The 144,179-nt window shown below is 38.5% G+C and overlaps 3 protein-coding genes across 5 annotated transcripts in view; all 3 read right to left on the reverse strand.

Moving 5' to 3' along the window:
* Positions 1-20,973: 20,973 nt before the first annotated feature.
* On the reverse strand, positions 20,974-52,905 carry OPN5 (opsin 5). The gene is made up of 6 exons (XM_090280466.1): positions 52,776-52,905; positions 48,822-48,941; positions 45,141-45,311; positions 41,447-41,781; positions 24,573-24,814; positions 20,974-21,037 (listed from the first exon to the last, which is right to left on the reverse strand). The coding sequence occupies exons 1-6, from the start codon at positions 52,903-52,905 to the stop codon at positions 20,974-20,976; spliced, it is 1,062 nt and encodes a 353-aa protein (XP_090136592.1).
* Positions 52,906-94,622: 41,717 nt separating this feature from the next.
* ADGRF4 (adhesion G protein-coupled receptor F4) lies at positions 94,623-114,217 on the reverse strand. 2 transcript variants are annotated; one of them, XM_090282561.1, is made up of 9 exons: positions 113,971-114,217; positions 105,985-106,093; positions 104,843-104,897; positions 102,360-102,511; positions 100,733-100,984; positions 98,511-99,890; positions 96,390-96,431; positions 95,908-95,967; positions 94,795-94,871 (listed from the first exon to the last, which is right to left on the reverse strand). In XM_090282561.1, exons 2-9 carry the CDS (start codon positions 106,069-106,071, stop codon positions 94,824-94,826), a joined length of 2,076 nt encoding a protein of 691 aa, XP_090138687.1. In that variant the 5' UTR covers positions 106,072-106,093; positions 113,971-114,217; the 3' UTR covers positions 94,795-94,823. The 2 variants fall into 2 exon arrangements, with proteins under 2 accessions (XP_090138688.1, XP_090138687.1); XM_090282562.1 differs by lacking the exon at positions 113,971-114,217 and having other exon boundaries at positions 94,623-94,871; positions 105,985-106,075.
* A 3,666-nt stretch (positions 114,218-117,883) lies between these two features.
* Positions 117,884-144,179, reverse strand: part of LOC150007125 (putative adhesion G protein-coupled receptor F2P) — a 40,623-nt gene continuing 14,327 nt past the window's right edge. The window contains exons 2-10 of one of the 2 annotated variants that reach the window (XM_090282564.1): positions 143,943-144,043; positions 139,679-139,721; positions 138,820-138,971; positions 136,672-136,905; positions 134,388-135,749; positions 128,870-128,911; positions 125,641-125,700; positions 118,971-119,050; positions 117,884-117,961 (exon numbers count right to left, since the gene is read on the reverse strand). In XM_090282564.1, the coding sequence (XP_090138690.1) occupies positions 119,003-119,050; positions 125,641-125,700; positions 128,870-128,911; positions 134,388-135,749; positions 136,672-136,905; positions 138,820-138,971; positions 139,679-139,721; positions 143,943-144,014 (2,013 nt within the window). In that variant the 5' untranslated portion in view covers positions 144,015-144,043 and the 3' untranslated portion in view covers positions 117,884-117,961; positions 118,971-119,002. Of the gene's footprint in view, positions 117,976-118,970; positions 119,051-125,640; positions 125,701-128,869; positions 128,912-134,387; positions 135,750-136,671; positions 136,906-138,819; positions 138,972-139,678; positions 139,722-143,942; positions 144,044-144,179 lie in introns of both variants that reach the window. The other variant, XM_090282563.1, reaches the window with a different exon arrangement.

The raw sequence follows: 144,179 nt of genomic DNA on the forward strand, positions 1-144,179 counted from the left end.
TCATGTAGTTGGCTCATTCTTATTAGTAGGAAAGGAAAAGAAATCTAGTTAGGATGGGCCCTGAAACTTTTGGATCTGTTGTCTGGCAGGCAATTTTGCTTTGTTAAGCATTTTGATAAGTTAACTTTGCTCTCCTGCCAAAAGGACTCTTCTGAGAACACCCAGTTATTAGTACAAATCTAAGGAGCTATCACTTTGTCCTCTTTTCAATTGAACTTGACCTTGAAGAAATATGAATATGACTTGTTTAGGGGAGAAGAAGAGAAATACTTTATTCTCCTGCTTCTGTCGGGTCTTCTTAATCAGAGGACTTTTGCACCAAGAGGAACATGTGACATAATGAATAGCTAAAGTGGGAAATGCTCCAGAGGAGGTGTACCACTGCTTTACCTTTACGGGGCCGAAAACGTACTATTGTAAATAGATTTTCATAAGACATCCCTTGTTACTTTGCCTAGTGAGATAAAGTAATTTTTCCCTCACCGAATATTTAGGTTGGACATAGGAAAAAAGAGAGAATGTTCAGATCTTTTTATAGGGAAAGCTTGTTATTTTAGTTCACCTTCAACTTGATCTTCAAATCACATGAAATCCATACTACTTACATTTTATAATACCAATGCAAGAAGGTGGCAATTTTATTCATCATAGATAATTCTAACTTTAAAAAAAACTAATATTTTCATTTTGGATTTTCCAAATCTGTCTAAGCTCCCTCTCTGGAGAGCAAAATGTTTCTGACCATCTTTTGGGATCCTCTACATTCTATACAAATCAGCTCACTTCCAACTCACTTTCTTTTGATTTAGTCACCAAGGACATTGCCCCTGAGTCACTGACTCTATTCCCTCCTCTATTATATATAGTCAGTCCTCTGGTCCCCTCATATTTTTTAAAACATGCCTCCCATTTTACTCTAATTTCCAAGGCTACCACCCTTCTCCCAGCACTGTTCTATGCAATGACTTTGCATAGACCCTCTGAGCCTTTAGTGGTTTCACATTACTGTCAGGATAAAGTGCCAGCATCTCAAAAGCACTTACAAAGTCCATGGTATGGCTTCAATTTTCATGTCCAGCATAATCTCCTAACTCTCCCATCTTCCAAATTATGTTCCCATTTTCCATAATTGTGAACTGCTATTTTAGGTTATTTTTGCATACTGAATTGTCAATTAGTTATATTTTATCCTCCTGGTACATTTCCCCTTGTTTCACTACAGACTTCCACCCCTAGACTAACTTTCCCAGTTGCCCCACCCCACATGCCTAGGTTTGAGGCTGCACTTCCGTGCCCTTTTAGCTTCTGTGCTGCCCCAAGGTAACATGTTCCAGTTTGTGCTGCAGTCTTGCTCACTGTCTGCTTCCCTAGATAGATTCTAAATCTCAGGAGGAAAGGAAACAGGGTTGGTTTTATTTGTTTGCTTGTTTTGTCTTTTTTATACTTTTATTCCTGAGGGCATAGTTCAATGTCAAATTCAAAGCTGGCACACAATTCATATTTCCTAAATAAATAAATCAGTAAAATGGACTAAATAAATTTATTATTTAACACTAAAATGATATCGTCTGCCAGTTTTCTCTCTTGGTATCTAATAGGGAGAATAATGGCCCCCATTATTCTCAGTCTCCAGAACCAATGAGTATGCTGTCATATTACAAAGAGGAATTAACATCACAGATGGTATTAAACTGATCATAAGGTGAAAAAGTTATCCTGAATTGTTCAGATGAGCCCAATATCACAAGAGGGTTAAATGAGTAAGAGTAAGCTAGGAGCATCAGAACTAGAGAGATGACATCATGAGAAAGACTTAACCATCCACGGCTGGCTTTGAACGGGTAGGAAGAGGTCCATGGGCAATGACTGTGGTCAGCCTTCAGAAGCTTGAAAAGGCAAGAAAACATTCTCCCTAACAGCCTCTAGAAAGGAGTGCAGCCCTGCAGCTAACTTGAGTTTAGCTCATTTCAGATTGTTTTCTCCAGAACTATAAGGTAATAATTTGTGTTGTTTTAAGGTACTAAGTTTGTGGTTGGATTGGATAAGTGCTATGGCTCTATGATACAGTTTTTCCATGTCACACTTTTCTGAATAAGAGCAGCCATCTTAGTCATTCGCCTACACAGTGAGAATGACACACCAACCAGGTAGGAGTCGGGGTCACTGATGAGAGTGAATCCATGCATCAAGGCAGCACCAGACCACCTCCCAAAGAAATAAAGCAGTGATATCTTCACTGGTGCCAACCAATAAAACAAAACAACCGCCACCACTTGTGTTCCATGTTTTACAAAACAATTTTGTATTCCTCTTGGGCACACAGCAGGACTCATTCTTCCATACCTTGTTGAAGATGGATTATCCCTTATGATTCAGTTCTAGCCAATGGAAAATAGGTGAAGGCAATGCATTAACACTTCCTGGAATGACCCATAAAATCTCACCTCTTAACTCTCCACTCTCTCTTCCTGTCTTCTGCAGTGACCTTGGGGACTGCATATTGAAGATGGAGACATCACAGGGTAAAAGGAGCCTTATCCTGAAGGACTGTGTGGAGCAGAGGGCCTCTGCCCACTGGCATTGAATTGTGACATGAACAAACAATAGGTTTTTATTGCATTAAATTACTGAGATTAGGGAGATTTTTGTACATAAATGCCATTACCAAAGCATAGTATAGCCTTTGTCTTAAAAAAGTATTAATAGCAATATTTTAGGAAGTTTTATTTTTGTTTATAAATTATTTTTATATTTTTGAATTACAGTTTACATTAAATATTATTTTATATTAATTTCAAGGGTACAGCATAGTGGTTAGGCAAACATCTACTTTACAAAGTGTCCCCCCACACTGATATTTCCAGTACCCACCTGGCACCATAAATAGTTATTACAATATTATTGACTCTATTCCCTATGCTGTACTTTATATCCCCATGACTATTTTGTACTACCAAGCTCTACTTCTCAATCCCTTCACTTTAATATTTTAAAAGATTTTAAAATTTGGCTATCACTACACAAAAGCTTACTTACATCTGTCTGGTCTGTGTTAATTCTTCTTATCTCTCACTCTCTCACATAATCTCTTTTTTCTTCAGTATTATTCTCATGTTTTTGTTTTTCTTAAATATCCATAACACAGGATTGAGATATTTGCTGTGGTGCTGGGCTTACTGGACAGCATGCCTCTCTAAATTTCTGGGCCCTCTGCTGCAATAGGCGATGACTGCTCTACTGACAGTCAGTTGGAGAACCAGCTTTTCTTAAGATGAAGGCAAAAAGATTAGAGTAGAACATTTATTTAATTTTCCAATTTTTAGACAGTGACTGGGGAATTTCCTTTTGTATAGACAAGACCATCAGTGCTATAACTTGGAGGTGTTCTAAGTTGCTTGGATAACTCCCAGTGCTGGTAAATGTTTAGAAATATTTCTAACCAGTGAGCATTTTTGCTAAAACCTTGTGGTTTTAGAGAAATCTACACAAATCACCATAATGAGCAAATAGAGAGTTACTGAATTGTGCAATTTGGCCAGTCCCATTAACGTAAAGCACCTTTATTTTAGTTCTGTCAAAGCCTCTCATTTGTTACTCACTATGCTGCTGAATCTTTAGATTTAAAATAAACAATGCAACAAAGCCAAAAAGATTCAGAATGTCAGTGTGGTATATTTTCTTTATTGAAAAAAATGCACTTGAATAACACAGCTGTGGCTTAAAAAGAAAAGAGAGAAATTATTTTAAATGTGTAGATAAAGAGAAACTGACAGATGAAAAGAACTAATCCATTCTCCCAATGCAGTAGCCAAATGAACCCTTCAGTCCAACATACAAGTAGGCTAGAGATAATGAATCAGAAGCTGAAACATTTTCTGTATATTCTCATAGAGAGTACTTACAAATGCTTTATACAAGTTGACCTGACAGATATGCTTCTAAAAATTTTGCAGATAAATATTCAGAATTCTAATCATCTACAGGAAGAAATAATTGGTGGTTTCAAAGACAGTTTTACAATAATAAATGCATCAAGAAGCTCAATTGCTATCACAATGAAGGAAAAGCTTAAGCTACCCATTGACTTCCTATTGCTTAGAATGGCCTTTCTATCTTAGGTCATCTTTTAGTCATCTAAGAAGATTGAAGAGTGAGTATTTAACAATGTAACAATATATGTAACATACTGATGACTAAACTTCAATTTAACAACATTTCAGCTAGCATTGGCCATGTAGTATCTCAAGCTTAAAAATTAATACACATAACACTAATTTTTTTAATTTCAAAAATAACAAGAACTTGATAATTTTTCTGAAAGTCTGCTGAACAGTGTAGGGTTTCTTGGCCTCAGAATATAGCTTCCTATTTCTTGTCATAATTACCATTACTTCCATGACTCCCTCCATCAGTTCATGAGTCTTAGTAAATTTGTATCTGCTTTGTATAAGGATCAACATTTTTGAGGTGCAACATAGTCATTGATTTTTACCTGTTCAACAGCTTTCCATACCTATTCATAGAGAGTAGTACAATATGGAGGCTACAATCTTCGTGGCATATTGTTTGAGGCCAGAGACTCATTTATCTATTTATTTACACACATCTCATCAATGGACACTGGGGTAGAGATGAAGAGCTGTTTGATTTTTTTACAGTGTAGCAAGGATGAAAAACAGAGAGAGCTCCAAGAGTAGTGTCCAAACCAAGTAGAACTTATAATCGGAATGGCCCATCGTATTATGTCTAAGAAATGTGTAAAATTTCTAAGCTAAGACATTACTGCTAAGCTTTCTGTATTAAAACAAATTGTCACAGAGTAGAAAAAAAACCACAATTTTCCCATTTCAAAGAATTCCACAGATAATGCAATTATTACTCACCACCAGTCTTTATAAAAAATTTTGGATGAGAAATAAGCCTATTGTATTCAGGCATACATATAAGTGTATAAAGATGTATACACATACACAAATAGGAAGATAGATAGATAGATAGATAGATAGATAGATAGATAGATAGATGATAGATAGATAGATAAATAGATGGGTTGTTTCCTCCAATTCTCCAATGGAGTGGACAAATACATTGTGTAGACATAATGGTATTTATTATCCTACAATTTGGGTAACACACTGCAAGTCAAATGCCCCAAAGAGGTATCTCAGGCATAATGGCATTATGCTCCATTAGATTCAGATTGAAGTTTTATCTCTGCATGAGAAAATTAGCTTTCATTCCAGCAGTTTCCTGTGTCATATTCACTAGGCAGATATAGATGCTTATGTGGAATCAAGGCAGTTACTCCTCTCCAGACCCATCTTGTCCAAATATGTATCTCTTCCTGATCCTACTCATCCAGCAAACTGCACACAGCAAATATATCAAGTCCTTGGATTACTCTGCTACTTACTTTGCTTGTTTATCTCTCTCTAGGCCTTTGGTTTCTCTTTCTGTGCTCTGAAAGTCAGGGTCATGTCTCTTTTGGTTGTCTAATCTTCACACCAAATTACCAGGCCCACAAATAAATATCAAATGTATTTTGGTGATGAGAGCTCTTCTAAGGATACATAACAATCACCAATCGCCATGTCATCATATACTTTCTTGTGTGAAGATGAAAGAAATAGGGGTAAAAGTTGAGGGGAGGAGTCTAGCATCTCAAATTCTGCTCAGGGATCATGTTCTAGAAATAACTTCATCTGGGTCTGTTTCTTCAGCTCCCTTCTGTGACCTCTGCCTGATTCTAGACCCAAAGCCTTCAGTCTAGCACCTCTCATAACAAGATTCAGCTCCCAAAAAAGATAGTTCTGGTTGTCTCTGATCTTGCTTAAGAGTCTCAAGCTCTTTGAGATTCTCTAGTGCTAAGGTTTTGCTTTTTAAAAAATTCTTTTGCATATCCATGAATAAGAATGTGTATCACACTGTTGACACCTGTGTTAACATAACATGAAATAAAGGTGATCCATTATCTTTACTTTTATGCATTTTTGTGCAATACTGTTCCAATGAAGTTGTATTACTATTTTAATTTTAAAATAGAAAAATAACTTTAAAAAATCCTTCTTAGTATTTTTTGTAGTCTCTTTAAGAGGTACTAGAACCTATCTACATTTTCTGCCATTTTGACATTATAACATAAGAGACAAACTTAATTACAGAAGAAATAATTTTCTCCCAACAATTCAACTTGCCACTCAAAATATCTGTAATCTATACAAGGCTTGCTCTGAAAGATAACTGGGAATTTTCCCTTTGGGCATTTAGCCATTGAGAGTCTCAAATGGCAAGTTCACCCTGAATAGTATGAGGAAAACAAAGGGACCATTACTGGCAATAGAAATGCTACAGCCTATTCTAAGACCACAAAGGCCTCCCACCCATTCCTTTCTGCCTTAACTAGGATGAAATTCTTCACAGTACCAATTTACTTACCTTACACTGACCTGCCTTTTTCACCTCCCCACCAAATTATAAGATGCATTCTCCCACTGCTAACCTTGTATGCCCCTGGGATTTCTAGTGAGGCAGTATTTCTTTATAATTTGGAAAGATTATATACACTACCTGCTTATTTAGGAAGCAATTACCACAGACCTTTTTTTTTTTTTTTAACCAGATCTCCACAAATCCCCCTGAAAGTTACCATCAGCATATCCTAGAAATTTGTATACACCCTTGCTATGTTTTAAGGTCCCATTTTCCTTAAGGATACTCTATGAAGTAAGCCATGCTCAGGATATTGTACAAAACACTCTTTTAACTTCTAGCAGATAAAGCAGGTGGAAGAGCTTTGAATCACAAAGGCTTCTGTCCTTAGCTTTCTGCACTTTTTCTGAAACTTTGGGGCTGGCTCTCTGCATCTAACACCTCAATAAGTAAAACATGGAAGGATGACTGACTTCTTAGGGCAAGTGAATGTTTTAAACATTTATTGATTTGAAGGTTTAGTGTTAGCAGGAACTTCGTTGGAGCATGAAACGAGCATTTTTCATTCTGAATTATCACAATCTAATTAAACCAACCAGAAAATAAACAAGATTTGTACTCTCACATCACAATAACCATTGACTGTCATGGCGCATAGTTGGGACAAGAAACCAGATGGCCAAACCAGGGAATAAAATACCTTTCTTCCTAGAGTCACAGATCTCAAGGTCATTACTTACTGTATTGCTTTGGCTGCTACTTAGTGTGTGATTGACTCCTCTGTTCTCACCTTATCAGTGCTCTTGGGCTGGCTGATCTTCCTCTCATTGATGAAGCAGAGGCAGCCTGATGCCATCCCACTTCAGAGGTGCAGGTCTCATGTTTGCACCCCCACATACACCACCTCCTACAGGGGACTCTGTTTTCATATGTGGCTGCCTTCCTGCTCTGGTGCTTTGCTCCCATTTTAAAAACCACAATTATTAATAATTTGTTTAGGACATTATAGGTCCTTATACCATATTATTTTATCCCCAGAAAAGAATTTTAAAGGTTTATTTTTATCATCTTCATTTTCAAATAAGCAAACCAAAGCTCAAAAAATTTAGATTATTTTCCCAAGGCCACGTTGTCAAATGTACAATTAATTTCTTAGCCCTGGCTGTCCAATCCAAGGATCAATGTTATTTTTGTTATATCATGGTACCTCCACATTTTTAATAAGTTTTAAATTTCTGCATTCTTCAGTTATGAGAAGGAATATAATAAATAATGAGATCATAGTGCTTACTTTGTAATCTCTCCTCTTGTAATCTATCCAGAGACATATATCTTAATTACCTGTAATGAATGATTATTTATTATATAATTTTATGATTGAGATATATACAGGACTAAAACTTACTGAATTGCCCTGGGTAATTATAGCATGTGGAAAAAAGCTATCACATTTGCTTACTTTGACCTACTTTAATGAAGTGATAATGTTCATCATTAGCAGCCACACATCCAAATGTTCCCTATCTCCATGCAAGAGTGTCTGAGCCGGAATGAATGTCCAGTTCATCAGAGGTGTTTTGCCTCAGTAAACTCCAATAATGCTGGTGCTTAATTCTGTGCAAATATTACAGAACTGTCCTTCCTGTGATACATTTGAAAATAATTGTATAATTTTTAGTTTTCTGCATAAATTTGTGCTCAGGGGAGACTAACCAAACATGTATTCTCAGAGGCAATACTTAAACCTTGATAAAGGAAGTGAGATGGATGGTAAATAGCTGCTCATTGTTCTTTCTGGCCAAATCATGGACACCTCCTCTAAGGAACCACTGTGTGGTTCCACAGAGTGCCTACATCACTGCAGGGGTATGTCTCAGAGCTTCCAAAACAGGTTAGGGGTGGGCGTGCACTGGAATCACAGTGAACATTGGCAGAGTTTCCCCTGGTCTAAAAGAGCAAAAGGATATGATGGTATTCATAGGTTGTCCTATGAAAATTAAATCTTTAGATACCTCCCCACATACCCTAAAACATGAAAAACATGATTTAGATGCTGAGGGAATCACCGGACTTGTCCTCCAGAATATTTCAAAAAGAGCATTACCACTTGTGGACTTTCCGCTATCAAGTAATCCTGGATTAAGGCAGCCTCCCACCTTCCTTTCCTTTGCTTTCCAGTTTAACTCAACCAGAATAAGCTAGGAGTCAGGGACATACCCCATTTGTCAATGCGGTTAAAAGTAATACACTGGACATAAATAGCTAGGTTTTAATTCTAGTTCCGTAATGAACTTGTGAACTTGAACAAGATCTATACCTTTTCTATGCCTTGTTTGGCTCAATAGAAATAAAGCTGATCCTACCCTTTTCTCAAGGGATTAGGAAATTTATCTAAAACAATAGATACGAGAATAATCTAAAAAGTACATGGCATAATGGAAATAGAAAAATGTTATTAAACTAAATCACTGGCCAGATTACTCTTACAAAGTGTGTTGTACCTGTTTCCATTGTCACTGAAAGAAGACAGGAGTATATCAAGGCCACTAGAGGATGCTCACACTATCGTGTATGGCTAACACTTCTCCAAATGTGGTGGTTGAGAGCTCAGGGTCTGGGGTCACAAATACATAGGTGTAAATCCTGCCCCTGTCCCTTAACTTCTAGGTGACTTTTATCATGTTATTTCATACTTCTCAGCTTCAGTTACTTCATCTGAAAATGATGTAATACATTCACCTGTAAATCCCATCTCAACAAATAATATAAGGGTTAATGAGGTAATACATATAAAGCATATTTTACAGAAAAGCCTGACACATAGTGAGTAGCTAATAAATGTTGTAAATATTATCTCAATATTTTTTTATGATGTAAATAGGATTTCCTGAAAATAAACAGTTCCAAACCCAGTTAAGTTTGAAAAATACTGGTTTAAATAAGTTCTAAGAAGCAGAATTCTCAGAACCATTCATGTGTTAATATATAGGGAAACTCTTCACAAAGGAGTGATGGGGTCTAGCATTTGCTCAACGTATTTGTTTAGAAGCCTTTATAATTGCAGAAGCTTTGCAGGACAGCATTGATATGGATTAGATTTTAGAAAATCCTGTTCTCACAAATCAGACATTGATAAAATTGTGGTGAAACTACAGGGTGTTATTTGTTTCAAAATTATCAGTGGGGAGGGGAGAGAAAGAAGAAGATAAATATGCAATAATAAGATAAACCATTTGTTGATCATTGTTGAAACTGGGTAATGCATACATAGGAGTTCATTATACTGTTCTTTCTCCTTTGTAAATGTTTGAAAAATTCCATAAAATTTTTTGAAAAGATATTAAGCAAACCAGAAAACTCACACACACAAAATCCAAGAGAAATTGCTAATTTCCTGAGGTTCACAGACGCACTCAAGCAAAGGTAAATTACTTCTCTCACTAAGTTGGACATGAAGCTCTTCACACACCTGAAAAAAACTGAAGAAGTCACCTGTGGTGACAGCAGTCAAGGAGAATCGAGCTAGCTTAATTTTTTCTCATATGCATACCAGATATGTTACTACAATTAAAAATTAACCAAAGGTTTGGCAGGAGGAAAAACAGAATCAGCCCCTGGGTAACAGAGAATTGAACATGTCAAACATTCGATTGAGCTGTTGCAATGTGTAATAGTTTAGACTTGAATATTCATGAATATTTTTTGTTTCAACTAAAAATGACAAAGTTTCTAGCTGCCAGGGAATCTGAGGAACTTGCAATTGGCCTAGAACCTATTTCACTTGCTAAAGTGTTCAATGTCTTATATTAAGAGATTTATGTTTACTGATAATGGTGAAGTCACCAAACAAATATTATTTTTTGGCCTGAAGCAAATTTTTCCTAACTGGTCTCTTGTTCTAAATGTCATTATTTTAAACATATCTCCTCATTTTTAATTATGCTTAATTAAAGGTACTTGCATACTTGTTGTATCACCTATTTAATGATTTAAATCACTTTGAAGCAGTAACAAAATCCTATTATTGTTCAGTTAACCTTTAGAAAGTTCACAGATAGCTAACCCACCTGTCACCAAGATTTGTGTTCATGCGTTAGTCATTTTCCAAGGAGACCATTTCATAATCTCCTAGTAGACTGATTTTATTCATCTCTTACATGTTTACAATCCACTCAAAATTTATAAGGTGTTTAAGTTTGTTTTCATTCTCCTTCTGGCCATGTATAATGACCTTCTTCTTCATCTAAGAGTTATCCTTGAAATTAAGATAACTCTTCTTATTTTGTTTTTATTATATAGTCCAAATTTTTTAGAAAGGGAGGAGAAAAAGTTATTCTATTGAGTTATAGCAATAATGGGTTTCCATTCTTCTTGTTACAAAATATTGATTCAAGCTGCCCCAGTTTGACTTCTTATTCTCCAAAGACTTCTAATAGGGACATTCCCAAAATCTTTAATTGAGAAAAAAGAGGAGGATGTAATTCAGTTGCAACAACTGGACAGTTCCTGCCTACAGGAGACCCACGTGCAGGAACCTGCAGCTGAGACTGGGAAATCACCTACACATGAACTGTAACGAGTGGGCACCTTCTGGGCATAGGAAGCCCACATTATTCTCACTGAAACTGGTGTTGGCCTGAAACCCCAGAGAGGTGCTCAGATACGATGGTAAACGCATCAGGACCGAACCCTGCTTTTCTAATCTGGTGACACTTCCTATCAGTAGAAGAATAAATATTTTTCACCAATCCACAAGTCAAATTGGAAACATGGAGATGCAGGCTGACCTCCTTTAACCAGCACTATGTCCAGACCAGTTCTCATAAGCCCCAGCTCTGCAGAAAGTGAGTCCCTTACTCGCTAGACTGAGGTGTGCTTTGGAGGATGTTGCAAGCACAGCTTTCTAACACTATAATTGATAACTCTGCCATTATATTAGGACATTTTAGCTAACATATTTGATTTCAACATTCCTAGAATGCATAATTAGTTTGATATTCCTTGTTAAATACTCTTCTCCTGACAGGGTACATAAGATGGGGCGGGAGGTCAGAGAACTAACATTTGTGGGCTACCTTCCCCGTGTGTGCTAGGCACTATATGAGCACTTTAGAGGCACTCCTCATAGCCAGTTAGCTTGTTATTCATGCTGCAGAGAAGGAAAAAAATGAGCTTCAGGGAGAAGCAAACTGCCTGCAAGTGGGAAGATTCCAAAACTAAATTTAGACCCTAATCATACCACACACACATACACCAGAAAGACAGGGATTGGGAACTGGGATGGACGTTGTCGCTGAGTACAGTTTCTCTGTGAATTCCTTTCTCCATTTTTCTAGATCGAGAGAGTCTAGTAGATTTGAAATTTCCAGATGCATCTCATCTTATTCCTGGAACTTCTAATGACCAGTATGCTAGCTCAGACCTCCTCTCTCATCTATCATATCTGGAATAGTCTCCCAGCTCATGTCCTTGTCTTTGCCCCTACACATTACCTAGGATAAAATGCAACCTTCTAAGACTAACCTATCAGGCCCTCTCGGCTCTGCTTCCTATTTACCTGTACAGTCTAATATTCTTCTAGACACTCTTTGATCCGTTCAGTAAAAGCTGTTCTATATTCTCTAGTCATGCCTCCGAAGGGCTCAAGCCTTCCAGCCCCTCCTATTCTTGAAACCTAATACATCCTTTAATTCTTTTTGATAAACTTGTACTTTCTCCTTGAAGCCCAACCATATATCAATCCCATGCCTATCTTTCCTGAGAGAAAATAAGCTCTTTGAGGATTAAGTTCATATCTTATTCAACATCACTCCCAGTTATATCCTGGGCCAAGGTCATACAACTAACCAGAGAAAGAACCCATTTCTGATAACCCCCTTACCAGTGTTCTTTCTAGTAAGCACTTTACTTAGGGCTTTGCTGGAATCACAACAGGGCTTTATGCTATTGTCTTGTGCTATTCAGAACAGGCAATACAAACTGTATCCTCAAAAATGTCTCCGTCTCTCTATCAAATCCATGGAGTGACTTCTTATTCTACTTCTGGGTTATCTATGACAGATTAGTTTGTAGGTTAGTGAAGTCTCAGGATTTCATTTGGAGGGACTAATCAGCAGAAATTTGGAATAAAAACAATCAACCAAATAACAATTTCTCACAGAAAAAGCTATTATGATATTGGTTCATAAATAAGAGTTCATTCACTCTCTAGGATCCAATCTGCCTACAGAACAGACTCCTTAATTAAACCAAATTGCTGTTATTGTGAGACTTTTTCAAATTTGGTGTGACAATTTAAAAAATATATAACATATTATGCATCAGGATCTTTGCTCCAATAAGTATGCGTTCTAACCATCTACCCTGGACAAAGTTTTGAGTTTCTAGGGAATTAGGCTGAGTGCTCACTTCCAGAGGGTTGGGGAAACATGGACATTATTGAGTAAGTTTCTGACTTAATATGGGGGAGAAGGCATGAGAAGGAGCAGTTTTAGTTAGGAGAAAAATATTCTATCTCATTTCAATAACCAAAACCTGACCTTTTTAAAGCAAAAACGACATTTCCTTTTCCTTTGCTATCCACTACCCACATACAACCAATTATAAACTCTTGTCTTTTTATTTCTAAAATACTTCTAAAATCTATTCTTCCCTCTTCAGCCTAGGCTCAGATCTTCCTCAGCTCTCATCTAGATTAATTTTTCCCCTACTCTTTCTTAAAACTACCCTGCAGTATTTTTCAAACTGTGGAATGTGTCAGAATCACCTGGCATGTTTATTTAAAAGAGAGTTTTTAAAAACACCACCAGGTTTAAACATCACACTGATTTTAATAGATACCATTCCACAGAGTCTGATGTAGGAGGTGTGAAGAGGAGCCCAATGATTTTCATTTTTAACAACCATCTCAGGCAACTATGATGCTGATGTTCTAATGGCCATGTTTTTGAGAATGAGGAACACCGACCCAAATATGTGGTCCAAAATGGAAATCTGAAAACAATTTACATATACTGCAAACACTTCTATAATTTTCCATGGTTGGCTGAAAATAAAAAAGCTATTGGCTACAATGTCATTATGTTCAAAGGTTTTCAGGAATTGATGACCACTATCAGATCCCCTGCTCAAGTTCTCAGAGCCTTCATAACACACTGTACCCTGACGTATGGGGTGCTCTTCCTCACAGAGCACTCCCTGGTTCTAAAGACTCCCCGAGCATTTTCTTCTGCCTAACTCCTACCAGGATTCCCTCTCCCAGGAACCTCCTGGGTCCCACACAAATCGAGGTTAGGAGAGCACCTGTATGCTCTGACAGCTCCCTGTGCAACCTCTATCACAGCACTCCTTACAGTACCCTGAAATGATCTGCTCACTTGTCTGCTCTTCCACCAGACCATGGCCTCTTATCATATCAGGAAGATGCAGTATTTTTTGCCTAGCCTCCTGTGTAGGAAGCCCTTGTTAAATAATGTTTACTTGAACTTAGTCTCACCTGCATCATCTTGACACATACCCGTACAGCTGGTCCCCTTATAACATAAATGGGATAGAAATCAATTCCTCATTCACCATTCCACTTATAAATCAGGCAAGGGAGTGGAAACCTAGGGCAGGATACTCAAATAAGAAGAGAAAAGGAGAAAAACTAAATACAGAGTAAATATCTGTCAACCCCTAGAGTGGTAAGGTGCACAGGCTTTGAAGGCAGCCAGAGAGACAGAATCCAGGTTCTTCCACTGACAAGTTGTGTGACTTCTGAGCAGTTTGCATGAATTCTCTGTGCTTCAGTTTCTTCTCTGGGCACAAAGAATATCCCTTAGAGTTGTTAAGACATGTAGAGAAGATTTTAGCAAACTTTTTGGTAGTGTAGCAGAAATTACATATTTTAGGCTCTACTAGCCAGTCTCTCTCTTAACTACTCAAAAAAGTTGTGTTCCAATAAAACTTTATTTACAAAAATAGGCAGTGGGCCTGATTTGGCCTGAGGACTGGAGTTTGCTGACCTTTGTACTAGAGCAACGCTTACACAGGTTAAACTTAGTATTATTGTGGCTGTTGTTATTTTCCTTGGAGAAACTTACTTCCTGACAAATGACTCAAACTGTGGCATTTTATACAATATTTTTCCCATGTGGCTCCCCTGTATATATTAATTGGAATCAATACAAAATGGGTTTGAGTCTGAGACACTTGATCTCAAATGATTTTCCACCACTCCTCACTTATACTGATCATCAGAAGTAAAACCAGTAGAGTATTTTCTGGGATAATCGAGCTCCCTCTGTAATTCCAATCATTCTGAAACACAAAAATTAATTTGAAAAACCACAAAAAATACTATAATGGGAAATATGCACTGATAGAAGCTGCCTGACTGATTTGAATTATTTTTTCATTAGAAAACCATTGATTTTAAATAATAAACTGTTAATTAATAATTGTGTTAAATTAAATCGAGATGACACTGAATGAAACCAAGTTACTAGATTGTTGAATATGGAATAAATTACTTCCTTTCTTCCCTCCAGGATCATATTCATAATACAGTTTTCTATATCTTTATATCTATCTAGATAACCTCCAGAATTATTCAGGTGTTTCCATTTAGCAGGTCATGGCATCGATGCCACGATCTAGAAAATTCAGGATGACCAAGGGGTGAGACAGCAGCTAGGGATTTGAGTTATGGTGCCTGTGTTGCTAAATTATAAGTACAGCTATTTAACCACCTCTGGTGTTTTTTTCCATGAGCAAAATACAAATAAATATATTCACAAATGAATTTATAAAAGCCACATCTGCCTCCTTTTTAAATCCACCTTTGCAAGCAAACATTTTATTGTAGAGTGTCCCAAGAAGGAGTCATTGTTCTCCTCTGCTCACATAGTCCCAGCTTATTAGATCTTCCAAGTGACTGCAGGCCCTGGGCCAGAAATGGCTACTTAACCCAGCATGAGACAGGAAATGCCCTTGCTCCTCCACTCTGTCACTGTACCTCCGCAGTCCCTCCCATTTCTGCCTCACCCACTCAACCCCAGCTCCCTGCCCTTACACCCGCTGCCCATTGGCTGGGGTGCTATTACTTAGGCAAGTTCTGATTGTCATCACATCCAGATGGGAAAATATTTATAACCACATTAGTCTTATCATGACCACTGATTTAGCCAACTTTAATGTACATGGAAATCACCTTGTTAAAGATTCTGATTCAGTAGATCAGTGCTGAGGTCCAAGTTCTGGTACCTAATCAACTCCAAAGAAACATCCAGGTGCCAGGTCTAAAGATACACTACCTGGGCTTTGACTCTTGCCATAATCTATGGGGAGCCGGTTGCTTCCTATAGCATCTTCTTGGTCTCCTGACTCCCAGGCTGACCCAACCCAACTGCTGATTTCCAGCACTGTTGTGCTCACAGTCCACAGCTTCCATGGCAGGTTTCTCATGGGTGTCTGTCTAGCTGTCTCAGCTAACAATAACAGGAAAAGTCTCAGAAGAGGGGGGTAGGGGTTTCTCTCACCTTGGGGCATCTTCCCCTTCTTTGGATAGGTATCATCTTTGGAAAGTATCTGGTTCTATCCCCACCCTAAACCAGGGCCTCCTCCATGCCTCACATTTAGGATCAACTATAGAATTAGATTATCTTTTGTATGAAGGCCTTGCCAATTTCCCACTGGTAGCAAGTAACTGCAGAACACTAGCTTGGAAGTGCATGTATAATGTTTGTTCCTGGTCCTATATTTAGAGAAGAGTGCCCGTTTCTCCACTCCAGGGAGTGCCGAGATTAACTTGTTGCCTGCTTTTATTCCTCACTTCCAATGCTGTAAAGCTTTTTATAAGTCTGGGCTCATAAATGCTTTTGCTTCTACATGGATGAAATGTCAAAATTTGTAGCTTTAGACTTAAGCCTAGGCAGTTGGGATAAACCCCACATGCCTGCTGCCAAATTTGGCTCATTTTTTCAAAATGGATCAGATGCTTTCCTTTTCTACCCACAAAATTAGATTCTGTTCATTTGGATCTGTGTTATGTGGGGAGGGTGGGTGTTACAAGTGGACTACTCTTTCAAAATAGGAAATACTTACAAAAATGTATCTCTTAGTATCAAGAAAAAAAATTATTCCTTTCTGAACAAGTTAGCTCTGAGTAGTCAATCCCCACTGATACTGCTTTATGTGAGGAATATGCTGTTTCATCCAATGGCCTCTTGTTCCCCTCCCTTGGTTTCTTGGGGAACAGGATAGGCACATCCTATCAGAGGTCTCCCCCTGAGACACCTAGTGCCATACTGTATACATGTAGTATGTATAAACACACACACACACAGCTATGATTAAACCAGAAAAGTGCCTACGTGTAATTGCTATACTGTCTCATTTGTCTAGCATTAAGGAAAGCACATTCAAATAACTGAGAAATGTACTTTAAAGACAGAACTTGATTTAAATCTATTGGATAAAATTATATTCAGAATATACCCCACAAAGTTTTATAACCATATATATATATATAGTTGTACAAGCTTTAAGAAATCATTCAAGGTCACAATGGTGACCAGTGGTTTTACTATGTGGTGGAAGCCAATGGCTTGAGTTTGGGGATGGCCTCCAATGTATTTTCTTACCAAGTCCCCTATAGTTCTTATATTTCTTCTTGCCTGTCCCTTTTTCTCAAGAGAAGTGCAGAATGGTCAACTCTGTGGTCTTCTGGACAGAAGGCCTGCCTCTTTTTCTATGAAATAGTTACTGAATCATTCACTTTTTTTCCTATAATGACATATATCTTCACTCTGTACTGACCATCTGTGGATGGTTCTGCAGTCTTTAAGACATTTAGTTATGCAGGCATCAGTGACTCCTCATATTAGTTAGCTTCCTCTACCTGTCCTCCTTGTTTCTCCCTTATTTGCTCTAACTTAATGGAGAAGCGTTCTCTTTGGTGGATTTGGGGTTCATATTTCTAAAACTCATTAAAAGTGGTAATGTGCTTTTCAAGGGAAGAATAAATGAGACAAAAATTTTCATTACTGTCTCAGTTTGAATAAGTATAATGCTGAAATCCTGAAACAATTGCATTTCTAAGACTCAAATAACTGGGTTTTACTATGTGATATATCCCTATTGCTTTATTCTACTTGGGAAAAAAAAAATCAAAATATACTTGGGTTTTATTATGATTCTGAAATCCAACCTTTCAAGTTAATAGGGCAATTTATTCTTATTCCCCATTTCACAAATATTCATTCATTCATTAATGAGACAGGTCATATTTAAACAGAGGTTGATAGAAGCAAGTGAATTTAAAATACAGAATAAATCAGGGATCTGGGATTTTACATTCTCTGTTTAATACTCCATCAAATGCTTCTAAATCCCTCCCAAACCATTCCCTGAGGACACTCTCCGCTTTCAACCAATCATTTCTGTGCACCCGCCCACGTCAGGCTCCGTGCCCCTTACAAGAACCTAAAGGAGAACAAGCACAGTGTCTGCTCAGGGTTTCGAAGTCTATTTCACAAGCAGCCTCACCAGCACACCAAATGCAACCAAATGCAACATACTTTTTTTTTAGGTAAAGCAAACTTGAATTGAATTAGTACAAGTGTTTGGGGACTACATAGAGCTTTCTCAAATCATTGGAAGGCCCTGGCTGATAAGGACAGCCTGGTGTATACAAGCCAGTGTCAAGGACCCATCTTTTCTTTCCCATCTACCCGAAGGACCAGTTCTCTCCTTCCGTGTCCATTCTGGTAACAATTCTGGTACTTCCAAGCTCCCAGAATATTACCAAAAAATGTGGAACCAGAGCATAGAGGATAACTCTTTAACTAATGTTTTATTTCAACTGAAAACAGTATTTAATTTTTGGATCTTCCCCTAAAGCTCCTAGTATTTAAACTCTACCTCCCATAACACCACACAACTATGCTAAGCCTTTCTGACACATGTTTTTTAAAGGTATGTTAGAGAACATATTCTAGTTAAACAGCTAATAAAAGACAGGGCATGGTCTACCTTCTGTACAATGTCCGTTAAACTCCACCTTCTAGACAAAGCAACACTACTTTGAATGTTCCTTCATACTTCTTCCTTCCATCATTTACTTCCATAATCATTTCCTCAAAAACAAAACAAATGAAACATCCTTCATTTTATTTTTTTCAGGTCTTCTGAAACAGCAATGTCTTCTTTAACAGTCTTTTCTTACTTGCCTGACTCCTGAACTCTATTAGCCCTGTATCATTGGGTATGACTTTAGATTATTTTTAACTAGCTATTTTCAATAGCTTCACCTGCTTTGTGGACACCCAGTGTTCAACAAATCCCAAATATAATTAAATTTCTGCTTCATCCCACTCCCCTAGCTGCATTTCCCCTTCTGTAGACACCATTATCTTCACCATTTTCCAAACAGATGCCCCCTTGTCATCCCTGACTCCTCCATCTCACATGTAAATGCCAAGATCTCCTGCTTCTACAAATAGTTTAAACCTACGCATATATTCTTATTTCTGTTTCTATTACCATTGCTTTAGTCAAGCCTTCTTAAATTGCACTTTCTTGATGGAATGACCTAACTGGTCTCCCAAACTCTAATCTTGAACCCCACCCCCACCCAGACAACCCATCCTCCATTCTGCCATCAGACTTTCTTTATAAAAGTTAAAAATCTCATCACTTCCTTCTCTGGCCTGAAATCCTGCCAGGTTTCTCCATATGTTCTAGGTTAAATTCAGATAACAGCATAAACAAAGTCCCTTGTATCTTCTCTGAACTTGCCTGTCCACCATTTCCCGCCCTACTTCTGGCCACCAGCAACTACTTTAGTAATAATTTTAGCAATTGCTGATGTGTAGGGGGTGCTTCCTCAGTCATGGTGTTAAGTGACTTACATGGACTTTTTTTTCATCCAGGCCTCACAGGGATTTTGTAAATGGACTGCTGTTACTTCCCCATTTTACACTCTTGCCGAAGGGGACCAGGCTGGGGTGCTGACACAGGCAGGCTCTGCGCTCTACACCTGTGTCCCCTCCACCTGTGCTGCCACGCGCTTCCACACCCCTGTACTTTACACACTGCCCGAAACTCCCTTGCCTCTCTAGTCTCATGACAAATTTTGCCTCTTTTCTCCAGACTTTGGCAAGCAGCCCCACGCTCTAGGCAGAATTGCCCCTCCTTTTGCCATAATCATAAAGTCTGTTTTATACACACATCTAGTTAGCACTAATCTTAAACCACTGCTACATGTCAGCTCATTTCTCACCCCCACCTTAACTCTGAAGGAAACTAAAAGACAAAGAAACTGAAGGTGCCATGTACCAAGGGCTGAACCTTGGGGAAGGTTCCATTCTCTATAAATATTTGAATGCAAGGATGGGAGAGATGATCAGTGGCACTAGAGGGGCCTCTCTCTCCCCTTTCTCACCTTTCACAACAGCTATTGTCAGAAGGGTGGGATCAGAATTGATGAGCAGGGCTGAAGGGAGTGGGTGGAGCAGGCCAGCATGGAGAACACCTGCCCAAGGCCTGAGTTAAAAGCATTGCAAAAGAGATGGTCCTACTCCTTGGATTAGGAAAGATGATGAGGTAGACATGGACTTGAAGACCAGTTTGGACCTAGTATTTACAAGCCTGCCCTTTCATTCGTTCTTAAAAGACAGTGCTCTCTCTGCCTTTGAAATTATTCTACCTCATTCTTATGTGTTGCTCTTTACCTGTAAACCTCACAAGGTATTAGTTGAAAATAAAGAGCAAACACACACATACACACACACAAAAATAAAAGCAACAAGCACACACAAGAAACAACACATATACGGTCATTTGCTCTAAATTTGTTTTTCAAATAATTATAGTTGGTAAATGGCCTGTTACACCTACTATATTAGTATGTAGAACTTAATGAGAAAAACCCACATAGGTAAAAATTATCATCAGTGGGAATTGCTTTAGTCCTTAAATTCTGAGATACAAGAGAGCTTTTAGGGATTTAAGGTAAAACTGATTTTCCTAGAGAACAACTCTGTGAAATCTCTACCATTAGACTGGGACCCTCTGTTGGCATGAGAAGAGAACGGCTGCAGGAATCAAAACATCTGCCCGTCAAAGCCGTGGTCCAGTACAGGGACCCAGTGGTCACCCCCCTCAGTGGACCCCAGAAACTTCCTCTCATCCCTAGATTAAGAAATAATAATGATGATACAATAAAATTAAGTAACAGCCTGATAAATAAAATTTTTCCACATTTTTCTTAATATCTCAGACTAATACTGTTTGGCGTCACAATAGGGTTTAATATAATAATAAAAAAGACAAATCCAGGGATACTCTTTCTAATAATATTCCTTAAAGTAGCATCCTATAATCTAGATTCTTTTGGACCATTGGAATTTTCCCAGTAAATCCTGGCCTAAGGAAAAAGAGGAAAAGTGTATAAATATAAAAATATACTAAAGAGAAAAGTGTGTTTACAATCAAACATTAACAGCAGTGAAGAGGCAAATAAGTGAATAATTGTGTCCATGAGAGATGCTGTGTCCATCTTCATACCTCTTGATGGATTTCCAGCACAGCAGAGGACTCTCTGACGGTGCTTATGGTGTGCAGCCTAGACATAGGAGAAAAATGCAATTTAATACGCATTATATACATGCACACACACATAGGTATATCATGTCAAAAGTGACCATGAAAATTTTATGCACCAGAGTCGAATTAAAATGATGAAAAGTAGTAATTCAATTTAGAATTTTCAAAGTTAAGAAGTAAGAAGTTCCTTTGGAAGAGCTTTCCAAAAAAATGCCACTTGTTCCTGGCACAGTTTCTGTGCCCTAGTGATTTTGCTGTCCTCCAGGAAAAAATTCACTGCATACCTATCTACCACTCAGTTGGGCCCTGGGACTCACCTATGAAAAGAGCATTCTTTTGCAAAGACAGCATTAACACTAAGGTGGTGAGGGGAAACCTGCTTACAATAGCAATGTGGACTTCAGAGTTTTGTTTTTTATTCTTTATCTTTACTAAAATCCTAATAATGTAAAATGTTTTCATTCTTCATCATATACCCTGTGTCTTTTGCACTTTTATGTTCCATCTAAGATTGGCCTAGCATCTGCGGTCTGGGTCACCTGCCACCGACAGTCGGTGACCATTGCTGTCTATGCAGGCAGGTGAAAGGCCTCTGACTCCGTGAACTCCGCTAATGTTTTTCTTTCCCAGGCTCTGGGTCACTGGCTTTTGATGATGCCTGTAAATGAGAATTATCTGGAGAGTTAAACAATCAAACAACTAAAGCTTAGTTCCAATCAAGACCAATTAAAACCAAATCCCTGCAAGTGAGGTCCATGCAGCCGTAGTTCTTCCATTTCCCAGGTGTCTCTTACAGAGAGCAAGGTGGAGAAAAACTATTTACGAAATACAGGAGACTAAACCTGAATACCCTGGGTCAGGGAGGTGAATTATAACATTTCAAAAATGGCTCTTGACCATATTTTTTAAATTTATCAGCCTCTACAAAATCTTAAGAGTCTCAATGTGGGGCGGTGGTGGGAAGGGGTAAGTTAAGTTTTAATGAACTATTACAGTTACTCAAAACTTATTTCCACAATCTCATATTCAGCACATTAGCTCTTTTATTTGAAGTCAAACTATTTCCCAGGAGGGTCTTCTATTAAAAGCAAATACATTTCCAAGCTCAGAAAAGGAAAGAATACAGATACTAATTAATTCAGAGTAATTTGACTTAATTGTTTTGGTAAAACATTCCCCATTCTAAACTGGCTCTATCCCATTTCATCTCACTCTACAGGCCTCCACATTACCTACTCTCTTAGCTTCTTACTAACAACAAAGATAAACAAGATTTTTTTTGTTTTGTTTTGTTTTCTTTAAGAAGTTATAAAGAAACCTCTCATGGCCAGTTCTCACCCTTCTGCTCGGGTCTGAAACAGATCCTTCTAAAATCTACAGCTCCTCATACCTCTTTAGCATTCTTCCCCTGAAGATGCTCCACCCTCCCCAGAATCTAAGGGCTCCTGTTCACTTCAGCATGACTGCCTGCCGTGCCCACGGAGAACTGGAACTCTGCAGTGAGGAAACAGCTTTTGCCTTCCTCCAGCAAAGCAACGGCCATATTTCATATAAATGGCTAATGGGAGCAGGTGAACTGAACTGTCTCTTTCCTGGTGATTTCTCCAAAGGTTTACAGCCTTAAGTCACTTTCTTCCACATAAATTTCTCTCTTTTCATCGTTGAGTGCTGAATATTTACGCACCGCTCCCATTCGTGAGTGAGTGTGCAGAACACAGAGTCAGTCTGAGGCAAAATCAGAGGTGGGTGAAATTTGCTTTCAGCTATTGCTGTCAAATTCCCATCTCCTTCAGAGGAAGAAGTGCCTCATTATTTTCTCTAGTAACTGCTCTATTAAAAGTATTCTCTCTACCTGTATTCATAATAGAGTATTAATAGTTGATAAGGGCAAAGTGTTACTACTTCCAAAATAGATGCATTTTGGTTCAGCATTTGATTTTTTTCAATTCAACAGAGAAGTTATTAACCACCAACAATGTATGTGGCAGGTGGGGGCAGGGCGGTGGGGTGGGGGACGGGGGTCACCTAGCCCTTTCACACATGCATTTTGTGTAATTCTTATAATTTTGGAAAACGAGTAGGGCCATCAGCTCATCTTAATCCTGGGCTCTAAGTAGTTAATTTGTCCCAAAATATATAGAGCTATTGTAAATAACAAAATCAATCTTAAATGCTGGTCTTCTACCTCCAAATTGTGGTTCTTCCCCTGTCCCATAGCAACAATGACAACACCACCTTTTATTTGTGCTACTGTTTTATCTTTTTCATTCGGGCCTGTACCTACATGGTGAGGAAAGAAAAGGTCAAAAGATTGGTCATTTAAGCACAGTGAAAGGACAAGATAAAAACCCACATCTTCTCACGGCTAGTTATGCCTTGTCTCCCTCCTCTGTTTTCTACTTACTTGTGGAAAATGGTTTTGAAAAATAACTAGACCTCAAGTGAGTAGGAAGAAAGTGGGCTCAGATAATCTGGGGCCTTCTCAACAGCCCTCATCTCAGGACACGAATCCAGGTACCTGCCCCATGTTCCACTGCTGAGACTGGCCCTGAGTGGATGCAGAAGACCACCCTAGTCCTCAGCTCTTTACTTGCCCTGGGTCTTTAAGAAAAATGGTGCTGGATCCCCAGATTCATTCGTTCATTGTGTAGTAGACACAGCAAAAATGAGTGAGAAAGAGTTTAGAAACCCAATAGACCTGAATTTAAATACCTGCTCCACTACTTTCTGGCTGTGTAAACATGGGCAGCTCACATAACCTCAACCGTACTTGAATCTCAGTCTCTTTACCTGACAAAGACTAAAGAAGGAATAACATAGGGCTCTTGTAAAAATGAAATAAAGAACCTGGCAGAGAGTAAAGATGTCATCTCCCTCTTTCCTATTTTGCCTGCCCAAATCATATATTCTCAGCTAATAGTGGAAATGACCCAAACAAGAGAATCATTTCTGTTGTGAGAACTTAATTTTGGATCAATGCCAGGCGAAATAGTAATCTTGAAGTTACATGGGTTTGGTCTCAGATAAGGAAGAGTGATACATAATGGTTGTTCAAATGAACATAGCTTCATATCTTAGTTGCTCTACAATCAAAAACAGAATAATGTAAAGGGATTGAGCAGTACAAATTGGTGGTTACAGAACGGTCACAGAGGTGTAGATTACAGCACAGGGAATATCGTGATAACTATGTATGGGGCCAGGTGAGTACTTAAACATCGGGGCACTACTCTGTAAAGTACATGATTTTCTAACCACTATGCTGTACATCTGAAACTAACACAGAATAATATTGACTGTAAGCCATAATTTACAAATGAATACATAAAAAGTCTTAAAAAACAGAATTACTTTTCTCACTCTCCACTCATGTCATCATCCCCTACACATCTCAGTACTTGACGTCGGGAACAGAAAATAAAGCCCTCCTTACACTCCTCCTAAATGATAAGGATGAACCCTAAGAAGACAGCATATTAGAGTGGCTGGTACCCCAAGTGATTCTGATTCTGAAACAAAAGAGTGTCACTCATTTCTGCCTTCTGAAATTTTACCTGAAGTCTTCCAAAGATTTCTTCTTGGTTGCTCTCAAACCACCACTCTGGCAACAGGCAAATTTGCAATCAATGACCTGGTAAATGATGGGATTGTACATTGCTGCTGATTTTGCAAGTAGGGTTGGCACCACAGAGAGTTGTATGGGGATGGAGTCTGGCCTTCCAAAGGCAGACCACACAGAGACCACTGCATAGGGAATCCAAGCAATCAGGAAGCCAGCACAAATTAACATTGCCACCTGGTGGGAGAAAGCAACAGAGAACAACATCAAGACACCTGGTGGAAATGATGGGCATGAGGGAAAGGCGGGTAGCCTATTCACACCCAAGAAAATCTATTATCTTTCTTTTTTTTTTTTTTTTTTTGTCTGTAGGAATCATTTCATATGAAATTTTGAAATGTGAGGCCAGAAGAAGTTATTTTTATTTTTATCCCACTTACCACATCTCAGTTTTCATTTATTCTCTGCTCCAGAATTTGAATGTATCCAAAGGCCAAAAGTTTAACCCTATAAACACTGTCAGATTGTACCTACATTGGGCAGGAAATCATGCTTAAGAGATATCAGTGCTCCTGCAATTTCCAGACTTCTCAGCCTGCATTCATTTAAAAATTAGATGGAAAATATGTTCACCTTGATGAAATTTTAAACCACTCAGATTAGCCTCAGGAAACTTAGAAACTCTGCCCTTGTTTGAAATTCTAATATGAATCTTTTTCAGAGATTTCTATTAAATATTATTTCTTTTGGCTCAAGTTTTTATTCAGTTCAGGATCAGATAATTGAAATTCACTAGCTACAGAGGAGAATAGAATCCACTGAGCATTAACCAAAGTGACACAGTTGTATGGAACAAGACTTTTCCAGAAAGCACTTTTCTCTTATAAAATTTTATTAATTTTAGAGGCCTCTTAACTTTCACACCAACAAATAATTAGAAATAGGGCTCAAAACATCCTTACTAGTTTCTCATCATCCGCAATTCAGTCCCTTTAGTCATATATCTTGACTAGTGCCCTGTAACTACCTACCTGACCATACACATCATCGCACTTTCATTCAACAAACCCTTCTTTGGAAAGCGCTTTGTGCAAGACTCTAGCAAGCGCTGTGAGCGGTACCAGTACAGCCTGTGCCTAATTGTATCCCTTCAGAACACAAATAACTGTAGTACCAGACTAAACAGGATTTAAGTGACATGACAGGACAAAATTACAGTTGCATGAGGGATGTAGCATATAACATGCACATTGGCAAGTGGAAATAAAGGGAATAGTAGTGAGACCAGCATGAGCAAAAGCATAGACAGATATGTGTGAGGTTCGTATAGGAACTTACGAGCAATTTACTTTGGTGTATGAGAAAGCAATAAAGGAAGATAAAGCTGGGAGAAAAGATAACATCTATGTATTCAGCGTTTTCTATAACAAATAACTGAGCTTGCACTGAATTCCCTATGCTTTGAGGCACTGGTAAGTTTTTGAGCAGGAGACATAGTGAGAGCCATTCGTAGGAAGATTAACCTGTAAAATGAAATGGAGGAGGTGGAAACCAGGAGGTAGAGAGGTCACTGTTTGTCCTCCAGTTAACAAGTATTACTGAGCATCTCCTATACGTTTTGTGTTGAGGATAAAGCAATGAATGAAACGGGTACAATCTCTGCCCACATAGAATTTTTACCCTTAAAAGGTTATTTAGGCAACAGTCTATACAAGAATAAAAGGGGTCTTAGTCAGAGTACTAATACTTGCAAATGAAGTCCACGCTTTGGTTATAATTTTAAACTTGAACTATTTCAGGTCCTAGTTGAGAGAAAGCACACTAACTTCAAAGTAATTGTTATCCACAAGAATATTTTTCTCTAAGGTAAATACTGTAAGTCCTCACATAACACCATCAATAGGTTCTGCAACTAAGTGAAACAACTTATAACAAAATCAATTTTACTATGGACTAATTGATCTAAATAAGTTATGTTCACATGGCATCTCATCAACATGATAACAAAATGACATTGAATAAAAGAGCATTCATTATTCAAGGACCTGCTCTAATGACACTATATTCAAATGAGTCCTCTGTGTAGTGGACACCTAGTTTTGTTGTTTGGGTTGATGTTCCTCTTCTCAATATATCCTGTATCTTAGCATTGCCAGCCTCTCTTCCTACTCTGGGCTGTTTTGTGGACTTGGCATCACAGCCATTACATGACCAGAGGACGCATGCCCCTGGCTACAGTAGTAGGAACAGGGACGGGCACACGACTAGAAAGAGCCTAATCAGACACAACTTGGGAGTTCTAGGAAACATGGGCCTTCCTTTCACCTTTGAGTTCCCTAAAACCCTGGGAAGGTGTGAGAATGGAGCTATCTGAGACCAGGGAACACTTCTTTCCCCCACTCCCTTATTTAAGAAGTAAAATATAATACTTCCTAGCATCAAGGTCATGACAAACTGGTATGAAGGATCAATGGTGAATAATGAGACACAAAATGTTTTATTAATAAAGTTAAAGCAATTATATTTGTGAATTCTTTATTATTTTAGAAATCCAGTTGAATTAAGATTTTCCTACAGCAAAATCATGTGTGTGCCTATGCATTTCAATATGCTTTTGTGGGAACAGAGTATTATATGCAGGGAATGATCCATACCCTTCAGTCTACTTGAACTGTGAACAGCCTGTCAGTAGTTTGTGTGTGCCCTGGGAATCCCACATGTGTGCGATTGCTAAGAAGGAGCATGGAAAACTACCCTTATATTTCAGGTTCTAAAATTCCACCCAATAAGTTCAAGGCTCATCTCTAAACTTTAACTGCAGCAGGAAAAAACAAACAAATAACCACCACCCTCAACAATATTAATTTAACTCAATTTTACAAGTAGAAAATCTAGCCCCAGGGAGATGAATCAAATTAGCCCTGATCTCCTGCATGTCCTGAAACTCAGCCCTTATGGTCCTGCTGCCTCGCTTTAAGGTCCTGAGCCAAAATTCCCACCTGTGCTTCCGCACACGCACAGGTCTCCCACTTGCTTGTTCTCCATATTTTTGCTGAAGCTTACCCAGAAGAGACTGCATTTGGTTTGGTCTGTGTGAATTTTGTTTGTAAAAGGAATGGAGACCTCTATGCTTACACTAAGAATATTTTTTCTCAACCCCTAAATAAACAGTAACTACATAAATAAAGCTTGCTTTCACAGATGTCTGGGAACTTAACATAGCTCCATTATTTCTCCTTTGGTGAGTCATATGATGATTTCACATTATCTTAAAGGCTATTTTCTGTGTTGCTGCCAAAGTCATTGACAAAGAAGAAAATAGATTAGCACTTAGTTCATAATATTTTTCACATTTTATATGTTTTCTACTGTTGGGGAAGTGTGCAATGGACATTAGAAAGGACTTAAAACATTTACATTATGATATTGTTTTTAAAGAGACAGGAGAATTAAATATACTATAGTTTTTAAACAGAGCAAATAATTCAGTGTGGTTTTTCTCAGATTAGAATAAAGCTAAATAGTTTATTTTTTTAATTTTATTTTATTGGTTATGCTATTACAATTGTCGCAATTTTTCCCCTATGCCTCTTTTCACCCAGTACCACCCATTCCCTCAGGCTGTCCTTCGACCACTGTTCCTGTCCGTGGGTCATACATACAAGTTCTTTGGCTACTCCATTTCCTATGCTGTACTTTACATGCCCATGACTACTCTGTAACTACCTATTTGTATTTCTTAATCCCTTCACCTCTTCACCCATTCCCCTACATCTTCCTCTTACTGGCAACCATCAAAATGCTCTCTGTATCCATAATTCTGTCTCTGTTCTTGTTTGCTTAGTGTGTTTTTAGATTCAGCTGTTGACGGATATGTATTTAATGCCATTTTATTGTTCATAGTTTTTTATCTTCTTTTTCTTAAATAAGTCCTTTAAAGGTTTCATATATTAATGGTTTGGTGATGAATTCCTTTAGGTTTTTTTTTTTTTTTTCCTTGTCTGGGAAGCTCTTTACTTGCCCTTCAATTCTAAATGTTTTTGCTGGGTAGAGCAATCTTGTCTGTAGGTTCCTGCTCTTCATGACTTTGAATATTTCTTGTCAATCCCTCCTAGCCTGCAAAGTTTCTTTTGAGAAATCAGCTGAAGGTCTTATCAGAACTCCCCTGTAGGTAACTAACTTCATTTCTTTTGCTTTTAATATTCTCTCTTTATCTTTAACTTTTGGCATTTTAATTATGATGTGTCTTGGAATGGGCTTCTTTGAATGCATCTTGTTTTGGGACTTTCTGTACTTCCTGGACTTGCATGTCTATTTCCTTCACCAAATAAGGGAAAATTTTCTTTCACTATTTTTTCAAATAGGTTTCCAACTTCTTGCTCCTTCTCTTCTCCTTCTGGTACCCCTATGATGCGAATTTAGAAACTTGAAGTTGTCCCAAAGGCTGCTTACTATCCTCGTTTTTTGTTTGTTTGTTTGTTTGTTTGTTTGTTTTGGGGATTATTTTTCCTTCTTGTTGCTATTATTGGTTTATGTTTTCTTCCTTAAGTTCCAAACCATTGATTTGATTCTTGGCTTCATCCACTCTATTGTTGTTTCTTTGTAAATTGTTCTTTATTTCAATTAGTGCATCCTTCATTTCTGACTGGATCTTTTCCATGTTGTTGAGATTCCCCACTAAGTTCCATGAGCACCTTTATAACCAGTGTTTTGAACACTGCATCTGATAGATTACTTATCTCCATTTTGTTTAGTTCATTTTCTAGAGTTTTGTTATGTTCTTTCATTTGGGCCATGTGTCTTTGTCTCCTCATTTTGGGAGCCTCCCTGTGTTTGTTTCTATATATTATGTAGTAGGTGTCCTGTAGAGTCCAGTGACATAGCCTCTCCTATCACCAAAGCTATATACTCCAGGTATGCCCTTTGTATGGGCTGAGTACACCCTCCTCTTGTAATTGAAACTGGGTTGCTGTTGGCAGGTTAATGGAAAGGATTTACCAAGGCCAGTCAGCTGCAAGGATTGACTGTGAACACAGACTACCAACCCCTGCCCTCCGTGTAGAATCAGCTGTGCAGGGGCAGGGTCCTAGTACACCAATGTAGTCTGTACTGTCCACTGGGTGCACAATCCCTTGGGTTTCCCAGGTGATGCAGGCTAATGTCAGCCCTGACCTTTGTTTTGCCCAGGGCCACCCTGCCTGAGCTATAAAACAATCTGAGATAGCTGCTACTTATGCTAGGCTTGGGGATTCACAGTCAAAGCCAAGCTGTGAATCAAGGCTTGATGCTGCTAGTGCTAGGCCTAGGGCCACTTAGCAAGAAATATGGGGGTTGGGGACTCACTGAGGCCAGCTATTGCTTGTTTGAAAGGATTTAGGAAGTTGTGAAACATGAGCCAAGACCAGCCATTCATATGGAAAAACCACTGTCAACAGATCTTAGTTTGGTGGAACAGAACCTCAGGAGATCTCCAGGGCACATCAAACAGTGTTAGCCAGGTTAATGGAGTCTCAGATATGGTACCCACCCACCAGCTCTGTGGCTCTGTGGGGCGAGGGTTCAGAAAAGAAACAATGGTCTTGCCCACCTATTTGTCTTTGAGAAAGCTGTCCCCCAGCTCTCCCTTTGATGTCAGGTACTTCAGTTCCTCCCTGTATGCCACTGGTACCTTTCAAGTGCTACTCCAGTGCTAGAGCTCAGAGGGGATGAGTTTGAGTAAGTCATTCTTTAAGAGGAACTTCTTGGGACTCCAGAAGTTTCTTTCAACAACTCAATCCCCACTGATTTTTGCAGTTATGGGGACTTATCTTCCTGGCACTGGAACACTGGGCTGGGGTGACTGGCTTGGGACTAGGACTCCTCACTCCTGAGATAGCCCTCCCCAATTTTTATCTACCACATGTAGATATGGAACCAGCCCGTTCCACATCATTACCCCTCCCACCAGTCTAGATAGATGTGGTTTCATTAATTCTTCAGTTGTCAAACTTTCATTCAACTCAATTTCTGACAGTTCTAAGTGATGGTTTTTCTATAATTTAGTTGTAATTTTGATGTGGTTGTGTGAGGAGGTGAGTCATGCTTACCTATGTTACCATCTTGACCAAAAGTTCAAAGTCAAACACTTTAAATTGAGTGACTAGAAAGCAAGTTTAAAACAGAAAGAGTGATAAAATCCTAGATATAAAATGTATTGAGGAATATTATGCATATTCTTGAAGTAAATACAAAGTTAAAATGAGGCACATTTATTTTAATCTTCTACTGTGAAAATATATTCCTTTAAACATTAAAACTATTTTAAGATACACGCTACAAAAAATTCCCAAAACTTTCATGTTTCACTCAGTTTTCCCATAAATTTCTACTCAGCTTAGAGCTTATTTGATCATTTCCTCAGCATGTTCTTCATTTTCCTCATTTCTGCATCCTCATTTTCATTTTCCAGGATTTCTCTCCCAGATATTTTTCAATCAGTTCTAACACAGTCACTTGTACCTATCTAATTTTTCCAAGTTTTTAATTACTTCACTTTTATCATTGCCTTTTGGGTCACTGGAAAAGCAGTAAAACTTTAAATTCTTAAATTAGGCAGTTTTGTGGGAGGAAATCCACAGAATACTTGTTTAGCTGTTATATACAAAAGAATCACTTATATTAGCAACTAGGTTCATTTCAAATAGATCTTGTTGCAGAGGACCAAGGGATATCTCCATGTTAAAGTTATAGTTCAGGCTGTATCAAGTGTCACATAACATTGTTCATATTGATCAAGTACAGTAAATTAACCAAGTAAAGCAATAATAGAATAGTAAATTCTCCAAGGTATAAAAGGCTTTGTCTTGGGACCCAATATACCTGAACCATGCTGGCAGATAGGATTTCCAATAAGGGAGGTCCTGTCTTCTCTGTGTTCTAGGGTTATGTAGAATTGTGGGACAGTCACTGATATGGAGATACTCTGGAGGTTGGATTCTGATCATGGTTCAGCTCCACCAACCAATGTGAATGAGACAGAACCCCTGACTCTCTAATAACCAGCATTTCAGCTCCTGATACCAGGTTCTTTGCCCAGATATGAATAAAACTCAGTCAACATTTAAAGCTTCACGCTGCCTTGAACAATGAAATAGATGAGAAGAAGACATGGAATTGATGTGGAAGTGCAGACTTAACAGGAGCACCAAAGAGATGGAATAAATTCCCTACTAACAGCAAGATTGAATCACATTACAGAAGCAGCTAGATTACTGATGAGAAATACATTTTAGTGTCTGAGATGAGATAAGGTCACAAGAAGAGAGATCACCACACCTGCACATTGAGAGAATGGGGAGGGGAGAATCCCTGCTTGCTTCAGGAAAGCATATAATTGACAGGAACACAGGAATAATAATATTTAGTTTTCTCTCTTGGGTCTAGCTAGTAAGTTTATAGATTTCCTCCCAACCAGAGGGAAAATGATATTAAAAGATAGTAATGCAATAGTAAAGGCCAATTATAAGACTACTACCTCCCACACAGTGGGCAGCCTATCATTGAGTTATACAACCAATCACCTGGAGGAAGGCAGAGAACTTAACAATCATGACTTATCTCCTTTGGCCCCCAATTTCCTTGTCTATATAAAAGCAAGGGTGGTGATATTAATCTTTCATACCATCTTTAAGAAATTAAGTAATTAACAATTCTAAGAAAATCTAGTTTGAGTTTCTTCCTTCTTTCTATGTTATCAGCAGAATGCAACTAAAGCCAACTGTCCCAGACCCTCATCATACACTTATATAGAAAAAATGTGTGAGAGCTTTGGTGTGTCTGCCATATGTTAGCCTTGGTTGTGATCCAAGCATAAAATATTAATTCAAACTTTTTTAAAAGGAAGAATAATTCTACACTTCCAAGTTGCAATTTTCTCAAATCTTAAAATAACACTACTCTATAAACAAGCAAAATCTGTGTTTGAAAGGAGGGCATGTAAATCAGGTCATGTCATTCATGCATTTGTGTTTTAGAACTTTGGTCTAAAACTGAGCACAATATTACCCAGCTAGGCAGTGGCTGGTATAAAGAATAGAAAATATAAATATATAAGTATCTGGTTCAACAAAACAATGGCGAGTCCACTGTTCATTACTGATGAATCAAGGCCCTTGAGATGAGAGGCCACTGCTACTTAGAGAAAGGCACATACTCAAGTCACATGGACAGGCCAATGGGTTTAAAAATAAGAGCTATTACCTCAGGCCTTTATACAATCTAACCAATCCAGACATTTTCATAGAATGACAAAGTTTTAGAAAGTAACTTTATTATCATTTAATTCCCCTTATATATCTCCTTTCACAGGTGAGAAAACTAAAGCCCAGAGAAGTAAAGTACTTGCCTCAAGGTGAATACATTAACATTCTGAATTGCAAGCAACAAAAATTGACTTTGGCTGAGTGAGACAGAAAAAGAGTGTGTTCGTTAGGATGGAGCCTCACTGGGAATTCTGAACTTAGAATCGAGGCTAAGCAGAAACTACTACTGCTATAGCCATGACCCGAGAAGAGATCTTCCTGCCCCTTTCACTGGTGTCATAGTTCCCGAGACAGGCTGATATGGCTGGAGCCCCGGGTCCTAGCTGTGCTCTAGCTGCAAGGAAATCTTGGAAAGTTAATAGCTGGTATTTTTATATCTTTTAAACTAAGAGGCAAACTTTGTTCCCCCATACTCCCCAGCAAGACACAAAATGTTGGAAATTCCTCAACACAAAAATTCCAGACACAGAAATGGGTTAAGCCACTGGCAGCTAAAATAAATCACAAATGTCACTTATGTGTGAGACTTCTCAGTGGGCTAGTGGCAAAAATAGCCATAGATTAAACAGAATAACGTGGTTGTTAATCCCATGGACCTTATTACTAATAGTAAACCCAGACATTAAGCAAATAATCAAAAGTATGTAATTGTAAATTCATTATATACTGTGACAAGTTCTGAGAAGAAGATGTCATTATAAATTAATTATATATTATTACAAGTGTGTAATTGTAAATTAATTATATATTGTGATAAGTTTTAAGAAGAAGGCAACATTAAAACAATATAATAGAGACTTGAATTCAATTTGGAAATGCTTCCCTGGGAAGTGACATTTAAGCTAAGAAGAAACAAAGAAAATAAATTAATTAATTATATTAAAAAATAAAGCAATACAGTTCAGCTTTTTCACAAACTACCCTTAAAATTCACACAGGGCTGATAATGATGGAGGCATAGGTAGACATACTTCATTTCCTCACAAACCACAAGAAGAGTTACAACTGACCTCAAAACAAAACAAACAAGCAAACAAAAACACTTAGAACTGCCAGAAAAATCAAACTTCATGGAAGTCTGACAACCAAGGATTTAAAGAAGCCATGCCAATCCAAATGAGTAGAAGGGGCAGAGATACAGAGTTGGGGAGGAGTGGTGGTGGAGCAAGTGGTCCCATATTCACGTGTGGTGGATAAAAATCAGGAGGGACACCTTGGGAGCAAGCGATCCCAGCCCCAGGCCAGACCACACAGCCCAGGAAGATAAAGCCCCATAAACTCTGGCTGTAAAAATCAGTGGGGGTTGCAGCAGCAGGAGAAACTGCAGGTTTCTCAGGAGATTCCATTTAAAAGGCCTGCACAAACTTAGGACAGATACAAACCCACCCACTCTGGGATTCACCACCAGGGCAACTGTGGGAGACCAGTATGTATGATACAAAGGGCTGTAGCCACTGTGTCCCAAATACCATGGTGCCAGTCCCACACTCCAGGGGGGTTTAGAAGTTGAATAGGGATGCAATGTACTCTTTAAAGCTAATGAAACCTGCTTGCTTTGTGTAGCCCCAAATTCTTATCAGTAGAATGTGAAAACAAAATGTTTGAGTAAAAAGAGGCATCTGAATTTCTATAATATGCCTTGGTGCCTCACAGTCTTGCTACTTATCTCCCTATGTTGATGTATGCTTTCCCTTTATGCTTACTCCCAACCATTTGGTGGAGGTCTGCAGGCTTACCCTGTGCATTTCTGCACATAGTAAACTCAATAAAAACCCTAACTGAGAAAGGAGTGATTAGTGATCCCCTATGAGATACACTCCTCCTTCTCTCTCCTCAGACAATATGTTTCTGAGTCAGTTCTTTCATCCACACCAAGGGATCTGTGGGACAGAAAACCTCTCAAGTAGCACGGAACTGGGACCAGTGAGAAGGACTCACTGGGGAACTTCACAGGCAATAGATGGAAGGGCAGCAGTCGCATATATGAAATGGGTGAAGTGATTGGAACTAGGACGAGTGCCAGGCAAACCTCCAGAAGCCAGGCAGTGGCAATGTCCCCTCTCACAGCCCTCCCCACAGACAGAGCCACAAAGCACTGAAGCAGGTTGCCCTGCCCTGACAAATACCTAAGTCTCTGCCCCATACAACTTAACAAGTGGGCAAAGACAGGGAACCAAAGAAGCTCTACCTAATACACAGAAACAAACACATGGAGGCTGCCAAATTGAGGGGACAAAGAAATATGACCTGAATGAAAGAACAAAACAAAACTCCAGAGTAAGAACTAAATGAAACAGATAACCAGCCTATCAGATGCAGAGTTCAAAACATGGGTGATCAGGATGCTCAGAGAACTCATTGTGTATGGCAACAATATAAAAAAAAAAAAAAATGAAGGTTACACTAAGTGAAATGAAGAAAAATCCACAGGGGACCAACAATGAAAGGAAGAAAGCTGGGATTCAAATCAATAATGTGGAACATAAGGAATAAATAAACATTCAACCAGAACAGAAGAAATAAAAATTTAGAAAAAACAAGGAGAGTTTAAGAAGACTTTGGGACATCTCCAAAAATGCCAACATCCTCCGTTTCCAGAGGAGAGGAGGAAAAGCAAGAAGTTGAAAACATATTTGAAAAAATAATGAAGGAAAACCTCTCTAATCTGGCAGAGGAAATAGACATACAAGTCCAGGAAGCACAGAGAGTCCCAAACAAGTTGGACCCAAAGAGGAACATACCAAGACACATCACAATTAAAATGCCAAAGTTTAAAAATAAAGAGAGAATCTTAAAGGCAGCAAAAGAAAAGCAGAGAGTTACCTACAAAGGAGTTCCCAAAAGACTATCAGGTGATTTCTTAAATGAAACTTTGCAGGAAAGAAGGGACTGGCAAGAAGTATTCAAAGTGATGAAAAGCAAGGACCTACAGCCAAGATCACTCTATCCAGCAAAGCTATCATTTAGAATGGAAGGGCATTTAAAGTGCTTCCCAGACAAGGTAAAGCTAAAGGAGTTCATCACCATCATGAAATGTTAAAAGAAATTATTTAAGAAAAAAGATCAAAACTATGAACACTAAAAGAAACAACAACAAACTCACAACTATCAACAACTGAATCTAAAACCAAACAAACAAACAAAAAAACTAAGCAAACAACCAGAACAGGAACAGAATCATAGATATGGAGATCATTTGCAGGGTTATCAGCTGGGAAGGGGAAGGGGGAGAATGGAGGAAAAGGTACAAGGATTAAGAAGCATAATTGGTAGGTACAAAATAGACAAGGGGATGTTAAGAAAAGAATAGGAAATGGAGAAGTCAAAGAACTTACATCTACCAACCATGGACATGAACTAAGGAGGGGAGATTGCTGGAGGGAAGGGGGTACTAGGTGGATGGGGGCCAAGGGGAAAAAATTGGGACAACCATAATAGCATAATCAATAAAATATACTTTAAAAAAGAAGTATAAATAGGTAGTTACAGAATAGCCATGGGGGTATAAAATATAGTATAGGAAATGGAGTAGCCAAAGAACTTATATGCATGACCCAAGGACAGGATCAATATTGTGTGTGTGTGTGTGTGTGTGTGTGTGTGTGTGTGTAGGGGGGGGGTTGCCTGAGGGATTGGAGGGTGCTGGATGGAGGGAGCAAAAGGGAAAAATCAGGACGACTGTAATAGCATAATCAATAAAATATAATTTAATAAAAAGAATTCACATGCAGTTGCCTAAATCTGAATCCTCAATGGTAAATAACACACATTAAGCAATAAATGAGAGAAGTAATTTGAGGGAAGCAGACATTTATGTTTATGAGTTTTAAAAAGACTTCAAAATCACAGTGAAAAAAACAAAACAAATGCCTCTTCAGGTATAAAAGGGAAAGCGGTGTTCAAGTCAGGGGTCAAAGGACCACTTAACCTCATCGAGGTAATTTGGCTTAGTTTATTCAATTATGTATTCATTACAGCAGTCTTGATTAACCACCTAACAGGCATAAGGCAATGGGGGGGGGGCGAGGAGAAGCATAAAGCAGCAAACAGTGTCTACTGTCTTGCAAAAAAGAGCAAGAAACATGAGATTCAGTAAAGTAAATATGCCAAAGTGCTCTGATGGCCTACAGAGGGGCTTAAAACTAGACGGGCGAAATCAGAAAGGCTTTGGTGGAAATAGAAAAATTAGAGAAAGCCAGATACTCACAGGATCTGGATGTTAATTATAGGTCTGGAACATTATAAATGATCTAGGTCTGTTAAATGAATAAATATGAAGTACTAATAGAATTAGCTTAATAATATTTGGAAAAATTACTCTTCTGGTATTTCCTTCCTGTGACTCCACCATCCCCTCTCATTAAAGCAGTAGCAAGAGTGTTCATTGCCTTGTGTAAAGCTTTTTAGAAGCTGAAATACCCAAAGAAGTAAAACATTCATTTCTCAGCTTCTGAGTTTCAAAACAGAAATTGGAAACCTACAAGAGAGAAAATAGTTGAGAGAAAAGAATTTTGAGTGGGATTAAAGATGACTTTGAGTATCTACAGCCAGGGACTTGAATGACTTGAGGCATTAAACTTACACAGACAATTCAAGGGATGCAAGTGGATACAGGAGCCAGTTTTCCCACTGCAGCCTGGGTAAAGAACCTGCAGTCCCAAGGTGAGGGGCTGCATCAGAGGAGCTGGTAACTGACCTTCAGAAGCTGTCCTGAAAGCGATTCCACTGAGCTGAGCATGGGGGACCAGGGATGGGGTTGGGTGAGTAATAGATCCCCAGTGCTTTGTCAATAGAACAGAAAACATATACCTCACTTTCCGGGGTCTTAAGCAAACTCCCAGCAGCCACCAGTTGGTTTGTAGCTGAAGGATGTGGAAGTAGCTAGAGTTGGTAATGAATGTAAAGAGGCTTAACAGTGGATACAAGAAGGATGCAAGGTGATCCATGACAACAGATATCTGAAACCTGAGGGAACCTTAAATATCTCTGCAATACCAGTTTCGATAAATAATAGACAGACCAGGAGACCCCGCCCGTTGGTGCCATGGAATTATAAAAATGTTCCTGAAACATAGTTGTAAGAAGAGCAGGAAAACCCTTGATTCAAATGAATTCATCCTGATTGTTTAAAATTGTCTGTTTTTACATGGTCAAATGCAGGCATAAATATGAAATTATACTGAATCATAGAAAGAGAGTGCTTTTTTCCCTTTTGGTTTCTTTAGGGTTTGGGGTTTTTGTTTTCTTTCTTACACACCTCTGCAATTTCTGTAGTCTGTGAAATTTCAGCCTGCTACAAAAGTCTAGCAAAACCACCTTCTTAAATAAATTAGAAGGAAGCTATAAAGTGGAGAAAGTGTTATAAATAAAACATCGATTTCTAAGTTGACAAGGCCAGACTGGCAAAATGCAGACCCAGGTAATAACCCACCTAAAAAATAATTAGAGTACACAGAAAAGGTAAATGATTTTGATCGCAGAATCCTGGGAGGTGGCCTTTAAGTAGTAAGCTTTTAAAACAGGCTGTTCTGAAGATCAGAAGCACCAAGCAAACAGGCAAATTGCCAGTCCTGAGATGCAGCTAAACAGAGGAAAATGACTATGAAATGGCCCAGCATGAGGCTGTTTCCACTTATTTTTATTCAGTATAGAAAATCAAGGTCAAAATTAAAGAGTAACTTAAAATAGTTTTAATTTAGTACAGAAGATGACACAATAGTTATGTTTATTTTTTTAATGTAAGTTTAATTTTGACTTAAAATTTTTTCACACATGTTAATAATTAGAAACATTTTATACTTAGGTCATTTTAATACAGCTTTTATATATGTAAATGAAATATAGAAATAATGGGTAATGTTATAATATAGACATATAAGTTAGTACTTATGTTAAAGATATACATAAAATAAAATCATACACATATATACAGCTACACTTTTCACTTAGTTTATCTGGTCTGGGTGAGCCTGGCTATTTAATCTGTGCAGTTCAGGACAAGGAGAATAATAATAAATCAAATAAATGGTGTGTGCTGAGCTTTACCTCATATAGATAATGAACTTCAAAAGCACTGACTAAACAAGTTGTTCACCCTCAAGAATGCACAAAGAAACAAGATTCTAGTGTATTATATTTGTAAAAGCTAGCTGTGAGTGGGTGAATTCAAGCAATTCAACAAACAGGAGAGAGAATAATGAGTAACAGACTCAGAGAAACAGAAGAAGGGCCCTCATGGGTATGAGGACCCAGATTCACTAAGCAAGATCATCAAAATGTCCCAAGGCCCATAACACTGTGGGGTGGCAAGAAGAGAGAGAACATCATATAACATCTCAGCAACTTGACTGGTATGTCAAACTACAGGGATGCAAGGTCAACTGAAACCCACAGACGAGTGTGACAGACATTATGTTGTTGCCCTGGGCTTCCAAAAACTATTATTGCTGTTGCATTCACCCAGTTCCTAGAACAGTGCTTGGCATACAATAGAATTTGGATTAAATGTAACCAACATTTAACTTGGATTAATTTATTTGGATTAAATTTCTTTACAAAAAAAAGAACACAAGAGCTCAAGGAAGAGCTGAAAATGAATAACAATTCATTATGCTACATATTATGGATATAGTTTTCCTACTTTATAGCCAATTATAAGATAGAAGTAGATTATGATTCCTGATTCTGTACTTTTGCCCACGAAGAACTGCTCTATATTTAGGTTATCAGTATAGATTTAGAGAATGAAAACTTCCCTCAACATCCTCCTATTCAGCATGTGGAGTTTAGGGAGGAAAAGTCAACCGGAACAAACTGACACTTGCCAGAGGGGAGTAAAGTAGATACAAAAGGTAAGGCGAAGAAAAGGTACAAACCTCCAGTTATAAAAATAATAATAATGAGCCCTGGTGTGTGTGACTCAGTTGGTTTGAGTGCTGTCTCATACACTGAAAGGTCACAGGTTCATTTCCCAGTCAGGGCACATACCTAAAGGTTGCCAGTTTGATCCCTGGTCAGGGCGTGTACGAGAGGCAACTAATCAAGGTTTCTATCTCACAGAAATGTTTCTCTCTCTCTCTCTCTTCCCTTCCTCTCTCTATCTCCCTCTCTTTCATGCTTTCTAAAATTAATAAGCATGTCCTCAGGTGAGGATGATGATGATGATGATGTCCTGGAGATATAATGTACAAGGGGAAATAGTCAATATTATCATAACTTTGTATGGTGACAGTTACAAGACTTATTGTAGTGATCTCATAAGGAATATAAATGTTGAATTGCTGTGTTGTACAACTGAAACTAATATAATATTGTGTTTCAACTATAATTTTTTTTAAAGAATCTCTAGCTTATATCATGCACAAGGGATCTTAGCACAACTTCAAAAAGTCAGGAATTTGGAGAGAGCAATATTACTAAGATAGAGGCCCTGACTTACTAGGTAGCCATCTGCAGTTGACAGAAAACTGGTAAATGAATTATACATCCCTGAGACCTTTGGTCCTTCACACAAGCTGTGATAACACCAGAAAGTGGGCTATCTGTCAACATGATTCATTGTGGTACCAGAAGGAATTACTAGAACTTCCATCTACATTTATTTTTATCTTTAAAAAGATGGAAAGTCAGGTGTGCTAATATTAAATACACAGTTTGTTATTACCTGTATGTCGTTTATATTGATGGTTGAGCTGAAAAGTATTTTCAACATAAGGGACAGACATGATAAAAGTACATAAAGACCACTGCCTTAGACTTTACCAGAATCCCTAGCAGTTATGAAAGGAAGGAGGAGTTATGGTTTATTTAACATACCTTTTGTACCAGAAGACAGAATGACATACTTATCTCACTAAATCTCCACCATAATCCAATGAGGTAGATAATACTACTTCTGTTATACAAGTGAAGAAATAGAGTCTTAAGGGTATTTAGCTCCATGTCACAAACCTGGCATTGTCAGGGATAAAATTAAAACCCTAGTTTATTTTCAAATTATCTATCTTTTTCCTTACATCACAACATCTAAATTGCTGCAAACTCTGAAACTAGCATTTACCAAGGGATCCAAGTCTGCAGAAATTGCTCCTGTGTTAAGTTTCCCATAAGCAAGCAGACATAGTAAGCTCTTACTCTGTAAATAAAGCAAGAGGGCAGAATATCCCTAATAATGCCCATCGAAGACCATACAAAGCAGTAAATATTGTGAGTTATTTTATAATTCGTAAAAGTTATTATTCTTAATACTAAAAGAATTTATAAGAACCAGTAATATTCTCTTCAATAGAGAGAATAAGTCTCTGGCAGATCCATTGTACAAATTTCATGCATGTGCATGAAAAAATTGTTGCATGTGCATGTATATGTATGTGTGTGCAAATGAGAGAGAGAGAGACAGAGACTGAGACAGAGAATAAACCACAAAGGCTTAGATAAAAAATAACAAAGTTCAGAAGTACATAAACAGTAGAGATTCTAAGTTCTCTAGTCTCCAACATTCCCTATCCTTTTTGCCCTTTGAAGTTTTAAATGATTAGAAAACAGCTCTGTAAATTATTACTGCATTTACCTTGGTCAGTTTCATTTCCAGCATGTGGCTGCCATGGATACGACTGTCAAAATGAGCTACTTCTTTGGAGGAGGACTTAACCTTGGCAATGATCTTCACGTAGGAGAACACAATCACAGCCGTTGGGAGTAAGAGGCAGAAGAAGAGGATGTTCAGGATGAAAATCTGACCCCCTACTGAGGCCTGGGCCAGCCACCAGTCCAGGGTGCACGAGGTTCCAAAGGGCTCGGGTACGTAGTCCCCGAGACCTACCAAGGGCATGGTGGTCCAGAAGGAAGCATAGGCCCAGATAACTGCCAGGCAGATGTAGGTGTGCTTTCTTTTCAGCCAAACCCCTGGAGGCAGAAGAAAAGCATTACCAAGATATAATCTGCCCTCCACCCAAATACCTCCACTCGATAAGTCAAATTCCACATCCAAGGAGTTATTTCTTTGGCTTCTGGGAGAAGTAGTCATAACTAAAGCCTGAGGGAGAGTGGAGGAAAAAGAGAAAAGTTCCAGAGCTGGGTCTTTTCCCAAATGAATAAAATTGGAAGTGATGTCGCAGGGAAGGTTTTTTCTCTAGGCATCTAGAAGTCTTGGGAGGGGGAAGTGACAAAAGATGGAGAAAGGGAACATTAAAAAAGGTAAGAGCGTGCTGAAGATAGTAGAGGATCTTGGGAAAGCATCCAGAGTAAACTCTGAGATCCTATCCAATTGAAGAGGCCCACTGGTAGGCCAAGCCCCAAAAGGCAAATAGCAGTGGACCACTCGAGGTAGAATGAAATCTCTAGGGAGGTGAGAAATGATAAGACATTGCTTGTGTCTTTAAAATGTGGACCCTTCTCCCTGAAACCTTTTGTGTCTCTCATTTATTTGTCTTTCTAAGTCAAGTGAAGGTTGGTGGGCCATGACCATGACTGTGTGGAGTGACTTTGAAGTGGCTGACTATGCTTGGTGAGAGCAGATTTTGAATCTTCAAATGTTAGTAACACAACAGCCATGCTCACACAGCCCTAGGGGAAGAGGGAGAGAATCTAGATAGATTGAATCATGTTCTGCAAAAGTAATTCTGTGAAAATATTTTCAGGAAAACTAAACAAAACAACAACAACAACAACAAAATGAGCTCCATTTTCAACCCTGGTGCCCTTTAACCAAAAGAGAATTCCAGAAGAAAAATAGTGCGGTCATCTGGAAGAGCTGTAAAGCACTAGTGATAATTTTCTCAAGTTCTTCACAACCACCAAAGACAGGTTGACCTCACCTAGTGCTGCAGCCTACATGAGGAATTATTTTCTTGCCATACCCTACTTATTACCTCGAACTAAAAGGGCCAGAAAAGTGACTCCTTACAGCTGTAGCAGGGAAGAGATATCAAAACATATGAAAAATAACCCAAACGACTTCTTCGATATAGACACAAGACCTGCTTCTGCTTCGTGCCATGTGAGGTTTCAGAAGTCAGCAGGGCCTACTTTTCAATTCTAGTATTTGACCTTCTTCATGTGACCTTTCTAAATGTTGGTGTTTTTGTGAGTTAAATGGAGGAAGTAAAACTCTATTACTTACAGGTTCTGATAGAGTTAAATAAAATAATGCAAAGCCTGTTTTACAAGCTATGAAGAACTACATCAACATATACTTTTATTCCTTGGTTTGTCTCATTTAGTGCTAACAAGAAATATGACAGAAGTTTATATTCTCTATTTTCTCTATTTTTCAAATACATGGCATTTTATATTATAAAATGCAAAATTTTTTTATCCCAACCAGATAGGGATAACAAAGCTCTTGGTTATCCATTATAATAGATAAAACATTGTCACGGATAATCACATATATTCGGGGGAATGTGCATCGGTATACTTACAAGCGTCTATGGTTAGAGTTACTTGGTGAGGTGTTTTATACTTACATTCGGGTATGGTGAAAGGCTGTCAAGTACAGGAGGGAGTAGATTAGTAGGTTGGTTCTGTGTTGCTCCAGAAGTCAGAACTAGGACCAATGGGTGGAGATTACTGGGAGGCAGTTTTGTCTCAATATAAGGAATAACATTGTAACAATGACAGCAGACCAATCAGAGAATGGGCTGCCTTGTGCAGTAGTAAGCTCCCCGTCACTGGTCACAAGAAGAGGCCAAACGGCTGTCTGTCAGGGATGCCTTCGAACAGCTTATCACATTACATGGGAGAAGGGTCTACATATCCTCAAGTGATCTTCTAATTCCAACATTCTAAGACACTGTGTGGAGGATCTAATAGTGTGTCAGATCAAATGATGAAACCATTCTATTGAAGTGTGATCTCAGAAGCAGCTGGAAAATATATATAGTTCCCATATGATGTTATGCCCTGCGATCATTCTAGGGATGGAGAGCATCATCTCTTCAACTGAAACAAAGCCTAAGTTTAAGAAAATATTTATAAAGCAGAGATATGATGATTTCGTATCCTTCAAATATCCCAGGACGTTTAACTTTTTGCCTTCTTGTTTATAAAAAATGTATATATATTGTATTGTGTGTTCACACACCAAAGCAGGTTTCCTCCCATCACTGACATGATCAAAAACAATTTTATGGAAAGAATTTGACTCTGAAGTTATTTGGAATGTGTACAATTGTTTATTTTTTATTTTATTGAAAAGTTTGATCCACACTATTTCTACTGGAAGTTTTAAACTGTTTAGAAAAGAAGATGCAAAGTTGAAAAAAAATAGTGTTGGATAGTGCAAATGATGCATCATGACCCTTCCCTTTCCTGTGCATGGTTTCCCTGGAGTTTGGGGCTGTAAACTTTTAAAATATAAAGGAAAGTTCCACCACATTGAGAGTGTTAAGTTGACTTTATTTTTCTGACCTAAGGTTCCACGCCATCCTCTGTCCTCATGGTCACAGTCATTCTGATTGACAAATTGATAGACAAAACAGCTTTAGCCAGAGAGAAGCCAAAGGGAACTAATATTACAACCTGGTTGCCCTTGGTCCTCGATATTAAACTTAAGGACCCAAATGTGTCTCTTATGGGTTCAATAAATTCCCATAATCCCAAGTAAAAGTAACAAAAAATTATTTTAACATGTACAATAATTTAAGCCCTAAAGAAAAAAGTCTCTAGCCCCCGAAAACTTGTTTATCTCTGGCTCATCCCTCATTAGTTTTCTTAGTCATTCATCTTTCTACCTACCTACGAATACCACAAAAGGAATGTTGCATGACATCTCTGTATGTGTGTCCTTTTCTGAAGACACAATTGCATGGCTCTCTAACTTAGAGGTAGACCATTGGAGTTCCTCATCTCTGAAATCACAGGGAGCCTAAGTGCTAAGGAGGATCACAAACCTCTTTTCATATAATTACACTTACTATGTGGGAACCAGCTAAACATCCTGGACCTAACGTCCTTCCTATGCATTTTATTTCCTTTGTTTGCATAGCAAGTGATGGTAGAAGCTTACACAGTTTATACAAGGAAATGATACTTTTAAAAGTAAACATGAGATGTTCCTATAAAAGTAGTTTTAAAAGAAATCTACACTGACACAGGTTCAAACTTTTAAATGCGTGTTAGAATAAACTAGGTTATAAATATAAATACTATTGAGTATTAAGAAGATATTCATTATTTTTGTTTATTACCTATGGTAAAATATGGACAGCTCTGACAAGCTACCTAGCTTTGACTATCAGGTAATGAGAAACTTTCCTACTTACCATAAGATAAATAGCAGATTTTCAGGTATCGATCCACGCTGACAGCAGTCATGGTGATAAGACTTCCACAGCCAAAGAAAAATCCAGCCCATCCATACCAGCGGCAGCCAATCCAGCCAAACACCCAGCGGTGACAGAAGCAAGAGATGATCGTGAATGGTTTACCTACAACTAGAGCGCCACACAAGTCGTCAAGGGAAGTCCCCTCCAGTTCACATTTACCCACCTACTTCAACTCACTGTTGAGTTACATCCTATTCCAACAACACAGAGCTATTTTACTAAACGTTAGATTCACTTTATCTAAAATAAGACCCAGTTTTCTTGAATGTAAATTATTTATTTCTTTGGCTTCCATTGTTTTTTTGTTGTTTGCTTTCTGGAAAATATTCTTCTACAGGTGGTCCCCAACTTATGATGGTTCAACTTAACAATTTTTTGACTTTACCGTGGAGTGAAAGTGATATGTATAATAAATTACATGAGCTTGTTAACCCTTTTAATATAAAGTAGGCTTTTTTGTTAAATGGTTTTGCCCACCTGTAGGCTAACTGTAAGTGTTCTGAGCATGTTAAAGGTAGGTTAGATTGGTTAAGCTATGACGTTCGGTAGGTTAGTGTATTAAATGCATTTTTGACTCATGATATTTTCAGCATGGGATGGGTTTATGGGGATGTAATGCTATCATATGTGGAGGAGCATTTGTACTTTACTTTATATCCTACATTCCCTCCTCTCAGTCAGTCCTTGTATTCAACCTTCACCCTCCTTGTGGGAATACGCTCAGAGCTTTTCAAAGTCACTATCTGATATATCTATCAAAAGAATGTTCTTTAACCTTATGGCATGAGAAAAACCAAGTAACCAATATTCACAGCCTACAGGTGCTGTCTTTCTCCAGCCCTCCCAGGTGTGCCCCTTCTTTGGTATACAAAGGTATACAGAAGTTCCTGCTAGTGTAGTCAGTTAACACTTATTTCTTGAGTGTCTTCTGTAAGTTGGACACACATCTCCTTTAGTTGTCTAGACAGCTGGACACACTCCATCTTGCTAGACTGTGCACCCTCATAGTACAGATTTCTAATCCAATGGAGTCTAACCCCATTTTCAAGGAGGACACTGAGGGTAAAAGTATAGTTCATATTCAGCAAGTAATTATTCAATTCCTCTTATATAACAAACACAGAGCAGGGTGCTAGAGAACAAAATAGAGATTAAGATTCACAAATTCATTTTTTAAATAGAGAGAGCAGAAAAATGAAAGAACTAATTTGTATTGAAAAAATACCATGTGATGGAATGATAGGTAGTGATTAGCACTATGAAGAAAAATAAAGCAGAGGAAGGGAATAGATGGAAGTTGTTATTTTACATAAGGGAATCCAGGAAGAATGTGACATTAGGGCAGATGCCTAAATCAGCAGAAAAGAGTTCAAGCAAATATCTAGAGGGAAATATTCTAGGCAGAGGAAAGAGCAAATTCAAAGCTTGAGCTAAATGTCTGCTGGATGGTTGCTAAAGGCAGAAAAAGAGACGTGAAAGCCACCTGGATGGAGTGAATTTGGTGTCTGTCATGCCTGGGGCCCATTAGCAAAGGCTATTTTAAGATTCCTTCTGGAGCAGAGCTTTTGATGAACCTTTGCAATGTCATGTAGAATGTCTCTCCCTTCTTCGCTTAGTAGAATGGTAATGAACCTGGCTGTTCTGAACCACTGAAGGTATTCTTTTGCTATGTTTTCTTTTGTATTGTTTTGATTAATTTTAAATATCAACATCCAGGATTCCAATTCCTAGAGAGTCTGATTTAATTTATCTAGAGTAAGCCCAGGCATCAATATACTTGTGTTGTCTTTGTTTTTAGTTCCCTAGGTGATTCTAATACATATGCACAATTGCAAGCCATTGGTTCTTAAACCAGAAATATTAGTTGTGCTTGTTCAAGGTGCTTATAGTGAAATATAGTTGATCAAGAAAAAAATAATACAGACACAAAATGTTTAAGGTTTATTGGAAGGGGAAAGTGAATTGGTGATACACTCAGAAGTTGAAAAAAATAGTCTGAGTTAATCAGAGAAAGCTATCACATGAAAGAAAATGTTTTCTAGTGAATTACTCTGAAGATACATGCAAACTAATGAGGTGGTTTGTGCAATTCTAGAGCAGATTTGTTTAGTTGAAAGCATTTTCAATGTATCCAACCAATTAAGGACATTTTTATTCAAGTCTAGCCTAACTCAGCTTTAAGCATCGGTCGGGTGTGTCCAATGTGGTTGAGATAGCAGGTTTCATTCTTTTTATCTTCACTACCAGAAAACAGTCCGGTTAGCTGGGTGAGTGCACCAGGAAAACTATCATTTGTGTTGCGACACCACCATCATGTGGCAATACCAAGAATGGCAGCCCTTTTACAGCCTTGAAAATTCCCTAGGTTTCTTGATTTTCACAGAAAGGGGCCTGACCTGTCACGCTCCTCTTAATGGTGTGTGTATTTCCCACAAGAGTTCATGCTATTTAAGTCTGTCCATACTGAGTAAAGTCCCTCCAAATCACCTCCACCATCCAAACTCTCAGTAAGAGTACAACACATCACTGCTGTGTCATAAATAGTGACTCAGTAGGGAGAGGCTTATGACGGCACCTTGTTTTTAGAGACTGGCAGTGGCAGGAAAATTCCTTTGTGAAGAGAGACATGATAATCAGAAAATATTTTTAAAGGGGATGCTTTAGATGTGAAACTGTTAAAAGGTTTCCAGCAGAAAGAAGAGGGGATGTGTGTTGTTCAAACTCAATTTCCCCAACTCTAGTAACTTAAGACCAAATGTTAAACAGCAGGATGGCTCCAAAGGCACACATGAATGCCTTTGGAATTTTATAGATGAAAGCAACAGGAGGTGACTTACCCAAAGCCCTTCCTATTTGTAAAAATGAATTACACTTGAAGAGAAATTTTATTCCAACCTCTACTTGATGGGTTACCGGAGGCCAAAGAAGCAGTTTTCAATTTTGGCTTCACATTCAACTTACCTGGAAATTCTAATTTTAAATATCCTCATATCCAGGGAACATTCTCAAGCAATTAAGTGAAAATTGCTGGATATGAAACCCAACCATGAGTTGCTGGTTTGTTTGTTTTAAGTTCTCCAAGTGACTTTTTTTGTGCAGCAAAGTTTGAGAACCAAAGGACTAGAAGCTCGCTACACCTGTGGTCAGTCCCTAAGCCACACTTCTGTGTATTATTAACAAGGAGGCTCCTCCCTCTTCCTGTGCTTCCTTCTCAGACTGTCCTCACTCACATTTACCTATCAGACCCTACCCCTTTGATGCTTATTTTAACAAATTTCTTTACGGGGGAAAAAAGGGGAATAATGGAGCTCAAAGCAGATACCTAGAGCCTCCCTGTAACTTTCTGTTTTTTTTGAATTATGAAGTCCCACTATATTTGGAGGTGTCTAAGGTATCTTGTATTATTCCAAATAGTATCCTCAGCATCATCCATGCCTGGCACATAGAAAGGATTCAATAAAGGTTAAAGAAATGATCAGAGAACACTTTGTGGCCTTACCACAAACTGTAAATGACTTGTGAAGGGGGTGATGGTAGGGGGTGAGGTCTGAGTCAGCAAGAACTTCAGAACCGGGCATAATTCAAACTCCCAAGGAAGAAACAGTATGATTTTGTTACCTGAAATCCCCAGATCACAGATTGCCAAATTGATAGTCATAATTTCTGCAGGTCTCAGCTTCTTCTTCCGTTTAGAAGACATATAAAGGACATACCCATTTCCAGCTGTGGACAGAATCCCTACAAAGAAAAAATATAAATTCCTATCATTAAAACTATGATTTAGAGTTCACTTGAACATGAAACACTTCTCAATCTCAAAAATAGACACCATAGATTTAGAGGGTAGTGAGAGGACTACCTAAAAATCTAAATTAAGAAAATGAAATAAAAAGCATGAGTTGTGAGGTAAGGTGAGGGATGGGTTTCCTCCAAAGAGTTAGAAAACAGGGATTATAAAACTGAACTTACCCAGAAAAAGGAGCCACTAACTGCCCAGTGAAGCTAGGAGGGTGTGGGCATCCTGATAGTCAGTTCTTGCACCGGTGCCCCAGGTGAAGTATTTCCTCTGGCACTATTATGGAGTATTGGCCTTATAGAACTCCCTCCTTCTGATAAGAAGGCTTAACTCCTTGGTTCTTGATACATTATGAAGATGAAGTGACCCAAACCGCACTAGGTGCTTTTATTATCACTGTGACTCCTGAGATATTCAGGAGAGGCAGAGGCCAGGGTAAAGCTGGCATAGATAGCCCTGGCAAGGAAAGGGTCCATTCCTGGAGACACATCCAGGACTATTGCCTCCTGAAGACACATGGACACTGGGTGTCTGCAGCTGCTACTGGACTAGATATTAAGGGGCAGTGGGTGACAGTCGGTCATATGGGCTCTCCCCCTCCCACCAAAGGGAGAGAAAGTGACCCTCAACCCACCACCTACCAAGAATGGTATATATGTTTTCCCACTTTTCTATATCCTTTCATTAATGACTCGTTGGTTTTGGTATTACAGTGAAACTGTTCAAAAGTTCTTATAAACCCAGTTTAAATCCAAAAAGACCCAATCCCTACTGACTTTATTTAAGAAAAGAATACACCTACTTCCATAGCTTAACATGTAGAGTAGATTTCTTCAGGAATTCTTGCTTCATAGTGTAGCTGTGTATAAATGAGAATCTGGTACAGCTGCCTTTAGTAGTAAGGAATAAGGAGAGTATTAACAGGAGAAACCCAGAGTTTTCTATTTTAATTTCTACTTCTCCACTACAATTCATCTAGGGGGCAAGGAAAGAAATGTGTGTTTCAGCTGGTGGTATGAAACCACCATGAAACTGTACTGTGCTCTCAGGAATATCTGAATCTCTGGAGTAGTTAGTGCTGCCTCATGGTCCCTTAAAGTCTCTTTAGCTATCTTAGGACAGAAGAGGAAAAAAATAGAAGTGATTATGGAGTTCTAGAGAAAACCAACTGAAGTGAAACCTGTATCTCATTAAAGGGAACCAGCTCTCAAAGCTCACTGGGAAATTGAAATGCAAAAGCACGGCTTGAAAAATTATAAACAGATTCCACCTACATGATATACAGGAAGACTGAAATAAGTATGCATATGTATTTGATACATAAAGCTCATTTAAACACCCTTTGTCTTTGTGTATTTCTTTTGAGAATATTGATTTTCTTTTCTTAAATTTTCTTTACTAACACATTCATAAGGCTTCACCCAGTGCCCAAAGCATTATCCATAAATAATCAACTCTCTACAAGCTGCATGTAGATTATTCTCACAGGAAATCTGAGCTTAGTGGGGATGTGGGTATCAAGAGAATGTAAACTTATTTTTTAAGGATAGCTAAAAGAAAACAAAATTAAGAAGGTAAAGACTAGAAGGGGGCATTTTTAGATGATCAAAATCATGACTCTTTCTATGAATGCAAAAATATAAACTCTCATATACACACTGTCAATACACTAACTATTTATAGTAAAAGAGTAGAGGGTAGAAAGGGGTCTCTAGTTTATTTCTTCTCCATTCCAGTTTTATCTTTTCATTTTCCAGTTTTCCCTAAGAGTTCTAGTGTTTAACAAGGCTCACCAAGAATGTCAGCTCACTCTGGTTCCTTAAAAGGAATCTGGGCACCTCCCTTAAACCTACCCTAGGAGGGGATGAAAACCAGACACATGCAGGACCAAGGCCATGGGTCTAGGATGAGTGCACGCCCCTCCACCCGGCCCTCACTTGACTGAATGATTGTTCTGGAACATGTTTGTGGCTCCACCCCCAGGTCTCTAAGTCACTTCATGATCCATTCTTGGACTTCTTCTACCTCCAGCATCATGTGCATCAAGTGAGAAATTCTTCAGATTCCCCCCCCACCATCCTCCTGGCCTCTCTTCCCTCAATCCCTCAAGTCAGGGTTGGGAATAGACAGCTCTCCCTCCTTATTTTGTGTTGCCTGGGGAAATTTATCAAGTTAAAGATACTACTTTTTATTTAAGCCCTTGCAATTGATTGGGACAAATTCAGTTTATACAATGTCTATTTTTCTGTCTTTTCTGATCATTGAAAGTACTTATGCTTAATGAAAATGCAATGTAGGTTTTACTGCCAGGTAGACCCCGTTTGTTCATCTTATTCACCACTGTTTTCCCTGTAACTTAAATAGCAGTTAAAAGTACCTTAAACATTCATTACCTATTGGTATGTGAAAGGATGTGGGGATCCATTTATAAAATGTAGAATTTAAATCGGTTTCATACTAACTTATAATGCCAAGGACCCAGGGAGTCCCTTTGCAGCAGAATTTCTGATTAATCTTGATTTCTTTTGTCTCAAGCACTGACCATAGAGGGTCTCTAGACTAGTGAGTTTTGCTAATTTGGGGAGTTTAAATAAAATTTTTACCCAGTAAACAATATACAGAGAGAGGGAATCAGTGAGAGGGAGAGTAAGAGGGAGGGAGAAGGGAGAGACGGAGGGATGGATGGATGGAGGGAAGGAGGGAGAGTTAAAGAGAAAGAGACAGAGAGACAGAGAGAGAGAAGGCTTGACCCAACATCTGAAAAGATTAAAGGCAGACACACCTAAAGACATAACCCACCTGTATACACTGGATACCCAAATTTGAAGCAGCAGTTTTAAATTTCAGGAAGGTCTTATGGTTGAATTCTAAGTGCCTAGACTAGTGTCTTCCAATAGAAATACAATATAAACCAGAACTATCAGCCACATATGTATTTAATTTTTTTTCTGGTAGCTAAATTAAACAAAGTAAAAATATTACTGAATTAACTTTAATATTTATTTAACCTAATATATCCAAAATGTTATGGGTGGACACGCAGTCATTTTAAAAATTATTAATGAACTATTTTACATTATTTTTCTACTGCTAAATCTTCAGTATCTGATGTGGACTTACATTATAGTCCATCTCAATTTGGAAAAGTCACTATTTAGGTGCTCAGGGCCCACATGTGGTCACTGCATTGGATAACATAGTCTGGAAGCCAATATGGATTATGAACAAAAGCCTTGATGCTGGGCTAACTTCCATTTATTAACAATACATTTTTTCAACTTTCACCAAAGTTGCTTAATGATGTTATCATGGTGCAACTTGACTTAGGTGAAGTAAACTCAGTGTGTCCATCGTCACTACAGCACTGGGCCCGAGTTCCTCCATGGTGAACAGAGGAGGCTGAACTAGGTGATTGCTAAGGTCCATTCTAAGCCTATAATATTTTGATTATATCAAAGCACTATTTAACAAGCAAAAGCACTCTATTTAAATAAGAGCTCATTATCATTTATTTTGTTATTCTTACTACCACAGTGATGAAAATAAAATGTAGTCTCAAGATGTTATTTTGCTGTCAAATTCTTTGGATTATCAAGGTAGTATCTATCCCTAATAATAAAGATAATGAAGAGTCCACCCCATCTTCTGCCTTCCTCTCTCTTTTCACCTCCACTCAAAATATCCACCTAAATGTTGGCAACTTTGTACAAAATCAACATATCAGCCCATGACATTTCTAGATGCAGCTTTTCTGCAGAAAAATTAAGGAAGCTTACCGATTATGGTTAAGTAAAAGCCAGCCACCAAATCCGCTTCCCAGGAAAGTTTGGAAGCAAAGGGATCCCCATTTCGAAGGTAGTGTGGCAGGTCCTCATCCTGGGGCAGAGCCGTGTGGTTTAGTGCCATACTGCTCTCAAGGGACCAAGAGTCTGAAAAGCAAATTGGCAGAGATCTCAACAAACCTAGGTGAGCCAACATGAATCATCTCATAACCATGCCACCTGTTATAAATGAAAACAAGTTCCCAGCCATGTTTGGCTGTCTAATTAATAACTGGGGAACACTTTAACATTTTTCTTTGATGATCCAAATATGTCAGTATTTAATTATTCAGTGTGAAAGTTATCCAAGCCTACATTATTTAGTTTCTTCATCATGCTACCCTCTTTGGGCTACTTCAGTCCTCTTCTGGGTGAAGTGACTATAAAGTTGGAGGCCAAATCTGATCCATTTTACTGCTTCTTAGCAGTTTTTGTAAAAGATAGACACATAGTTAGATCACTCCACCAATATTTTAAGTATATAATTAATATACAAAATACTTTAAAATTTTCCAGATTATAGTTTTTTAATCCTCACCCAAAAATGTTTATTGATTTTAGAGGGAGAGGAAAAGGAAGAGAGAGAGAGAAACATTGATGTGAGAGAGAAACACTGATTGGTTGCCTCCAGTATGTGCCCTGACCAGGGGTTGAACCCACATTGTAGGTTTGTGCCTTGACCAGAAATTGAACCTTTACCTTTTGGTTTACAGGGCGACGTTCCAACCCACTGAGTCACCCAGCCAGGGCCCAGATTATAGTTCTTTTTTTTTTTTTTTTAATTATACAAATTGTCGAGGACAAAAATTCTATCAGGTTTAGAAAAGAAATAGTGTTGGTTATTAGGGTATTAAGTACAAAGGGTCACAGAAACTTCAGGAAATGAAATTAAAAGCTGGGTTTTCAAGGGGCCGTTTAGAAAAGAATTCATCTTTGTTGAACTCACAATTTATCCGCAGGAAGATTTGGGTTCCAAGCTTCCCAAAGCAGAAGGCAACTTTATTATTTCCCACCACCACCCCTCAAATCTACTCTCTATAAGTGCTCATTCTGGGTAAAATCATGAGCAATGAGGAATTCCTAAAACACACAAGCCTTTAATTTTTGAAAGTTTACAAAAAGTCTTTGATGGGTTCTGTGCAAACATAAGTCACACAATACCCCAAACAGTGAAAACCAGGGTGCTGTGTCATACCTAAGAGAACGCATACTGCCGATATCATGACTTCCTTTGGAATGATTGTTATTGTTTGGAAAGGGGAAGAAATGCTGTTAATATGAATGTTACAAGCTGTTTTGAACGTGCTTATTTCAAAACGAACCACTAGATGTCACTGCTCAGCCCTCTAGGAAGCCAAGTGGAGCGCAGCCTATCTCCAGGGCAAGTGGAACTGTTGTATAGCCCACAAATGGTGACAGGCTGATCAACAGATGCCAATAAACTTCTCCAAAAGACACAGATTTGACCCCTTGCTAACTGCCAATGTACAGCTGAACTACGACTTCTTACCTCACTCCTGACCCTATTGGTGCCAAGCTGGCCGAAGCTCCTGTCTACTTCCACACGTAGCTTGAGGACAGTCATTTCGGTCAAGGTCATTCAAAATCATCCTCCCAGGAGCTATAGGAACTGAAGCTTCCAGGAGAAAACACTGGCTGCCAATCCCACCACATCTTTACACCTGCCCCAAATCCAAGTTTCTCTTCAGGACTCCTCATTCCCCTTGAATCGACCCTTCTTCTCATAAACTCTCTCCTCCCCACAGATCCCTGCTGCCCACTGACTGGATCATAAAATGAGGGTTTGAGTGCAGCTGTGACACCCACCCTCTAATGTGGAGCAGATTATTTCAACTATCTGGACCATAAGCATTTTGTGTGTAAAATAGTCATTAATATTTTTACTCACCACTCATGCTTGTGGTAAGAACAATAGGATATTGGATTTGAGAGTATATTGTAAAAGGGGAGTCCTGTCTGGTTATTACGTGCTGGGACATTTGCTTTTCCCTAACTTGCTCATCCATAAAGACATAGCAATTGTATGACAGATTTCCTTAAGGTCCTATGCTAAATAATTGTGTAACAATTGAAATATTTATTGAGCACTTACTATTAATCCAATGCTATGAGATGGGATAAGAGATATATATCATGCTACCTAGATTTAAGGAGTATAATTTTCATTTTGGACAGAAACAAGATTCAACTAGTGATCAGAAAATAACAACACAAGAAAGAATGTAAAACAAACAAAAAAAATACTGCTTTTGTTGGCTTTAGACAATACTTTTTAAAGCAAGAAAATAATTGTGTTATATACATAACATGAATATTTATGATCTTAGAAATTAAGTTGATTGTAGGTGTATGCACTTGTCTTGATATCAAAAAATTCTTTCTGTGTCTGGAGGTCCCCAAGGAATTCCAGAGTAAGACTCAATATCTGGGTATTGATAGTGATGCTATAAAATTTCAGCTGAGCTTTGAGGGCCTTTAATAGGCAGTGAGAACTGTGGAGGGTGTTTTTAGTGGGGGAATAACATGAATAAACACTTGGAGGCAAAAATGAACATAAGGCATGGAAGGCATGGAAGAAGACTGGTTTTACTGGAATAGAGTCCCTACAGGGAGGCATGATAGCTGCCTTGGTAAAATCGGATTCTGCTCTCTGGGGTTTAGAATATCTGGCATGATTTGCTTTTGATGTATCATATATGGGCTTATTTTTTTTCTGGAATTACTGATCAAAATGTGTGCTAAAAAAGTAGCTTGGCAATAAAATACTTGAGGGTATGCGTTCTCAATTCTTTTCCAAATCACAACTTGAGTAGTTTCCCCAGGTTGGGTGAGAGAATCAGTAAAGAACCCTAAATTAAAAAAAGGCACTTGGGAATTCTTCACTTTTCCCCACACACTAAAGGTTCATTTTCATCTTCACACTTTACAAGTGGTGTTCCTCTACATGTAGGGTCTGTTCCCTTCTTCCTAGTCCGTTCAAATTCTACCTGAACTTCAGGCCCTGGCCCAAAGTCCATATCTTCCAGAAGATAACTCTGGCTCCTTAAATAATTACTCTCTCTTCCCTACAATGCTCTGAGGGGTACTTAATCAGGCTTAGTTTACTTAATTCTTCCTTTTGTTTACCTATACACACACGGAATAACTTTAAGTCCTAAAGTAAAAGGGAGGAGATACCATTGCGCAGAGAAGGAGCAGTGGCTCTGGGTTATATCATTACTTGTGGTGTTGGTGTTTCATTGTCTGTCTGGGATTAAAGTAGGATGTAGCAATGTGATTGTCACACAGGCTTCTACAGAACAACACTAACTATGCTGTATACACAGTGAATGGAACATTTAGTCACGATTCTTCCTGTGAAGGGAACTGTTTTAGGGAACTCCTTTTCCACTGCTGAATGCACTTGGGTTACCTCACTGTGTAAATAAAACAAGGTCGTTTGGTATTTTCTTCCCTGTTTTACCTCTTGTGTTTGAGGATTGCCCATGACACACAGTGTCACCTGATACCTCTACAGGTGTTTAGGACCCTCACCACCGCATCTCTAGTTCCCTGGAACAGCATCCTACAACCAAAACCAATAGCTGCCAACTAGCTGTACATCTAAATCACCTCTACACATAGTTTGGTGTTTTATATGTTACTTGTTGATTGTGTTTTAGCTGTTCTTTAGATACTGTGCTTTGGGGACAATTTTCAGAGACCGTGATAATGACAAAAAAAATCATTTCCAGGAGTGTCCCATAGTATGCAGAATTTACCAAATTTTATGACCACAGAAACTTTCTTTTCTTTCATAGTATCTCATGGGTATAGTGCTCAGAGGGAAAGAATGCCTGGGGAAATGCTGCTTTAGTAAAATTACATTGGAGAATCAACACTTTAAATAACATATTTGTGACGGGGAATTTGAAAAATATATTGCATCTAGGGAAAATAACTTTAAACTAAAATAAAGAAGGTCTGAGTTGCTGGGAAGATACTGCATACAACTGCAAGTGCTTCTCTGAAGGGTCTAATATTTCAGAAAAGATGTTGAGGGAATTGTGAAAGAAGAATCTTTTCTAAAAGTGGAGAATAAAGTGAATCGTTTCTCAAGGTCCCTCCTGAATTTATGATTCTATGCAAACATATAAAATAAACCCCTTGGAGTAAATTATATGTTATTATTCACATTACTCACATAAGCATAATCCTTTAAGCAACAAAATGTACTCTACTGCCTTCTTCTCTAATTAATGGTCCTTTTGACCATGAAAAATATTTAAGATGATTCTCATAACAACTTATTACAGAGGAGTCTGAAAACATCCCACCCTCATCACCCATAAAAATTATAAATATTTTTGTTACTAGGATTAACTTGAAAAAAAAAAAAAAACAACTCTATGATTTCACAATTAAAATGAAGGGATAATTTGAGGTGTAGCCAGACCCAAGTCCTCACATGTATAAATGGAATGGACTTGCAAATGGCTATTTTGCAGGTGTGAAAAAAGGCAGAGGAAATAAACATAGTAAATCAGCATCAGAGATGACAGTCTAATACAGTTCAACTTTATCCAGTCTTAGAATTAACTTCAAAAAGTGTTAGACAACACATTTCTCTTCATGCTACATTTTCACTGGTTTAAGGCAGGAGTTAGCAAAAAGCATGGATAGCTATGTATGCAAAGTATCTGAATGTATTCTGCTCAAAATGGGCTTTCCCACTAGTCTGCTCTGGCCTCTGAAATTTCACCATTTTTTGCTGTAAGGCATCATTGTCTCCAAATTTATTTCTAGGTATATATTAACTGAGAAAATAAGATTTGAACCCATCAGCACCTATAAAAAACTTTAATATAATGGAGTTCATGAAATTAGTTACTTGATACCTAGCAGCAGCCAGGGGAGGTGAAAATAGGTGTGATCCAGGTTATATCAGTTATGACACAGAGGAGGGAGCTGGAAACAGTGCCTTCCATGCAAGGCCATGAAATGTCCAGAAAGTTGACCAAGAAGCATTCAAGAGCTAGGGAAAGGATGCCAAAGAAAGATGAGCCGCAATAATTGAAATATTCAACTTCTAGGGGCAATATTTCTTAGTGTTAAGCCTGATAAACAAAGAAAAACAGTTAAAAAATTTAGAAGTCCTATAAATGGCTTATATAGGTCTTTGTCAAATGAGTGTTTGCCCATTTTTACTACTGTCTTCAAGGATTACCCACATTAATCCTGCAGGAGAAAGGGTCTCTGCTTAAATTCATTTGACGTTGACTTCAGAAATTTGTGCCACTGGCTTCAGCTAGTGTTTTACAATGAGGGGCCAGGAACTCAGGACCGAACTCCCTTGCACCTGAACCTTGATGACAGTCAGCATGGGTCCACCACAGTGTGCAGGAAATACATTGATAAAGGCCAGGAAGTGGCATTTTCTTTGGCTCCTTTGTTCTGGTCTCTCTTCAACCTCTGGCTCTGCCTTTCCCATTTGAGAACCAATCCATACCCCCCCACCCCCATTCCTTTCCTGTCATATTCTTCGGTAAAAAACATACATTTGGTTGACACACTAAGATGTTCATAATCTATTCAGTGGGAGAAAATTTAATTATCAGTGTTAGAAAACATTTTTTAAGAGAAAAAAAAGAATCGTGAAAAAAATATAGGAAGATGTATGTCAAGGGGTTAAAATTAAAAATTATGAATAGTGATAGTATAGTTACTATGTTAGTGACATTAGGAGTAATTTTTTTCTTTACTCTTTATTGGGGTGGTATTTGATATCTTTATTGCCTAATTATGTAATCTTGTGTTACTTTTATAATATATAGTCTATATTTTAATAAAATATTTATTAGAGATTACATATAACATTAGTGAAATTTTACACCCCTTCATTCATTTATTTGTATAAATATTTGGTGACCACACATGATGCGGCAGGCCCCTACTAAGTCCATGACTTACTTCCCTTGGGGCTTTACCATTAACAAAGTGCATCACAGGACCTGAGATAGAAGATTTTTCTGCAAATGACTCCATTCGTTGCCCTGCAATCTCACCACACGGGTGGCAGCTCCCATCTGTGCTCCCGATAATGTGCCTAGCACTGCCTTAGATGTCTGTCAGGTACATGTTGGGGCACCAGGTGAAACCTTGGGGATTTAGCCCCAGTAATTGTGCCTCTTCTTACCCACCATGTGCCAGTGCTCTGAAATCCAATAAGCATAAGTCTGAACTTCATAATGATTTATTTTTCTGTGTTAGCAGCTCTTGGTTCTTAATGTACATAAAGCAGTAATAATACCAATACTAATATGTTAGAGATCAAATCTGTATTCTAGTGAACAGATTTGGATTACTTTGGTATGTATAAAGATGTAGGATTTTATATGCATTAAAAAGGAACCTGTAAGCACTTTGACAAAGTAGCAATCAAGAAATAAAATAAATAATTTGGGGGCTGAAATATCCCCAGTCCAGGTGCTAATGAGAGTCTTGCCTTCTCTCCAGGGGAAACATTCCCAGCCTCAAAGAAAACTAGTGATCAGCTGAGGTGAGCTGTCAAACAGAATTGCACATACACTCTTAGGTTTTTCTGTCATGGTTCAATATGAAGCTATAGAAGAAATAAAATAGTGTTGTTGTTTTGATCCACTTAACAAGAAATATGGCAGAAAACAGAAATGAAAAGAGGAATGGAGGAAAGGGGATAAGAAGTGGAGGAAAAAAAAGGAAGAAAAGAATATAATATTTTCCTCTAGAAAACCAAGCCAGCAAGAAAGCAATCAATTCAACTCAATATCTTCTAAGCCATGTAAAAAAGGGGGTAGCGTTGTCTTTTGAGAATAATAACCTCTGTGTCAACTTATTCCTAAGCATTTCAGCTTGAAGAAAATTGACAAGTCTAAGGTAATGGGAGAATTGTAAGCAATAGAGAGGTCTGCTTTAATATTGTCTTAAATTTTACTATTAATTTTTTAGAAGTGTCAACTGTCGTATAGCTTTTTTTCCAACCAACTCATCTCCTCTGAACTTCTCAGTAATCAGTTTCAAATTAATTTATCCTACATTCTCTCTAACCAACTCCCCTTAGGCAAAAGAGATGACAGGCAAATTTCATGTAATAATTACTATATTAATCGCCAGCATTCAGTAATTTTCTATCTCAGAACACGAGGCCCCTCCAAGTCAAATCCCAGACAATGTTGCCCAGCTCTGGCATGTGGTCTATTCTTCCCTTCCTCTCCTGGAGGCCCTACCATACTCCCCTTCTAAGGAAGCCATCAGCCCCAAATTCTGCAGATAATCAGGGTAGCACCTGGTCTAGAGATTAGCTCAAAAGCATTCAGACACTTTAAACCCCAGAGATGAAACTAGAACCTTAGAGTCCCATCAGCATTATTACCTAACACAGGACCTACACAGCCTTCTCAGATGGGAAAACCTTTTGTCTGCACCCTTCCTGCGGACGTTTTATTTCCTCCTCTAACCCTCAAATTCTACTGTAAAAAAAAAAACAGGCAAAATAAAATAACTTCGGAAAACAGTCAAAAATCCCCTACTTATTCCCCACATTTAAATACTCCTGCTTTGAAATCATACATCTTTACAGATCATGTTAGCTGTGATTAATGCTTATGAAGTTGCCATCAGTGATCAGAGTGGTCAACATAAAATACATGCAGACTTTTCAGCAAAATACTCTATTCACTATTTCTTGAAAAGAAATGAACCATACACACCAGGTTTGAGAAAATAAATACTGGGATGATCAAACAGGTTAGACACACAGTTTGGCTAGAAACTCAATGCTTCAGACAGATCATAAACTGTAATTTTACAGTTTTGTGTTATTCTCCTGCTGGGTGCCTTCCTTGTTTGACTCCTGATCTGAAATTGTTTCTGAGATGCCTTTTAAGCATACATTGATAAGCATTACCTGATAGATTTTGGCTTAAACTCAACAGGAGAAAAAAAAATCCAGTTAATGTCATCCATTACTCTCTGGTATTCAGAACAAAAACTCTGACAGAAAGTCTCTAACTTGATCTTAATTCTTATATCCACAAAAAGAGGGGGTAAACCCCTGAAAGTGAATTAAGAGCCATTGTCCCTGTGCCCTATGAATCATGCCTTGGCTGTCATCATAGTTTTCATTAACTGGCTCTGCAATCCAAAGTCCCATTTTCCAGACACTGAATCTTAGAATCTTTTGTTTCTTAGTTATTTTATCCCCTTGTTAAAACTCACCAGTTTAAGGGCCTGCCAAAAAGAAGTTTTGGGCTTCTCAGGCTGGAATTTCTCAGATCTTGCAATGGCTTCCTGTTGGTTCTTTCCGAAACAACACTAGTTACTCTGCACCTCAGCTGGTTTCAGACATTAGCAAGTAAAAGGTATTCACTTTCTACGCTGTCTTCTTCTCTCCACCCCTCTGTTGAAAGGACCAATCATATCATTGGAAGAAATAATCTCATCTTATTGAATTATGAGGAGAGATGCAATTTTTGGAAGCTTAACTTATTGGGCATTAAAAACCCAGCAGCAGCTACTTGGCTCTTACAATTGATCAGAAACTAGAATAGTGCTATTTGCTGAATGTACTTTAAGACACCATATACTTGCCTTTTTCTTTTCATATTTAAAAGTCTAATATTAATTTTTAAATAATCAAGAACTAAATCCTCATGCTTTTATTAATCATCTGTTTTCTTAGCTTAATTTTATCAAAATGTACTCTCTTCAATGATCTAATATAAATGCTTGAGAAACAGCACTAAAATAGAAAAAGAAAAGCTTATAAATAATTTTTAGAGTTTCTTTCTATGAGTTTGGCTTTCTTTTTAAGTTCCTCATATAAGTGATACCATGGAATATTAGTCTCTACCTGGCTTATTTCATTTAGCATAGTGCCCTCAAAGTCCTTCTATGTTGTAGTAGAAGGATTTTGTTCTTTCTCATGGCTGAATAATATTCCATTGTATGAAAATATCACATCTTCTTTATCTCTTCACCCCTTGGTGGACACTTAGATTTTTCCATATCATGGCTATTATCTATCTGATCCCATTTTTGAAAAGATTCTCAGCAAAGGTCGTGCCTCAGTTCATGTCCCATTCACCCACCTACCCTCCACCTGGAGATAAGATACCTTATTTTCAAAAGCCTGAACTTGGAAGACAAGTTAGTCTTTTTAGGATGTGTGTTGTTTATTTTTTAAAACTTAAAAATTATATGTCTCTCTAAAGAAAGATACTGGAATAATAAAAGTAGTGAAAATATGCTTAAATGGGGGGAGGGGCAATACAAAGAACATTGACTTCCTTAACTTGCATGTGATTTTCTACTCATGCCAGACCACGCCTTGTCCATAGATTCATGCTTGCCACAAAATGAAATCTCTGACTGTGGCTTTAACAGACCCAGGATTAGTTGTATTTAAAATTTGTATGAAAAGATAACTAATGCCACAGCATCAGTTCATTCGCTCATAAAATAAGGAGTAGAAATTTGAATTTATTTTTATTTCATCTCTCTTGTTTCTAAATTCCTCAGATTATTAGTCATAGTACCCTTTTCATGATCCTTCAATACAACTTTAATTTATAAGCTCTTTATTAAGCCTTGGGTTCCACATTTTTGTAAAAGAAGATATTTCTCATCCATTTATTTTTCCATAGTATCCTTTATCTGTCACTTTGACTTACCAGCAGTAACCCTCAAGAAGGTGGTTGGAAGTTAATGCAGCTTCCCTGGGATTTCACATATATAAACTTAGGCTTCAGAACAGATACAGAATTGTTCTTCCTTTTACAGCATCAATACTTACTAGTTGTGTGCCTTTGGGCAAACTTCTTAAGATGAAATGAGTTAATGTAGGGAAAGTGTTTAGAACAGGGCTTAGAAAGGTTTGCTGTCAAAATTTAAACAGGAGTGTAGTGAGGATGAATGAATCCCAAGGACCTGTGCAAAAGGAACCATATGACCCATGTGATCAGGCAACAATAAACAATCATTGTATATGAGCACCCACCCACTCACGTCTGTGCTAAAAATAAGTCTGAATTAATGCGGAAAGAAAGCAGTGGAGAAGATGGGTTCAAATATCAGGTCAGGAAATTCTCTAAACCTCATTTCACCAGAATAGAAATGGGAATAACGACACAATGCCTATGTTAATTACAGGGTTGTGATGAAGAATAAAGGATATTTGGCCTGTAAAGCACACTGCTCAATAAAATTAGTAATAGTTTTCTGACTACCTAAAGGAAGAAAACCTCTTTGAGTGCAATCAGGTTATTAAAAAGACTTTGAAATATATTTATCCAGCCTTAATAGACTCGTAAACCTCACAGCTTGTTCTCTAGGAGAATGTGACTTTTGTCAAGAAGACTATCTTTATCCCCTATCCTCTATCCCCACCCCCACTCAGGGTCCCCCTGAAAGTTCTCTATCCCCCTGAAAGTTCCCCCTCTCTAATCACGGAGTAGCTCACTGGCAACCACCTCCCACCTTTAGGTCACTTGAGGGCTTTCCAAAAGTCACCTCACTAACATAAGACACCTTAGGAAATCCCCAGGATTTCCCCAGCTCTCTGCCAGAAGATGAGGAAGACCACGGATTACAACTATCACAGTATCACAGATCACAACTATCATTTCAATGAGAGTCCAATTAAATTAAGCACCTGGGTCCTCTTCATATCAGCTCTCCTGGGATCTTACTGGTACTTTTTATTCTTTTAAAACTAAAATTATAAATTAATTTATTAAAAGAACTATACATATATCTCTATTAAAATTGTTGTTACTAGTTACTATTCTAAACTGTAAAGATATTTTTAATTACTCTTTACAACTTCACTACCCTCCCCCCAAAAGGGGGTAACCCATAAATCCAACAGGAGGTGAATGGTTAGTTAAAATATGGTATGGATACTGGAGGCCATTAATGGATATTTATGAAAGCTGGCTGGTTTGGCTCAGTGGATTGAGCGTTGGCCTGCGAGCTAAGTGTCGCTGGTTCGATCTTCCAGTCAGGGCACATCAGAGAAGGAAAACTCTGACTCCAAAAAACCTCCGCTGCCTTGCGGCATACCTCTTCAGGGGAAAGGCTAAGGGAGTAAACCCTGACAGAAAATCCGGAGCCGGAGTCCCTAAGGTGGTTTGACGTTGTAGTCAACACCGGCAACTCCTGCGGCGCACCTGAAGCCAAGCTGTATTGACTCCGTCTTTCCCTTGGACCCTTCAGCTGCGAAGAGAGGGGGGGTCTGCTGCATGGGCAACAGCAGACCCTCCATATCACCCTGCCCAGGCTCTGTAGCTTCAGCTTCACTGGAGAGGACACTCCAATGTCATCGCAAGATGTCGATTCAACACGGGAGGAGACAGATACCGTGTCACTCCCGAGTCGGACTGCACAGCCATTCTCGGCGGTGCAGATAGACTCTTAAGAAGCTACACCATTGTCTCTCGAGACGGAGGGCTGCCGAAAAAAAATAATAGCATGAAGAAATGCTTATAGTACATATTACACATATAAATTAAACTTTTAAAGCTGTATGAATGCTAATAATCACAAACATGTATATAAATATTTGCAGAAAAACTACAGCAAAATGTTCATTGCAGGTAGTAAAATTAAGGGGTTTTTTTTGTTTGTTTTTTTCTATTTTTGTGCTCTCTTCTCAAATGTTCTATAGTTGTCTATTGATTATTAAAGCAAAGAAAAATGTTTAAAGAAAAAAATGAGGATGGAAGATTTTAGATTATTATTCTGAGAAATCAAAAGAAAATAATTGTTTCAAAATTGTTTAGCAATTTCCTTAGTTCCCGCTTCACTGCAGCCTTTCCAGCGGGGCATGCTGCATGTGTTTCCTAACTGATTTCTCACCCTGTATGGAAAACCTATGGGCCAGTTAATCAGGTATCTCATTGATTCCTGACTACCAACGTGGGTTTGTGCCTGTAAACTTTAGCACATGCACTTTGTTCTGGGACTCTTTCCACCGTTAGTCTTATGCCATCTCTGTCATGAAGTATGTTCAGCTTTCCCAACTGGAGATTTTTGTTTTTGTCATTTTCCTCTGAATTGTAGCCTTGTTTGCTTTACTTTTTGCTTGTGCATTTTTCTGATCCTAGGCTGCAATTTTGACCTAGAAGAAAGGCTCTAAAAGCGTGATTTAGCATTCTGGTTTCTTGGTTAATTTGTAACAGTCCTACTTTATTGAAGGTCAGTATGCTTATTTCAGGAGGAAGAAAATAAGCTTCTTGGAATAAAATGAGTAACAGCAAAAACCCATATGATTCTCTTAGCCATATTATTTATGGGGAAAAGAAAAATCAAGAGCCTAGGCTTTAAACCGAGAGAAATCGGGCCTGCATTTCTCACCCTGCCCCCTCAAATTCTCGGGCTTTCAATTACATGAGCAGATGCCACCCTGACCTGCCACTCCCACCTCTGCCCACCAGTGCTGCCTTTACCTCCAGTTCTTTGATGACTCTTTCCAGTGTCTATTTCATTACTGATCCACCCTGCTTCTACTGACCCTTCCAACTGCTCTTCCTCTTATCTTTCAGTCTCCAGCACTGATGACTGTCTCATTTGTTATCTACCCCCTGGTAGTCTCAGGTGGAACCTTAAGGCAGCAAAACATTTCCTCAGGCCATGCAGCTCGTATAGCCCCTCAGCCCTAATCACTGATTACCTCCCAAATATAATCACACTGGGGATTAAGGCACCAACATATACATTTTGGGTGGACAGACACATTTAGTCCAAAGCTTATATCAATGTTAAAATTATCAAAATGATAATGAGTTCCTTTCATATTTTCTGGGCCTTCTATCTATATTTGCTAAAACAAATATTTATTCTTTATGTAATTAAGAAAAGAAAATCTACAGCAAGTGCCAGTTTCTACATCTTAGAAAGTCTCCTGCTTCCAGCTACCAAGGTTTAACTTGAAGAAAACCAATTCTACTGAGAATAAAAAGGGAAGTTTGTGAACTGCAAAGCAAAGAAACAAACAGAAAAGCAACTTAAGGGAATGAAAGTATCAAAATGCTATGAAGGCAGCCAAGACCCGAGAGGCTGAGATCACAGAGATGTGCTTGACATTCTTCTATGCTTTTCCCTTCAAGGCAGTTGCTAATTCATAAGTACTGTGGTCAAGGATGCTCAGACGTTCAGCAAAAACTGGATAACAGGAGAAATTTTAAGTAGCACTTTCACCAGGCTCAAGCGTCTGGAAAGATATATTTGGAGTTTAGAGCTACCAGTGCAATCAGAACTTGACCAGCCAAAATACTGTAGAGAGAAGCTCAGAAAAGTGAACTTAATGTCTATGGTCAACAAAGAGTACCTGATAAAAGGCTAGAAATCTCAGCAAAATTATTGGCAATCTCATTGTGCCAAGCAAATAAAACACTGGAGTTATCTGTCTGCTTATTGGGTAGGATGCTTATAACCAATCCAAGGCTTCAGAATGACTGCATCCTGTATTAAGATAAGGTGGAAATAGATTGGGTCTTTGAAATGACTGAAATAAAGCTTAGAATCAATTTAAACACTGAAGTAAGGTGATCTGCTCTTCTCTGGAAGAAGAGCCTCTATAGAATTTCATACACAATGGTTGATAGTCAGGAACTACCAGACATACATATCAGGAAAAAAGGAAAGAGATAGAACTGATGATAAAAATACAGGAATAAAAAACACTGGAATTGAAACAAACAAATGATTTACATTTGTTTACAAATGTTCCAAATTTACCAAGATAAAAATTTTACCAGAGGAGAATCAACAAGTATAAAATGGAAATTCTAGAACTAAAAAATACAATTGAAATTAGAAACGCATTAGATGATAAATTAAAAAGAAAATTAGACACTAATGTAGCTTCAAAATACAAAGCTGACAGAATAACAGGAGAAATAAACAATTTCCCAATCTAGTTTTTAATAGAACTGTTGGCAGCAGGGAAAATAGCATCAGAATATTACTGGCATTCAGCAACCTTGGTACTTGAGTTCTGGATGAGAAAGAATTCAGAGCCAAAGGCTGGGACATGCTTCTGAGAAGGGAGAGCACACTAGGACCTCCGTCCTAAGGGCTTTTAAAGATGAGCATGTTAGAGGAGGTCCCAGGGCAGGATCTCAATAGAATATTCATCAGCTTTCCAGGTGTGTCCTTTCAGGGTTGTGATCATCTCCACCGACTGGTTGGCACCAGTGCAGGGGGTCCTTACTCAATGCAGCTGGTCCTGATATCAGCCATGGCATCATTTGTCTGGTTTTGCTGCTTTTCTGGGTCTGGAGCTGATTTGCAATTGAGGCCTAGATGTTATCCTTAAGGGTTAACTGTTAAGGGAGTGGTTTTGCAAGGGCCCAGATGGAAGCCACATGAGCCCACTCTTCGGCCCCTTGTTCCTTCTCCAAAGGTTCTACCACATCACTAGTGACATACCAGGGAAGGAAAGGTCAGGGGGGGGCCTGAACTGTATGACTAGTAATATGAAGTCAAGAGATCTAAACTGCATGGCCAGTGATATGCTAAGGGAGGAAAGCTTACCCTGGGGTGAGGTCCTTGTTTTCCCAGTTTTGTCCATTGATAGGCACCGGGGACTTTCTGCCCTGGTGACCTTCTGTACCTGGCCCATTGTTTTTGACCTGCCTACCACATACAAATGCAAAATAAATAAATAAGAATATGGAACTGTGCTGTCCAACTTAATAGCCACTAGCCAAATGTGGTTATTAAACACTTGAAATGTGGCTAGTGCCATGAGAATTACATTTTAAACTTTTTATATACATTTAATTAATTTCATTCAAATTAAAAAACTAGAGGACTATGAAATAGTTTTTGTCAAACACAATTTTATTGTTTTAGTAGGGCTTCATTTCACTTTAATGATTACATTGAGCAAGATATTATTGCTGTATGTAGAAAATGTGTCAGGTAGTTGCCCAGGTTAGTATTAAACATAAAGATGTCATCAGTCTCCTTGGTGTCACCAGACTGACTAAGTTGAAAGAGTTCTTTTCTGTAAACCCATGTAACATTTTAATGTGTCTATTTGAATATTTTATATATATAGCAAGGATTAAAGACTTGTAAGTTACATAGTAATTAATTAAATATTTATTGTAATTATATGCAATTAAATCATTTTTCTAACTTAAAAACTTGAAATTCAGTCTTCCTACAGGTGTAGAAATGAATAGACACACAGGAACTAGAACCATAACTTGTATAGTAACTTTTTTAAAAGACTGGGAAAAAGGATGCTGCAAATTTTATAATAAATGTCTATTTTAACATTTTTTAATGATAGAACAAAGCAAAAATAACTGTTTGCTGTATAAAAATCTTTTAAAAAAATATAGTGAAGGTTATTTAGAAACATGTTCAAGCTTATATAAGAAGTGTATTTTCAACATTCAAAATAGAATTAGCAAAACTAGCCGCTTGAAATTAGAATTGGATGTCCAATAAAAAGTGTTAAACAATTTTTAACAAGAGCTAGCCTTGTAAATTTGTTGAGCTATAAAGGAGCTTGACTTTTTATACAAAATATAAAACGTTTTTAGATAAAGATATAGAAAAGAAATAATAACTTTAGATATAAAAATTCTGCTAGAAAGTTACAAGAAAAGCCCAAAATTTTAGCTTTTGCAAAATGTCTTTCATTAAGCCATCAAACCATTACCAATAAAACACAAAATCTGTCTAAAAATATGAGAGATCAATTGATTGAAAATTTGAAAACCGTACATTGTTTCCTTTAGATTTAGATGAGTCATACAACATAACAGACTCTCTGCTTAATATTTTGGATATCTAATTTCTCAAAGGAGTTGTTTCATACACACACACAAAGTTGAAAATGTAAGGTTGTGGCATATTCTTAAATCGTTTACATCTGTCAAAGAAAAATTTCAACTAGATAAGAAAAAATAGTTTCTGCCACAATAGAGAGCGCTCCAGTTATATTAGATAAAAAATTCATATTTATTAAAAATTTAAATCATAGACTCTTGCTTTCCTCATTACTTTATTCCAATGTGTGATACATATTGAAAATATTTGTGCTTATCTTTCTGAAACAATCTCTATGAAAAATGTCAGGTGTAGAGTTGTTAAAATTGTGCAGTATATTTATGCAAATGCTAGAATCCATCATAAATTTATGGATCTATTGAAAGAAAGAGAACACAATAAATTTAATTGCCTATGTCCTTTGCCAATGTTTATTGGTGGAATTGTGCAAGATTTTAACAAATACTTACTGTATTGTTAACTCCAATTCAAGCTTTTCTTGAAACAAAAGGAAGGCCTTTCAAGGCCTGTCTCTATGCAATAAAGACAAAACATCAGGAGTTTGATTTTTTTTTTTTCTCACTGGTATCATACTGCATATGAACGAGATAAATCTTCAAGTTCCAAAGGGAATAAAACCCAATTTTTTGTACCCTAGATAGACAGGTATGATAATTTAACATAAAAATCTTCTATAATACAAGTCAATAATCTTTTTACACATTTTAACATGAATCAACACATAGCATATTTTAATTGTAATTACAATAAAATAAATTGTCTGTTAGCACTACAGAAAAATTTGAAGGATGCTTTTATGATGTTGATAAATATAAAATTGCTTTCAACTTTAATTGCTTTGAAATTGAGGTTAATAGTACTGAGTTGGCACAAACGTTAGTAAACTTATAAAACTTGAACAGATGTAGTTTTGAAGATTATATGCTTTTGCTTAAAAATTAGATGAAGTATTCTAAGACAAATAAGCCAGTTTTGTCAAAGTGAATGTAAATATTCATATTGACAGAAATGAAATGTAAATAGTCACACTGACAAACATGAACTTGAGTTTTTGGCACTTGATTCAGGTATTGAAAACTTTTAAATTTGGTTCAAACAACTTGAATATGAACCTGTTTCCTCTTTTTCAAAATAAATTTATGAAATCTAAATAGGGATTAAAATATAGCACTTGCATTTACATGTGTGGTATTTATAAAGTATACATTAAATGTTGAAAACTAAATATGAAAAAAATCTCATTAGTAACTTTATATTAATCTTACTTTGAAATGATAATGTTTGGGGTATAACACATTAAAGAAAATGCATGACTAACATTAATTTCACCTGTTCTTTATATTGTAGTGTTGTTACTAGAAAATTAAAAATAAAATTATATATGTGAATAACATATTTCTGTTGGGCACTGCTGATATGGAAGATTTGAATAGCCAGATTGATCAACTTTACCTAGTTAATATATATAGAACACTATATGTAGCATCTGTAGAACACATATTTTTTTTTATGCACATGGAATAAAACTGATTGTCTTCTGGGCCTTAAATCTAGTTTTAATAACTTTCAGAGAATTTAAATTAATAAAATTATGCTTTAAAGTTTATAAAAATATATTCTGCACACTTAAGATAGTGGTAAGAAACAAAAGAAATAAAATTTTCCAGTACCAATATGATACTCAAAAAAATATGCCAGATGGTCATATATCATACAATCATTAAAATGGAAAATATGAAGAACATAAAGCAGCATGAAGAAATAAATTTTGCATAAAAAATAAAACTCAAAATCATATATATATATGTATATACCTACACAGATATAAACTATGTATTTAAAAGAATAAATACCATATGAAAGGATCTTAGAGGATATTTAGATATTATTTTCCTTAAAATTATTAAAGACTACATTTTAAACATTTTTAATACACGCCTTCTTAGCTTGAAAAAAATTAGATCTCATTTAGTGGTATTCCTGAATTAAAAAAATATTGAAAGGCTATTGCATAATGAGTAGCACTATAATTATATATTTTAAGGCTCAACTTGATTTTTTATTTATACTGATAGGATTTCTGAAATGGTCATTCAGTATTTACTCATAAAATAACAAGAACTTTTGACAACTGAAATATAATAATGGGATTTGCTTTGAAAGATATAATAAGCCAAATAACTATTATGATTTATAAATATATATATTTTTAATCCTAGGAGAATTGATGGATGTTTGTAAAGGATTTTCTTTTTTCTTTTCTATTTTAGAAAATCAAATAGAAACTACTTTTAGAAAAATAATGAGCCATTCAGGTTCATTTGGGTTCAATGCATGCAGAAAATAGGCTAGAAGACAAGCCATTATAGAAACTGACACTTATATTTGCACATTCAGTACTTGTTTCACAAAGACTAAGAAAGTGTGAATATTGTCCAACAGTTGGCTGATTTAGAAGAACCTTGCTCTACAAAGTCCCTAGTAGTCTAAACTTCTAATTGGATGCTAAAAAAAAAAAAAAAAATCATTTGCAGTAATCAGAAAGTTCAATATTATAAGTAAAAAGAATAATAAGCAAAGGGCCATCAAGAAGCTATATTTATTTGAAGAGAAAAGATTAAATTGGCTTACTAGGGAGAGTAAGTGAATTATAGTAAACCACCAGGCCCCCATTAACACGTTACAAGTCTTGGTAGCAAGAACCAAAGAACACTTTTCTTCTCTCCCTGTGACTTCAGGATGATGAACATAGATAGCTCTCTTTTCTAGATTTCCCTTCATCTACCCTTGCTATTTGCCAATATTTTTCTAATTTATTTTTTAATTTATATTTTTATTTTATTGTCTTCCTCCTTTAGCTATTTCAAGTCTTTTATGGGATAGCTGGTCATTAGTGAAGAAAAATTTCCCAATATATAGGTTAAATAAATCTTAAATTTGGCTACTTTCTTTATTGTCAAGATCCTGTATCATAACCTATTAGCTCTACTTCTCAATAAACCAGTCTCCATTTTTTTTGTCTCCTCTAAGATCCACTCATTCATTTTATATTCACAAAGGAGAGTGCTGTCCTGGCCACTTATCTCCTGTACTGGGAGGTGCCAGCACTAGGGCCTACCGACCCCATGCATCTCTTCCTTACTCTTCACAGGTCTTGGGGTGTGAACATTAGGTGAAGAGGAGTGGATCAGGCTGTAGCTCACTGAATAGTCAGCCATCACAGGTAGACTGAAGAAATTGGGTATCTTATGTAGATGAGTTAGCAGAAAGTGGGATAAAGGTATGCTTATAAGCACAATACATGATAAACTGAAACAATTTCCAATGAAATAATAGGAAACAAATAAAAGTGGAGGCAAGGATCATGCTGTTGACTTTGAATCAGAAAATTAAATTGTTAGAAATTATATTCCAGTAAAGAACATGGGAATGTCGTATGAGTGTCCTAAACACTTTCTGGATTTTCTCAACTTGTACAATACCATCAAGAAAGTGAAAAATAATATCATAATCGTGTTGCTCTTTGTGAAATGGCATGATTTTTCTGGTATGATAGAAATATCTAAGGGGTCAATTCCGAATATCTCTCTGTTAGTGAAATGTATCCAGTTACACCAATTACTGTCTGCCCCACAATCAAGACCTTTGTAGATTTATTTTCCCAGAGATTCCTGGCAGAGTATAGAAGCAATGGTATCTTCTTGCAGTGTGTCATGCCTTTCTTTATGGCCTCAAAAATGACTAAGATTCAAAGGCCAACTTTGTAAACTCTCTTCAAAGGCATTTGTGAATCTACAGAACAGTAATCTTGCATTCCTGAGACAGTAGATACCTAGTCCATTTTGTTATAGGATTAATACTCTCTTCCCTACATTCTTGGATTTCCATAAAACTTGCTATTAGTATAAACAAGTCAACCTGGAATATTACCTGAAGAAAGTCAAGTAGATAAAACTATTGATAACTGCATCAAGTAAATGATAAGATGCTCCAACCTAAGCTCATTCATTGAAAGGCACCAAACCTTCTCTTAAACCTTTGGCTGTCATATTGATAGTTAGTAACCTGCTAAAAACAGTCATATCTGGGAGGAGAGCAGAAGCTGATTTTTGGGTGCTCCAGACACGTACACTGAATACTAACTGCATTTCTTTCAAAGTGTAATATAAATCCTTGAGTCACTAATAATAGCAAGATTAATATAAATAGTATGAATTAATATTAACTATAACAGCTTAATGCAAAGAAATATATCAAATCACAGACCCAAAGAGTCAGATATAAAACTTAATTTCACCTGGTCCAAATCACTAATGATATATTCATGTATTTTCTCTAAAACACATTTACTAAAGTAATATAATGCAGGCACTCCAAACCAGGGAGCTGCTTAAGTGTTCATGATATTTAAAAAAAAAAAAAAAACCTGGAAGAGTAGCAAATGTGGACATGCCACGCTGTCTCACACTACAGGGCAGTGCGCCCATGATGGCAGGTTGGTATGAGAGAGACTGCACCTCCTCCAGCCTGAGGCTTATTATAAGGGTCCCAGACAAAGGCAGCACAGATTCGAGTTGCACAAACCTACATGTGGCCTGGAACTACATTACATCATTGTGTACATGCAGAAAGAAAAGTTCAAGAAGCAGTCACAGGACAAGAAGCCCCTCCCAAAAAGAGCTAAGAGGGGAATTAGAATCCATTCCCAAAACAATATACACTCCATCTGGGCAGGGGCCTTCTGTCCAGCCCTCATCACAGGTGGTGGGAGACCCATGTATTGATCCCACACCAACCATTAATTTTTGTCTTTAATACTTTGAAGGGATACAAGTGGGTGAATTGCCCTTATAAGACCTCTGTAAGGTTTTCCAAAAGGATGCTCCCAAGCTTGCTGACTTACATGGACTTAAACCTTCCCAGAAGTAGCTTATGACACAAAAAGTGTTTATAAAACACTCTTTTGTTCCTGACACATGAAGCCCACTAAAATGTGCTCTCCTCCAAGATATACTTCTTCTAGAAATTTAAGTGTATATATCTTTTAAGATCCATATTTGATTTCTAAAGATAAATAGGCCATAATGTATACTGTTGCCAGTGGCCACTGATGGTGCCGCTGAAACCCTGCCGCAGGAAAGCTACAGGGCTGGCCACCCTCCTTCAATTGTTCCTGAACTGTGCCAACATGAAAATAGGCTATTTTTATAACAGTAGTGATATTTAGAATTAGCAACTAACTCTTTAAAGCCAAAAGTTTGTTATATATTTTATTATTAATATCATTAAAGGTTTGGTATTGATATTAATAAAGGTTTTTTTCACCTTTATTGAGATATAAATGATATACGAGGTCTGTCCAGAAAAAATCCAGCCATTGTTAATATAATGAGAATAGTTTGCGAAACATTGATGTAACATGGCAACCAAAGAGAGTGAACTAGAATGTGCATGCATAAACAATGACAACTTCACTGTACTAGTCAGCGGGGGCATGAGTGAGCATGTGTACTGTGTGGCCATCACATTCAAAATGACTAAGTGAATACAGAAACAAATCTGCATCAAATTTTGCATTAAGCTTGAATATTACTCCATGGAAACTATTTGGATGTTTCAGAAGGCTTCAGCTATGGGCAACTGGGTGATTGGTAGCTTTATCATGACAATGGGCTTGCTCATGCATCAGATCTCCTACAGAATTTTTTGTTGAAACATCAATCATCCAGGTGACTCAGGCCCCCTACAGCTTATATTTGGCATCCTATGATGTTGTATTAAATGTGGTCGAGGGTGCGGAAATAATTCCAGCAAGGAGAATGAGTCGGTTGGAGGGCTGCCGCACACTCTGGCAGGTCAGCAGCGAGCGGCGCAAAGACCTCTCCTTTTACTGAGTTTTACAAGTATAGAAATCAATAGGGAGGGTAAGCAATGAACTTACAGGCACATTCCAATATTGATTACAATATACAATTACTTACTTGGGATTACAACAAAAGGAGGTTAATATATAAACTATAAAGAATGATTTCTATCAAAAGCAGAAAATAGGAATTCAATCATCTATTCTTTTAAGACTATGGGAACAGATACACTGTTTCTTAAACATTAACAGAAAGCACGCAAGATTAAGCACGACCAGCACTACCTGTGCTCGGCTTTGTTTGGTTTCCTTGTCAACTTCAGGGAAGATGGAGTACTCAGCAAGATTCCTTTTAAGTCACAGAATGTCTTGAAACCCTGAGGCCTGATCAGTCAAAGACTGTTGGCGCTAGCGAGTCCAGCTCGCCAGCTTGGGTCATAGAACACCTGGACCGAGAGGCGTGAGAACATGCCTCAGTTTAGGAACCTTGATTTCCAGCATCACTATGACTTCTGACTTTTCCCAAAACTAAAATCACTTTTGAAAGGAAGAGATTTCAGATCATCGATGGGATTCAAGAAAATACCATGGGGTAGCTGATGGCAATTGGGGAAACTGTGTGAGTTTCTGAGGTGCCTAGTTTTAAAGAGGACTGAAGCAACATAGTCCTACATGCAATGTTTCTTGTATCTTGTATATTCTTCAATAAATATCTCTATTTTTCATATTACATGGCAGGTTCTTTCTGGACAGATGTAATATAATATTTTATAAGTTTAAGGTGTACAATGTGATAATTTGATAAATACAACGTTTTCTTTCCCATTTTTGTTAAAGATTTTAGTTATTTATTTGTTTGTTTGTTTGTTTATTGAGAGAGGGATAGGGAGTGAGAAAGAGAGGGAGAGAAATGTCAATGTATGGTTGCCTCTTGCATGTCCCAAACTGGGGACCTGACCCACAACTCAGGCATGTGCCCTGACTGGGAAGTAAACTGGTGACCCTTTGGTTCACAGGCCAGCACTCAATCCACTGGGCCACATCACCCTGGGCTGACAAATAGGACTTTAGTTTTTAATTGAATAGGATATAACCAAAAACAAATAAATAATAATAAAAACAAAAAGTTAATGAGCTTAGAAGTCAGACAGACCATCCATCTTCCAGCCCTTTGTCTTCAGAGATGTTTCATAACCTCCTTGAATCTTGGGTTCCTCAGGAGAGATTCAATCAATATTATGTCCTTTTCTGCTTTATTTCTTCCACCATGCAAAAATTCTGATGAAAACTTTTCTGAATTAGCAGGACATGAAGATCAGTACACTAATTAGCAGTTCTGCAAACTACATGTTAGAATAGAAAGTCAAATTATTTACCTTTTTATCTTCTGTGGAAACCTGCATAACAGCTTCCGAAGGATGTCTGTGTTCTAATTCCAAGAACCTGTGAATATGCCACCTTACATAGCAACAAAAGCTTTGCAAATGTCATTAAGGTAAGGATCTTGGGAAGGGAAGAGTATCCTGAATTATCCATGTGGAACCAACAAAATCACAAGGCTTCTTAGAAGAGGGAGGCAGGAGGATCAGGGAGAGAGAAGGAGCTGTGCAGATAGAAGTAGGGAACAAAGAAAGAAAGATTTGAAGATGCTACACAATTGGCTTTGAAGATAAATGAAGGGACCACCAGCCAAGGAATGTGGACAGTCTCAAATGCCAGAAAAGGCAAGGACACAATTCTCTGCTAGAACATCCAGAAGAAATGTGTCCCTACTAATGCCTTGATTTTAGGATCTCTGACATCCAGACTATGTATTACTCTAGCCACCAAGTCTGTGGTAACTTGTTACAGCAGCATTATATCTTTCAACACTAAATCCACTCAAATAATTCAACATTGGGTGATACAGCACACTGCACAGCTGGGGGTTAGTTTCTTCAGAAAACAATGGCAATGTACGTTAACAGATTGAAAATGCCTGCATTATTTGACACAGTCATACCACTGCTTGGACTTTATCCCTCAAAAATAGTCACAAATTTGAACAATACTCATGCAGGTGCTATTTATAATTACAAAAAAATTGGAAATAGCATAAATGTAGAATGATATGGGTGTATCATATAAATTATGTGTGAGACACTATAGAGCAATTTAAAATATACTCAAAGAAATGTTAATGACATAGAAACGTAACTATGGGATAATGAGAAAAAAATAATAATACAAATAATACACAGTTTGTATGTGTAGTACATCCTTGTTACATTTTTAAAAATGTCCAGTGAGGAAGAAAAGAAAATCAATAAAAATACCATAAAAATGTAGAGAATGATTATCTTCTAGATGAGTAATTTTTATTTTTCAAACAAATGTATTCATAAATTTCCCATTTTTTCTACAATGAACATGTATTACCTTTACAATAAGTAAAAGGAAATGTTACACTATGTTGTTAACCCACACCACAATTCAATATGAAAACAGATTATTTACGAAAAAGGGACCTTCTAGCACACAACAGGAAACAGCTAATTTAAAAGGAATCAAAGATGTTCCCTCCAACAATAAAAGCAGGTCACCATGCTCTCTCTGGAAGGAAGCTGTACATAAGCCTGAAACCCCAGCGTCTGCAGCTGCCGACGGGCCTCTGGATTGCCTGGCTCTGATATCCAACAGGGCTTGCATTCATGAGACGTACAGGATGTAATAAAAAAATAAGCACTTCTTAATGGTTCATGTCCAAATACTTGCAGAGGTTATGCCTCTGGGGGCTGTGCACCAAGAGTGCAGGCATCCCAGCTCTTTCCTTGCAAGAAGTTTGATTGCAGGGTTTACAAACTGCTGCCTGAGGGCCCACTATCTAATTAGCACACTTCTAGGGGATGGCTGTGACCGCCCCCACAAGCCCAGGGGAGCTAGTGGTCACTCCCACCACCTTCTCCCTTCTGCTACCTGTGACAGTAAAACTAAAAAGCTGCTTTCTCGCTGAAGTAGCTTGTCCACACACCTAGTACCCCAGCTTATACAAAACCACCCAAGGGACAGACCCTCAAATTGCCCACTCTGAGAGCCAACAGGGCTTCCATCACAAGCCCCACAGAATGATAGCAAACAGTAATAAACAGCAAAAGGATGGAGCAAAAGCGGTTCTCAGAGGGACGTTTGTAGCCTTAAATGCCTATATTAAGAAAAAAGAAAGATTTCAAACAACCTAACATCAAAAATAAAATAGAATTAAATAAAATGAATCAAGAAATAATAATCTGTGCATTAGAAATTACAATCTATTTAAAATATATAATTAGCTGGGGAAACAATATGTTTCATATATGTAAATATCTTGGATAATTTACTTCTACATACTCACTATTTTAAAGATTTCAATACTTTTATGTTCAAATACTTTAGATTGTGTATTCTATATTTTTACCTATCATTAGATTAGGGTCAACATACATGATTTTTTTTTTAATATTTGTAACATTACTTGAGCCCAAAATTTATACTGTAGTTATTCCACAAGGTATTTGTAGGGGTCAAATGAAATAATGGATATCAAATCAGCTTCAAAACTGAATAGCTATTACATTCTAAGTGATCCAAGACTATTATTGTACACATCAATGTGTTGTTGGATGCTGGAGTAAATGATGTCTTGTGAATTATCTAACTACTCAATGATTTGTTGAGTTGTGGGGTCTTCTTTTTAGAATTTAGGCTGTGGTTATTATATAAATAATAAAGGGACAAAGTGAATCTCAGCCATAAAGAGTAGATTAGTCTTTCTTATTTCATCAAGAATTACTAAAGCCATTGGACATTGGGTAATGGTTTAGGCCCAGAGGCTAGGGGGTGGACGACAGATAGAACCTGAACATAGAGGGTTAAAATGTGTGTGTGTGTGTGTGTGTGTGTTTGTGTAGACATACCTTGTTTTATTATGCTTTGTTTTATTGCACTTCAGTTTTTACAGATTGAAGGTGTGTGACAACTCTGTGTCAAGCAAGCCTATCTACCATCATTTGCTGAAGGCTCAAGTGATGGTTAGTGTTTTTTAGCAATAAAATATTTTAAATTAAAATACATACAGTTTTTTAGGTATAATGCTATCATTGTACAGTTAATAGGCTACAGTATAGTGTAAGCATAACTTTTATATGCACTGGAAAACCAAAAATTTCATATTACTCACTTTACTGTGGTAGCTCCTTTATTGCAGTGGTCTCAAACCTAACCCACAAAATCACGACAACATGCCTGTACCTCTATTTCTGCTTTTTACCAATGTTTTAATTACATTAAAAGAGCAAATATTCCCTCTTCTTTTAAAAGAATCACTACTCTATTTTTTTGTATAAGTAAAACTTTGATCATAAGTTTTAAAGTAGACTACCCTCTATACTTATATAAGAGAAAAATCTAGAATCTGATTTCCCATCCTGTAGGACTTTGTTCTTCCTCTAGCCACCCAAACTCTATTCTTCAGTACTTTGTTTCTGACGTACACATGGACTCAGTTCTGAGAAGAGGTGCTATGAGAAAAATAAAGCAATCACTGACTTCTCAACAATATTGTATTTGCACTTTCTGATCTGGATCACTTGGATTCATACAGGTAAGAGCCAGGGTTTAAATTAGGCAATTTCTGGCTAGTCAAGTTATACTGTTCCTAAAACGGAACATGGAGAACAAAGGTGTGCCAATAGTGTCAAATGACTCATCATCAGCCACAATTAGACTTTCTCAGTCGCCCGCCAAGTGTGTGACAAACCCAGCTCAGGGCTGCACAGCCCCTGTTAAAGGCTCCCTTGACTTTTGGTAATCTTCCTCAGTTACTGAAAACTATTGATCCTGCTTCCACACATGTCAATGTTAATTGGCTTGTCCTCAGCGTCCCCATGAACATCACAGACCAACTCGACCAGTTAAATAAGCAGAGTTAAATCCTATTAATATCTTTTCTCTTTTAAGTTAAACAGACACCACCAACTGAGGCAAGTTGTAATGTGTTCTTAAAATAGGACAAACATTTCTAGTTGATCCACCCATATGAGTTCCTGTATTTGACAGTGACTCAGCAATATAATTGGCATCAAGACAGACAGTGGTACAGGGCATGACTGAGATAGAAAAAAAATCACAGGAGAGACAAAATAGGCCATATCGTTTTTTAGCTATTTGTGATTATCTATAAAAATGGAAACGTAAAATAAAGGTAGTCCTTAGTATTTTAATCTTAAAAATACAGAAACATTCAATTATGGTACATTAGCATTTACGGCTGCAGTTTATATGTAATTTGCATAATAATAAAGTTTTAACCTAGACAACATTGACAAAACTTTATTGATTTTTGTTTTCATGAAAACAAGAAATATACCAGAGTGACGGTTTTTATTTCTTTCTTTGAGCACGTAGGAGAAAACAAAAGTACTAAGAGTCCTTGTTTAGTTTGACAGAGCAATTCTACAGGTACTTACACTGGTTAGGAACATAAAATATCAAGTGCCACATCACTACGAGGGCAAGAAATAGCAAGTAAGACAAAGTTATGTTTTTCTTCTCAATATTACTTTCACAAGACAGCAGTATTTGCAAAATTTCAGACCCTTCAAAGTTCACGTTATTCAAATTATATTTCTAAGGAGACAAGAACAAGCTGATATATTAAAATTATTCACAGAAGTCTTCATGCTGCACAAGAGACAAGTTTGGTGTTTTTCCACACATTCTTCAATTACAAGCAAAAAGCTAACTTGTAAATGTCAATTTTGCCAGCAAGCCCAAATGGAGAAAGGAATTAATAGGATTTTACTCAAACACAGTGAAATAAAAAGCATGTAGAAAGTGCCTGGGGGGAAACAATACAAGGAAACAGAAATCAATCTCTGTTTTTTATTTTGTTTTTGGCTTTTGTTTGCTGATACATTATAAAAGTCAAACTCTAAATGAATAATGAAGATAAATTCCAACAATTTTCAGTGAGTGCCTGTGTCCCCAAGAGAGCACTGGCTTTGTATATAATGCTTTCCATCATTTTCTAATTGAGTCTGCTTCAAGGGCAGACTGCGTTGCACTCTTTTCGTTGTGGGCCCTGCAGCACCCCCACAGGGCTAGGGGCACAGGCAGGAGATACCCACTATCAACTGGTGAGAAAGCACTCAGGATTCTGTTGTTCTCAGTTCCTCTGAATGCTTCCCATAACAGTAATGTAAACTGTCATTTTCTGCAGGTACAATCAGTTAGGTTTGCCCTCCTCTCTTTAAGGGAACTTAACTCTGTTTCCTGGCCCATTGCTCTTTGAACTTCATACTTTATTGTGGAAACAAGACGAGTCCTTCAACCCTTATTATTATAGGTGAAGAGAGGTGCAATTCATACTACACCTGCATCTCCATATATCTTCCTAGATAGCTGTAAGGAGGCTGGACAGATAGACACCCTTGGGGTAATGCCCAGCCCCCAGTGGAGGAAAGGAAAGCTGATGTACTTTGTCTAAGAACATGTCTCTTTTATCTCCTAACCCCACTATCTAGGATAGAGAGGGATCTCCAGAAATCTACCTCCTCCAACTCTCTACTCAAAGCCTTACCCCATTCCCTTCCTTGGGTCCACATATTCACTTTATCCTTCTTCATTAGAACCTCAAAGGCACCAAACCCCATCGACGTCCCTCATCTCCCACGTTGTCACTGCAAAGTTTCCACACATCTCCAGTTCTGTCCACGCCTTCCACCCCCCACCCCCCCAGATTTTGAGATTTCTCCACTGTACTGTCCAGATTCACAGCAAGTCATAGAGGACAAATCCTCTCTATTGCCATCCTCTTCTCCAAATGTTTCCGCGCCTTTTTTTCCAGCAGAAACCTGGTCTCAGGTGGACACTACTTGTCCTGGATCCATCTCCATTCCCCCTGGATTTAGGAGGGGATAAGTGTCCTCCTTGCCCTCCTCCCCCTCTGTGCAGCTTTCAGGCCATTCTCTCCTCCCCTTAATGCTGAACCTCATTGTAACTGTTATTTTTGATCCCACGTGATTGCTCCTCATTTTCCAAAGGGACTCGGTTCACTGTCACTCACTCTCTTTGGTCCTAATCCTTGGCAATTGGCAATATACATGTAGTTGAGAATTCCATCACCTGAGCTATTTTCGTGGTCAGAGCCTAAGATCTCATCATTGCCATCATTTACAGAGCTGTACTCCTTCCATAACCTCAGGTGTGTACATCCCACTCTCTGCCCTCCAATGCTTTCAGCCAACTAGCCTTTCACCCCACTGGCACCTGCAATCACTAGTTCTTAATTCCCAGTCTCTTTACTGTTCCTTCCCTTCATGGTGGTTTCACCAGCTGAAATTCCATAGTAATCCTTGGCATACACCCTTTGCTCTCACACTTGCTCCCACATGTTTAGCAAACCACAATTAGATGGAAGTCAATTTGAGGATTCCCTGCCTACATCCTCTTTAAGTTTATGACCATAAATCAATGGTTTCTTTATGCTGCCCAGCAATCAAAGGATACTCCACTCTCTGGAATGACACATTCTCTCCTCTCAAATTCCTACACCTTCTCCCCCAGTCTCTCTCTCCCCCACTTGCTTTTCTTCCTATTTCTCTGAGAAATTTGAAACAGACAGTATAGAACTTTCACAGACTCCTACCACTGCTGCTGCCCACCAGGTGCATCAACAACATATTCAACGACTCTTGCTTTCCACCTGCTACCAGAGCTGCTATTATCTAAAGTCAGCCCCAGCTGCTGGTTACTAGATCACAGCTATGAGAAGCTTTACATGTATGACTTATACTAATATTCCCCAACTGTAAGAAGCTTCTAAAAGAATAAGAAAAGGACATTTCATAACAATTTGTCAGTACAGGAGATTTTGCCATTTTCTTTTTTTAAAGTATATTTTATTGATTACATTGTTACAGTAGTTCCAATGTTTTTACCCCCTTGCTCCCCTTTGCCCAGTACTCCCCTTCCCTCCAGCAATCCCACACCCCTTAGGTCATGTCCATGGGTCATGCTTGTAAGTTCTTTGGCTTCACCCTTTCCTACATTATTCTTAACTTCCCCCTGTCTATTTTGCACCAACCGATTATGCTTCTTAATTCCTGCACCATTTCCCCACTTCTCCCCCTACCCATTCCCAGCTGATAACCCTCCAAATGATCCCCGTACCTGTGATTCTGTTCCTATTCTGGTTTGCTTAGTTGGATTTTGTTTTTATTTTTTAGATTCGGTTGTTGTTAGTTGTGAGTTTGTTGTCATTTTAGTGATCATAGTTTTGATCTTCTTATTTTTAAGTAAATCCCTTTGACATTTCATATAATAATGGCTTGGTGATGATAAGCTCCTTTAGCTTTACCTTATCTGGGAAGCACTTCATCTGCCCTTCCATTCCAAATGATAGCTTTGCTGGATAGAGTAATCCTGGTTGCGGGTTGCCTTTCATCACATTGAATACTGCTTTCCAATTCCTTGCTGCCTGCAAAGTGTCCTCTGAGAAATCAGCTGATAGTCCTGTAGGCACCCCCTGTAGGCAACTCTCCACCTCTCTCTTGCTGCCCCCAGGACTCTTTATCTTTCACCTTTGGCATCTCAGTCATGATGCATCCTGGTGTGGTCCCCTCTGGGTCCAGCTCACCTGGGACCCTCCGTGCTTCCTGGACCTGTATGTCTATCTCCTTTTCAAAATTTGGGAAGTTTTCCTAATTTTTAAAAAAAATTCTTGTTTCCTCATTCTGCACTGTTTGATTGTTTTTTTCTTCCTTATGTTCCAAATCATTGATTTGAACCCCATTTTCCTTCCCTTCACCATTGGCTTTGTGTGGATTTTCCTTCGTTTCACTTAGCATGGTCTTCACTTCTTCCCTTATGTGTTTGCCATATGTAAGCATATCTGTCAAGCCTGTGAGCATCTTTATCATCAGTGTTTTTAATTCTACCTCTGTTAGGTTGTCTATCTCCTCCTCTGTTAGGTTGGCTATCTCCTCATCACTTAGTTCTCCCACTGGAATCTTCATCCGTTCCCCCTTTAGGGCCATACTTCTCTGTCTCCTCATTCTGACAAGTTCCTGTGTTTGTTTACCTCCATGCCCCAGGTAGAGCTGTAACTCCTATTACATTGTAAGGGGTGGAGCCTTAGGGATTCATCAGTACAGGGCAACCTGTTTCACCATGTTGTGGCACTGTGTGGTGGGGAGGGGTCCGAGAGGGAACAATGCCACCTGCCCAGCACTCGTCCCTTTTCCAGGCACCTCTCCCACTTCCGCACTGGACTGGCACCCCTCTAGCTGCTTCCCTGGCTGTCTTTCCCAGGGTGGGTGGGTCTATGGATGTTTTAGGACCATGGGGGCCCTTCAAACAAGTGGAGTCTGCTGAGAGACCAACAGTTTCTGCCTCCACCCCATCCCCCACTAGCCTGCACAATCAGAAGCAATGAGGCTTGGTTTTCCCCGGTGCTGGGAACTAGAGCTTTAAGGTCTGGTGAAGAGCTGGGAATGCTCCCCAGGTGTCCCTCCTGACTTTTTAAACCATGTGACTGCACTGCCACTGCCCCCTCCACACGGCGTCCTCTCCACCCCAGCTCCGCCCCTCCTACCTGTCTGGATGAGTATTTCTTCTTTATATCTTTACTTGTTGGACTTCCATGCAGTTTCATTTTCTGGAACTTCTGGTTGTTTCTAGTTTTGAGGTAGTTGTATTTCTTCTTAGCTGTGGAAGGAGGCGCAGCATGTTTGTCTACGCCTCCATCTTGGCCAGAAGTCACTAATTTCTTAATTTAGACAACAGATTAAATAAAAACTCATGTGGGCATTACAACTGACTATGAACAACAGTGAAGTCATGGAAAAATCATTAGTTCATGTTTTAAAGGCTAGTTAAATAACCTTGAGAAATATTCTAGAGTCATAAAAACTTGAGTTTGAATCAACTGGCTTTATAATTTGAGTAAATTATTAAATAGCAAAGGTGTTCACTTTCTTATACCTGATAGCACCATCTCCTGTATTTTATTGAAAATTAGATATATCGAATTATGTAAAATGTGTCTGATATATTAATACATTCTTTCCCTGTTTGCTTTTTTCCCTATTTTCATTTGTTTTTTTTTAATATGTTAGATATTTAAAAATTTACAAAGTTAAAATATTATAATATCATTTCCATACTGTGGGAGGCAGAAGGTGCTCACCCCCACTTCCCGCATACACACCAAAGATGTCCATATCATAGTCCTTAGATATTGCCTTACATGCAAAAAGAGATTCTGCAGATGTGATTAATGATTTGGATATAGACAGATTACCTTACAGTATCTAAGTGAGCCCAATACAGTCATAAGTTTCCTTAAAAGTAGAAAAGGGAAGTAGAAGAGTGAAGCAGAGGGTGACAGGGCTACAGTAGAGAAGGTCAAGGTGACCCAGTGGGAGAAGGACTCAACTCATTTTGATGGCTTTGCAATTGGAAGAACAGTGTCTAGGAATGTGAGCAGCTTTAGAAAGCTGGAAAAGGCAAGGAGTTCTATTCTGCTCTAGAGCCTCCAGGAAAGAAGCTAGCCCTGCTAACACCTTGATTTTAGCTCAGTCAGACTCATTCAAGAACTCTGACCCAAGAACTGTTATACAGTAAACTCGTGTTGTTTTAAACCACTAAATTTGTGACAATTTGTTATAGCAGCCATAAATAACTAATACATGTGCCTATCACATCCAACCCTGTCCTTACTCCGCCATCCTTCTTTGCTGTGTTCAGTAACCATATTCCCACTTTCTGCTTTATTCTTCCTGTGAATATGTTTTTAAATAAACAAATACATGTGTTTACCCTAATTTTTATTTCTTTCTTACACAAAAAGTTTCTATACTGTATACAAACACTGACCCTTGGTTTTGTTTTGTTTTTTAGTTAACGACATTCATTCTTGTCCTCCACCCCGTCACCCCCTCCTGCCCCTAGGCAGGTCTCACTGGCTGCCTATTTTCTGTCACCTGTCCTTGCAATAAAATGCTGTTTCCTTTTTCAGTATATTATTTGTTAACCTAAATGAATCATTTCAACATTTAAAAAATAATTTTATCTCCAAAATAAGTCTAGTGCTATGCTTGGAGTATAGTAAGTACTCTTTTTTTAGGGAATAACTATACACTGATGTCATTTCAAGTTAATCACTGTAAAATTTCAGCCACCAGGTGGCACCTAAGTGTTTAATTTATTCAAATCAATTGTCTGCACTATTGGTTTGCTAAGTTTTAAATTAATTTGTTAGTGAATTATTTATGACTCGATGGTTATAGATACTGTATTAGTTTCTGTCGCTGCCTGTGCTTTGGCAACATCATTAAGTAAAATAAGGGTGACCTGAACACAAACACTGAGATGCCATGAGAGCCAATCTAATAACAGAGATGGCTACTGAGAGACTAATGGGTGCGTAGGGTACATAGCATGGCTAAGCTGGACAAAAGGTAGGACCACATGAGATTCCATCACTACACAGAAGAGCAGCACTTTAAAACTTATGAATCAATTATTTCTGGAATTTTCCATTTAATATTTTCAGACCAGGTTTGAACATGGGTAACTGAAACCATAGAAAGCAAACCCACAGTTAAGGGGGACTACTGAATTTACAAAGACTAATGATAGTGTGTCTCTCTGAATTGGGGGCTTGGTGCCACGCTGTGAGCCCCTGTAACACCGGCCTCTCCAGTATAGGAAAAAAGTAAGCGTTAGGTTTACCCAAAGTTAACCATGACTTGACTCTCCAGTTTCTATAGGAGTAGGCCTCATAGCAGTATAAGAGGACACTAAAGAGGTTCTGAAGGTATTATGGCTGCAACACACGACAAAGCTTGGGACAATTTTTAACAAATGTGGTCTCTCTCTCTGTCTCTCTCTCTGTCTCTCTGTCTCTGTCTCTGTCTGTCACTTCTGAGGTATTGTTTTCCATAAAGAAATAAAAAATAAATACAAAACAGTGTTAACAAGTCTTCTGTGAGTTATGGAGAATAGAACGAAACCCCTACTAATAAATGAGTCATAGAGAGAAACTCTCACACAGCTACACAGATCCAACTCTTAGCAACTCTGGGTGACACCCACTTCTAACTTTGGCTACATAAGGGCAACAGCTGAACAAATCTCAGTATGTCAATGACAACAGAGACTTGTGAAATTAGTCAGAAAAAAAGTGTATCCTAGGATATCTTAAGTATCCTTCATTTATTCAGATAATGAAGTGATATAAGAACAGTAAGGCAAGAAAACAATTAAAGAGAGGAGGTAAAACAGCAACAGGCTAAGACACTCAGGACTCAGGTCTCATCCTCGGCATGCCTACACCAGACTGATGGCTGCAAGTCCTGTGCCCTACACCTGGGTGCATAAGAAGCTCTGAGTGAGCTTTTTTTAATGATTGGAATTAGGTCACAGGTGGGCAAAGCTGAGCTTATAAGTAAAAGGCTTCAGTATCACAGCAACAGAGGCTGGAAGGCGAGGGTTAAAATAGAGCATGAGTCACAGGTGACTCCACTGACCATGGCAGTAGCTTAAGTATCATTGGGAAACCTGGAGCCTTTAGCTTGGGCCACTGCTCCAAGATCTAAAGAGAAATACTTGCTTAGATTTGAGAGTTAAGATTAGAGAGGAAAGAAACCAAACAGGATATGTGGCCCTAGGCCAGAAGGACAAAAGGTATCAGTCCTTGTGGATTCCAGGTGCATGGTCCAGCAAGTTCACCAATTCTGGCCTCCCCATTGGAATACATGTGCACATAGAAGAGCCCGTGAGAAGGAGAAACGGCTGAAGTGTCCATCTGCAGTTCTACTTTGTGAGCTTCTAGCAATTCTCTGTCAAAGAATTAGATTCCAGATTGCAGCCGACCTTCCTTCCTCTTGGTCCACAGGGACCAATGAGGGGATGGATGAATGGAACAGTTATCACGTTCCTCAGGTCACAGGACTAGTAGCACTCAGGTGCTCTCAGAGTTGATAGCAGTTTCTAGAGCTTGAATTTTCCTTGTTTTTGTTTACTGTATAGTCACTCTAAAAACTAAGAGTGCTAGACTGCTTTCACACTGGTCTCCGTGCTCCCTCAGAAACTGGTTGCTCACACCTCAAGTAAAAATCACATCTCAAAGTGTAATCATCTTGTGTGACATCACTCAATGTCAGAGGCTGTGCCTTCTGTTTACAAGGTCCAAGCAGCCTGCAAGGTAATTTGTTTGGCAGGTCTCTAATGATGGTGGAGTAACTTGAAATATTTAGATCCCAGGTTACTTTGGCTGCAATGTGGCTATATACTTTTTTTAAGTGAGACTTACTTCCATGGGGCACAACACATCATTAAATATTATAAAAATTTCACCAACATTTCCTCAATCCAACATGCAGAACATTCAGACTTTCAATTACTTTAACTTAGGCTGAGTAAAGAGCAGCATTGGTGTATCAATAAAAAGAGCAGACAATGAATGGTATCATTGGTCACATGTCCTGGAAAGCAGGCTCGAGATGGAGATTTGGTTGCAGAAGTTTAATGGGGAGTACTCCTGAGGACACCCCGAGGGACTGAGAGAAGCAGGAGAGGGTAGATGAGGATTAAACCATGATGCACTTGCAACAGAGGTCTCCACTGATCCCACGAGAAGCTCTGGAGCTGGGGTGGTCCTTCAGAAATGTTCCAGATCTGGGCAAGGGATCCGGGCCTGTATATAGAGCACGGCACAATCTTTAGACACAAGCTAACTTTGGCATGACCTGGGAAGAGGCAGTTTTCTTCAGTCTTGGAGGGCAATGCTTAGAGAGGAACTCAGCTGTGAGCCATCTGCCAGCAACACTCCTAGCAACCAGAGGAGTGAGCATGCTGGTCTTGAAGGGAAAGTCTCAGCAGAATATCCCAACCCACTACAAATGGCTTCTTTAAGATGGTTGCTTTGATAATATAAATAGGTGACCCAGTTTCACAGCAAACTCTTTGCAGTATGGAATCACATCTTATTTGTCCATATCTACTCTACTAGCTGTTCTGATGCTCTTTGCGAAAAGTCCGCTTCAACAAATATTTGAATTAGACTTGACTTTGATAAAAAATGCCCTGTTATTGGTATATTCTTACATTATTATTTCATACTCTGTATGACACTAATGATAAGGATACATGTCATTGTACATTTGTCCAAACCCATAGAATTTACAACACCAAGTGTGAACCCCAGTGTAAACTTTGAATTTTGGGCAATCATGAGGTGTCAGTGTAGGTTCATCAGTTGAAACAAATGTCCCACCCTTGTGAGAATGTACTAATACAGGAGGCTGTGCATGTGTGGGGGCAGGGTGTATATGAGAAATCTCTGTACCTTCCTGTTAAGTTTGCTGTGAATTTTTAAATGTTCTAATAAAACTGTCTTTTTAGAAAAAAAATCTCTGGGCATGGGTATTAGTTTGTGATGGCTGCCATAATAAAATATCACAGACTTGGTGGCTTAAATAACAGAAATTTATTATATTTTTTTCACTATCCTGGAGGCTGGAAGTCTGAGATCAAGGTGTCACAGGGTTGGTTTCTTCTGAGACCTCTCACCTTCCTTTACAGATGGTTGTCTTCTCCCTGTGTCTTCAGGTGATCTTTCATTTGTATTGGTATGTGTCTTTAAGTACTCTTCTTATAAGGACACAATCACATTGGATTAGGATCCACTCTTAGGACCTCATATTAATCACCTCTTCAAGTACCATACAATCACATACATACTGAGGTATGGGGGTTAGGATGTCAACATATGAATTTTGGGGAGCGCAGGGATTGAAGCTGGAAACTTTTGGTATACAGGACAATGCTCCAATCAACTGCACCACCCAGCCAAGATAGAACTAACATTTCTGAGGCATCTACCATGCGTTAGACACTAGAGCAAACGCTTCCATATATTATCTTCCTTACTTTCCACAATACCATAAGATTGCTTTATATTACCACTTTATAGATGGTAAATACCATCCATAAATAATGATCCATAAAATGGAAGACTCCTAGGGACTAAGTAAATTGTCCAAGTCATCCATGAGGGTATGGAAAGAACAGAATTGAAACACACATCTGGCTGTCTCCAAAACCTGTCTTTTTCCACTGGCCCACACTGCTTTTGTATGATAGGAATCCCAGAGCCAAGCCTCAATCCACAGCTACCCTGAATCCTCCAGGCCCAAAGGCTGGGATGTTGACACTCTTCACTCCCTGACTTTCATAGCCCATTTATGTGTCTGAACAAAAGGTTCTACTCTCTGTTTTAAAATGTCTTCTGTAACTTGATTGCTTCTTATTTAATGAATTTCAACATTTTTCATTTTATCAGCTAAAATCTGCCCTTTGCTGGCTCATTGTACCCTGCACTAAAGGCTCTTAAACCTTAACAGGCCCCCTGCCAGAGAAAGTTGTGGGAAAATAGCCAGACATGAGTTTTATTCTCTGATTGCCTCCTTCAGTGGTGCCACTCCCTGACTGGCTGTTTCCCAACGATCCTGTATCTCTTTGGAAACCAATGCTCCACTCCCTGAGCAGATTGTTAGCTCTTGGAGAGCTGAGTTGGGAAACCAAAAATCAGGTAAAAGCCACGCCTTCTGTTTGTAGTGTAAACTTTCAGCCACACCTTTAAATGGAATTAATTGGATGTGAGAGAGTGGAAAGAGATGAGAAAATATCACCTGACCACATAATGCAAGTGAAAAATAGATTTCTTAATGGAAGTACAACCATTGAGCCACTGAGTTGTATCCAAGAGTTTATTGCATATATTCTATGGTTTTTATTGCTAATTTTGCAGCACATGGTAATTTTTAGAAATGCATATGTCCTGTTATTGTAGAACTGACTAAACTCAGCACTATATCCCTCTTACTATGCACTGAAAAGATGAAGGACTTAGGAAAATATGGAAAAGAAAGGAGATTAAATGCTATCAGCATAAGGAAATTATTAACTTAACCTATTACAATAGCAAGTAGATCTACTGAACTAAAGGAAATTATTTTGCTTGAATTACATGATGCCCTAGAATTTCTAGACCTTGGATTTAGAGAGATAAAAGTCGTTTTTATATTGATGGTAGTCAGGAAGGAAATGTTGGTCAATAAATTAATGTTCAGGAACTTTTATAAATCTGGAACTTAGATTCATGTCTCTCACTATCAACAGTTTATTTTAATTTTATGAGAGGAACATAATTTCCAATTGACTGGAAAATGTTATCACTTGAATAATCAGTATTTGGTTTGAAACAGATACCTGTAATGTTCCTAAATTATTAGTAGTAATGGTTTTGAAAGCAGTCCTGCAAAGAGGTACACACTCATATGTGTGTTTTGTGAAAAGGGGTGAGTAAATGGCTTTTATGTTTTCTGCTTTGATCAAATTGCTCTACCCACAACCACATGTCCATCTTCAGCCCTGCTGACTGGTTTGCTCTTTAAAACCAAACTGGTGATAAAAATTTCATTGAGCATCTCTGAAAGACAGTAGTGCTGTTTGCCAAGTATTTCCAGGTCTCACCTTACCAGTGTACAGTAGGACTGCATCATAGGGCCTCCTGTGGGTCTGATCAATAAGTTCAGGTAGACTGATAACAGGGTTGATACCCAAGAATGTCCTGGTACCAATAGAAATGTCATCTTGAATGAACTCACACATGAACAAATTGTGAAAGGTAAATATTTTCATTTTTATTTCTAAAATAACCACCAGAATCTTCTTTCCATACAGTGGTTTAAACAGACAGACAACACACACACAGAGACAAATAATAATAATAATACCTACAAGGATATTTTTCCTGTTTCACAAAGGAGGAAACTAATGTCCTAGGAGCTTAGTTAATTTTACTCAAGGTCTATAATAGACTAAAATAATAAAACACATTAAAAAGCCCTCTTATTTCTCTACTGTTTCCTGTCTTTAGAACACCTGCCATGACTTAATCTGTCTCCAAAGCAGATTCAATGCTTCTCCTGCCACCCTGCTTCCCACTCGCACCTGCAACACTACCCCTGAAACCAAATCCCTGTCCCCTACATGCCCAGGATCCACACAGAGAGATGGATGACTGAACCCGTGAGGGCACAGAGCTGGCCGTGGAGGTGAAAGCCCATCAAGTCCAGCAGGGCCTCAGTAGCCTCAGGCTTTTCCGGAAGTTATCAAATGGCTTGCAGGTTGAGTCTTAATCTTGCAAAGGTTGACCAAGAAGCCAAGCTCTTACAGGTCAAGGGTAGGTCAAAGGGTCAGTAGATCTGCTTCCTTAAAGCCTAGTCACCAAATGTTAACCTCAACTTTTCTTCAGCCTGCATTTCCACAATGAGAGCTTAGGTGTCGCTCCAGGCAAGAAGAGAAAGTCTCCCAGAGACGCATAGCAGTCTTGTTTCATTCCAGCCTTCCTTCTTCAGGAGCTCAGTTCTCAGTCCAGGACACGGAACATCCATGAGAAACGGGGAAGCCTAGGCAAAACAATTGAAGCACTGGTCAATAGAAAGAATAACAGCTGGCATTTATTGATGACTTAATTTGAACCAGGCACTACTCTATATGTTTCTAATGCTTTAGCTCATTGAATTCTGAAACTATCCTGGGAGGTGTGTACTATGACTAGCTCCATTTTACAGATGAAGAAATGAAGACAGGGAGCATTATGCAATTCCCTGAAGGTCACACAGTAGGAAGGTTATTCTCCCAGCTTTCTTGGTCGGTGCCCTGCACCTTCTGCACGCTGCTCCCTCGACCCTAAACTCAGTGCTCAGACCCTGCTCTCCCGCCTCCGCTCCCTAAGCTTGGTCCCTAGAATGGCTGCAGCTCTGAATTTACAACTTTATGTAGAAAAGTGTTGCTTCTCTCCAGGTGCTTGTTCAACCAGTCTTATTTTTCACAGTGTAATAACGAGTGTAACCTTTTAGGTGAATTTCTGGCATAAACAAATATGTGGAAGAGATTTTAAGGGAACAGAACCGTAAACCTGAAATTGCTCTGGGTAAAACTGGCTGTTTGGGTCATATTAATGGCCCACCCTTCATGTGAACAGCAGAGGGCACCATGTAACTTTGACTTCATCATAAAAATGCAGTCCCCCACAATACTTCACATCTCAAGATGGGGTCTCCTGATTAGAATCTACACCTAAAGCAAACTGCCCGTTTTTCACAGCTCTGATATCCTTCACTGGCCCTGGGACTTCCTGGAAAGCCTGTGCCCATCGTGTTTCTAAGAGCAATCAGACTTGAGGGCACCAGGATATGAAGAGCTTCCACCACCTTCAGGGACCTCAATTCTCTGCAAGCCCAGTCCTGACCTCCCTCCTCCTTTGAATTGTGCCCACTTCCTGAGACCCTATCAGTCTTAGGTTTTGTTTTGAATTAAGGTCTGAAATACCTTTTCCCTGTGGTTTAGCTCTGCCCCGGACTGTGACCCTGCTTTGCGCTCACCACCCACCCCATGTCACTGAGCTGTAATTCTGCCTTAGACACCGGATGAGCCCTATCACTGATCTCTGCTGAAAGATCTCCCTCGTGCTGCCAGCTCTCCATTCTGGACCTGGGAAGATCACTTACTGTGAATTTCTTGTCCCTGTCCTTAACACTTGTTGGGTCCCAACATGGTCGGCCACAGTGCCAGCTGTTGTTCCTGAATCCTTCTGATACCACATGCATCCAGATGTGACAAGCACACTCCCAATTACTGAGAGAATTGGATAAGCCCTGGGCCACTAGAGGAGGATGTGTTGAAAGAACGTAATCCTCAATTTACCCCCACCTCTTAGGTTCAAAAATAAAAGTTGAAGAATTATGTGGATTTCTTTGGGGAGAGTTGTTAGTGCCTTCCTACCTCCTTCCTACACTTTCTCCCAATATGGGTCTAAGCCTTGTGCACCTCCCCAATTCTACTAAGTCGTGTAGTTCCCAATCTTGGCTTCTACTGGTTTTCTCCAACTTACTACAGCCACCAGCTGGACATAAGACCACAACCATGCCTCTCTTCTTCAGAATGGCTGGATCTATGATTCCCAGGAGGAAGAGTCTCTGTCTGAGACAGTCTAATAAACTCCCTAACAGCTCAAACTGCAACCCTAACAGAAAGGTCAACTTTAATAGATCATCTGAGCCACCTCTCAGTTAGTGACTAATCAAGGAATGTTATAGCGATAGTTCATCACGTAGGAACACTGTGCACTGGAAAGTGGGCAGAGGTTGGAAAAGTTAACCTTTGTAACATTTTACTCAATCCTTCCTTCCCCCTTTTAAAGTTCTCATATAAAAATCCAAATGTAAGGATGATTAATTGAGGATAATGTGCCAGTGTTTCCTCTGATTTCTGAGCACGCCACATATGCCAGTCAATGTACATAACAGAGCCCTCCCTATCCTCCCTCCCTCTCTTCAGGACACTAGCATATCAAGTTTGTAGGATCTGCAACACAGGAAGTCCCTGTAGGGTTCTTTTGTTCCATAAGATTTGCCTTTGCTTTGCCCCATTGCTGAATATATGAGCCATGACTCAGAAAGGAAAGGAATGTAAAAGAGGATGTTCCTGGTGCCAGATGGTGCTTAAAAACAAAACCTGAGATACATCTATATCCATGTAGAAAATCCATGAAACTTTCCAAGACAAAATCATATCAAGACTGAACGTTCTTGCCCACATTTCTCTGTTCTCTCTTACCTCTCAGGCTCCGGCTGCCATTGTGTGACTTCTCCCCTTCGTGGCTGCCTACTATTTGTTTTCCCCTCACTTCCCCTGTGTAGAAATGCCTCAAAGGTTGGCTATGAGTAGACAGCTAATTTGCTGCAACTCCACCCATACCCCCTTAGGAATGATTGGGGGGGCAACTTCATTAGGGAAAGACAGGCTCCTTGTTTTGTGATTTCAGTCAATTAAGTCTACCTTCTCAACAACTGGGCTGTTATAAGTGTCACCACTCACTGCCGAGATGGAATTAGGCACGTGCGTGCTGTGGGCAGCAAGGGCGCGTCCTGCAGCAGTGCAGCTGTGGTGTCAGCATCCTCACTGAGGACAGAAAACACGTGCTGAGATGACATGGGCTTTTAAAGAAGATGTGCATATTTTCATTTATGTGCTGGGCAATAAAGAAGTTTCTGTTCTCTGAAAAGGCACTTGTGCTTTTTCCCTTCCCAGTTCACTCCAGCCTCACAGAGGAAGGAAGAGCATGCTCCCAAGGGGCACGGAGTGGTCTGTCACAACTTGCAAGGGAAGCTTCTCCTTGAATTTTTAATACTTACAACTCATCCTCAACGATTCATTAATTTAGATCCATTGCCTGGGCTTAATGATGCATTCTAAACGGGAACAAAAATAACAGTGATGTCAATGAGTAAATGCACTGACAAAAATGTACATATATTTATATTGATGTATATGCCTGCATAGAGATAAACATGTAAAAATAAAGACATGAAGAGAAGGACCTACACTGACACAGCTACACAGAATGAAATGATCATGTTTTACCGAATCTAACATTGAAAGCTACAATATTATTTTTATGTTCCACCAAGAAAGAAAAAACACTTGCCAATTAAACAATGATATACCATTGATTGGAAGATACACTTTGATTTCAGATATGTTAAAAGGTGAAAAAAAAAGCCTATCATTGAATTGGTGAACTATGTTAAAAGTCACACTCAATACTAGATAACCATTAATGCTGATGCCTAACATGTCCAGAAAGTTTTTTATTTGTTTGTTTGTAAGGTAGTAGTTCTTGTTTAGAAACTGAGGGTTGAGTAAGTTTCTTCTTTTTAATTAACATAGCAATGGTAGCAATTTTAGCTGGTATCTGAAAAGACAGATAGCTTGGACAAAAGTCATCCTCAAGATCTATAAGTACTCAGACACTTCAATCCAATGGAGTATGGTTTATTGAACAAGTCCTGAGCAAGCAGAATGTTAATTCTCATGGTGAGCTGGGTGGCTTTGGGTAAATCTCATGTACTCTGAGCCTTGGTTTCCTTACCTGTGAAATGAGTAAAGTAGACTAGAATCTAATTTATCATTTGTTTCTCATTTCTACCCACTAGCATTTTATGAATCTATGATCCTAGGTCCATGCTACTCATATCGGAGGTACAAATGTCAGGTTGAAATACATCCATTGTGGAAAATTCTCTTGAGGAGTATATTCTGCTCACCTTAAGCTTTAGCAGGATACTTCCATATTTGTTGAATGAAAAAAATGAATTAAGGAATGAAGGTATGCACTGATGATTGACTTTGCTAACAAATCCTGAGTACTGAACTATAGTATTTATCTGTGTGACTCTGCTGAGCACACTGACTCTCTTGTATTGAGAATGAAAGGGAGAGACTTACCTCTGCTACTCTTGGCCGTCCCTTCAGTGAAGACATCTTCATCTTCAAAGCATCTCTTATCTGAAGAAGCAATGACAGTGTAGAAATGACAACATCCCCAATGCCCAGATCTGTGTCCTGAAACTTTTGAGACCAATAACATGGCAGAAGCAGCATCAGATGGCTTAGCACAGTGCTTGGAAAATAATAATGCTTAGATAAATGTTGAGTTATAGCTGTAATGAGGTTTAAGATTAAGGTTAAAATTTGGTTATGGTTTTGATTCTTTTGACCAGCTGTACTCACATATAGCCTCCTGTTGACTTGATGACGTGCAAGAAATGAAAGAATAGAGTTCCCTCCTTTCCCCTTGATAGCTGCTACTCTGAACCACCCTCACAAACTCAATTCCTATGGGCCATGCTCTCTGATCAAACCTGCTTCATCTTCCTCCTTCCCTCAGCCATATGGAAATTACAATGAGAGAAACAAATTCAAATTACCTTGTGATCCATAATGGTTCCAAATAGCAAGATGAAGAACCCCTGTGGCAAAATTTAACAGAAGTATGAGATACAGTTTTGCAGGCAATATCCTAGCTGTTATATTAATACCACTCTTGTGGATACCTTCTAGGACTGTCAGCAGACATTATAAACTTTACTTCCTACTGATTCAAATAAAAATGCATTGATGTGGACTTCCTTGAGTGCACCTCAAATAAAGGGAATGACTTTCATGTCTGTGCATGACAGTTATTGATGTTTATTAAATGGCTGTAGATGTACAATAGAGTTTTCAACCTTATTAAATACATGTAGTTACTTCCCAAATATTAAGAAAGTTGTTCTTACTCATGATGACAATAAGGTATGACATGAGATCTTGTAGCTCAAAGTCCCTTCATGGAAGGTGTCTTGAGAAAATGAAACTTGTATTCTAGACTACTATCACACAAGATTCTCGAGGCTGAGGGAAGAACTTTCTGCATAAAAGAGAAACTACAGAAACCAATAAAATCAAAATCTTCTCAAGTTTAAATATTTGGTTACTTATAAAGTTCCGATAATTGGAAGGCAATCTTTTAAAATACTGAGCTCTAAGAAAAATCTGAATCCTGAAATGAGAATGGAGGGAAGCCTGAGTTTCTACGAGTGGTTTTATGGTGAAGAAACACTCAGCAGAAGACTGAAAATTTAATTTGTGAGTCACAATTGTTTTAGTATTTTTCCTTCTATTAATAAAGGAGGAAAATAAATGATCTGAACAAAACCATGAAACTTTCTAAGGATTAATTAAGTTGCAAAGTAAAAATAAGATGAGATCATTAGTCACTAGAGTAACTGGTGGAAATGTTTCTTCTCTCCTCAAGAGCTGGGAAGATTTACAGGAGTCCAAGAGCTTTTGATTTAAAAAAATACAACAAAAAACTTAAGTCAGAGGTTTCTCTTTAAGTAACACAAGGAAAGGAGTGAAATAAATGCTCTCATACTTATTGAAGAATTATGAATAAGATATACAATTCATCTGAGTTGGCATTTATTTAAAGCTTGTTTTATATTTTGTACCAAATTTTTAAATAGAGTGGCAATGATGTATTAATAGGAATACTTTGCTGCTTTATTATGCAGTTATATTTATTTTATATAAATACTAGTCAATGTTTTTTTCTTTTGCTTCAAGGAAGCAGATAATAAATACTTTAGGTTTTGCAGGCTGCACAGTCTCTGTTACAAGTACTTCAGCTTTGCCATTGTAGCTCAAAAACAGCCATAGGCAAAATATAAATGAATAAGTATGGCTGTATTTCAATAAAACTATTCACAAAAACAGTCAGTAGGCCATCGTTCGCCAACCGCCTCATTAAAAAACATAATTAAGAATATAAACTTGCCAAATTGTCTGTTACCCATAGGTATGGAAAGCAGTCAGGCTAATGACAGTTTCCAAATATGCAAGCTTAGTAGCCAAGATGAAGTAAAACAGCCCTTGGAGGGATAATCGTGCCAATCAAGTATGTTAAAAAAAAAAAAAAAGACAACAGAGATCATATTAGATCCATCTTTTAATCTTACAGATGAGAAGGTTGAGGCCCAGAGGAAAGTGACTTTCTTGGGGTCAGATAACATGAGGCAAGATGTATTTCTATGAATAACAACCTACAGTTACATCACAAGGAACAGATCCTGGCTGGTTAACACCCAAACAGAAGGGCAGAGCATGGAAAATGACCCATTTCACGGAGTTCTTGAACTACTTGAGAAAGGGTAACAATTGTGCTTGTTCTGAGGCATGGCACGTGAGTGTAGCCTCACACATCCTTGACCAAAGACTAGTCCTTATTAAGTGCCGGTCAACTTCTTCTTCCATTGAAACTTTAGGAGAGGAGTAGGTGGATCAGTGAGGAGAGAAGGAAGGAAATTCCCACCCATCAGCCCAATCAGTTAAATGTAACTTGATAATCACCTATGCTATGGAGAGAAATGGAAGAAATACTTTATCTTCTCTATTTTAAAATCATAGCCATTTTTGTTGGAAAACCAGAATAACAAATTATAAAATGATAAGTAAAATAATTATTAATAATATTAATTAATAAAATAAATCTCCCTCTTGGGACTTACCTGGAAAGCATTGAGCAGGGCAAAGATTATGTGGAATACCAATGAAGTGCCTTCTATGAGGGTGGCTATTCCAAAACCCCACGTCAGTCCCAGCAGTGGGGTGAGAATGGCGACATTTTTACTGATCCTCCTAATTATGGCCACATCTTGAGACTTGGAACTGCCAATAAAGGGCCTCTGAGTGTTGACAGCAACAACCAAAACCACAAATAGATTCACAGCCACAATGACCAAGGCTGGGATCGCAAATGCTAGAAGGGCTTTCGTATTATCCCAGTTAAGCCAACAGACATCATGTCTCACATAGCCTTTCTCTGGCACCGTGATAGCAACTGTGGTGACAGCAATGATCAATGGGAACCCATAGCCAATGGCAAAGCCAATGGCCATCATGCGGGACTTCATCATCCTATGAAAAACGACCAATATTCCATAGATGATGAGCAGTGCTTTGAAGAGCATCCAGAAAAACAGAGAGAGGTAGAAAAAGTGGCTAAAAAATGTCATTGCAACACACCAGTTGTGGCCCTGGACCTTTCTGCTAAAATTAGAGGATATAATGAACCACACATTAGCAGTCAGAAGTGACACGGCTATGTTCACGATGCACACATGACGCATGTACGATATCTCTGTCACAACAACCTGGGACCACACCATAGCTTCAATGAATAGACAAAGAATCAAGCTAAGGATGGAGACGCTGAGCCCAATGCAGGTGATATAGTCCAGGATTTTGTTATCTATAGATGTGGGGGACATTAGGATGGAAAAAGACATCACCGCCTTGGTGTAGTTACACCGGCATTTCACTTTGTTTCTTCTATCCGACATCATTTCACACGCATTCTCGTCCCATCTTCTTTTCCTGGAGTGCCAGCCCACACACTGAGCCTGGGCACTCTGGGATTTATTGAACTTCTCAAACGTGAGGAAGATTTGCTTTAATCTTTCTGGTAAAATCACCGAAAGGACCAGGCCATTGACCAGCCTGGGAAGACTCACATTTTGCAAGTGGGCTTCTTTCAAAACAGCCCCCAAGGTGGGAAACGCTATGCTGACGGCTTGGGATGTATTTGGTGGCAGTTTCCACAGCTCGTGCTTGGGAATTTCTATCATTCCTAAGATGTCCTCTATTGTATTGTTCATCTTTCTGGAAAATCTGAAACTTTTTTCCGAGATGTTGTGGTTGAGGCGAAACCCCTTCGACTGAATGAAGGGTTCATCCACAATATTCTCAGATTCGTTTTGGATGTGGAGTTGCCAAGCGAACAAATTCACTGACTGTAGCAAATCCGAGCTGGCATTCTTGTCGGGAATGAAAGCCCAATTTGAAATGGCTGCTGTGTCGAGGATGTGGTTGGCCACTTCGCTATAGCTCTGTAATGGAGAAAAGAGGGTATTATACTAAGGGTTTACACTTTATTTTACAAAGTTGGTTTTTAAAGTCTGAAACTTCTGAATCTAATGATCAGATCTTATTTGACATATTTCTCTTCAAATTTCCTGTTCACTGCATTTCATGCGAGTAAGCCTAGAGGGAAGAAAAGTAAAAGAATTCTAAAAATAAAATAAACTATATCATAGATAAAGTTTATCTGCTGTATTATATGCCTAGGGAAGCATTTCCAAACTGACGTCTGTATAACCCAAGTTTTCTGTGAAATATTAACGATTGTTTAATGAAGGGACTTGGCGGTAGATTCTATAATGATTTAAGTTTGAGAAATACCGTATCCTTATATCCCCCATTCTTATAAAGAGTGCTAATGTTCATTAACACACTAAAAGCTCTAAAAAGTCCTGCCACGGGGAAACCTGTTTAAATTTCACTCAAAGTCCCTACATCTGCTATGCTATGGATCTCTCTATTAAAAATGAAAGCTCCGTTAACATTTCTCAGAACAATTATATTGTGTAGAATAAAAACTTGGAAACACTAGAGTAGACACAAGCTCGCTCACAGCTATCACTATGTGATTTTTTTCTGAAAATATTAATTCTGTACAAAACAGTTGTAAAAAAATGTTCTAACTTCTTGACAACTTCCATAAAATAGAATGTAATCAACGGGAAAAACTGAAGTGAACTTTCTGTTATTGTTATGCTTCCTGTGGTGGTTGTAGTTTTTACCCTGAGAAATAAACCTGAAACTGTTCAAGTGCAAGATTTTGAGGAAAATAAAGGTCGTATTTTTAATGGCACTAACAAAGAATACCTACCTTCATTTTCTCTTCAGTAACATTATCAGACAAGTCTGTAGAAATATTTTTTAATAACTCCACAATAAATGCAATATTTCCAGACGTGGCTTCCGAGGATTTCACAACATCGATTATGCAGGCATAGTCTTGTGGACAGTTCTTGCGGATTCCTTGCGCCACGCTCTCTATGCGCTCTGGTGCGCGGAAGTCAAGAATGGGCAGCGGTATAGAGGGTGCTGCGACTGAAAGGCGCGATGCACTATTAAAGTCCTGTTTTTTAAAACAAAAATGTTTTATTCAAAAATTATTAAGCAACTAACATGTATCAGGTTAAATGAGTTAAAGGCACAAATGATACACATGGAGAAACCAGACAGAGAAGCAAATGGTCCTAAAAAGTGGTTTTAGGCGCTAAGAGCAGAGAGGGTAAGGCAGGGCCACGCACAGGCAGGAGATGCCATCAAAATTCCCAGAGATCAGCATTCTGACTTTTATAATCATAATTTGCTTTCAGGACTGTGACTTTAATTCAAGTATTATGAGGAGACAGTTTTCTCCAGAGATGTGGAGAAATTCTAGAAACAAAATTTATCTAATTACTTTTTTTTTAAGAGGAGCCACATGAAATTTCAGGGGAAGGAATGGTATTAGAGGTTGGCAGGTCAAACAAGGAACTCAAAGGAACAGCAATTTCAAAAAGCTGAGTTCACTAATTAGAAGAAATTATTCGCTCATTTCCTCATACTTTTACCCAGAGTCTCCCAGAATGTGACTTTGGATAAGTCAAAGCAATAATTCACATTTAAATTCATTTAATTCATTTTGAATGTCACTACTTATGCTAAGTCACCAAGACTCCACAGCAACCCCTTTACAAAATTACTGCTGGAGTTTCAGGAAATGACAAGACCCATGTGCTTCTATAGCAGTGGTTCTCAACCTTCCTAATGCTGAGACCTCAGTTCCTCATATTGTGGTGACCCCCACAACTAAAGCATAGTGATTAATCACAAAAACAATATGTAATTACATATGTGTTTTTTAATGGTCTTAGGTGACCCCTGTGCAAGGGTCGTTCGACCCCCAAAGGGGTCGCGACCCACAGGTTGAGAACCGTTGTTCTGTAGGATTGGAAAGAAGACAGATGGACATGGTGCTTAAGTAAAAGAACATAAGATAACGTATTTTCATTTGAACTCAGATTTCTTGTATTTATCAGATTTTCATTTCTTTTGGTCACACATTTTTCCTTTCTTTTGGTCAAGTGATTGACAGTATTAGAAAAAATTCAAAATAAACTTGATCCTAGACACATTTAGTTAATTAATTGGTTAGCACAAGAGGCATGCAAACACATCTTTGGAGCTAAAACTTTAACCTCCAAGCATTTACCATTGTATAAATGAGCTTCAGGTCTGTTTTTGAGAAAAGATTCTAAAAGGGAGAAGAAGAGAGTGGGGACAGAGGAGAGAACCCGAGTTTGGGCAAGAAAGAAAGAAGGAGAGATAAACTTAATCCACCCTGTGGATTTTTTTAAGTCCAGCTCTGTGGCTTATTGTCACTGTGAACAAAACACATTAAAAAAATGGCTCTACCACCTCATGAAGGATTGGCCCCTGTAGCAAATAATATGCAAATGCATCACCTTAAAAAGTTTGTCCACAGAAAGGCTTGTACATGTTTCAGTTGATTTTTGCCACTTGTTTTGATTACATGTAAATCCTACTTCTCCATGAAAGGGCTGAGCACAAGGCTCACTGCAGTTGGATGAACTGATGCAAGATCCATTGCATTTCTCTGAAAATGAATATAGAGAGAAAAGTCTAATTAGCAGTTCTACACTTTGATGGGGGCATCAAACTCATACTGAGGATTTGGGGTTGCTTCCAGAGGATGTGATATTGACTTGTGTCCTCACTCTACTAAGCAGAGTGAAGAGCACAGGGAAAGGAGGGATCACCACCTCATAGAAAAGCTAGTTCAGAGCATCTGAGGGGAGAGTGACAAGAGATGAGAAGGGGTAGCAAAGCAGTGGACAAGTTCCAAAGGACCTTGAATGCTGTGTTAACATGGGGGTTACCAGAAACAAGATCAAATTTGTTTTTGAAAAAAATAATTAACAGTAGCATAGATCAAGAGTCTTTAAACTTTTCTGTAAAGGACAGGATAAATGCCAAATAAAATACAGGAAGCTCAGTTAAATGTTAATTTTATTTTCAGATACAGTCAATTCTCATTATTTGCAGTAGTTATTTTCTATCAATTCACCACCACAAACACTGAATCAGCAAATACTAAACCATCACTCCTAGATTAGGTTTCAGGGAGCTTCTGCTTGCAACATTTTTGTCAACAGATCAGTATTAATATATGTTTGATTTATGCGTGTTTCTATTTACAGTCACCTTATATAATATATATTATTGATTTGTGGACAGTGAACTCATGGCCAGTAGCAATATAACTCATGGCAGCATTTAAACAAAGCTTACTAACACAAGTAGTTTCTCCATAAGTATATCACAGCTCTGTTAGGAACACTTAACAGCACTTCAGCCCTATACTCAGGGGTCATATTAAACAGAATGATCACCAACAAAAAGCAAAACACAGGCACTACACAGGCCATGAAATGAACACTTGTGTGTAGTAAGAAAGCTGCAACGAAAGGGCAGAGCACCACCTTATTTAGTCTCAGCTGGGACCTGCACCGGGGCCAACTCAACGTTTTTGCTCTTCTGTGAATGTCTGTGAATGATGGAGAAAGCACTGGGAGTGTTGATTTGGAGACTACAAACACATTTCAAAGTGTAGGAGAATTTGCAAATATGGAATTCACAAATAATAAGGTCAATGGAAGATGTTCAGATAAACAATGAATGTTTTAAGGTGTGTATGGCCCATGCATTATTATTCATTATTTTCTGAAATGTACATTTAACCAGGCATCTTATATTTTTATGTGCTAAATAAGACTACACTAGCCAGAGAGTAAATATTTTCAACACTGTGGGTCATACAGTCTCTGTGACAACTACTCAACTCTGCCATTGTAGCATGAAAGCAGTCAAAGATAATATGTAAATAAATGGGCATAGCTGTGTTCCAATAAAAGTTTATTTACAAAAAGTGATGGCAGGCCTAACTTGGCCCGTAAGTAGAGTAGAGCCCAGGAATGAAGCTGCTGAAGTATTCCCAGGAAGAATTGCCCTAGGATAGTGGCAGAGGAATGAAAAGAAGTAAATGATGCTGAGAGCTATTATGGTGTTGACATCAATAAGACGGGGTGACCACTTGGCTGTGAGTTAAGGAATGCATCCACTATATGGCTTAGGTAGCTTTGTGAATGATTCCTTTCACAGAGAAAGGAAAAAGCGGCTTTTCATCTTTGCTTACCATTTACCCAGTATATCAATTTGACAAGTTGTTTAAGCTGAGTGCTTCTCAGTTCTTCATCCATAAAATTTGGAGTTGATACCATGGTATTGTTACTAACATTGAATGAGACAGCATCTTGTGCAGCACTTCAACCATAAATGCTCAATAAAGTTATCTCCCTTTCTCTCTTCTTTCCTTTCCCAATTCCACATCTAAGTAGATTTATCTGTTACCAAAAATATACTTGGCCATGACTGAAGAATTCAGTTATTTCTACTATTTGGGTGAGAATCACATGATTTCACTCTCTTTCGAGTAATGGTTACTTCCATAGTTTTCCTCTCACTTTCTGGAGTGACCTGTCTCAGCAGCACAATATCTATCTGACATCATTTCAACATACCTCTCAGCACCAAAGCATTACATATATTTGAGAACCAAAAAGAATCTTTGAATGAAGGGATGAATGAATTCTGTCCTTTTCCTCTTCTACCTCTTATTAGCTAGTTGTTTCAGATTTCCCTTATGGGTTTTAAAATAAACACTTATCTGCTATTCTAGAACATGTGGATATTTGCCAACTTATTTCATTGATTGTGCTGTGGATAATGGAGTAATTGTATGAAAATCTACCAATACTAGTAAACCTTGAGAACTTATTAGATATTTTTATTTTATTGGAATACTTGGGATCTGGGGACACACTTGCCATATCTCCAAATGGAAGCTGCCTCTTCTATAGCCACATACCTAGTATCATTCCAGTCTTGGGTTTCTTTTCAAAATGCTGAAGTTTATCTTCATCCTGTAAAACATAAATTCCCAAAGGTCCTCTTTACTGTGGAACTCTCCGCTCTCATCTCAATTTAGAGGATCCATGTGGATATGAAGAGAAAATGCGTTCAGAACTGGGAAGAAAAATGCAGCAGGTTCATGTGCTGATATCATAGGAACTTGGTGAAGGAAACACAGATGTGAGCAGAGACAGAGAGCACACAGCCCTCCAAGAACAGCTAGAACATTGATGGTGGTCATTTGGGCTGTGAAGGTTAGGTTAGGGAACTGGGTACATCTTTTGGAAAGTTTAAGTAACCAGAGAGAACAAAGAGACAATTATAGCACTAAGTCCTCCTCTGCCTATCTTTACTATAATTGTGAAATACAGCAAATATACTCCACAGATATTATATATTCTTAGAAAATAAGAAACAAATGGACACTAGAAATAAGTATTAGGTTGAAATAATAGAATCACAAAGTCTTTTATAGCTATAAAAGGACAATAAAGATTATCTAAAAAAACACTATGTTATAAGTAAGAAAATTAAATCACAGAGATGTGAAGAAACTTGTGTAACTAACAAGAATCAAAGTTAAGGTCTGAACCAAAATTGCTCAGCTGCCAGGCTAGTACAGTCATGTGCTACATAATGACATTTTGATCAATAATGGACCATGTATACGACAGTGGTATATCATACAGCCTAGGTGTGTAATAGGCTGTACCACCTACGTTTGTGTAAGTGTACTCTATGACATTCACACAATGACATAAATCACCTAATGATGCATTTCTCAGGATGAATCCCTGCATTAAGAGGCTCATGACTGTACTTCCTCCTCTCGGTAGCTGCCTCTCTACATTCTCTGTGGTTCACAAAGTGATTTCTCTATGTTGTTATACCCTGTTGCACCTTACAACTGAACTGTTGCAAATCCCAGCCACCTCTCACCATTTCATTGCTCCTGTTTTTAGAAAACTACCATCAGCAAGAGTAAAATGGCAGTCATTCGAAAACTTCTTTAACAGGATGTTATTTATCATAAATCTAGCCATCTAGAATAACTGTCAGTTTTCTCATAGGGGCTACATAAGAATGGATCAAACTTACTTTTGTGTGGATCTTGGCTTTATAGCGAGAACATTCTGTGGTCAGAAATAACATTAAACAGCAAATCATGGTTGGCTGAGGCTTCATTTTCACACATTAGGGTCTTCACCTGCAATAGAGAATGAAGGGGAATCCAGCTGAAGGTGAGAATACTAAACAAACAACACAGCACTTAACAGACTAGCTAACCACTTAGTCACTCCACTGGGTGCTCTGAGGAATTTATACTGAACAATCTAGCTCAGGGAAGGACACCAACATTTACATTCAAGCCAGCTAAAATGTAAAAAAGCAGACTGTTTATTAACTGTTGACCTGTCTACAAATAGTAGACAAGAACGATGCAAGTACCAGGAAAAATGTATGTTCACCAAAGCATCATTTCTTATTTAATTCATAAATTTCTTAATAATAACTAGTAACATTTACTAAAAATTTGTATTTGTCAATCACTATTCTAAGCACTTTCGTTTCACTAAACTCATTTAAGCATGTGACACAAGATACTATTACTGTCTTCATTTTATCAATGGAGAAGCCAAGACACAATGACTTGAGAAACTATAAACCAAGGTCACTCAGATAACAAATGGTGTAGCTAAGAGTTCAACCCAGATGGTTTGAATGGAGAGGAATTCTTAATCTTTATATCAGGGCCTCTCAACAATGACACTACTGACATTTGGGGCTGGATAATTCTTTGTTGTTGGGAAATGTCCTGTGACTTTTAGTACTATTAACGACACTCCTGCATCTACCTACTAGTTGCCAGAGGCAGCTCATCTTCACTTGCAACAGCCAAAAACATCTCTAGACATTGCCACCTGTGCCCTGGGGGAAAATTGCCCCCAGATAAGAATCACTATCCTACAGCATGCTCTTTCTCTGGGTATATAGAGTCAAGTAACTTAAAATGAAATGAATATGTACTATTGTTGATTACTAGACAAGCACTAAGACTCCTTATTAAATTAATAAACTACTACACAGGAAAAGTAGAGGCACTGGAAGATAACTCTCTATTCTTTTGCCACATATATCCCTGTTTCTTGCCTTTTTCTTGATAGTTCCATCTTTCAAAGCCAAATTGCCAAGAAGTTATTTTTATAACAGTTGAAATTTATCAACATCATCATGATCATTATCATCAAACCTTTGTTTTAGGAGAGTGTCAATTAAGATCCCTTATTGTGAAGAAAGTTTCTTAGAATGATTTTCCTTATAGTGCAGATACAGTAAAATAAAAATATCATGAATTTTAGAATCAGCAAGAGCTGTTCTAATCTTATCACTGCTATTGATGAACTAGTTGACACTTACTGAGCCTCTTTTTTCATCTATTTCATAAAGTATAGGATGATCATTTATTTTACCAATGAAAATTTATCAAGTGCCCTGTATTTGCCAGGAACTATAGCAGATGCTGGGGCTACATAAATAAAAGCTGCTGTCCTTTCCACAAAGGCCATCCAGTGGGGAACACAGAGAAATCAAACCAGTTGTGAGAAGAGAGGTCATCTATGTATTGTACCCACTGAGCAAGGCCTGGCAGCCTAACCTTCGTCATAAAAAAATTTCTTTATGGTCAAATGGACATAAACTTACTCTGAGTACCTAGGCTCATAAGGCAACCGGTGGCCTGGGAGCAGACAAAACTCACTGATGTGGGGTCAAACTTTTCTTGGCTGGAGTCAAGACTAAGATGGGTTTTCAGGACTCCAGTGAGCCTTCAGCTGAGATGATGAAACACAGGATCTTATAGGGAGGTTTCCAAATGGTCTTTGAGTTTAAAATCATCTTTGAGTTCCTAGCAATTGGACGGGGGGCAGTATTTTGATTCATACCACAGTCGTGTAGAACAGGTCTGAGCAGGGGAAAGTGAACATGGCAGAGTGACAGTCTAAGTGTGCTAATAGATTTGCATAAATATTTAGATATATGTGCATAATTTATGATCTTACAATGTGGGTGGAAAGAAGTTCTCATGTATGCAGCATACTGGTATATGGGCACACTAAGCAATTTGCAATGATAATATTGTTTAGATAAATTTTTAACTGATGATCACAAAAAAGAAGTATCAGAAGAACAAGTACAGGTTGTCTAAAATGTGTTCATGTGTTCTACCTATATACCTGTGGGTTTCAAAAATGTTTTATTGTGATGCAGTAGAAACAGATAATATATTGCGATTCAGTGTATACAGACAAATATATGTATGTGTATGGGTATCCATATATAAACTGAAAAATATGTAGTTTTTATATTTTAAAAACCATTTTGTAAAAGTACTTATCCTGCTTACCTATAAGAAATAATGGACACTCTATATGTCATGATTTTTATCTTATATTACATTCTGTTCTATCTGACTTTCTCTTAGAAATTGGTTGCCACCACTAAATTCAGTTCATAAAATTAAATTGAATTCATAACTCTCTAATGGGCTGTGACCTTCAATTTGAAAAACATAATGTAGATTATAAGATTCATTACTTATCAAGCTGAAAATTGTTCATTTTTTCCACTAAAGTGTTCATTGTGATTCTTTCTCTTTGCTGTTCTTTACAATTCTGTTGAATTCTCCTTGTTATACCAGGAAAAAAAGATATTTACCTTTAGAACCAAATAATAGGACTGATGCTGAGGATAAATGCAATTCTCTTCCACCAGGAGAAGATGGTTTGAAATGCAGTTAACACAGATGAAGGCCTGCTATGTAAGGCTTCATAGAAGGACCACTTTTACTCCCTAAGTTTTCAATATAGGAATTTTGCTTAAGCTAACCTTGCTGGAAGAAAGTCAGGCATCTGGCATAGTGATGTGATGGGATGTGGTGTGAATTATGGAGTCTAAGGATTTTCTTTCCCCAACCAGTGCTGGGGCCTCTAAGTGCACAGCTCCTGAAAGGGCTCAAGGAAAGAGTCCAAAAGTCATGGCATTTTATGTAGATTACTATGCTCTTTGTGGAATGTTATGAAATAATAGTACATTTCATGGATTCATATAAGTTAAAAATTTACTAGCAGAAACATATATGCAATATAAATCATAATCATGGCCTTAAGAAACACAAATTTTGAACTGAGCCCATTTGGCTATTTGAAGGGTTTCCGTTAATTAATTTTATTTAATTTGCTACTTATCATTCATGTTATCATAGTCTGCTGTATGTAACCCACATACTATTTGGTATAATAATTATATGGTACATTTCTTTTTGTTATTATAAATGTGTGTGGGGTGGGGAGTGGGGAATGTTTATGATGCTACCCAAGAGGAGTTATAACATTCTCTCCGTTTTGCCTATTTTAATTGGCAAGTATGGGTCCAATGTTCAGGTTAGTCCCAACTGGGTTGTTTCTCCTCCTACCAGAAATTGTGGAATGGAAGACCGCCCATTAGAATCAGATACTGGTTGAGGCCAGGAGCCAGAGTGCTCTGCAGAGCAGACAATTAATAGAGTTTAAGGACTCTGAGAATGTAATTTTTTTTTTAAATAAAAAGAGGCATTTCCAGGATACTTCAAAATTAGAGATTGACATTTTATAGAACAGAATGGAGGAGGCACATTTTCTTAGATTTATCATTGATAAAGGCATAGCAATTAAGTGAACTTTGAGTCTGGCATAATTCCAAACTGAAAAATGTTTGTGAATACAAATACAGTAAAGGACTTCTCCAATGCCTACCATAGGGTCTTCATATAGTTAGTTACCTCTTGAAATAATGAGAAAAAGAAAAGAACAAGGGTGCAAAATATAAAAACATTAAATTAAATATGACAAGAACAGTGTGGATTGTCCCAAAGAATATTAGCACAACATGGACAATGCCATCATAAGAAGCTTTCAGATGTGAATCTAACTGAGGCCGACTCTTCCAGCTGAGGGCTTTGCTAGTTCCTAGTGAAGAGTGACTGGAGTCAATGTCAGATCCTTTCCTACATGGAGAATCCAGAGCTGTTCTGTGTACACTATGCTCACATTACCTGTATAACCTTTACAGACCTCTAATTCTACAGTGTGTTAGATTTATCAAAAAGTTGTGTGTGTTCGTGAAATCTCTATTTTCATAAATTCCTTGGGCTTGGTGGCTGCAAAAAAACCATCACTGGCTATTTAAATCAAGATCTTAGGGTTTCATTTTTTTATGGATCCCCAAGTGTTGCATTCATAAAATAAACTTTGAATATTAAAAGTCAGTCAATCAATCAAGATCCCGGTACCCAGTGGGGGAAATAAAAACAGTAAACAGCAATCCTGACAGAATAGTGCTGTGACAGGCATGTTTTTTCCTGGGATCCACCATTTCTTTGCCAACAGTTTGTAGCAGGCACCAAGCTAAAAGAAATAATAAATGAAAGAAAAACTTAACACTGAGGACATTGGTATACACTGACTTAAATGTTCTGTGAATTCAGTAAGTCCGCCTGCTTTACTCATAGTAGGAAAACAATACAGAGTTCTTGTCTATTGTATTTAGCCAACCTATTGTGTCCTGAAGTGGGTTTCTGTGGAATGTTGGTCTCACAAAAGCCTAAGGGCTTCCAAGGTCATATTAATTTGGGAAACAAGGTGTACCAGCATCGCCACCGTCACCCCTCACAAACAGGCATAGGAAAGGTTCTGGGAATTATTCCAGCAAAAAGACTGTTTGACCCAGGTTTTGCCAAATTACTTGATCACTGAAAGTGCTTTGGGAGGATTTAAGGCTGCTGTTCAAGGTGTTGTCTTGGAGTATAACACATTACTTATTGAACATCAGACTCTACATGCACTTATTGGGCATCTACCACATGCCAGTCGCTGTGCTGATACTTTCATGAAAGCTCCTTGAAGTTATTCACACTGGACCCAAAGTCACCTATCATAGAATAATCACCCTGGCTTTAGTTAATCCTGACCGACAGTGGACAGGTCATCCTTAACCTGTAAAACATGTCAAATTTATCCTGAAACATGCTGCTCAGGGTGGAGAGGTGAGGGACAGCATGCACGGGTGGCATGGCAATGAGAAGTTTGGAGTGATCACCAGGGAAGGGAATGTACTCAGACATGGAAAATAAAACAGAAGAAGAGAAAACAAGATGCAGAACAACTCCTGCCTGAGACTGTGGCAATTTCTCATTTAAAGAGTTATGTGACATTTAAAAAGAAGCTCCCTCTAGTTTCGATACTAGTCACCCAATAAAGACAACTCCCTGTCTTGTTCCCAAAGTGTCTGAAAGATGATATTTCAGAGATAAAGCAATGATGAGCCTAGGATGAGAGCTTCTTAGGACCTATGAAAATAATGTCCCAAATTCCTCATTCCTGCTTCCACAACCCGCTTCTCTCTGCGTGTCCTTATAAAAGTGTGATCACCTGCTACCATCCACTTTTGTTTCTCACTTGATAATAAACAGCATTCTAGGCTGCTGAATGGACACCAGGCTCTGCTCAAACAGAGATAAAATAGTATTTCCTGTCCTCAGAGACTTAAAGGAAATATCACTAGATACAATAGTCCTAGAAGAAATATGTCTCAGGATCTACCTCCCAGGGAATTTACAGAAAAGGGTGCCTCCCACACCACTACTGTGACTCCAAGCTGGAATGACAAGAGGTTGACAAAGCACAAGACTTAGTACTTTAGCCCCAGAGCCTAAGAAAAATTGGGCTGCACCTAGTGGAATAGGCAAAAAATAAAAATATATCATATAACCATTAGTCAGGATGTGAACATGGAGCAAAGTTTTTCTGTCCCCAGCACCCTAGCTGAGCATAAGGTACATAAGAGACATTCAGTACACATTTGTGGACAAGTGAAAGAAAAAATGAATGAATGAATGAATGACCCTTGCAGAGAATAATGCCAGCTTCTAAAATTTTTGTTTTAAAATCACAAGTCCACTTCTCTACCTCAGAGGGGCAGGTATGAGCATACTTGTGACTTGAGATAAATTTTGGAATGTGGTAATTTAAGTAGCAATGCTCTCAGCCTACTATGGACATCCTTTTGGTTGGCCCTGGAGCTTATGTTAAAAAGGACTGTAAGGTCCCATTGAGGTTCAGCAAGAAATAACATCATGCCAGATGAGTGGTGTTGGCCATGGGCATGGCTGCGCAGGCATCTCTTATTTGTCCTATCTTCCTTGTACTTAGATCTGAGTTTCTGAATGGTCCTGGAGCATATTTCTGATGAAGTTGTAGGAGATGACTCATGCAGCCTGAGGCACCCTGCCTGTCTGAACAGGCTGAGTGAGAGCTGGCATTTGGACTCTCAGAGAAAATAAAAAAAGATACAGCCTGGGAACTATAACTGCAGTCAGGAAGGAAGGAGTACCTCAAAAGGTGTGATCTCTCAAAACTCTTCATGCAAAACAACACCCTAAGTTGAGCTGGATGGGAATTTCCTTAAACTAAATGGACACTTTCCCAAAGTGTTTCCATTGAACTTCACTCCAACGTGACAGGGAGGGCATATTCTCAGTTGTTTGCTAACCATCTAAGCAGGATCTCACCTCATACTCCTTGACCAGTCCCACTGATGGGGGAAGTACCAATTCTGAAAAGTTAAGTGGGGAATGAGGAACTTAAAGTTAGGTGGCCCACATTTTGGGGGGTGTGTGTCTGTGCTTTGTTCCCTGCAGCCTAATTTCATAACCGTATGTCCCATCTATTCCACTAGTGTAATTAGAACTCTGGTTATGTAGTCAGACAGCCAGTGAGTTGTTGGTACGTTTCCTGGCCTCAATAGCACAATGTATGCAGTCACTCCTACCAGTTCTCCCTTGCCATGGATGAGCTGTTTCATAAAGAGCCAAGGGGAAAAGAAATATACAAAAGATCTATAAAAATCAGAAACATCTCATCCTTGGCTCTTTTAGATGGCTTCCAACAAATCTCTTTGCAGCTCAATATCTTTTCTGAGAATTGTACCATGGATTCAAATGCTGACAAGTTTGAAGAATCACATAATTTCAAAGTTGGAAGGCATTCAGCATCTTAACCAACTATGTTGATACTGAGATGATTTTAAAGAAATTAATAGACTGGGCAATTGCTCTGCTCCATGAAGAAAGCTAAATGGAGTGTTCACACACACACACACACACACACACACACACACACACAATTGCACCTTATGATGCAACATTTTTGTATTCCTACAATTGTCCTCAGAGTATAAGAAATATGAACTATCAAGTGCTGTACTAGCGGTCACTCAAAATGACAGGAGATGCCTTTTCAAAAGGATTTAGCAACTTTTAACTGGAAGAAATGCTTCCTTGTAAGTTGATATAAAGACAGCTTTGTCAGCCCCACTAAAAGGAGAAACTACTAAAGAATGATTTATTGCCCTCACTTGGTGTCTCAGTAGGTTGTCCTGTACACCGAAGGTTGTGGTTTCAATTCCCCCTCAGGGCACATACCTAAGTCATAGGTTCGATCCCCAGTCAGGACACATACGGGAAGCAACTCATGGAGGTTTCTCTTACCTCTCTCTCTCTTTCTTTCTCTCCCTGCCCCCAACTCCCCAAATTCTCTCTTACTCTCCCCCTTCCTCTCTCTCTAGGGTCAGTGGATATGTACTCCCTCTGGTGAGGATTTAATGTAAAAGAACATTTAATTTTTTTAAAATCTAGCTTCATATTCAGCCTAAAGGAAGGAAATTGAAAGCTAGTTTGCTCATTCAATTTATCAAGCCAGGGGACAACTGGAGAAGTGACAGTCTAATTGTTTGACAAGGCATTTTGCATTTTCAGTCCTAGGAGTGAGCAATTAGAGCCTCACAAATGACTTTTTAAAGAACAAATGTAAAGAAGACAGGAAATAGTCCAACCTTGAGCTAGCCAATTTCTAAATAATATTAGGAAAAGTTCCTACATAATTAAGCGCTCCAGAAAATACCATCCTAAAATACACATTTTCCCCATTCTGGAATATGCACAAAAACAGGCCTGTCTTCAGTAGGAAGGCGTTGGTGCACATGTGTACTCACAGCATCCAGGAGATGTAGCAGCCCAGGAGGAAGGTCAGTGCTGAGCTTCCCACCACCGTGCCCCACCATCACGTGTGCCTGCACTGGCACCTCCCGTGGGTAACGGTGACCCTTCAGTGGCAGTGATCCTTCTTCTCCATTGTTTTGAAGGGGAAATCCAGGAGGCCCCGAGCAAGCCAGCTGTGTGTTGTGAGAAGCCAACTCGAGAACTGTAAAACTGCCTAGGGTTTCGAGGCTTGTGTAAGTCTGTGATTCACCCCGCAATGGGTCTGTCAAGTCAAGCACGCCTAAGAGAAATTACAGGTTTCTCTTGTCTGAAGCATATCCATTAAAATGAGTCACTTGTTTGTCCTTCAATTTCTCACCTTTATCTCGGATGATGACATGAGACTCTGTGTTGAATCTACTGCACTGGTATAGTTAGGACATGGGGGATAAAGTGCAAGGTTGTACCATTGTTGTTGATAATTTTAAAAGCTATCGAGTTTTGCTTGTACTAATGCTGAACTTGGGAAAAATGACTAGGAAACTGACCAGTAAGCCCTGATCCTATTCCTACCTTAGCACCAAAGAGATTTTTGTTTTAATTTTTTGTTATTGGGCCAAATTGTTCTTACTGAACCTCTACCTGGGGGCGCAGCCATGGGGAATTCAGACCAAAGGCACAGTCTCCACTTGCAGGAAGCATCACATGACCTGACATGGTAACCAGTATGGATTGTCCTTCTCACCACCAAATAGTTCCACACACCCCTGTCCTAGTGGCTTTTATGTGTCTTCTTGGCCCCCAAATGTAATGCAAACCTCCATTTAAATATCACCAAGAGAAATGCTGGCAATAAAGAGGAATAGGGAGAGGCATTTTGTTATACCTTTTACAGTAAAGAAGATATAGGAGGCGATGTTTGTGGAAATAGGCCAGTTCCATTGAAGTTGCTAGTTAAGTACCAGGTCATTTGGAAATTGAAAAGCCAGTGTCATCAAACCTTTGGTTGTGTAATTAAAGGATTTTATTAAACACAGAAGACACTTTGCTCTGCACTTTGGGCATACAAAAGTGAGGAACATGCTAACAAACATAAGTAATTCTGTCTCCAAAGGTTTACAGTCTTATCTGGGAAACATATGCACACAAAAAGACTAAAGTTAAACAATGTAACAATAAATACTAAATATGAAGTGAATGGCACAGATTATTAAATATTAAAGGAAATCAGGTGGGGATAATCAGCACTTCTGGTTGAACTAATGCAGAAAGACTTCACAGAGAAGGCAAAGAGTGAAGCAGAGCTCAGACACAGGGTGTTCTGAGCAGAACCCATGATGGATACTCTTCCCTGGGAAGGGAACTCTATTTTCCAACCATGGTAACATTCAGTGAAAGGGTTATTCAATAGCAAGCTCAGTAGATTTTGCTGGCTGACACCCCTCATGTTGAATCAAATGTTTAACTCTTTTATTTAGAAGTCGTTGGACTGAGTTTCACGAGAATGTCTACATGCAAACTCATTGTGTGTATTTGCGTGTGTCTGTGTGCATGAATTCACAGGTACTCTAATGAAAACTGCTAACATTTTAATGGGTAATTATTATTTGCCAAGTACTATTCTACTATTTACCCACAATTATTCATTTAATCTTAACAACAACCTTATGAGGTAGGCTCTAGTTTCCTCAAATTATAGATGAAAAAATTAAAGTCTAAGAAATTCAAATAACTGCCAAAGATCACCGTGTATCTGCCTTAGATGTTTTTAGCACCAATTTTTTCATGAGCCACCCGACTAAGCCACTTCCCTGGTGAAGTGTAAAGAGGACATTGAACATGTTGTCAACCTAATCCATGCAAGTTTATTGACATCTTTCGGGAATGGGCAGACTGGGTTGTGGGCTGCAGGAGAGACAGAGCTGCTTGTTCAAGAGATTCCCAAATAATCCCAGAGTGGCCCTCTTAGCACCCATAGGCCTTTCTTGGTTAATAATAATCCCTAGGTGGAATGCTTTCCCTGCCATCCTATTGGAGTAGAACGTGCTTTTATGCTAGATGTGACTGCTCAATGTATATGAAATGTGTCTCTCTCCGCCCCCCACACCTCATGCTCAGTGTTCCCATCTGTAAAATGAGAGTCAGATCCAGTAGTTTCTAAAGTTCCATATTTGTAAGACTATACCTATTTGACTTCATGAGATTCCCTCCTCATTTCAATATATTACTCTGGATAAGTGCCCTGGCTGGTTTAGCTCAGTGGATTGAGCGTCGGCCTGCGAGCTAAGTGTCGCTGGTTCGATCTTCCAGTCAGGGCACATCAGAGAAGGAAAACTCTGACTCCAAAAAACCTCCGCTGCCTTGCGGCATACCTCTTCAGGGGAAAGGCTAGGGGAGTAAACCCCGACAGAAAATCCGGAGCCGGAGTCCCTAAGGCGGTTTGACGTTGTAGTCAACACCGGCAACTCCTGCGGCGCACCTGAAGCCAAGCTGTATCGACTCCGTCTTTCCCTTGGATCCTTCAGCTGCGAAGAGAGGGGGGGGTCTGCTGCATGGGCAACAGCAGACCCTCCATATTACCCTGCCCAGGCTCTGTAGCTTCAGCGTCATCGCAAGATGTCGATTCAACACGGGAGGAGACAGATACCATGTCACTCCCGAGTCGGACTGCACAGCCATTCTCGGCGGTGCAGATAGACTCTTAAGAAGCTACACCATCGTCTCTCGAGACGGACGGCTGCCGCCGCCGCCGCCGACTCTGGATAAGTGACATTTCTTTATATTTGAAAGCTCTGCATTGAGAAACCAGCATTGTGCCTGTCCCACTCCCTTCCCTTGAAGAAACCCTACAGAAATACTGGAAAATGTTGAGCTCAAATCACTCTCTGACTTCATTTGAGAAAATGGCAACTGGTGGCCCAACGTGAGCAATGCCACTTGGAAGATGATCCATTCTCCAGATTGGTGTGTTTTTCTACCTTCTGATTGACATCTTTATTATATTTTTATTTCTCAAACTTTCTTATCTAGAGGAAAGATTGAGAGGGGGAGTGAGAGAGGGAGAGGGAGGGAGGGAGAGAGACAGAGAGAGAGAAAGAGAGAGATACCCCACTCATTCCCAATGTGAGTCTCATGTTCTCATTTGTAATGTAACTTCATTAACACAGGCTTCTTGGATAATTAGGGGTTTCCCATTGCCTCCTTTTCCTTTATCCATTAATTTTCCTCTGCTGCATTAGCCTGTGTACTTGCTTTATAAAGGAGCTTATAATTTTTTTCTAAAGGAGTTTGTATCTGCGCTACTGTTCTCCTATCAGGTGGCTCCTGATTTGAATGTTGAATTTGTTTACGTATGAGTTAAGAAAATGAGCAGCTCTCTACTTGAAACATGATATTTCCCCTTCCTCATCCCAAGTTTCAAAAAAACATATTGTTGGTGGGGGTTAATTTTGCATTTTCAGAGTAGACAGAATACCTCAGTGGTTCCTTATCTTTGGAGAAAGTCCAGGACTGGGAGCCTGAAGACCAGTTTAAGTCTGGAGGAGTGGAATATGCCAGCAGTAAGATTTCTTTTGTACAAAGAGCTATGAATGACCTATTTAGAGTCAGCCCAACTGTGGGTGACTATTCATGAGGGCCTCTCCCTCAGCAACTGACAGAATCCAGCCAGGTGACATCCCAGGGCACCTTTGCCAAGATGAGCCAGAGCCTGGGGGTAAACGTGACCTACTGCCTGAAGCTGCAGGTCCTGAGAAGACCAAGGTCCAGCTGTGGCCCATGTTGTCTTTCTGTTCCCTTTTGGATGCCCGGAATGGCACACAGACATTGCCAGTAGATGAGGGAGAAGCAGTTAACAGCACAGAAGTAGGCAGGCAGAGGGACCTTCCATCCTTTCTGCATGTCATTCCCTCCTCCATCAGCACCACAGCCTGGGAGGCTTCCTTCATACTCCCCAGAGGCAAGAAGATAGGAATAAGCACATTTCTCCTGGAGGTTCTGCCATTCCTGGAATGTATGACCTTGTCAAGAACAGAAAACCACAGCTTTAATATACAACAGCAAGACCCCAAAGCCTCACAACAACTGCATTATTGGTTCATTCTTTCTTTAAGCTGAAACACTTTCTTTCCTCTTGCAAAATACCCATTTTTTTTGTATAAGGCCATGGGCTGTTGCAGAAGATTTCAGCGACAGAAGTTGCTGGAATCTGATGCGTTGGGGTGGGAGTAGTGGGCTCTCTCTACCTATCTGGGTGCCTCTCTCTGCCTCTCTTTTTCTTTCTCTGTCAGTCTGTGTGTGTCTCTCTGTTTTTGTATTTCTCTGGGTCTCTCTCTGCATGACTGTGAATCTGGGTGTCCCAGTGTGAGTGTCTCCATTTCCCTGCCCAATCCCTCTCTAGATCTAGAGGGACGTGAACACAGAAATTGGAAGACCCTTTGCATATGTCTGTGTAGCTGGATGACTTTCTTCCAATAGTGAGTTGCCATGCCTCTTGGTAAGTATCTCTATTTCTGTTTCCCCCTGCTTCTCCTTTCTCTAACTGTGTCTCTATCTCTCAGGCACGATCTTCAAATGTGAATTTGCTTCTACATTATCCCTGACGCCTCACATTGATAGTGTTTATCATAATTCCTTGATCATTTAACTGGAAGGAAAAGATTCCCCACAGTGGGAAATCTAGGGATATTGTTGATACCATGGAGGATGTCCTGGGGCTGGGGAACTAGACAGGAGGCAGAGGAGAAGGAGCAGCTCTGTAGAGCTGGCACCTCTGCTCACTCTCCTCTTAAATACACCCACGCTAATTAAAGAGGATTCTCAGACAGGTCTGACTGTTTCACAGGACAACCCAAATTTCAGTACTATATGAATGAGAAGTGTGAATATATTTGTGGCCTTAGCTAGATGAGAATAGGTCACATAGGAAAAAAATAATTTCCAATCACAAATCATCCAATTGTGACTTACTTAAAGAAATGCCATATAAATGGGAATCCACTTGCTTTGCACTCACCTCCCATATTAGGAGTGTAGAAGGTTGGTTTGTTAGCTTGGTCCTTTGGTCGGATGACAAGAGTAATCAGAAGAAAGGTTCTGTTGAAGACAGAAGTATAATTTCACTTATTATTAGTCTGTTTCCAATTATCACAATTATCCAAAGCACATGGAGATCTGTAGCCTACAGCAATTTATTTTATCATTTTAATTTCTCCCTCTCCCGGTTTGTATTTAGAACCACTGACAACATAGGAACAGGCTGGTGGGAGAGATCCCCACTCCCTGACCTAGCCTGGCTTCTTCTCTAGAAGGAGCCTCTGGTTTGGGAGGCAGATGGGAGAAGGTAGGTGAGCAGAGAGACGAGGAAGAGATCAACACTAATATGCTTCCTAGCCCCCGAATCGCTCCTTCTCAGCTGGCCTGCTGAAATCCTCAGTGTTATAGCCATCCCCTTGTGATGAGTCTGAATCTAAAATACCTTTTTTTTTTTTTTAAAGGTATATGTTGCCTAAGATAGGTAATGCATTAACTCACTGGTAGAATTATTACCACATGAGCATAGATTAATTCATCACATGGAGTATAAAATGAACACAAACAAGCACATTGATTGTCCTGGGTTTGGGAACCTGAGGTTGATACTCTCCAGGCAGGTATCACAAGAAGAAAGAGTTAAATCTGGACAAATCTGGACTGTAGAGGATTACCACCTAAGGATCAGAACCTGCATAGCAGGAGAGGAGAAAACTGATGCTAAGTCTACTTTTTTTGAGTAGGACTGATAAAACTGACTTGCAATGATGGAAAACTAGTGAGCAGAGTAAAGAAAAGATTGGAAGAAGTTAGGCCAAATTTAGTTAGGACCTAGACCAATGGTTCTTAACCCTGGCAGCACTTAGAATCAGCACTGGGGAGCTTTTTAAAAAAAGTGACTATGCCCTACCTCTAACACTTTTTGGTTAAATTTTTCTTGGGTGGGGCCAGGATGGTGGTATTTTTAAAAAGCTCTCTAAGTGTTTCTAAGGTACAGCCAGCATTAAAAACCACTGACCACTGACTCAGACAATCAAAAACTGAAAATAAAGGTCTGGGTATGATTCTGACATGTCTTTTTTAAAAAAATGACTTTTTTTCCAAAGCACTGAAGAACAATTTCCCTGTGGCTGAATGGATTGATACTGAAAATACATAAGGGAAGGAGCCATGCTACACTGGGAGGGACTGAAAGTGTCATGTCTCTCCTAAGAGTGTGGTGGCAGACCAGAGAGAGGGAGTAGGGAATTCTACATCAGGTGAGCTGGTTTAAAGAAAATATTTATAATGCTAACAGACTTCAGAAAGGCTTAGGTGGGTGGGTCTCAACCTTGACTATATTAGAATCACCCAGAACCCAAACCACACTGCAGACCAGTTCAGTTAGAACCTCCAGGGTGGGACCCAGGCAAGATTATTTAAAGCTTCCTGATTGATTCCAGTGTGAGGCCAAAGTTTAGTATCATTGCTTTAGAACCACTGCTATATTCTTAGAAAAACAGGGTAAGATTGGCAGAGGCATGGGTGGGGGTTGCTAATTTTTTTGTTTGTTTATTTTTCATAAGATAGGGATGTGGAGGGGTCAGATCTCCCAGGTATAAAGCTAAGGACTAGGAATGAAATCAAAGTTTTGGTAAGAGTAAGGTGAAAGGGGATAGAAAAATAAAGGGAAGAAAAAGAAGAGAAGAAGGGGACTAAGGCAAACAAAAGAGAAGGAATAAAATAAAGTAAGGATTATAGGGAGGGGGAAATACTGTTAACCAGAGGTACAGGGTGCCCAGACCCTCGAATGAGCCATCACCCTTTTCCTTGCAAATCCCCTGTAACACCAGCCCATACTGGCCCACGTGGATTCCATCAGGTCCTGGTGTTGGAACTGTAGATATCCTCTTCTCTTGTTTCTGGGTATGTTCCCTGGGCTGACCCTGAGTCCCCTCTTTCACTGCCATGTAAAATTATTTCAGTTTTTCCCTCACTCAAAACACTAATGGATCACACTTTGTATAACTATACTACAAGTGATGATAAGTGAAAGAGCATGTATACCATCCAATCACTGACCAGACCCCTAACTTTCTTTGACAACTTCAGTAACCATGGCGAGCAGCCCCACTTGAAAATTAGGTTAGTAAAGGGCAAAAACTGAGAGCATTCCCCCTGAGGTCAGGAACAAGACAAGGCTGTCTACTCTCTCTACTCCTATTCAACATAGTACTGGAAGTTCTAGCCACAGCAATCAGACAAGAAAGAGAAATAAAAGGCATCCAAATTAGAAAAGAGAAAGTAAAACTGTCATTATTTGCAGATGACATGAGAGTATACATAGAAAATCCTATAGACTCCACAAAAAAAAAAAAAAAAACTTGACCTAATAAGTGAATTTGGCAAAATAGCAGGGTACAAAGTCAATATTCAGAAATTTAAGGCATTTCTTTACATCAACAATAAAATATCAGAAATAGAAGCTAGAAAAAAGAATCTCATTTACCATAGCAACAAGAAAGATAAAGTACCTAGGAATAAACTTAACCAAGGAGGTAAAAGAACTTTTAACACTGAAGAAAGAAATTAAGGAAGATACAAATAAATGGAAGCATATACCATGTTCATGGATGGGAAGAATCAACATCATTAAAAATGGCCATACTACCCAAAGCAATTTATAGATTTAATGCAATCCCTATTAAAATACCAATGACATATCTCTCAGACCTAGAACAAATACTTCACAAATTTATATGGAACCAAAAAGACCCCGAATAGCCACAGCATTCTTGAGGATGAAGAACACAGTAGGAGGAATCACATTACCTGTTATCAAACTATACTACAAGGCCATGGTAATCAAAGCAGTCTGGTACTGGCATAAAAACAGACATATAGATCAATGGAACAGAATAGAGAGCCCAGAAATAAACCCTGGTCTATATGGTCAACTAATATTTGATAAAGGGGGGAAGAAACATAAAATGGAGTGAAAAGAGCTTTTTCAACAAATGGTATTGGGAGAACTGGACAGGAACATGCAAAAAAATGAAACTAGATGACCAACTTACACCACACACCAGAATAAACTCAAGATGGATCAAAGACTTAAATGTAAGCTTTGGCACCATAAAAGTCCTAGAGGAGAACATAGGCAAGAAAATTTCAGATATCCCACGTAGCAACATTTTCAATGATAAATCTCCTAAGTCAATTGAAATAAAAGAAATAATAAACAAATAGGACTACATCAAACTAAAGAAAAACAGCAAAAGAAAACATCAGCAAGATGGAAAGGGATTCAACCATATGTGAAAATATATTTGCCAATGATACCTCAGACAAGGGATTGATCTCCAAAATATATAAAGAGCTTATACAACTCAACACCAAGAAGAAAGACAACCCAATTAAAAAATGGGAAAAGGACCTGAACAAACACTTCTCCAGAGAGGACATACAGAGGGCCCATAGACATATGAAAGAATGCTCAACATCACTAGCCATCAGAGAGATGCAAATAAAATCCACAACGAGATACCACTTTACACCAGTCAGAATGGCCATCATCAACAAATCAACAAACAACATGTGCTGATGAGGATGTGGAGAAAGGGAACTCTGGTGCACTGCTTGGTGGGAATGCAGACTGGTTCAGCCACTATGGAAAACAGTTTGGAATTTCCTCAAAAAACTAAAAATGGAACTGCCTTTGAACCAGAAATTCCATTGCTAGGATTATATCCAAAGAATCCTGAAATACCAATTCAAAACAAACTATGCACCCCTATGTTCATAGCAGCACTATTTACAATAGCCAAGTGCTGGAAACAGCCTAAGTGCCCATCAGTAAATGAGTGAATCAAAAAACTGTGGTACATTTACACAATGAAGTACTATATAGCAGAAAGAAAAAAGGGACTTCTACAAATTGCAACAACATGGATAGAACTAGAGATAATTATGTTTAGCGAAATAAGCCAGGCAACAAAAGAAAAATTCCTTATGCCATCACCTATTACAGGAGACTAATGAAAAACACAAACAAAGCAAAATTGAACCAGAGGTATATAAACAAGGAATAGACTAACAATGATAAGGGGGGAGGGAGGAGGGAGAGAAGGGTTAGAAGGGGAAGGGTCTAGTCAAAGAACATGCTTAAATGACCCATGGACACCTGGGTGGGGACTGACTGTGCGGGGGAAGCAATAGGGAAAAAAGTGGGACAACTGTAATAGAAAAACAAACAAACAAAAAATTTTAGTCGGGGGGAGAAAGAGAAAATATAAAGAATGGAAATGCAATTTTGGTGAATATTAGGAGGACAAGGATTTTCCTTCACACTGTATATTTTTCTACCTACCAGATCCCTCCAGAATTTGGCATTCTGAAGAAGTACGTAATGACATAAGTTTCTTTGCATAAAACCAATAAGACCAGTTGTTAATAGAGATTTTGTTGACCAAGACTTTGACTGGAATGTCATGCCTAAAGGAGATATGCTTGGACTCTGGTTGTTACCAAAAAGCTCTGAGGAACTAGGATTGAATTTTGAAGGTAATAAAAGCCCATGAGAAAAAAACGCCTTGTACCCTGGTTGGTTGTGCAGTCCTTGGCAATCTTTCCAGGGAAGGAATGAAGGTTGCTCTCCTGGAAGATGGCTATAAATAACCTTAAGGCACAATGGAAAACCTGAAGGACTTGGAAAAGACAGATGTTTACAGGCAAGGCTGAATGGCAGGTATGTGGCTCAGCTCCTGTGCCTTGAATGGCTGACTGAAAGTCACCTTAAAGATTTCTAATGTAAGTTCCAGCAAAGCAGACTTAAAGGTCATATGTGATCATTTGCTGCTCCTGTAGTGTTTATGCAAATGAACAGGATAAATTAAAAATGGACTTAATGCAGTCCCTTTAATGACAAGAAGGGTAATCTTAAAAAGAAAAATTGTGATTCAAAGAAAATTACAATGCTCAGTGGCAGACTATAAAATAGTGCAGCTAACTGTCTTGAAAGTTTCTTCATTTAAAATTTGTTTTCATTTGAAAGTTAAACTAGGTCTGTGGCATCATCAAAGATGCTTAATTTACAGGCTAGAAGAATGTCAAATGCCTTGCAACTGGATGTCTTTCTAATAAGACAGTCTTACAGATTTAGAGACTGGTTTGTGGGTTATGTTGCATTAATTAACATGTGTTTTCTGTTTTCAAAAGGCATAAGCCTATGATCTCATTACCTGAGTGACTATCTGTATGTATAGGCCTCACTTTATTCTGTCTGCATCACTGCCTCCTGAGACTCAATGATTTGGCTGAACTAAGTGGCTGGGTTGGTGAAGTATGGGTGATCTGTGGGCTTCACTTTAAAAAATTGGTTTCTCTTTTCTATCCTAATGGGTTGGACAGAAAGGGCCCAGAAGTCTGAGAGGAGGAAAACCTAAAATATTTCCCCTAGCCCAAACTAAGTATAGTGGGCAAAAGGGTTTTAGACAGGTGAGAATGTGCCTGGCACACCTTCCTCCAAAGAAGCCCTTTTTTTTCCCTAATGTGGAACATTGAAAAATTAATCCCTGCCTTTTGTCGTCTATTAGGTATGGATTGAATGATGTCTTTTAACCCTTTTGCCAAATCTGTTGCCCCAAGAATACAACAAGGATGCCAGCCTGTTAAACCAAGCATGCTATTGTGCAGGGACAGCCAACTGACCCGGAGTCTGCAAGATCCTTCCCCATGTGGGAAAGCCACCCTCCCCTCCACACCCCCACTCTTATTAGGAATTTCTGGACCCAAGGGTAGGTAGGACGATGACCATGCCCAGCTTGAAGCAGCTAGAGGAGCACAAGACCTTTGCCCAATGTCCTTTATAAGATTATAAAGGGTTTTAAGTCTGAGAGAGGGGGATTGTTATTTTTTATTGTTATAAGAAATTAATTAATTATTTTTAGAAAAAGAATAATATGGGAAAGGGTGAAGCTGGAGAGCTTGTATGCATGACCCATGGACATGAACTAGGAGGGGTGAGATTGCTGGGGAAGGGGGGGTACTGGGCGGAGAAGAGCAAAGGAAAACAAAATTGAAACTATTGTAACAATATAACAATATAATCAATAAAATATACTTAAAATTTTTTTTAAATTAAAAATTAAAAAATAAATTCTTTAATAGTAATAGAAAACCAGAGTCTTCCTGAGGTTTAAACAGAAATAGGGAAGCAATTTAATAAAAAAGAAAATCAGGTTATTAGATAGTTCTTTGTGTAGGATCAAAATTTGTTTCCATGGAATTTTCAGTTTGCATGTGGTTCAATCAATTGGAGTCATAAAGAGCGAATGGGCTGTTGTGGAGATCTGAGATGTTTTATCTTCTCTCATTTGCCTGTTTCATCCCTCACTCTCCTGCTGCCTGGTTTGAGGTTCACCCCCCCACCCCCAGGCCTTGCCACCTTGTCACTTTCCTTTGAATGCAATTAAATCAACTTTCATCTCTTTGGATGTGCTCCCAGAACTCCAGAAAGAATCTGAACAGCTCAGAGAGGCACTCCTTTGGCATCTGTGAAAACTCCATGCTGCAAAGTGTTAAGGGTTAGTTTTAACAACATTTCATAGGCCAGAAACTCCAGCATCGTTATCTTGTCAAACTTTTAGATACAAAAATGAATATGAAAGCTTTACCTCCGATATTCTAGAGTTCCATTTTGCAGAGGTTATTCGATCCTTTAAGGCTTCTCTTATCTAAATAGTTAACAACAACCAAAAAAAAAAAAAAAAATGGATTAAAAGATTATGAGAAAGCAATATGTGTTTTGGGCTGCCTAATACTGTGGCAGGGTAGTATGTCACCAGCCAGGTCCTTTGGGTGGGACATGGAGAGATCAGTAACTTGGTGAAAGTATCTGGGAAAAGGTGGGGAGATGGGGAGAGAAAAGCAAAGTGGAGCTAGTGCAGGAGATTTATAATCAGGGCCTTGAACATGAATCTAATGGCTAAGAAATACAGTTTGCCACCAGTTTGAAGGTTTCTTTACACAGCTTTGAGAGCATATTTTGTGAGTACTTGAATAGTTGAATATTCCCACAGTTTGTCAACTCTTTTTCTAGAAGTTCTAACCATGGTTTAAAAAAAGAAAGAAAGAATCCTACACAATATAGCAAAGGCCTTTAGAACCAAGAAAGCAGAATACTAAATAGCAATTATATTTTGTTTTATAACTTTAAAGTTCTTTTTACTTCTGTCATCTCATTTTATCAAAAAAAAAAAAAAAAATAGCCCTTTAAGATAGGTACGACCGAGGAAATTAAGATTCTGTGATTATGTAGCATACAAAGTTAGTCAACCACCAAGAGAAAAAGCCAGGGGTTGGGTCCCCCGACTTCAGACCATCCTGTCATTTTCTCAAAATCTCTCCTACTGTATATAGGCACTGTCTTGTCTTTTGCTCTATAAAATGTTATTCACCTTCCAAGGCCTTGCAGAAGTTTTGTCTTCACAGTTAATGCATGCCAAAATTCCCTAGCTCAGAGTGACTTCACCCTTCCCTGAAAATGCAGTGTTCTTTGTCACCCACAGGCTCCAATGATGTAGGAGCTCTCCCTGGTGTGGGGTTCCTGCACTCAAAGTCAATTGCAATATGTAAAGACATACTGGAGACTTTATTTAAATTACTTTCCTCTTATCTTTCTTTTAAATTCTGTGTTTCATAATGTGCATAATACATACTTTGTAAATTAATAATAAACACATCTCAGGATAGGTGATCCTAAAAGCTTAAAGACTACTGGCATATTCAGTAGCCCTTATCCATGATTTTGCTTTCCATAGTTTCAGTGACCCACAGTCAACCATGATCCAAAAATTTTAAACGGAAAATTCCAGAAATAAACAATTTATAAGTTTGAAGTTGTGTGCTGTTCTGAATAGTGTAATGAAATCTCCTGCCATTCTGCTTCAACCGCATAGGATAAATCATCCCTTTGTCCGGAGTATCCATGCTGTATACACTACCCTCCCATTGGTCACTTAATAATCATATCAGTTATCAGATTGACTGTCATAGTATTGTAGTACTTGTGTTCACTTAACCCTTATTTTACTTAATAATGGCCCCAAGGCACAAGAGCAGTGATGCTGGTGATTTGGACATGCCGGAGAGAAGCTGTAAAGTGCTTCCTTTAAGTGAAAAGGTGAGTACAGCACAGTACGGTATTTTGAGAGAGAAACCTCACTGGCATAACTTTTATTACAGTATATTGTTATAATTGGTTTACTTTATTATTAGTTTTCATTTCTCATTGTGATTAATTTATAAATTAAACTTTATTATAAATATGTATGTGTAGGAAAAAACCCCAGAGTATGAATAGGGTTTGGTATTATCCACAGTTTTAGGCATCCACTGAGGATCTTAGGAAGTATTCCCATGGATAAGGAGGAACCACTTTACAACTTTTTGTCAATTAATCATAACACCTTTCAGTATTTACTTTTTACATTATAATTTTAAAGGTAAGAGGTTTTAATCCGTACCTTAGAGTTTTTGCACATCTCACAACACCTAACACTCATACACTAATAAATAATAATAATGCTGCTGATGCTTTGGCTACAAATACTAATTGTGGTATTAGATTAATTAAAAATATAATAATATGGTGTACAACTACATAATAATGTAATGCTTTATATATGTTTTCACATGCAAAATTGCTTTTGTGTTTTACCATAACCTAGCAAAAAAAGGAAGGGAACAAACATTATTATCTCTGAATTCTCTTTGAGGAATATGAGGTTCATGCGATTTAAGGGATTTCTCAATGACACACAGCTAGTACAGAAAAATATCAAGGCTAAAAGACTAATACTCTAAGTTTCATCTCTGAATAATTTTTATCAGGTGATGGTATCCTCATAAGAAAATGAAAGGACCATTGTGAATATCTTTTGTTTTTTGTAAAAACCTTGCATATTAACTTGGTAGTAGAATAACACTTATTTTAAATTAATTAACTAATTAATTAAAAAATAAGTAATACTGCAGTGAAGGTGTTTGCATCTATATCTGAGAGAGTTATTTGCTTTTCTCATTTCCAAAGACAGTATAGTACAATGCAAAGAGCGTGATTTTTGAAGGCTAAGTAAACATTTGGTGTTTTTTCATTTGCTTAGGTTTCATTTGTTTTTACAACACACTACCTATATTCACTCTCTGTATTAGAAAAATTGCTTTCCTTGAGTCCATTGCACTTCAAGCTAGAAGCCAGGAACTCACCTTCCCAGCCTCCCTTGCAGCTAAGATGCAACCATGTGACCAGAGCTCAGCCAATCAGACATGACAACACAAGAAGCAGCTACCAGTGGGCCCCACCAGGCAGGTTGGAGGTGATCCCTGAGGCAGTTGTAGCAGCAACACTAGCTTAGCATCCACTCTTTGACATTGGCTTGGTGGGCTGTGCTTTCATGCCCAGCAAAGTAGGGAAGGTGTAGCATGTGGAGCAGTTCTGTGCTGTGAACGGAGGACCATTCATAGGTATAGCCTCCATGCCTGCAAGCAAAAGTGACATCTTCCTAAAGATGATACTGTGAGCTATAATAAATTTCTTTTCTGCTTCAACTGGTTAGAGTAGGTTTCTGTAGAGATTGTGTGCAAGTTACTTAATCACTCTGAATCCATTTCCTCATCCATAAAATTGAAAATAGAAATACCTAAGACTGTTTTAAGAATTAAAGCTAATGTACATAAAATGCCTAGCCCCTTAAGAGCTTGAAATATGGCTAATATTACTTCCATTACAAAGAACAGTGATGTCCTGTTCAAGTGTTTGCACAAATAATTGAGGTAAATAAGCATTTCAGGGCCAAGTATTATTAATGCAGGAAAAATAAAAACAAGAAGAATTTATAGTACCTTTGGATCCAGGATTGTTCCAAACACCAAGATGAAGAAGCCCTGAGAAAGACAGAAGAAGGAAGAAGAGCCATTTTCAAAATAATATTGATAATAATAAATAACAAGAAATACCAGCATTCATTATCAGCTCCTGTTCAGAAACTGATAAAAGTAATAAAAAGAAAACTGAAATGAAGACCATTTGATTCAGTCACTCTCTCCTTTTAAGATCGCAACACCCAGATTCATCCATTCAACAAATATTAATAGAGCACCTTCCATGTGCCAACCACTGTTCCAGACATTTGGGGTACCCCTGATTCATGCCAGTATATTATAAGATTTTTTTTTTAAATTTGGACAAAACAAAAGTGTTTTGCATCCATCAGGAGTCATGCATCTCACCAGAAAATAATGGTCCAAGCAACAGTCACAATGGGTGGTAGCATTAAAATCTCTGAATAATTATTAATAAAATAAACTTTCACATAAAAAAGAAAAAATTATCCATGTTCAGTTTTATTAAATACCTTCAACTTCGTTCCCCCATTCATGACCAAAAACAGGTATAAAATTCCAAAGAAAAATCAAGTACATGAATCAACAGAAAAACTAAGACCCGAAACAAATTCAATTTCTAAGTACGTAATTGGTGTTTAGAAATAAGTGCTCCAAATATGATAAAGAAGTAATTAATTAGCTCTAATATCTCTTATCATCCATAATAAAGATAGACAGCATTAAAGTCAAAAGGCAGCTGTTCTTCTACCACTAAATCCATTTGAATTTTCAATCTTTTTTTTTCATATGTATTGGCACAAAACCACCCCAGAAAAGGAAAATGTATTCATCCTATTTTGCAGACAAGGAAAAGGAAGCTCAGAGACTCAACTTTCAAAATGTGATAGACAGCAACATTGATTAGACAAAATTTCGTTTAAAAGTGTGGTTACTCCGATCTTTGCTCACCAGAAAACAGAAGTGAGATAATGACTTTTGATTTAGGCATCCTTGTTAAGTTGCTCTGATTTCATAATTAAATGTGAGCCTTTACCCAGGCAGAGGCCTATAAAGGTACATGGCTTTTGTACAAAATAATAAAGATGTTATAGCCATGTGGTCATTGGCAGGACCAATATCAAACCCACTGCTGCCGTGACTTGCAAAAGCTCAGCTGAGAGGTGGGGGGGTTCACAGGGACTAGTGAGTACCTGGATGGCCCAGCAGCTCATATCAGTGTGCATTAAAAACAAAACAAAAACAAACATACTAAAATGCATCTCTCCATTCAGTCAGTCAAGCACGTACTCCAAACTTAGAGTGCTTCTGTCAGATTGCTTTTCTGTGTGACATTCTTAGCCTACAAGATGACTACTAAACCCTGTCATTGGTCTACTAACAAAATGCCGTTGGTGGCATGATCCATGAGGTTACAACGTTATTTCTATCCAGATGCTTGGGACAAATACCTCCCTGTCTGATTTTGGCACTACGAATACATTTTAAATCAGAATCTCCATGAACTTTGTCCAAGAATTAAATTTTTAAAAGATCTGAGAGCCACAATTCTAGCTTGTTTCCTCCACAAATATACGTTCCTTTGGCTAAAGGACTAAGAAGAATTTATCTCCTTGAAAGATTTTCAGTTTCTTGAGGTTAGACTAATTAGATTTATATCTTCAACATTTTAGCATAATGCCTGACACAAAATAAGTACTCAGTAAATATGATGTCTCTGTGTATCTGTGTGTGTCTACGCCTATGTGTGTGTTTAATTTCTTTATTATGCAACCTGCATCTGCATAGCTGTAAATATGTAACAGGAAAATATCCCACTACAATCATTTTACATCGATTCATGCCACCTTGGGAAAAGTTACACAAAATATCATTCCGAAAATTTGGATATAATATTAGTCATAAAGTTTAATTTCTGATTGAGAATTCAGTGGTAGCAACTTCTTTGCAATTCTTTTACTAGGAAAAGCACAATTTGAGCAGATAAATCCCAAAATGTTCTCCCAGGTTTAAAAACATGTACTTTACTGCTATAGGTTGAATGTTCCCCACCCTCAAATACATATGTTAAATCCTAACACCCAATGAGAAGGTATTAGGAGGCACACCTTTGAGAGGTAAATAGGTCATGAGGGTGAAGCCCTCATGAAGGATATCAGTGCCCTTATAAAAGAGGCCCCAGAGAGCTCCCTTCCCCCTTCCACCATGTGAGATTGTAGGAAGACAGCTGTCCATATGAAAATCAGGAAGCAGACTCTCACAAGACACTGAATCTGCTCATGCCTTGATCTTGGGCTTCTCAGCCTCCAGAACTTTGAGGAAAAATAAAAAAATTTTTTTTTTTTTTCACTGTGTGGTTGCCTCTCACTCACGCCCCCAACTGGGGACCTGATGTGCAACCTAGTCATGTGCCCTGACTGGGAATCGAACCAGCGACACTTGGCTCACAGTCCGACGCTCAATTCACTGAGCCACAGCGCCAGGATGAGAAAAAAATTTTTGTTGTTCATAAGCCACCCATTGTTGTAAGGGTCCCCAAATCTTACCAGCACACAATTACTCTCAGTAAATACAAGAGAATATACTTACTAGAAGTTACGGATTGACAAAGTAGCATTCAAGGCAGTAACTTACTGTACAGGGTGGGGCGAAAGTAAGTTTAAAGTTGTTTGTATGAAAAATAATATAATAATTAATAAATAATAATACAAAAATAAATTCTGTGTTTTGAATACTCACAACTGTAAATTTACTGTTACCCCACCCTGTATAATAATCTTTCCCTAGTAAAAGGGCTGGTTGAGCTTTAAAACCAGCGGAGGTACTCCCATGGGCCTAGGACCAGGAAATCTTTCAAAGAGCCTTTCTCCTACACCTTCTGGATCTCTTAGTATACTTAGGAGTCTTTTTTCTCAGTCTGCTCATCAGCTTCAGTTTCCTCTCATCTCGGTTCACCCTAAGACTCTGCCTACCCTGCTCCTTTCTTCCCACTCAGTTGTTTCTGTCTCCTTCCTCACTAGATCTATGGCTCTCCTCTCTCTCCTCCCAAGGATACCTTGATCCACTGATACACTGGTAATGAACTCTGCTAATTTGTAGCACTTGCTGATCTCCACAATTAAATACTCCCACCATGGTTGATTTAAATATAGCAACATGAAATCACTGACCATACAGTTAGGAAGAGAGGGGCATAACATTATACAGTGTTTCCATCATACAGATACAGCAGATTCAAATAACCCAAGAATATAGTATACTGTGGACAAACAATTAGGAAGTGATGAGTTTTGAGTATATTTTTCTTTGTTTTTAATTTGATTTATTTCATTATAAGTCTACATAATTTAGTGTTGTTTGTGTTTACAACTAGTTCACAAAGTTCTTGAAAATATAGCAGTCAGCTCTCCTGAGCCAGTGCAAGCCAGCTTCAGCACACCACTGCCTAATGCCTGCCCCAGTGTCTGGCCTTCACCCAAACCCTGCTCTTGGCTTCTCACTCTCCCATCAGTACTGGTACTTAGATGAGCCTCACCCTCTTTGTCAGGGGTCAAGGCAGAAACTGAGTTTAAATTGCAAGTTAGTCCTGTTATGACAGGCAAAAGAGCTCATGATACCGAAGACAAGTGGTTACAGCCTAGTCCAAAACAAAAACCACAATTAAGATGGCCCCAAGGGAGGAAGGAAAGGAAAACACTGAGGAGCAAGACATAAACTAATTAAGTTCATGACAAATATCCAGGGGATATGCTGAACATAAATTTAGGCACACTAGGTTTTTATCCCTGTCCTATCAGTGACTAGATGCATAAACATAGGTAAGGGAATTGATAATTACAAAGATCTATACAAAAAAATGTAGGGTATTGGGTTGGCCAAAAAGTTTGTTTGGATTTTCTGTAAGATGGCTCTAGTAGCACTTGTGAGACAGCTGTGATATCAGTGTGCATTAAAAACAAACAAAAAATCAAAATTGGTGAATTTTTGTGTAGCCATTTTAATATTGAAGATGAAAGAAAATACACATTTTCTGCATGTTATGCTTTATTATTTCAAGAAAGGTAAAAATGCAACTGAAATGCAAAAAAAATAAATAAATAAAAGATTTGTACAGTGTATGGAGAAGGTGCTGTGACTGATCAAATGTGTCAAAAGTGGTTTGTGAAGTTTTGTGCTGGAAATTTCTCAGTGGATGATGCTCCATGTCTGGGTAGACCAGTTGCAGTTGATGGTGATCAAATTGAGACATTAATTGAGAACAATCAATGTTCTGCCATGCAGGAGATAGCAGACATGCTCAGATATCCAAATCAATAAAGTTATTGATGAAAATAAAAATTGTATCTTTTATTTTATGGAAAAAAACATACAGACTTTTTGGCCAACTAGAAACAATTAATATATTCTATAGAAATGCAGAAAAACAACAACAGAGAGTCAAAAAATTAGAACCCCTATTATTTTTTAACATTGTTCTCTAAGACATCAAAATGTTTATTGTAAATAAATCATTTATACTTAAATTTTGAAAGAGAAAAATGAGAAAATATTTGACTTAAAATGTCTATTACTCATTAGGTAAAATATTTATTTGAAAATAAGTATGCATTCAGAAAAAAAATATTTTAGAGGCTTTTAGAAAATTAAAAGCTTTCTTTTCAATTAGTTGTTATTTACATATTTAAACTTCAATATAATAAACTTTGACTCATTGGTAAACTGTGGCCAAGAAAAATGAAAAATAGAAAATTTCAATTGAGAAAGGAATTGTTGAATATTGAATACTATGTATCCATTCAAGAGACATATATATCCATAGTAACCTGGTAAAATGCTAGGATGTATTTTTAAGTGAAAGAGTAACCCCTATATTATCTGAAAGTGTATTTGTTTAGCACAGAAAATCAAGCAATGATATACATAAAACTATAAACATTTTTTAATTCACAGAGGTGAGATAAGACAGGAGAGGAGAGGGGAAACTATCTTTAATTCCACTGGGTATGACTTGCTTTATTGAAATAAGATGGTTTCCAGTGGTAACTAAAAATTCTAAATAGAATAAAATATAAATTTATATATGTAAATACATCAAGTTACTTACCCAGATTTTGGAGCAAGTGGTACTGTTTAATTTCTAAACCAGTTAAAACTTGGCCTAGTTTTAGGCTACTTGTGATCTGTAGGTCATTTTAATACTTGCTGTTTTCCCATTCATTATTTTATCCCATTTTCCAAACACTCCTGGAAAGTGGGCAGATTATACCCATTTTATAAATGAGAAAAATGTGGCTTAGAAAAGTTAAGCAAATATCCCAGGAGAGTGTTACACATTAGTAAATGATGGACTCAAGATTTGAATACAGGCCTTTCTGGAAGAAAAGCTTATTTCCTGACCCAATAGGCAATTCAGTATCCATTGTCTTTTATAAATAAATAGTATGGCACAACTTTCTGATCACAAAACTTCTTTCTGAATTTTCTCACTTTGAACTTGGTCAGAAGCACCTGGACTTACCTGGAATGCATTGAGCAAGGAGAAGAGAATGTGGAAGACCAGGGAGCTATCATCAATGACTGTGGCTATTCCAAATCCCCAGGTCAGGCCCAGCAGTGGTGTGAGGATGGCAATATTCTTACTGATTCTCACGATGGCTCTCACCTCCTGGAACATGGAACTGCCAATGGCAGGTCGCTGTGTTTTGACAATCACCAGTGTCACTGTGATCAGGTTTACTACCACAATGACCAGAGCTGGGACCACGAAAGCCAGGAGGGCCTTGGTCATGTCCCAGTTGAGCCAACAGGCCTCAGGTCGTAGGTAGCCTTTGCGCGGCTCAGTGGCAGCAACTGTGATAACAGCAATGACCAAAGGACATCCATAGCCCACTGAAAAGAGAGATGCCACCAAAACTGACTTTGGCAGTGTATGGAAAACAATCAGGATTCCATAGAGGATGAGAAGTGCCTTAGCAAGCATCCAGAAAAACACAGAAAGGTAAAAGAAATGAACAAAAAATGTTGCTGCCACACATCCATTGTGGTGTGTTGATGGACCACTAAGAAAGGAAGCCACAATGAACCACACATCAGCCATCAGCAAGGTGGCCGCAATGTTAGCAATACACAGGTGGCGTAAATATGAGATCTCTGTCTTCGTCACTCGGCTCCAGACCAAGGCCTCAATGGACAAGCAAAGGATCAAGCTGCAGATTGAAATGCCCAGGCCTATGTATGTGACGTAAATCAGGATGGGACTCTTCAAGGTGTGTGGAGACATGAGAATGGAGAATGAGGTAAACAACTTGCTTGGTCTACATTTGCAAACAGCTTGCTGGGAGTTTTCATGAATCTTCTGACAGGCATGCTGGTCCCATCTGTTCTCTAATGAGTGCCAGCCAACACACTGTGTCCCCCTCCCTTCAGAATTCATGATCTTTTCAAAAACCAGTGAGATTCTTTTAAGTTCCTTGGGCAAAATGACAGATAGGACAAGCCCATTCACAGTGTCCTTTTCCAAAAGACTGGCTTCTAAGATGGCTCCAAGAGTTGAAAATGCAATGCTGACAACCTGAGAAGGGGAACGCACCTTCTGAACTTCATTTTCACTGAACAACACCCTTCCAGTGACCTTGTTGTGGGTGTCATTAACTCTCATTGAGAAAGTTAAATTCCTTCCCTTGTCATCTCCAGATATCATGGTGTACATAGTATGAATGAAGACATCTGATATGTCAATGGGATGTTTATTTCTAAGTAGCTTTCTTGCAAAAGTATTGACCGAGTGTAGCAGCATACAGCTGCTATTTTTTTCAGGGATGAAGGTCCAATTGGAGATGCATTTGCTGTCAAGAACGTGGTTGGCCATGATGCTGTAGCTCTGTCAATGAAGAACCAACATTAGTATCGAGCCATTGTCTGAATCTGCCAGGATGTTCAAGCTTCCCATTTATAAAATGTGGTCCTTCAACCAGAAATATAGGCACCACCTGGGAACCTCTTAAGGATGTGGAATCTTGGGCCCCACTCAAGACCTAATGAATTAGAATGAGCATCTTAATGAGATCCCCAGATGACTCACGTGCTGTTCAAATTTGAGTTGGAGGACAGAGCTACAAGGGAACTGCCCTCCTCCCATTTATGCAATGCCTTCCTGTGAGACCGGCAAGGGGGAAGCCCTCACCATGCTCATTCTATCACCAGTTATACTTCATACCTGGGTGACACTAGCAATTTGCTTACCCTGGTCAGAGCACGCACTATGTAATTAACATCTATTAAATACCATTGTACAAGAACATGCCAAATTAGAAACTGACCTGAGAAGCTCCTTTTCACTATCCTCTACTTTGGAGATCAAAAACAAAGGAAATGGGTCTATTTCCATTTCACATCTCTGCAGCAGACATCTATAGCTGTCTTCTTGGCATCCAGTTATTTTCCATTTTCGCAACCTGTTCTGACTTACAAATGAAGTCTTTCTCTCTGTTGGACCTAGAATGGTTCTTAGAGGTTTGCAGTAGCCAAAATATACATTGGAAAAGCTTGCCTCGGTGTTCAATCCAGCACCTAGTAAGTGCTCTCTTTAAATGTTTGTTGATTGTATGTGTTAACTTTTTCCATTGATTTATTCATTTTTCTCAATGAAGATTTACTTTCAGCACTTACAAGGTATCTGAGATACTGAAGTAAAAGACATGGTCTCCTTGGACCCCGAAAAGTTCCAGCTAACATGTATTCCTTTCCCACTCACCCCCCCCGCCCCCCGCCAGATGCTCTCCCAAATATTTAAGGCCACTCACCTGCATCTTTGTTTCATCCACATCTGTCGATAACTCTGCTGTTGATATGTTGTATAGGAGCTGCACAATGACAGCAATGTTTCCTGGTATCTGAGGAGAACGCTGAATGTTTGTAATGGCACAGGACAAATCCTTAGGACACCTCTGCATCAACATATCTACAATGGTCTCAGACTTGGCATATTCATTTATTTTCATACTTGTTCCAGCTGTTGGAACTGTATTTAAATCCTCCTAGGAAATGGCAAAAACAAAGAAGTTTTTGTTTTTTTTTATCATGTTACTACTTTTGTTTTAAATGTAAAAGTACCTTTACTAACATATAGGACAGCCTTATTACACAATTGTATATTGCATAATGCTTTTCTATTTTGCATTGTCAAAGTCACAGCTGCTGTGGAACAACCTGCCCAGTGCCAAGATGTATGAACAAAAAATGGAAGTCCCACCTTGCCAGTTGCCTGCCCCTGAACCTCTCCATCCAAATAGCATCTGTTATCTTTAGCACACCACTTTCCACCAAGCCTTTGTGTATATACTGTGCATATAGATACATTTCTAGTGCCCTGTAAGCTTATCTTTTTACTTTTCCCATGGGGCAAAGTATGAGACATGAACATATTTTAAAAATAGAAATTCTGAACAGATTTGGATGAATCAACTTGAACACCAAGAGATAAGAAAGGCTAGAAATAGTGGTAGACAATATTTTCCACAGATTCAGACTCTGGATTCCACATTTTAAAGTAGGGCTTGCAAATGGCCCCAGGTTGGCTGCCTATTGTCTTTTAAATAAAGCTTTATTGAGAGTTGGTTTGCTCATTCATTATAAGTATTCTCTATGGTTGCTTTCATGCTATAATGGCAGAGCGGAGTAGTTTCAACAGAGACCATAATACCCACAATGCCTAGAATATTTACTATCTGGCCCTCTACAGATTAAAAAAAAATTGCCAAACCTTGCTTTAGTGGACACCTTTCTCCAGCCTGTCACATCACGGAGGACAAAGAGTCCATGACCTAGAGGATAATCCTACTCAGGACTCATGCTCCTGCTTCTAGATACTCAAATTTTCCACTCAACAATTGCATGCCCATGTCCAGGGCCTTCCCTAAGTCTGTGCTGCCAGGGATACACCAGCTGGTAGGCCTAAGAGGTGTCAAAGGGACACCTGTGTTAAGGCTTAGGGATGTGTGGCCTTGACTTTCCACCACCCTTGAGATGCAGAATGGAATTCTGGAATGGGAGGCTGACAGAACCTATTTTATTTAGCAGTTTATAGGCTTGACTTAAAGTATTTAAATATTAAGACATATATGTCATTCTCCACATGTATCTTTGACAATGTCCTTCAAACCAGGGGTCGGCAGCCTTTTGAAGACTGGTAGGGGAACCTTAAGTACAGCATCCACTTTCTCCCCCTGGCTCTGCCCCATGTCAGGGGGTGGGAATATTGCTAGGACACAAGAGATGCTAAAGCATTTACTCCTCTGAACAAATCAGGAGCTGAACTTCAGAAAAGTAAAGCCCCTGCTAGAAGAGGAGAAAAAAAAAAAAACACAAGAAGAAGAAATAATGTTTGATCTGATTTTATTTACTAGAATTATTTTTAATGTTTAACTACTTCAGTATATGTGGAAATACGTTCTTTGTTCAACAATGAAGTCCTTCCCTCTATGTCAGTTCTCTTCTCATGCTTACTGAGCTCAGAAGTCACCTGGAGATCTTGGTAAAATGTAGATTTGGATTCAGCAGGTCTGGGGTGGGGCCATGTCTAAAGTTCTCAGCAATTCCCTGTGTTGCTGCTCAGTGAAGGACACATTGAGTAGCCAGGCTTTGGAGTATTAAAGAGCTAAGAGTCAGATTGAAGATGTATGCTGTGCTCATTCTAGACAGCTCTTCTTGCTCTGACCTACATGACCAGGTTCCTCTGTGTCAGGAAGTGGGAGACTGGAGCACAAACTTTCAGATGCCCGAAGTTTAAAAGGCCGTTCTAGTGTAGAGAGAGGACAGGTGGGTGTTTATGTATTCAGATGCAACCACCCCTACTTCTGCCCTGCCTGGAGCTGTCCTTCTCTTTTGTTGAGTGCAGTATGTCTTGCTAATCTGGGGCTCTACTCTGCATGTGAGAGAAAAGATATTATTACCTCAAAGATGTTAAAGGCTGTAAGAGTCCGGCAGGTATCAGTGATCTTGTGCCATTTCTTTTGCCTACATACAAACCCCATATCTCCCGGAGTGTCTGGAGGGCAAGGTTGAATGCAGTGGGAATTGTCCACACAGACACCATCGCATGCACCTGGGAACATAAAAGGCATCAGCATCGGCTGGAGAGGTCTGGACTCTGGGCTGCATGGGTCAGTCACCAAGGTGTCAGCACATGAAGGCACATAAGTCTTGTGGATATCTAGTGTCTTTTCTTTGTAAAGCCGAGGAAGATTGAAGTAGATTGGTCATTGTCATATATTTCAGTGACAGACTACTATTGTTTCCAACAATATCTTATCCTGAACTCAAATATAGAAAACAGACAGAAGTGTAACTGGCCCAGCTGAGGTGAGAGAGAAGAGCCCACAGTTCAGTAAACTAGGTCCCTGTCTCTCCCCACAGGAACCTCCAAGCACCTTCTCAGTTCCTTAGGTGAGGGGACAGTTTGGAGGACACTGTACCTGATGTTCTTCAAGAAATCTCCCAACTCTGGAGCTTTATGATGAGTTATGTCATCAATAATTCTCACAAATCTGTGCTAGCCACTGTCCCAGTCTGAGCTGGCTCAATCCAAAGGATTTATAACAAAGAACTGTCAAACCAGAAGGGAGCAGAGTGCTGGCAGGACAGGGAAGCAGGAGTCAAAGGCACAGTATAATATGAGAAAAATTAAAAGGGAGACCCAAAGCAAGTCATAAGGGAGTCCTGTTGGCCGTGCCATAAGACAGGGCTGATGATGGCCCTCTATTACAACAGATAGACAGTAAAATTTTCACTTAATTAGTAACTGCTACATACCATGTGTTCTGGCAAACACCTTCTCCTTGCTTTTTCTGGCAGTCTAGAGAGGTAAAATAAAAATTCACATCGAAAGCAATTGGTGATACTATAGCCCACTGATTCATTTTAGTCACAGACCAACAACCACATCTTCATCAGTTATGATGACAGGATGCCACCAAAAGCTAAGGCCATAAAGCATGTCCCATGACCCCACGTGCCCTTCAGCCTGGACAACTCTCTCTCCCACTGCTATTCGGTAGGAGCCATCCTTCCACTCCGGTGATGATGAGATACATTCTACCTGAGAAATACATCATGAGCAGAGGTGGATCCACTGGGAAGTTAATGCAGGTTAAGCTTCAGAATCCATTGCTTGTATAGGTCCCTTCAAAGCACCAAGAGAGGATCTAGCAATGGGTTCATATGATCATATGTTTTATTAAATTTTCAAAAGTAAAACTGTTTACCCACCATTTGTTCAGACCATTATTTTCTGCCACTCCAACTCCCCCTCCTTTTCACACTCTCTCATTTTGGATTGCACCAGAGAGGCTGTAGCTATTTATGGAATCTGGACAAGTGAAAGCTGAGCTAGGGGTACATTTAGCTTGGATTTAATAATATTTACATAGAGTCCAGTCATTTCTGAATTACAATGAGAACATCATACTTAAGTGGCATTAATTCTAGGAGTACTTACAATTAGTCACAGAGCAAGAAAGTTCTAAGTGTGCTGAAACCTTGTAGGTCATATATGAAAGAAACTTGCTAGAGGTTTTCCCAGATTTGAAAACAGTTCTACATATTTACATGGCTCTACTAATAATAAGTTGACAAACTGAAAGTTATTTTTCTAGACTAGAATAATAAAATTAGTCAGCAATACTAGAAGGAAGGCTGAATAATCTTTCTATTCCCTCTATAGGAAAAATATTATAAAATTATTGACATACAAGTATGCAACCAGAAATGTAGGAATAAATGTAGGTGGTTCATTAATGAAAATATTGTTATCTTATTGAATTTATTATTAAATTATGCTGAGTAATTATTGAATGATTCCTTTTTTCATTCAAACTAAATATTAACTTTCCCTAAATTTTGTATTTTCAATTTTGTATTCTTTTTTAAAAAAGGCTTCCCCTTATCATGAGCATTCCTCTTATCATTAGCATTCCTGCCTTTCCTCCTTTCCTGATTAGAAGCCCCTTTCTTTCCCACCCATCTGTATGATGCTGGGAAGCAATGTCACATTGTGATCAAGGGGTGACTCTGGGAACTGAATGTCTGGGTTCAAATTCCAACACTGCCACATGAGACCTTGAGAAAGTTCACCTTCCTGAACCTCAGTTTCCTCACAGGGTAGGAAGTATAGTACTATAATTTCACAATCTTGCTTCAGGTGATTTTTATGAAAGAGTAAATGAGATCGTGTATGAAAAACACTTGAACTGAGACCTGTAATATTGTAAGTGGTATTTAAGTTTTAGGTATCATTATTATTCTCTAAAATAGAATTACTGCATGTCTATTACATAAAAAGCTCAAGTCGCATCCTCCAAAAAGTTTTCCTAATCCAATTCTAGATGATACATTTTTTCATCTCTGGCTCCTGTAAAATTTATTATCCATATCACCATACTATTTATTCAATGCTTGGCATACACTCACCTGACCTGCTGTTTTACTATCTAATCATTTTTATATATTCATATTAGCTTCTCAATTAAAAGTTTCTTAAGGACATGGATTGTGTATTGTGCTTATTTATAGTCCTCTAAGTAGTTAGATCAGTACATATATGTATATATACATATTTGTATGTATATACTGGCGTGTGTGAATATGTGTGTGTGTGTGTGTGTGTGTGTGTGTGTGTGTGTGTGTGTGTGTAATGTGAGTCTAAATCTCCCTGCTTCTGCACCAGAAGTTTTCCCTCTAGTGGCTGGAAAGAACCTTGGTTCAATTACTTGAATTAGCATTCCTAGGTCTCAACCAGTGGAGAAGGAACTAAAAATTCAGTGACTCAGCTATGTGACTAGCACTTAAAGTTCCTCTTTCTTTCTTCTTCACAATATTGTTTATCACTATGTTATCAAGAAACAAAGCTGAATCTTCTGTTTCCTCTACCAAAATGAGAATTTATGGAGAATTTGAATTGAGCATATGGGGTCTGTCCAAAGTGTGGAAGATATCTCTGATTCATGAAATATGACACCCTTCGAAATACTGATATAAGATGACTTCTCATTTCGCAATCAAGAGAATCAAGTCATATTGTATATATGAAAGAGTTAAAGGCCTTTCACTAAACATGATCTCTAAAAATAATATTTTTGGAGTTTTGAATGACCTTATAGATCAACCAGTCCAACCCTCCTATTTTACAGATAAGGAAAGTGAGTCATTGATAGATGAGGTGACTTTTACAAGACCATGCAGGGTGTCCTCTTAGAGCTGGGACTAGACTCCTAATTCCTATGACACTGCTCTTCCCACCAAGTCAACCCATGTCCAAGTGGAGCAAGCAGAGGAGGGTGTATGGAAGTATAAGCACCTCAAGATACCCTAAGTTAATCTTGAGATGGCCATGGTCTCCAACACACCACAAGAAAGCACATAAAAGCAGGCAACTCTGGATAATACTCAGTCAATTAAATAGACTACAGAGAAGTCACATTATATTAATCAGATATGTGGGCACAAGGCTATAGTATGCTATTTACAAGGAATCCTGGCAACTCTATCTTCTTAAGTGAAGGACCTAATTCACTTCTTCCTAGTTAATTTGCTAAAGCACACTCATATACAACTCCTGATCATTTCCTTTCTAGCGTGGCATCTGATATGAGCTATGTTAGCTTCAGATATCAATAATTTTCAACCTAATACTGAAATAAATAAATGAACACTTCAAAACCTGTAACCTGCTAAACCTGTGGAGCTGCCTGAGTGAGTAGGCAGGCCAGGAGAGGAGCAGCACCCAGAAGCTCAGTATCCACAACTTGCTTAGTAAAAATAAAAGGATGAAATGTTCTTCATAAGGGTCATCCCGAATAATCAAGAAAGCAAAGCTAACGTGAGATGCTTGGACTGCTCTTCAAGTTCTGTCTTGTAGAAAGATGTGGAGGAGAAAATGAAGGGAAAAATTACTATCATGCTGTGGGATTGGGGTGCTGCCTGGAAAAGATCTCTCTGAAGGAGTCTCTGTTTAATCTCTTCAAGAAACTAAGAACTAGCTCAGTGTTGGGGGAAAGGAAGTTATTGATAAAATTTCCACCCAAGGACAAACTACTTAGAGAGTAAAGTAAATATCATTGAGAAACTCTTAGGATTTCCAAAGTCATTCTCTCTTAAGGAGGCTCTTCTTAAGAGGACACATATTAAAATGGAAAGATTAAGAAACCAAGAATTTGAATACAGGTGTCCTGGGCTTGGCTGTTTAGCTAAGTAAGAATGTAACCTCAGCAAGTCACATTCCATGACACCAGCCTCAGCTTTCCTATTGATAAAATAAGGGAGTGGAGCTTCACCAGTTGATCTCAAAGCTCCCTTCCAGATCTTGTGATCCAATAGTAATACTCTTTTCTCTTCTCTCTCCCTCTCTCTCAATGATTCTCCATATTTTATTTAAGTAACTAATTGGGAAATTAAAATGACTTACAGTATGAGGAAAGATATTTCAGAGAGAGCCATAGAGCTCACTGCCCCATAAAATATAGAAACAGTGCATTGCTCAAACTCCATCCCAGTTAGACCTTGATTAGCCATTGACTATCTGAGTTGCCCATTGCGCCTTCCAGCGCATCCATGGTGGTCACTATCAGGTTTTGCAAAGGAGAGGCCATTTGGGGTAGGATAATGCCTTATTGTGCCAGGCCATTCCTAGGTCCTACCCACACTAAATGCCATTAAATATCTTTGAGTCAGTGTGACACCCTCACCACACCCACATTTCCAAGTGCTCCTGAGAAAGTGGCGCTGCCCTAGTTGCAAGCAACTGAAAACTTCATCATCAGATATTATTAAAAGAAGAGTTTATCACCTTAAAATTATTTGAGCCTCATTGCATATCAGGAATGTACAGAAAAATTTGATGGGAATATAATTTGCAGCTCTTGGCTAAAATGGGTTTTGGTTACATGTAGTTTCAAAATTTTTCTGGCCGAACCATTCTATCATCATCTTCTTCCTACATTTCAGCTCAGATAACACAGAGCTGGGCTTTAGTTTCCATTTGCTCTCCCCACCATTTCATCCCCCCGCCCCCTTCTCTTACCTGGCATAATGTCCTGCAGGACTCTGTGGGTAAGAGAAACACTAAGCAGTACAGCAAAAACATATGAGTCATTGTCTTCAACACAGCTGCCTTTCTTGCTTCTATAAAAATAAATGAAAAGGCAAAGGTTTCTAATCTGAAGCTTTCAAAACTCCATGTTATGCAGACCCAGTCAGCCTATGAGAGTAGGTTCTGTCCTTAGTGCTGTCTACAAAGTCTCTGCCTCAGAGGTGGTCA

Source organism: Furipterus horrens, unplaced genomic scaffold (genome assembly GCF_987537825.1).
Source record: "Furipterus horrens unplaced genomic scaffold, mFurHor1.1.pri manual_scaffold_6, whole genome shotgun sequence".
In the NCBI taxonomy this organism is placed as follows: Eukaryota; Metazoa; Chordata; class Mammalia; order Chiroptera; family Furipteridae; genus Furipterus; species Furipterus horrens.

What these genes read in the sequence shown, in the direction of transcription:
- ADGRF4 (XM_090282562.1), bottom strand. Translation starts at nt 106,071, where the DNA reads ATGAAGCCTCAGCCAACCATGATTTGCTGTTTAATGTTATTTCTGACC. An exon ending in CCCTGCTCAATGCTTTCCAG is followed by an intron (nt 96,432 to 98,510) that starts GTAAGTCCCAAG and finishes ATTTTGCCACAG; the next exon opens with GGGTTCTTCATCTTGCTATT. An exon ending in GACGGCCAAGAGTAGCAGAG is followed by an intron (nt 94,872 to 95,907) that starts GTAAGTCTCTCC and finishes GTTCCCGTTTAG; the next exon opens with AATGCATCATTAAGCCCAGG.
- OPN5 (XM_090280466.1), bottom strand. Translation starts at nt 52,905, where the DNA reads ATGGCACTAAACCACACGGCTCTGCCCCAGGATGAGGACCTGCCACAC. An exon ending in CTGTGATCTGGGGATTTCAG is followed by an intron (nt 45,312 to 48,821) that starts GTAACAAAATCA and finishes GTGGCGCTCTAG; the next exon opens with TTGTAGGTAAACCATTCACG. An exon ending in TGGAAATGAAACTGACCAAG is followed by an intron (nt 24,815 to 41,446) that starts GTAAATGCAGTA and finishes TTCTCCCACCAG; the next exon opens with GTGGCAATGTTAATTTGTGC.